At 39.6% G+C, this 124,298-nt stretch overlaps 2 protein-coding genes and 1 long non-coding RNA gene across 10 annotated transcripts; 2 read left to right on the forward strand and 1 right to left on the reverse strand.

Moving 5' to 3' along the window:
- Nucleotides 1-15,854: 15,854 nt before the first annotated feature.
- On the reverse strand, nucleotides 15,855-65,936 carry LOC106006699. The gene is made up of 4 exons (XR_001180969.2): nucleotides 65,813-65,936; nucleotides 49,022-49,082; nucleotides 16,756-16,923; nucleotides 15,855-15,976 (listed from the first exon to the last, which is right to left on the reverse strand). It is a non-coding gene; the product is annotated as an uncharacterized LOC106006699 (long non-coding RNA).
- A 271-nt stretch (nucleotides 65,937-66,207) lies between these two features.
- Nucleotides 66,208-87,458, forward strand: TEX55 (testis expressed 55). Of its 8 annotated transcripts, none has more exons than XM_004761386.3 (4): nucleotides 66,208-67,458; nucleotides 68,077-68,223; nucleotides 70,465-70,527; nucleotides 86,366-87,457. In XM_004761386.3, exons 1-4 carry the CDS (start codon nucleotides 66,208-66,210, stop codon nucleotides 86,372-86,374), a joined length of 1,470 nt encoding a protein of 489 aa, XP_004761443.1. In that variant the 3' UTR covers nucleotides 86,375-87,457. The 8 variants fall into 8 exon arrangements, with proteins under 8 accessions (XP_004761443.1, XP_004761444.1, XP_004761442.1 ...); XM_004761387.3 differs by having other exon boundaries at nucleotides 70,468-70,527; XM_004761385.3 differs by lacking the exon at nucleotides 86,366-87,457 and adding an exon at nucleotides 80,284-81,187.
- A 3,379-nt stretch (nucleotides 87,459-90,837) lies between these two features.
- UPK1B (uroplakin 1B) lies at nucleotides 90,838-118,965 on the forward strand. Its single transcript, XM_004761383.3, has 8 exons — nucleotides 90,838-91,004; nucleotides 101,858-101,945; nucleotides 102,963-103,163; nucleotides 105,609-105,683; nucleotides 106,391-106,513; nucleotides 109,004-109,183; nucleotides 114,102-114,185; nucleotides 118,169-118,965. Exons 2-8 carry the CDS (start codon nucleotides 101,877-101,879, stop codon nucleotides 118,217-118,219), a joined length of 783 nt encoding a protein of 260 aa, XP_004761440.1. The 5' UTR covers nucleotides 90,838-91,004; nucleotides 101,858-101,876; the 3' UTR covers nucleotides 118,220-118,965.
- The last annotated feature ends 5,333 nt before the right edge of the window (nucleotides 118,966-124,298 follow it).

Raw genomic sequence — 124,298 nt, forward strand, 5'->3', positions numbered from 1 at the left:
TTCAAGGAAAACAAAAACACTAAACTGAACAGATATTTTCATAACAGCATTATTTACAATAGCAAAGATCTGGAAACAACCTCAGTATTCATCAATGGATGAATGGTTAAAGATGTGGTGTGTGTGTGTATTTAATACACGATTGTATATACACATATTGGATATTTATTTTATATACATATATATTTATACATATATAAATATATTTCTTTTACAGAACATATATTTATAGATACTATTATTTTATATATAAATATATTCTCTCTATATAATGGAATACTACCCAGCCATAAGAAAGAATGAAATCTTACCTTTTTTTTTTTTAAGATTTTTATTTATTTATTTGACAGACAGAGATCACAAGTAGGCAGAGAGGCAGGCAGAGAGAGAGAGGAGGAAGCAGGCTCCCCGCTTGAGCAGAGAGCCTGATGTGGGGCTCAATCCCAGGACCCTGCGATAATGACCTGAGCTGAAGGCAGAGGCTTTAACCCACTGAGCCACCCAGGTGCCCCTAGATCTTACCATTTTTAACAACATAGATAAACCTTTAGGGTATCATGCAAAGTGAAATAAATAAGACAATGACAAATACTGTATAATTTCACTTATAAAATAACAAAACAAGCAAAACAAAAACAAATAAACAAAAAAACCCAGACTCTTATACAGAGAGTAGATTAGTGGTTACCAGAGAGTCAGAGGGCTTGGGGATGGGGAGACAAAATGGATGAAGAGAATCAAATGTCCAGTTATAAAAATAAATAAGTCATGGGAATATAATGTACAGCATGGAGAATATAGTCAATAATGTGTTACCGTTATATGGTGACAGATGATAACTAGCCTTGGGGTAATCATTTTGCAATGTATACAAATGTTAAGTTCCTATGTTATACACGTGAAACTAATATATTATATGTCAATTATAACTCAATAAAAAACATTTTTCATTTAATAACTTCCTTACTGATCTCTGAAGCCTGACCTTTGTTACAGATCTCTGCCAAACTGCAATTAAGGAATCAGGCATTCAAAAAAAGCTTTTAAAAATATGTTTTAGTGCACCTGGGTGGCTCAGTAGGTCGAGCAACTGACTTGATTTGGCTCAGGCCATGATCTCAGAGTTGTGGGATCGAGCTGCCCACCATAGGCTCTTGTACTGGCCATGGAGCCTGCTTAGGATTCTCTGTCTCCATCTGTCCCTCCACCCCAGCTCATGCTCTCTCTCTCTCTCAACTTTCTCTCTAAATGTGTTTTAATGTGTTTTAATAAAACGGTGTTTTAATGTCATACTTTTTTTCATTTATTTTTATTTTTTAGGGTCTCCATATGCATTTTTTAAATTTCTTTTCAGCATAACAGAATTCACTGTTTTTGCACCACACCCAGTGCTCCATGCAATCCGTGCCCTCCTTAATACCCACCACCTGGCTCCCCCAACCTCCTACTCCCCGCCCCTTCAAAACCCTCAGAGTCCATAGTCTCTCATGGTTCACCTCCCCCTCCAATTTCCCTCAACTCCCATCTCCTCTCCATCTCCCCATGTCCTCCATGTTATTTGTTATGCTCCACAAATAAGTGAAACCATATGATACTTGACTCTCTCTGCTTGACTGATTTCACTCAGCATAATCTCTTCCAGTCCGGTCCATCTTGCTACAAAAGTTGGGTATTCATCCTTTCTGATGGAGGCATAATACTCCATAGTGTATATGCAACACATCTTCCTTATCTATTCGTCCGTTGAAGGGCATCTTGGTTCTTTCCACAGTTTGGCGACCATGGCCATTGCTGCTATAAACATTGGGGTACAGATGGCCCTTCTTTTCACTACATCTGTATCTTTGGGGTAAATACCCAGGAGTGCAATTGCAGGGTCATAGGGAAGCTCTATTTTTAATTTCTTGAGGAATCTCCACACTGTTCTCCAAAGAGGCTGCACCAACTTGCATTCCCACCAACAGTGGAAGAGGGTTCCCCTTTCTCCACATCTTCTCCAACACACGTTGTTTCCTATCTTGCTAATTTTGGCCATTCTAACTGGTGTAAGGTGATATCTCAATGTGGTTTTAATTTGAATCTCCCTGATGGCTAGTGATGATGAACATTTTTTCATGTGTCTGATAGCCATTTGGGCATACATTGTTTTTTTAGAGTATTTTTTTTAAGATTTTATTTATTTATTTGACAGAGAGAGATCACAAGTAGGCAGAGAGGCAGGCAGAGAGAGAGGAGGAGGCACGCTCCCCGCTGAGCAGAGAGCCCGATGTGGGACTCGATCCCAGGACCCTGAGATCATGACCTGAGCCGAAGGCAGCGGCTTAACCCACTGAGCCACCCAGGCGCCCCCATACATTGTTTTAAAATAGCTTTGTACTGGGGTGTCTGGGTGGCACAGTTGGTTAAGGCATCTGACTCTTTGCTTCAGCTCTGGTTGTGATCTCAGGGTCCTGGGATCAACCCCCCCATACCAGGCTCTATGCCCTGTATCAGGCTCTGCACTGAGATCAGAAGCTGCTTAAGACTGTCTCTACTCTCTCTCTGCCCCTTGCCCCTGCTCCTCCTCTCTCTCTCCCTCTCTCTAAAAATAAATAAATAAATCTTTAGAAAATAAATAAGTAAATAAATATATAATAAAATAGCTTTGTACTCTTGCATGACAAAAAGTTAACTATCATAAAGAAGAGATTGTAACTTGGGATCTTAATTAGAGCAAATAAAAATATATCTATTTTCTATATCTTTGGTAAAAGAGAGAAGAGGCTTAAGTCTTAGTAGGTTGAGTTGGTTATTAACACCACAAAAACTATGAAGGAGTGAAATATATTACCATGGAAATTAATTGAGTCAGCTTCAGGCATGTCAAAACAAAGAATAGAAAAATTCTTTTTGGATATGATTCTATTTAGAGGATGAAAAAAAGACTAAATGACTATTGTAACTCTTTGAAATTTTATGAATAATATGTAAATATAGCTTAAAGACATCTGTTAAATATAGACATTAATGACGGAAAGATCTAATTTTAGATTATAATAAAATCCCAGGTACTTTCCATGATATTCTGCAGGCAGCAGTTAGAAGGCAAGTGATATAAAAGTACTAGATCATTGCTAGTATTTTCATGGTTGGTAGAAAATCAATCACTAACTTCTTTTGGTCGGTTCAGGGTAGATACGTAGGATTAGGGGAACTAGTTGGAGGAAAGGGGCAAAAAGAAGGAAAGAAATCACATATTTGCAACCAATTAAAAAGGTGCTACTTTGTTAACAGTTGCTCCTGTTGGGGAAGGAAATTTTTCACTGCTCTGATTCTGTCGTCATGGCAATGAAAATTGAGGTCTCTTTCTTCCCAGCTCTGAAATCCCATACAGCAATGGTTCTGTGAAGTACAAGACAACTCTGGAAGAACAGGCACTGCGTAGGAGGAAGTAACAAGTAACCCAGTTGAGCCCCTGGGTACCAGGCACTTGGCATCATTTTATTTAATTCTGACATGAATAGTGGGACATATCTTCAATTTTCAAAGGGGTAAAGCAAAGTCCATAGACCACCATGACCAAGAATATGTAAGTAAATGAAGTTGGAATTCAGGTGTTTCTGGCTTTAGAGCTCATGCTCTCTCACAGTTCTTCCAGACCAAAAAAAAAAAAAAAAAAAAGGCAGAGACTATAGTTTTTAACCCTCGGCTCTCAGCATGAATTTCAAATGTATTTTTCTTAGTTTTTTGAAAACTGAAAGCAAAAATAAATTGATCTCTAATAGAAGGAGCTAACCTCTTTTCCTGGGATCTAGCCTGTAGAATTACTGTATTTATATCCATGCCTGAAATAACATGCTGCAGTATTGTTCTAGATATAAGACTGGTACATATTTGGAATACTTAAGGGAAAAAATATAAAATGATGGGAGATGTGCTGTTAAAGCAAGCATACCCAAATAACAACTGACTTTTTAGTTGTCCCAGAGTACCTTCCTGGACAGCTAAGAATCATATGGTCTGAAGTATCAGTAGCATCCAAGTATCTATCTTTAGACTATAGGAGTCTTTTGAGGTGCAGGGCTTGGCTCTTTTCTGCCTTTGTTTCTTTTTGGTTTGGAGGTTTGATTTTTTAATTTTTGCTAAGAGGAGACAGAAAGGTATAGATGCAGCAGCAGAATAAAGACAGGAGGAAACTGGGGACAGTGATGGGAACGCTATGCCCATTTTTCTCCTTTCTCATTTCTCGTCAGGACGTGGCTGTACTGATGGATGAGTTCAAGTTCCTCTGAGACCAGTAGTAGGGCAAAAGGCCAAGGAAGTATATTTATGAAAGACTGCAGGAGGCTCTGAACACAACAGGGCCACCTTCTGTCTAGGTGACCAAATGCATACAGAATCAGAGAGACTCCTCTCCCTTTCCCCCAACCCCACCAGGAAACACAGGCTTGGAAGAGAGCAGGTCGAAGGCAGCAGTGCCCTGTGGAGAACATCTTGAAACAAAAGCTCTTTGTCAGGGGAAGGTACTTCTTTTGTGGTTTGCAGTCACGGGGTTACACCAGAGGGGAAGAGCATAGACATAATTATTTATGAGCATATGTGAAACATCAGAATTGTGGAGGCTGCTTGAAACAGCTGGGGGAAACCTTTGAGAAGGAGATGAGGTCCCATATGAACAAGGAGACTAAGGAACAGGCTGGGCATAAATGCCCTATGGTCACAGCCATACCCACAGCTGGGTCAAGCCTTGGATGTCTGGGTTACATGTTTTCCTGACAGAAAAAAATTACACTAAGGAGGGTTGCCGGGCTGGCTCAGTCAGGAGAGAGTGTGATCTTGATCCCAGGGTTGTGAGTTTGAGCCCCACTTTGGGTGTAGAGATTGCTTAAAAATAAAATCTTAAAAAAATTTTTTTTACACTAAGTAAAGAAGTCCCTGAAGGAGAGAGTGATATATCATGTATCACAGCAGTTGCAATCTTCACATTATTTGTGGTCACTGCTTTTGACAAAAGGTGATCCTGCCATGGCTAAAAGACAAAGAGACTCAGGAGGAGGGCTCATAGGTGAGGATATTCATTTGACTTAGGGAGTATGGTACTTTCACCATGTATCTTACCTGTGGGATATTGTAGGTCCTGGAAATTTAAACTCAATTACTTGACACAGATATCAACATACAGGTAGTGATGTTGATTTATTTCATTTACTGTTGAAGTTGAGGAATTTGAGTTCTATTTCTAAGGAATGTTATATCTGATGCCCCTGTTAAGCTCCAAAAATCTCAAACATGTAAGATTGGTCATATAAGTCATCATGGCCTGTGCAGCAACCCCCTTCTTTGTCTGTTGTTTCTGAGGCAGGAGGAGCCCAAAGTTGATAGGCGGCCATGTCAATTTCAAGTTCAGTGAAATAATTGTGTACACTTGGTGGAACCTAAAGATATGCAGACCAGGGAGCAAAAATTTTGTGTGTCACTAAGGGAAATAGTGAGAGGAGGCAGTGGCATTTTCACAGCTTGATTCTTGGACCCATGAATCCTGGCTGTGTAAGGAACAGTAACAAATATTATACACTAAATTTAAAATACATACTGCATCCTGGAAGATACTGTCTCAGTTCTGCAAAGTAATTCTATGTACCTGCACCACAGCTGGTTATTCAGAGAAGTGTTCACCTATTATCTTAAACCAGCTTCTTGGAATGATGGAGAACATGAAAAGACCAGGCAATTCCATGGCCATGGGTCCACTGGTATGGGTTCATTGCTGCACTTCATTTGCCATGTAATTACTTTCTTGGTTGGAAGTGATGCTATGTGGAATACCATAACAGTGAAAAAAGCATTCTATAAATCTAAGTATGGATGTTCTCATGGAAGCATTTGTGCATGGAGAAGGAAAATCCATGTTAAGAATAAGTTTATATTTTAGTAAAGACAAAGTGATGCACTCTCCATGATGAAAGCTGTCCAAGGTAATCAACCTGCCAGTGGGGAATCAGTTGATCACCCCAGGAAATGATGCCATAAGGGAGGCCCAATATTGGCTCTGCTTCTGGTAGTTTGGTCACCGAGCAGTGCCTATCGCTAGCCTGGCCTTGATGAGTGCTCTTCCATCTTGCCAAGCCCATGCATAACCTTGATCCCTGCCACCACGGTCACTGGTTCATGAGTCCACTGGGCAATGTCAGGAGTGGCTGGGGAAAGAGGCTGACTGGTATCCACAGAACATGTCACTCTATCCCCTGGATTATTAAAATCCTCCTCTGCTGAGATTACCCTCTGGTGAGGATTCACATGGTACACAAACATCTTCACACTTTTTCCCATTCTCATCCCTCTTCCCCAGACTTCCTTGTTACCACTTTTCTAACCACGTTCCTCCTAAGTCCCTGACCATCCAGCCACACTGTTGGCCACAGCCCATCAATCAGTATGCAGTCACACACCTGGCCATTTCTCCCTCCAAGCAAAATAAACAACCAGGTGCACTGCTCAGAGTTTAACCCACTTGCTTACAGGGATGTCCCAGAGAGGGGCCGTATATAGTATGGCAGTTGTCCACTTTGGGTTGGTGCCTGTATATCACACAGAAACAGCTGTAAAACCAGGCTTGAGTTTTCTCTTGCTCAGTCAACTAGTCATAGAGAACTCCTCACGAGGCTGTAAGAACAGGCTGGGAAAGAGAAGGGAATAAAGCAGGAGAAGAGATCATCGGCATTTGGACCACTTCCTCATACAATGTGCTTCTGCCTTCAGGGTCTATTTCATACCTACAGGGCTCAAGCCCAGTCTCACATATACCACTAACCTTTGCAGGCAGGACAGCAAAGGCTGCTTTTACTAATCACCACCACCACCAACAAAAAAGCCTCTTAAATTTAGGGGTCCAAGTTCCCTCATCTTCAGCGGAATCTAGCATATGTTCTTGATCCCATTCCAACCCAGCAATGATCTATTTTTAACCGAATAGACACCGTAGGATTGGAAATTCATTCTGTGTCATAATTTAGCCACTTGCAAAAGGAAGCTCGACGTTTGGTTTTAGAAAGTCCTGGCCTTGCAGCTAAAGGAAGTAAGGACTTCTTTCAGGAAATTTATAGAAGCTTTCAGGTCATTATGTGTAACTTGAACTGGGAATTTGAAGCCCTGAGCTCATAATTTTTGTCCCCTACTTTTTCCAGTGCAGTAGAAAACAACCAACCAATCCCATTTAATTTCTTACTTTGACTAAAATGTACTAAGGTTGCTAATACTTGGTGACCCAGAGTCTTGCCCTCTGTAGTTGATTACAGATATCTCAATATGGTAATTTTATTAACATTATTGCCACTTCATGCCACTGGAAATAGAGTCAGTCATTAGTGCTTTTAAATCTAATCAGAGAACCAATTCCATAAAATGCAAAAATCAATTCAGAGAACTCATCCTTAAGATTCTTTTCCTCTGAAGGAACCTGGGTGGCTCAGTAGGTTAAGCATCTTACTCTTAATTTGGGCTTGGGTCATGATCTTGGGCTCCTGGGATGGACCCCCATGTCAGACTCTGCTCTCAGCAGGGCAGGAAGTCTGTTTAAGATTCTCTCTTTCCCTCTATCCCTCTCTCTGCTTGACTCTCTCTCTCTAAAATAAATAATCTTAAAAAAAAAAAAAGATTCTGTTCCTCTGGAGCCACAGCTTCTGATACCAGCTTCTATATTGGTCACCACTCAACTGGAGAACCAGTAGGCTACACACACACACACACACACAGAGAAAGAGAGAGATTGAGAGAGAGAGAGATCTAGATACAGATCTAGATATAGATACAGATATAGACATAGACACAGAAGGTTTTATTGCATGGCACTGGCTTGCCCCAGAGTTGGGGCTGGCTCGGCAATTCTGACGTCTACATCATGAGCGTGCTGCAGCTCCATGGGCACAAGATAAAGCTCATTATTCACAGTTAGGCCTCTCTGCACTCAGAGAAGGCCCACCCCTCTTTTAAAAACCTTCCAATGATTAAGTCAGGCCCACGCAGCATAATCTCTCTGATTAAAATTTAAAGTCAACTAATTAGAGGACTTTTATGATATCTGACAAATCTCTTTTTCAGCGGCACCTAAATTAGTGTCTGCTTAAATAACTTGGAAGAGGTGTATGTTGCTACCACCCTCCAACTCTTACATACTAGAAATGGAATTACAGGGACTTTCGTTCAGTTTTGCCAAGTTGAGATGTCAAAAGCTCCCGCAGAGCTACCAAATGAATGTAAGCAGGAAAGTAACACCTTTGGTTATATTTTTGAAAGAATACTACAGCAGCAGCATAGAAAATTGATTGGTAATTGGGCAGGAAAGCAGGAATTTCAGCTTGATACCATTATAATTCAGGCTAGATTTGATCAAGCCTGAACCAAGGCAGTGACAATAAAAAGGAGAGGTGGGGACGGGTCAGCAGAGAGACTTAGTAGAAATTAATGATTCAATGTGAGAAGTGATAGAGGATTTCCGGGCAACCGAATCAATGTTGGTACCAACCACAGAGATAAGCAGCATAGGAAAAAAAAAATCAGATTTGGGGAAAAGATCGATAAATTTGCCTTTACACCTATTTAATGTGCCTATGAGATACCCAGGTGAAGTAAAGATTTCTGTTACAAATCTGTAGTTCAGACAAGTGACAGCTGCAGAGTGGGAGGCAGGAGTATATGCTTGGACAGAAGCCACGGTGAGAATAAGATTGTCCAGAGCAAGTAGAGAGAATGAGAAGCTGAGGAGAGTGCTTGGCTCACAACCCTCTTGCGGCTAAGGTCACAACCTAGTTTTCTATTGATGCTGCACCAAATTACCACACTTTTGGTGGCTTAACCAATACCAACCTATTACCCTGCAGTTCTAAAGGTCAGAGGTCCACAATGGGTCTAGAATCCAGGTGTGGTTAGGGAGGCTTTTCCAGCTTCTAGAGGCTGTCTGTACTCCTTGCCTTGTGGCCTTCCGCCTCCTTCTTCCACTTTTGTGAGGATTCCTGTGACTCTACTGGGACCACCCACATAATCCAGGATGATCTTCCTATTTTAAGGTCAGCTGATTAGCAACTTTAATTCCATGGGCAATCTTAATTCCCTTTTGCCATGTGACCCAACATATTACAAGGTTCTGAAGATCAGGACTTAGATGTTTTGGGGACCATTAGTCTGCCTACCACATCTTCCCAGCTCACTCATCACATATGCCTCCAACTATCTTGGCCATTTCTATTTTCTCTGCTGACTCCTCCTCTGCTCAACTTTTAATGTTAAACATTCTCTTTTTCATCTTCAAGTGATTTCATCCATTCCCATGGCTCTGTATGTCATTTAAATGCATTTCTTCTGCTAGAATGTTGTTCTGCTCTTTACTCTATTTTTGGTTTCTCCTTCAAGAGGTCTTCCCTACTCGCTATATCTATAGTGAGTCTCCCATCATTCACTCTATCTCTTTATGGCACTAATCATAATTTGTAACTGTTTGCTTATTTGTTTACCGAAGATTTCCCCAATTATAACTAAGCTCCAAGAAGACAGGCCTTATCAATATTCTCTTCCATTATACTTATCCCAGTACCTAGTACAAAGCCTAGTGCATAGGAGGCACTCAAAAAACTGTGTAGAATTAAATCAATCAATAAATGAAAGAATAAGCAGATGAGAGAAAGAAGAGCCTTTTAAGGAGGCTATGATACAAAGATCAGGGAAGTAGAAAGAAAACCAGGAGAGAAAAATGTCTCAGAAGCCACAGCTAAAGGAGTGCATTGTCAAAAGATCAAATAACATAAAAAGGTTAAGATGGATCAGGAGAAGAAAATCCCATTGAATCCTGGTCACTTGAGAAATTCCAATATTAAAGACAAGTCAGATTGGAATAGGCTAAGGAGTATATAGGAAATGAGATAGTAAAGAAACATAAGCTCTTCTGGGGTGACTGGGTGGCTCAGTGGGTTGGGTGTCTGACTCTTGGTTTCAGCTCAGGTCATGATCTCAGGGGCATGACATCGAGCCCTATATCAGGTTCCACACTTGGCACAGAGTCTGCTTGAGAGACTCTGCCTCTCCCTCTGCGCACTCTCTTTGTCTCTAGAACAAATAAGTAAAAATCTTTAAACAAACAAACAGACAGACAAACATAAGAAAGAAGGGTATAATTTGCAGGTGTTAGAGGAGAAAACTTAAGATGAACCTGATGTTGATTTTCTCCACTGGAAAAAAAGGACAAGGTCAAAATGTCAAAATCTTGGGAGTAGGAGATGAGATGCTAGGTATGGTTTGAGAAGAGAAGTAAAAATGTATAAAAGTTATTGAAGGTATAATAGAAGTGGAAGAAACCAACAGTTTGAAGATTCAACTCAGGATAAAAGTGTTTCACTTTCCTTCAGCGCTTTAATCATAGTAAAGTTCAGCCGGTGCATACAGGAAATGAAACAATTTCCAAACCCCCATGGGAGAAAATGATACAAGGTTTAACGTCTGATCTCTTCAAATCACAGCACTGTAGGAAGGTCACAAGGCAAATGGCCAATACTTGTAGTCTTCCAGTAATGCCTTTAAACCATGAGGGTATTGCCACCACAGAGCCCTAAGAGACTGAGGAAGTACAAAGGACAAATTACAATTACACTGTCAAGAACATGGTTAGAGTCTGAGAGGGTCCAGAGAGGAGATAACAAAGTGAGCTGGGCCTTGAGGAATCCATTCCCCAGTCAGGTGAATTTAGATTCAAGTTACAACTCAGCGAGAATCTTCCTTCTTTGTGCCAGGCACAATCTACTCCCACCACACCTTAGTAAGAAGAATTACGTTCATTGCACAAAGGTTAAGTGACATACACAAGGGATACAATTCATCATCCTAGAAATAGTGAGGAATTGATACAATGTTCTTTCCACTCTCCCATTCTGCCAGTTATAACATAAATGGTTATAACATGCAGTCTGAAAGCAGCCTATCAGAAATAAACTATGAATAAAACAGATGCAGAAACACTGATACTGCCTATATTTTTCTACTGCATGCTACTCAGCAACTTTATATATTCTGAGAAATTATGTAGGATTCAGAGATAATTCTGTTTCTGGCCCTGTCAAAGCAGCTGGCGCCCATGTGTCCTGTTCCCTAACACCAATGGAGCCAAGCCACTTCTGAGAAATACTAAGGAATATTTGAGATGACCATGTGGGAGCTGCTACCTACTGATGGCTACCCTCTCAAAGGTAACACACAAGAAAACATGAAGACTGACTGGTATTTATGGTAAACACAACACCACAGTCTGAGAAATCTATTAAGACTGGGGCCACAGATCAACCCTTATCTGAAAAATAAGGCTCACACAGCAAAAGTTCTATGAGAAACCCAGAGTATCAAATTCAACTACATAAACTGAATAGCTCACCCCCTATCAAAAATTCAAAACTAAGAATACAGAATTTATAAACAAGTTGCCATAGGCTAACATGTCACTTGCCATAGATTCAACTTACCTGTGTCAAAGAGTGAAGACAGCTGTAGACTGTCCCTTTTTAGGGAGGCACGTGATGTCCCCCAAGAAAGCCTTCTGGTATGAATTTGAACTGGGGTGGGTTGGTGAGACTTGCTCTGGTTCACAGGAAAATTCACAGTACAAATTCTCAGGGTTTTGGGGACACTTGCGGGACTCATAGCCCCTGAGTTTGAATTCATCATCATGTCCTTTCGGAGTCCTCTGGAGACACCACTGCTCCAGGCACATTAGATGTGGGAAAGGATGATCCTAATACCTTGCCAAGCCTGAAGATTCTGGAGGATTTTTAAGAGCTCAGAACGCAGGCTTACCAGGATTATCCAAGACCTTAGTAACAGACTACTGTCAGGATATACAAAGTACCCTACTTCCCTGGCCTCTATGGGCAACCAACCATGCCACAAAAGATTGCAATGGGTGATATACCTAATAATGGTCATTTCAATATGACAAAAAGTAAAAACTAAAACAAAATGGTAAAGGGGAAACTAGTTAGATAGTATCCTTGATGTTTTACATGTTATCTCATTGAATCCTCCCAATTTTGAGGTATATATATAGTATTTTTATATTAGCAATAACCATCAGTTCCTCTCACAGCCCATTTTTGAGAAGCTATGCCCTAGTTTGGAGATTTAGGGGTTATAATCAATCCCCTCCCTTCACCCTTCCCCAGTAAGCAAACCAGAGTCTCCACAAATCAGAAAATGTAAATCTTTCTAAAAAACAGCCTTATTGAGATATAATTCATCAGTCATACAATTTGCCCATTTAAAGTATACAATTAAAAAATACATAAATAAAATGTACAATTCAATGGTTTTTGAAAGTCACAGAGGTGTACAACCACCACCACAATAAATTTTAGAATATTTTCCTCCCTCCAAAAGAAACCCCATACTCATTAACAGTTACTCCCATTTCCTGCCCCCAACCCCTACCCATCTCTAAGCAACCACTAATCTACTTTCTCCCTCTATGTGTATTTTCCTATTCTGGACATTTCATATAAATAGAATCACACCATCTTTTGTGACTGTTTTCTTTCACTTAGTATAATTTCTTCAAGGTTCATCCATACTGTAATGTGTGTCAGAACTTTATTCCTTTTATGGTTAATAGTATTCCATTATATGGCTGAACCATATCTTGTTTATCCATTCATCAGTTGATGGACATGTGGCTTGTTTCCACCTTGGGCTATTATGAATAATGCTGCTATGAACATTCGACATAAGTGTTTGTGTGAACACGTATCTTCATTTCTTTTTGATATACAGCTGGTAGTAGAATTGCTGGGTCATATAGTAACTTTATATTGAAACTTTAGAGGAAGTGCCAGGCTATTTCTAAAGTGACTGCGCCATTTTACACTCTCCCCAGCAGGATCTGAAGGTTTCAGTTGTTCCACGTATTAACCAGTGTTTACTACATCTCTTTGATTCTAGCTATTCTAGTATGTATGAAGTGGTATTTCATTGTGGTTTTAACTTTCATTTCCCTGATTCCTAATAATTTGGAGCATCTTTTCATGTGCTTATTAGCTATGTGTATATCTTCTTTGAAGAAATGTCTATTTTAATCCTTGGGCCATTTTTTTTTAAGATTTATTTATTTACTTATTTGAAAGAGAGAGACAGTGAAAGAGAGCATGAGAGAGGAGAAGCAGACTCCCCATAGAGCGGGAGCCTGATGTGGGACTTGATCCCAGTACACTGGGATCATGACCTGAGCCGAAGGCAGTTGCTCAACCAACTGAGCCACCCAGGTGCCCCTCCTTGGGCCATTTTTATTAGCACCACACTCTAACCAACTGAGCTAACTGGCCAGCTCTTGGGCCATTTTTAAATTGTATTGTTTATTTGAGACTTCTTGAGACTTCCTGTCTTGAGTTATAGGAATCCTTATATTCTGGATACTAGACCCTTATCAGATAAATTATTTGCAAATATTTTCTCCCATTCTGTGGGTTGTCTTTTCACTCTTTTGATAGTGTCCTTTCATGTCCAAACATTTTTAGTTTTGATATAATCCAATTTATGTGCTTTTTCTTTACTTTCCTGTGCTTTTGGTATATTTATGAAAGCATTTCTTAATTTGAAGCCATAAAGATTTAGACCTATTTTTCTTTCTGAGAGTTTTATAGTTCTAGTTCTTATGTTTATGTCTTTCAACCATTTTGAATTAATTTTTGTATATAGTGTGAAGTGAAGCTGAAACTCCATTCCTTTACATATGGATATCCATTTGTCCCGGCACCATTGTTGAAAAGACTATTCTTTTCACACTGAATGTTCTCACATCTTTATAAAAAATAAGTTGACCATAGATGTATGGATTATTTCTGGACTCACAATTGTATTCCATTGAATATACAGGTATGATCTCATGCCAGAACCACACTGTCTTGATTTCTGTATCTTTGTAGTAAATTTTGAAATCAGGAAGTATGAGCTCTTCAGTGTTGTTTTTCATGATTGCTTTAGCTATCCTGTGTCTCTGGGATTTCTACATATGAATTTTAGGATCAACTTGTCAATTTCTGAGGAAAAAAAAAAAAACTCCACATATAGCTGGAGTGATGATAGGGACTGTGTTGAATCTCTAGACCAATTTGGGGAGTACTGCCATCTTAACTATATTAAGTTTTTTTGATCTGCAAAAAATAGATGTCCAACTATTTATTTAGGTCCTCTTTAATTTCTTCAGGAAATACAAATCTTGCACAGAAATCATAAATGAGAGACTCTAGGAAAACACTTAGAGAAAAGAAAAAGCTGCCTAAAAACTTTTCAAATTCCTTAAGTCTGAACTACAGATAGTGCATATATATTCCATGAGATTCCTTTGTTCCCTTGTAGTAAATCTGTTATGCCTAATCTGGATTGAATGGGTTTGTACTCTGAGTAATCAAATGACCCTGTGCTAAGATATTACCTATCAAGATATGGAAGACTTTGGAAAGTTCAGAAAGGGTCTAGAAATCAGAGCACTGGTAAATGGCAGGGTTGAAGCTGATACCAAAATCCATGTTTTTCCCTTCACCATCCTTTAAATTTTTGGATTTAATTGTTTCCCAATGTACCTTTAAGAGTTAGGCCAAACTGCAGACCTACTAAGCAACTATATATTGAATTTCACATCTGCCTTCTTGAGTAATTTTCCTTAAGTGGCACTTCTAATTTTACATTTCACTCTCCAACTATGCTAATGCTTATCTTTCGGCTCTAACCCCTAGAGGTTTCCCTTTTTATGATTTTTCTAAGCTAGTCATTGAAGCCTTGATTCCTCACACTCCAAGGATTATGGGAGAAATTGCTTTATTCTTGAATATTATGCTTCTATTAATATATCCCAACATCATGTTGGCTTTTAATAATAGCACAATTCTATGCTACCTCTCAACTTGCTCCAAAAAATTATGGACATTTGCAAACCCAGCTTTATACCAATCAATATGACAGTGTGGAAAAAAGGAAACACTATTTACACAGTTTCAGCAGACAGATTTTCTTCTCTTCTTTCTTAATAACAGTGGGAAGTCTTCTCTAGTAACAAATAGCATGGAAGAGACAAAGCCCAGGGAGGAGGGGCAGAAGCTGGAGATGGTATATTTTTAGTCATTTGATTAAATTATGGAGATGTGAAGTTGATAATTTATTGAAGGGGTACAGGGAAGTCTATGTAAATGTTTGCAGATGAATAATTAATGTGACTTTCCGACATCACTAGGCCTTTAATTAAAGCCACTGTGAAACAAAGGAATAACCAAAGAGCATATTATTATAGCAGCTAATTGTAACTTTCCTATCCTAAGTAACATTTGGGAGTCCATGCTTAATTTGCATCTTTAAAGGAAGATAGACCATACCTAGGGTGACAGTTGTTGTTTTTTTTTTTTTTAATTTCAGTTTAACTACTTCCCTGCAGATCAAAAATCTATTCATATATTTATGAACTCCCTCCTACTAAAATTTTACTCAGGAAGTTTTCTGTTTTACTTGTTGGTTTTGCTTTCTTTAGATGTTCCATTAATTTTCATTTTAAGGCCATATATTGATATCTCTCAACAATCTAAAAAGTAAAATGAATACTCACTTATTTGTGGAGCATAACAAATATCATGGAGGACAAGGGGTGTTAGAGAGGAGAAGGGAGTTGGGGTAAATCGGAAGGGGAGGTGAACCATGAGAGACTATGGACTCTGAAAAACAATCTGAGGGGATTGAAGTGGCGGGGGTGTGGGAGGTTGGAGTACCAGGTGGTGGGTATTATAGAGGGCACGGATTGCATGGAGCACTGGGTGTGGTGAAAAAATAATGAATACTGTTTTTCTGAAAATAAATAAATTGGAAAAAAAATGAATACTCAATTTTTTTATTGTTAATCACTTACTGTGTTATGTCACCAGCTATTGACAATATTTGATGGAGCATCTGCTTGCCTATGGGGTTCTCCTTGTCCCTTTCATGTCTTATTCTTTAAAAAAAAAAAAAAAAGATTTATTTATTTATTTGAGAGAGAGAGAGAGAAAGAGAGAGAGAACATGAGTGGTACAGGCAGTGGAGAGGGACAGAATCTCAAGCAGACTCCACACTGAGCCAGATTTGGGGCTTGATCTGTCTACCCTGAGATCACGACTTCAGCCAAAACCAAGAGTCAGAGGCTTAACTGACTGCACCTCCCAAGAGTCCCACATGTCTTACTCTTCACTGTAGAGAGCACAAGTAGGCAGAGGGGCAGGGAGAGGGAGAAGCAGGGACCCCACTGACCTGAGCTGGAGGCAGACACAACCAACCGAGCCACCCAGGTGCCCCAGCCCCTCTCCTCTCTATTGCCATTTGTTTTCATGTATTCCTTTTCCCAGGCTATCTCTTTGTACCTTACTTGACCTCTATTCTCATTATCATGACAGTAATACTTGGAGGAACACTGAATCCCTAAGAGCGAGGGGGCTCTGTGCCAACCCCAAAAGGATACTTCTTTGGTAGAGCATTTTATAAATATTAGGTATAAACTAAATATATACAAAGAACTGTTTGATGCCTTACAGTCCTTTTAAAAATCTATTTTCTATCGTACACTGTGTTGGAAGTCAGGAGTTCTAGTCCTGGTTTTTAAGTTTTACAAACTGTATGCCCCTGGGCAAAGTACTTTAACCTTGGGGAGTTTCTATGTCCCCTTTTACAAAGTGAGAGTTCCTTAAACTCTCTAAAGTCCCTCTCAGATTTATAATGCTGTTGCTTATCCATACATACTTGTGGAAGGAAGTGGGAAGATCCAATTCTTAGGCCTTCCATAGGCATTTGCTTGGTGGTTCAAATAAATCTGTGTCTGGTGGCATTTCAGGCAGCAAGGAAAGATGTTTGAGGGTAAGAGGTCTCCCCTTATAAGGACACTCTTGGTCTGTGCTGCTGAGGCAAGCTCTGTAAATGGAAGACAGGGAAGAAAAAGGAGAAAGTTTGAGGTCACGATCCCAATTAAGAGTGAGAGGCTCCAACAAGAGAAATTGTAAAACATGACCTCTTGCTTCCTCCTATGTTATGGGTCATGGAATTATCATCTAGAATTGAGAACAACTTCCTGCTTTGTCCAGTCTCCCCATATTTAGCACCAATGCTGGAGCAGCCAAGCCGACCTTTCATAGGCATTTTCATAATGCCTGCCACTTGTAATTATGTATATAAGCTACTTGCTTTATTTATTCAACCCTCAATTAAGTGCTGTCACTTATAAAAAAAAAATAAATAGTATTATAAAGTATAAATAAAAATTAGTAAGTAAGAAATAGTGGTAGAGTAAAAGTTAGATAAAGTGTGAGGTTAAGGCAGATAATATATGCCATAATATCCTCCAAATTTACTATGGGTCAGCAATGTAAAGAGGAACATAATCAGTTATAAAATACAGAGTCCTTAAAAGGTAAACAAAACAATAGTTTAGGAGCAGCCTAACTATTCCAGGTACCAAGAACAGAGAGAAATTTCTTCCTTGAGTCTCATACATAACGTAATATATAATGTATTAAATCATATCTTCAAAAGCATTTTTACAGTTAATACAATAATACATTTTATGGGAATATGCCTCATCTACCCTTCAACAGTTGTATACTTTAATGCCAAAGTTCAAAGCTTACCACTTATTTTTAAATTTTATGAAGTATAATAGTAATCATGTTCATCATTAAATATTTCAGATTAGTTGATGTCACTATAGGTTTCACTGATTAAAATATGAAGTTCTGTTCATCTACATTTAGTTTTCTGAGTTTGTTTAAATATTTATGTCAATAAAGAACTAAATTTTACTGAAATCCTAAAAGAAGGTTCTGGGAGGCATAAGTAACTTTCTCTGAAAATATCAACTTAGCATGCTTCTGTGACTGGAACTACACAGAAAAGCAGGGTTTTCAGAAATAAATAACCAACCAACCCTGTCTCAAAAGGGGTATAAAGAGAGAGAGAAAGAGAGAAGGAGAGAAGGAAGTAAACCATAAGATACTCTTAACTGTAGAGGGGTGCCTGGGTGGCTCAGTTAAGTGTCTGCCTTTGGCCTAGGTCATGATCCCAGCGTCCTAGGACTGAGCCCCACATTAGGCTTCTTGCTAAGCAGGGAGTCTGCTTCTCCCTCTCTCTCTGCTGCTCCCCTGTTCCTGCACTCTAGTGCGTGTGCACGCACACTCTTTCTCTCTCTCTCTCAAATAAATAACTAAAATCTTTAAAAAAAAAAAAAGAGAGAGAGAGAGAGACTCTTAACTATAGAGAACGAACTGAGGGTTGCTGGAGGGGAGGCAGGTGGGGGATGGGCTGCTTGGGAGACGGGGATTAAGGAAGGTACTTGCGATGAGCGCTGGATGTTGTATACAAGTGGACGAATCACTAAATTCTACACCTGACACCAATTTACCATATATGTTAACTAACTAAAGCTTAAATAAAAACTTGAAATTTAAGAAGAAAGAAATTAGGAAAGAATAGTACCAGGTAAGGGTTACACAGCTTCAAAATCAACCATTAGGGTTATGTTTTTAAGACAAAGTTTTAACCAAGCACCCTAAATTGACAACTTAAATACAATGTGGCACTATATGCTATGTATTCTTTCATGGATCGCCCCCAGTTAGCCTCATGGACTATTTCTATTTAGTTTATTCCCAATTCCTTGGTCTGTTCAGGCTACTAAAACAAAATGCCAGAGACCAGGTGGCTTATAAAGAACAGGATTTTATTTCTCACAGTTCTGGGGGCTGGGAAGACCAAGATCAAAGTGCCGGCAGATGAAGTGTCTGGTGAGAGCTCACTTCCTCCTAGAATACTATCTTCTCATTATGACCTTGCATGGTAGATGGGGCAAGGGATCTCTCTGGGGCCTCTCTTTTATGGCCTTCATGACCTTATCACCTCCTGAAAGGCTCCACCTCCTAACATCATCACCTTGGGGGTCAGGATTTTAACAAATGAATTTGGGGGGGCGACAAAAACATTCAAACCATTGCATATACATATACACATTGTATACAGATACACATATACACACAAACATAATACATAATATCACAAAGATAATATTAAAAATGGAAATAACAAAGAATGGTCTATCACACAATTCACAACTAAATGTCTTAACGTTACACAAGAAATGGAGGATTGCTAAGCTTCCCTATTGCAAAGCTCAGTTATGTCACCTTGAATCACTAGCACTGGACTTTTTTTGTATACGCTTCCCAGGGATTACACTTCATCAGTTCCGTGTCAATGGAGTAACTCAAACAGACCAAACACAGTATTGTGAAGTGCCTCCTGCAGAAGCTGTTGTCTTCATATATTCAGATTTCTGAAGGCTTCTGTCACCTGACTATTATTTATTTATTTTATTCAATTCTATCCTATTTTTGTTGTTATTTATTTTTTTCATCTATTTATTTATATTAGCCCCCATACAGTACATTATTAGTTTTTGATGTAGTGTTCCATGATTCATTGTTTGCATGTAACCCAGCGTTCCATGCAATACACACCCTCCTTAATACCTATCACTGGGCTATCCCAACCCACCACCCCCCTCCCCTCTGAAACCCTCAGCTTGTTTCCTGTAGTCCATAGTGTCTCATGATTTGTCTCCCCCTCTGATTTCCTCCCATTTATTTTTCCCTTCCTTCTCCTAATGTCCTCCATGCTATTCCTTACGTTCCACATATAAGTGAAACCATATGATAATTGTCTTTCTCTGCTTGACTTATTTCACTCAGCATAATCTCCTCCAGTTCCACCCATTTGATGTAAATGGTGGGTATTCATCCTTTCTGATGGCTGAATAATATTCCATTATATTTATGGGCCACATCTTTATTCATTCATCTGTTGAAGGGCATCTCGACTCCTTCCACAGTTTGGCTATTGGGAACGCTGCTGCTATGAACATGGGGGCGTATATGGCCCTTCTTTTCATTACATCTGTATCTTTGGGGTAAATACCCAGTAGTGCAATTGCTGGGCCATAGGATACCTCTATTTTGAACTTTTTGAGGAGCCTCCACAGTGTTTTCCAAAGTGGCTTCACCAACTTACATTCCCACCACCAGGGCAGAAGGGCTCCCCTTTTCCACATCCTCTCCAACGTTCGTTGTTTCTTGTCTTGTCAATTTTTGCCATTCTAACTGGTATCAGGTGGTATCTCAATGTGGATTTGATTTGAATTTCTCTGATGGCTAGTGATGTCACCAAACTCTTAAACTTACCCTGGTTGACCCTACTGGTCAGGAAAAACTTCAGTTATTAAATGACTCTACCTGTCTACATTTTTCTAAATATGTCTCCTCAAGTGAAGAAATCAAAAGCAAACATAAAATATTGGGAATACACCAAAATAAAAAGCTTTTGCACAGTGAAGAAAACTAATTACAAATTGAAAAGGCAGGGACACCCAGATGGCTCAGTTGGTTCAAGCAGCCCACTCTTGATTTTGGCTCAGGTCATGATCGCAGGGGTGCAGGATCAGCTTGGGATTCTCTCTGTCCTTCTGCTCCTCCTCTACCCACCCATGCCCATGTACACACACTTCCTCTCTCTCTCTCCCTCTCTCAAAAAGAAAAGAAAATATAAGGCAACCTGTTGAATGAGAACAGATGTTTGCAAATTATTTATTTGATAAGGGGCTAATAATACCCAAAATATATAAAGAACTTATATAACGCAACATCAAAAAAGCAAATAATCCAATTAAAAATGGACAAAGAACCTAAAAAGACATTTTTTCAAAGAAGACATACAGATGGCCAACAGACACATGAAAAGGTACTCAACATCACTCATCATCAGGGGTATGCAAATAAAACACACAACAAGATATCACCTTAAATCTGTCAAAATGGCTAGAGTCAAAAACATAAGAAATAAAAAGCATTGGCAAAGATATGGAGAGAAGCGAGTCCTTGTGCACGGTTGGTGGGAATATAAATTGGTGCAGCCACTATGGAAAACAGTATGGAGGTTCCTCAAAAAAATTAAAAATAGAAATATTATATGATCCAGGAACTCCACTAATAGGTTTACCCAAAGAAAATGAAAACACCGTTTGAAAAGATACATACACCCTCATGTTTATTGCAGCATTATTTACAATAGCCAAGATATGGAAGAAAACCAAGTGTCTATCAATAAGTGAATGGATGAAGAAGATGTTTATCAATGGAATGTATATGTGTGTGTGTGTATACATGTATACATGTATACACACATACATATACAGAGTGAAGTATTACTCAGCCATAAAAATGGGTAAGATCTTATCATTTTTTACAGCATGGGTGGACCGAGATGGTATTACGCTAAGAAGTAAAACAAGTCAGACAGAGAGAGACAAATACCATATGACTTCACTTTTATTTGGAATCGAAAACAAACAAATGAATAATAAGCAAAAAACAGAAACAGACCCATAAATACAGAGAACAAACTGATGGTTGCCAGAAGGGTGAGGGATAGGAGGATGGGCAAAATGGGTAAAAAGGATTGGGAGGTACAGGGTTCCAGTTATGGAATGAATAAGTCATGGGATGAAAGGTACAGTAGAGGGAATATAGTTAATGGTATTGTACTTAGTGTTATATGGTGACAGAGGGTAGCTACACTTGTGGTGAGCATAGTACAACGTATACACTTATAAATCACTGTTGTACACCTGAAACTAATGCAACATTTTATATCAACTACACTTCAATTTAAATAAAGCTAACTAAAAAAAGTTTAGCTTCTGAATTGATATGTGCCATAAGTGTAAAATATACACGGGACTTCAAAGACTTAGTATGAAAAAAGGTAAAATATTTCATTGCTAATTTTTAAATATTGATTATATGCTACAGTTAAAATATTTTGGATAGACTGGGTTAAATAAGATATGTTATTAAAATTTTTTAAAAATAAGGAGATTTGTGAAATTAAAGCAAACAAACTTCTGAAACCTCCTTAACTAAAAGTTTAGGAAATTAGCACTTCATGTAAAAATGAGCTAAGAAAAAGTATCAAAGTAAACCCCCCCAAAATTAATTAAAAATGACAGAAGTTGAATCAATCTCTCTCTCTCTCTCTCTCTCTCTCTCTCTCTCTCACACACACACACACACACACACACACACTGCACATTATGGTTTCTCAGGTCTGAGAATAAGAAGTCTTTCTTTTAGCTGCTACCTCTCCTTCACACTAAGAACCATGAACTCATAAAGATCTACTGCAAAGAGGGTGCACAAACTCACTTTTTCCAAGAATTGAACTCATGAACCAAGTAGAGCTATAAAGGTCAGAAAATGCAAGATTGGTAAAGCCTTCACAGGATAAACTTGCGTATGCGATCTTCTCGTCAGCCTAGAAAATCCATGTTCATTCCTCAAGTCTCAGTTTACTTCCCCAATAGACAATATAATCAGAAATTTTGAAAGGTCTGGGATTTTACCTTACTTACAAGCTAAGAAGTTAGCTTCCTACATTTCATGGATGCTGGCAAAAGACATGATATTGTTGGATCAGAGACAAAGGACTTTGTTACTTATAGCAAAGTAGAGCCAAAACTTCCCATCTGTGCCAGTTCCTTGGGTCCTCCAAGTCTCGCAGGGGTGACACAGATGGGGCTAGAAAGTTGTCTATGTATGCAGTGGGTTGTATTAAGGAGAGAAACACTTAACTTGGAGATGCACCACTTTTATAGCAAGAAGTAAGCTATTCTTTGGAGAAAACATTACCTTATGCTTGGGGTTGCTCACTGCAAATCCAACTCTGAGCAGTCAACCAAGTAAAGAAAACTTGGGCCTATATTCTTGGCATAGCCAGCAGAAATATGCAGGAGCTCATGGGAACAGCCTCTGATAACCATCTTTATTTTTCATTTATATCATATTGTGCTTTAACTATTAATTTATATTTCCTTCTTTTTAAGCATATTTGAGCTCCTTGAGGACAGGGGCAGTTTGGTTTATACATTTTTCATCTCTACCTAGTTCATGTTTAGTACTTAATAGGGGCTCACCAAATAAACAATGGGTGTACTGACTAAAATCTACCCTGGTTAGTGACTTTTCTTTCAAGTATTCTTCTTGGTGGGAGAGTGCCTTTTTTTTTTTTTAAGATTTTATTTATTTATTTGACAGAGAGAACTCACAAGTAGACAGAGAGACAGGCAGAGGCGGGGGTGGGGGGAAGTAGGCTCCCTGCTGAGCAGAGAGCCCAATGTGGGGCTCAATCCCAGGACCCTGGGATCATGACCCGAGCTGAAAGCAGAGGCTTTAACCCACTGCCAACCAGGCACCCCTCCTCAAGACTTTCTTGACTGGCCTACTCTCGTGGTTCAGGCTCTGTATCATATGTGTGGATACAGGCTAAACAGTTGTGACTCAAATGGAACATATATGTAACTTTAACTTCTTAAAAGGAAATGCAATCTTTATTATGACAATAAAGTCCAAAAATTCTAAAGATTCTTTAAATGGAAGAGACAACTAGACTATACTCCCCGCCCCTGAATGAGATTCTTCCTCCCCCTTTGGTTCTTCCTGCTGATTACTAATGCCATCATTGTATTTGGGAACAAACTGATGGTTGCCAGTTGCAACTGTGAAGCTGCACTACTTTGCATTTAACTATCTACCGCATACTGTGCAAATGTGTCTTTATGTCCAGCAGCTCAGGAAGACTGGACATTCATGCTGTTACTAGATGCCAAGGCATATCAAAAGGGAAAAGAAACAGAGAGAGGAACACAGACCTTGATTGGCTTTCATCAGTTGTAACTTACTGTCTGTCTTGCAAGCCCCATTTTATCGCAATAGGGCCTTAAGCAGGGAGCCTGGCCATGGAGTTTCTCTTTTTTTTTTAAGATTGTATGTATGTATATATGTATGTATGTATTTATGAGAGAGAGAGCACACAAGTGAGGGTAGGGGCAGAGGGAGAGAGAGAGTCTTAAGTGGATTCCATACTGAGCATAGAGCCTGACAGGGGGCTCCATCTCACGACCCTGAGATCATGACCCAGGCTGAAATCAAGAGTCAGACATTAACGACCGAGCTACCCAGGCGCCCCATGGATTTCCTCTTTTTAATCCACTGAGCTTTACTCCTTCTAATCCATACCATACGGTCTTCTACACCAGGAGTCTCAGATATGTTAGACAAGCATTTTGTCACAAGGTCTGCATTCTCACACTTTTTGAGCCACGTCTTTGTCATGCAGCAATCTCTCTGACGCTTCCACATCCCTACTCCACTTTTAAGGGTGATTACATTGTACCTAATTTGTCTCAGCCATTTCCCACTGCTATAACAAGACACCACAGACTAGAGTTGCTTAAAGAACATTTATTTTCTCACAGTTCTGGAGCCTGGAAGCCCACCATTAAGGTGCCAGCACGGTCGAGTTCTCATGAGAGCTCTCTTCCTCGCTTGCAGACAGTGGTCTTCTCACTCTATGGTCACATGGCCTTCCTCCTATGTGTTATGTGCTTGCAGAGAAAGAGAAAATTCTCTCCCTCTTGCTCTTGTTATACTAGCACTAATCCTATTATGAGGGCCTTGTTCCCACAGCCTAATCCAAACCCACATGTCACCTAAAGACTCCACCCCCAAATACCATCACATTAGGGGGTAAGGCTTCAACGTATGACTTTGGAAGGACACAAGTATTCCAGTAACACTACTGGATAATTCAGGATAATCTCCCATTTTAAAGTCAGCTGATTAACAAACTTAATTCCATCTGCAAACTTAATATCATCTGCAAGCTTAATTCCCCTTTGACATATAACCTAACATTCACAGGTTCCAGGGATTGGAATGTAGGCATCTTTGGGGGAACATTATTCTGTCTATCACAATGACTTTCTCAAAAGAAATCAACTAGTAAATAGCAGGCAAGAGCTAGAAAGTATTAGAGGGGTATGAATCACTACTTCTGATGTTTCCTTTCCAGAAGGATCTTACTGATTTTAATTACTGGTTTCTCCCTGCTCAGAAGATGTAAGGTGATTTATCTGAGTGGTGAATTTGGGAAGAATAAACTTGTCAGTCTTGGCTCAGAGGCTTCCTCCTTCTTTTTGGGAGTGAGGTGCTTATGGGAAGCACTCACTTCACTGCTCATCTGGGGACTGTGTCCCTGCTGGGGGCAGGTGCTGAGTAGAAGGTTGGGGTGAGATATACCCTAAGCCTGGGCTCATGAACTGGGGAGGGGTGAGTGGGGAAGACTGCTAATTCTGTGGCTCAATATCAGTAAGCCCATTTGGCTAAACAAACCTAAAACAAAATCCTCCAATTTGGCTTATATCAGTAATACAGGTAATATTTTGCCCCCATCTCCCAAGTCTTCAATTTATTCTTAAACTGATCAGAATCTAGTTGAGAAAGAAGAATCCTTTTATTGACACTTTGTCATAGACCCCAAGAAGAAGCACTTAAGTCATGATACTGTTTATTTCCCCAGGATATCTCATTTCTCCATAAGTAACTGTTTTTTTGAGAACAGAGCTTACATGGGAAAGAGTGGACTATAGGTGTTGTATTAAGACTGCCTCCATTCAAGAAAGGGGAACCCTCCCACACTGTTGGTAGAAAGGCAAGCTGGTGCAGCCACTCTGGAAAACAGTATGAAGGTTCCTCAAAAAGTTGAAAATAGAGCTACCCTGCGACCCAGCAATTGCACTACTGGGTATTTACTCCAAAGATACAAATGTAGTGATCTGAAGGGGCACATGCACCCCAATGTTTATGGCAGGAATATCCACAATAGCCAAAATGGAAAAGAGCCTATGGAAAAATGGAAAAGGCTCTATGGAAAGAGCCCAGATGTCCACCTACAGATGAATAGATAAAGAAGATGTGGTATATATATACAATGGAATATTAAGCAGCCATCAAAAAAATGAAATCTTGCCATTTGCAACAATGTGGATAGAACTAGAGGGTATTATGCTGAATGAAATAAGGCAGAGAAAGACAATTATCATATGATCTCACTGATATTAGGAAATTGAGAAATAAAATACAGGATCATAGTTGGGAAGGGAAGGAAAGTGAAACGGGACAAAACCAGAGAAAGAGACAAACCATAAGAGACTCTTAATCTCAGGAAACAAACCAAGGGTTGCTGGAATGGAGGAGGGACTTAAAAAATATATGATGCTTGCAAGGTACTTAACCTCTTATACCTCTACCTCCCACCTATAAAACAATACTGGTTATTACTTCTTAGAGGTTTGTGTAGTAAGTGAGATGAAAGAAATAAAGCAACTTATAACAGTGCCCAGTGCATTGTATGCATTCGATGCATGCTATTTATTATTATGTCTTATACATATCTGGATCCCCTATTTTATTTAGCATAGGAATACTCAAAAAAAGTTTTTAAACAAAATAGGGTTCTTTGCAGCAAGGACTATATGTTATTTAGCTTTGTATTCGCAGGAAAAGCACAGGGCCTAGCACAGAATAGAGCTTAATTCACGTTTGCTACATGAACAAATAAAATGTGAAAAGAAGTTGAAAACTGATGTAAGAGAATTGTTCTGCTATGTAACCCATTTTGCTTTATTAAACTTAATGGCTAAAACTAGGGCTTAATTTCTACTTGGTCAGAAAGTCAACAAAATATATGCTTTTTAAATTAGTGACAAATTTGCATTTTGTCCAATTTTACTTTGAAAACTGTACTCCAAAGCATTTTTAATGATCGCCTGATGAAATAATGAGTCATTGCTGCTCTCTAGTGGAAGAAGACAAGTTGTGCAATATAGGTATTACCCTTAGCTAAGTGACTTCTTTAAAAATCACTTTTCTACTCAAATATTTCTTTCAAATACTTTTACACATTTTCAAAAACTGTCCCAAAACCTGCATGAATATTTCTGGTAACAAATTTGTTTGCATTCATCATCTAGTCTCTTTGGGAAATCAGTCATATCGAATACAATGTCTCACTTTTTAAAAATCTACACCAATTGTAATAAATTGCGACATAAATAGACATGTGGAAATTGCAACCAAAAAAGATCACAGTGGAGAATGCCATTTAGAAGTACAGCAAGTCTCCAGGGTACTTCTGTTGTGCTATTACTTAATTATTTGTGGTTAATCCCTCTGGTTTCTAACCAGTTTTCAAGCCACTTTCAGACCACTAAAGTTCTGCAGAGGGGTCACAAATTTCTGATGCACCTGGGGTATCATCTCTGAGCCTATAGAATGTGCAGAAGTTGGGGAAGAGAAGGTTGGAGGAATATACCAAAATGAAAAAGACACAATCTCTCTATATAAAGAAGAAGGTACATGCCACAAACACCACTAACTAAAAAGGAAAGCAAACTACTGTCAGAACACTATTCTATTGATGGCCCAAACTCAAAGACATGGGGGAAAGGGGAAGATTTGCTTTAGAAAGCCAGATGGTAAATGAATGGGCTCTTAAAGATGGATAAATCTTTAATAAAAATAAACAAAGGAAAAGTTATTTCAGAGTGAAAAAGTACAGATGAATTTTGGAAACAATGATTAGTCAAGTATGGTGGCAGTGGCAGGTGTATTCAGAAATAAAATCAGAAACAAAGACTAGTTACAAATCATGGAGGTCTTGAATGCCACACAGGAATTCTGAACTTTGACCTACCTGCTTTGAACAGTTATTGAAAATTTTGTGAGAGGTCACAGTAAGATCCACATTTTTAGAAAGTAACATTTACTATAACTCAGAAGATAAACTGAACAGAGAAAGGCTAACATCGTGATCAGTTTGAAGGCCACTGCTAGCGCCCAGGCGAGAGAATCTGAACTCCAGCTATAACAGTGGCAATAGAGGAAAAACACCAATGTGTTTCAAAGAAAAACCAGTCATTCAACAGTGGCCTGATGCAGGGTATGAGGTAGGAGAGTATAATTAAAAATAAGAGAGAATAAAGAAATCTTTGCCTCTTGAGTCTAGGCAGCTAAAGAGATATTAAAGCCAATGAGACAGAGACAGTCTGACATTCTCATTCGTTGTCTATTTGCTACATGTGGTTAAAAGAGTGGTGTTGGGACGCCTGGGTGGCTCAGTGGGTTAAAGCCTCTGCCTTTGGCTCAGGTCATGATCCCAGGGTCCTGGGATGGAGCCCTGCATCGGGCTCTCTGCTCAGTGGGGAGCCTGCTTCCTCCTCTCTCTCTCTCTGCCTGCCTCTCAGCCTACTTGTGGTCTCTACCAAATAAAAAAATAAAATCTTAAAAAAAAAAAAGACAGTGGTGTCCTAGTATCCACCACTTAGGTGTGTTATAATTTATTATCTTTTAAATAAGGAAGAAAGGGGAGATCAAAAATATGTAAGTTCATAATCCAACTTTTAAAAATTTTTAATAAGAATCTAAATCACATAATGCCTCTAGCATTAGGATTTTCATTGGTAAAATAAAATGATGAAACCATGCTTCATCATTTCTAAGGTCCATTTTAAGATTTAAATTTTATTATTCTTTTCTCCTAACTGCTTTAATTAGTTAATCGTGAATATGTGTTTGAGTTGACAGCCAGTGTACACATGATATTCTAGACAATCCTGAGTTTATAAAAAACAGGGAAACTGTCCACAAAGAAGTGAAAACATGTCATAGGAAGGTGGAAAGGCATAAGGTAACAGAATCCTACAGAGGAAGAGGAAGGCTAAAGCCCAAGTGTCCCACCTTGAGAAACGGGACAAGCACCCATCCAGTGCCCCAAGCCAGAAGAAACCTACATGTTAGCTTTGACACCTTCTCCTCAATACCCATCATTCCAACTGACAACACTTCCAACCCATTTGCTTCTCTCCATCCCCACCGCCATCTCTGTAACTCAGGTCACCATCCTCTCTTACACAAATAACATAAATAGCCTCTTTAAAAAAAAAAAGTTACTTTTTAAAAGTAACAGTACCAAATGCATGATTCAAAAAAATGTATGATACAAAAATCTTAAGATTACCATGAGGTGTATTATAAACATTCTCTTTCACCCCGACCCTCAGGGTCACAGTTCCCTTAATAAAAGGAAACCAAGCTAACCAAAGTTTTGTGTGTCCTCCAAGATACATTTTAAATATATACAAGCAGCACATATATATTGGTTTTCCTTCCCCATTCTATTCACTCGGTACCTTGTTTTGCCACTTCAGAATACATTTTGGAGATGATCTCATATAAATACATAGAAAGCTCACTCTTTATAACACTGCAACGTATGGACATACCGTATGTTAAATACATGTGTATGCTATTGAGATACTCTATAAGTATGTTACCCCCAACTTTCTGTTTACACAAAGCAACAATGTTGCAATGAATATCTTTTCACTCACTTTCTCACAGTTGCAATTATACCTGTGGGCTTACTATGTTTATAATATATTTAATCTTCTGTTTCTATGAATTAAATGATTCAATGTTTACATTACTTTATTTCTACTTCCTTTCTACTCCTCTCCGCACTCCAACACCTAATTTTCATGGATTATAAGATTTCTTTTAGTACTTATCTTTCAAGTTTTAAATATATATTTCTATTTCATTCATTAGCTTTAACTTCTGGCTTCCGAATATAAAAAAGTGCTTAAGTTACTTTCCATTTTTCCTCCTGCTTCTCATCTTTTATCTGTTCTATCATTTCCACCTGTCCAAGTTTATAAAATAGATTCCATTCTAACCATAACTCCCACTTTTACTTCCATCTCGAGCCTACATTTACTCATACTGCTACCTCGCTCCACTCCTTCTGTCACAGTTTTTCCGTTCATCCAAGTTGTTCAAGTTTTGCTGTTAGAATCTTGAGGAAATATCTGGGTGACTGGGGGGTTCAGTTGGTTAAGTGTCTACCTTTGGCTCAGGTCATGATCTCAGCGTCCCGGGGTCAAGCCCCCTTGAGTCTGCTTCCCCCTTCTCCCTTTGCACCTCCCCCTGCTCATGCCGTCGCCCTCTCTCTCTCAAATAAATAACATTTTTAAAAAAGATAATCTCGAAGAAATCCATCTGCTGTAGATATTCATAGAAATTATGTTTTCTAGGGGTTTTAATGTTCAAAGATATTTATTGTCTTTATAACTGGAATGATGATTTCACTGTGAATACACTCCTTGAGTCCACATTTTCTTTCCTTGAGGAATTTAAAGCATTGTTCCACTGTTTTCTAATATTGATTGTTACTGTGCAGAAGTCTGAAGCATACTTTGTCCCAGGAAAGCTTGATACATAAAAGTCAGCACTGAAAGCATAGTTTTTAAAAAAATAAATGGTCCTTAAAGATTAAGACTCCTGTACAATGAGGCAAAAAGATCAAATTTCATACATGGAAAGAATGTTTTCCTAGGATGAAGTATGCCTTTTCCATATATAGATCCAAGGCTTTGTTTCTAGGAAGAAAAATCTTAAATTATACATTTAAAAATTGATCTATTCCATTTAATCTGTACCCTCTGATGTGTTGGATCTTCTTTACCTTTCCTATCAATTATTTTTGTTTCTAATTCTTTTACTTTTTTCATATATTCTGTTTCATTTTTCATGCTTTTCTTAATTCTACCTACCCTCCTTGTCTTCAAAATGTTTTCAGTTATGTCAAGTCTTCTTTTGGGCTAGTTTCAATGAGACTTTCATTTCTATAATACTTTCCTATTTCTTCCCTGGGTTCATTATTCAATTCCTTCTGTGGCCTCAGTATATCTTCCCTGAGTCTTTGGAGTTCTCTGGTTTGAGTTTTAATTTAGAGAGAGAATTCATGATTGAAAATTGTTATTATTTTGTTTTATCCTTTAATTCATGACAACATGCCCAGTCAAAGTTTTTATCTAATCCACTGTGACCCTTTTCCTAACAATAATTTTCTTTCTCCACTTATCTTTCTTGTTTATTATTTCTTTCCTCTTTTGGGGGGAGGTGAGGGGTATACATATATATATGATCCCTGCTGATTCCTTTTTAAATTACTGCTCACGTTTTAATGTGTTGAGTTCTTCCACTGGTCACTACTGGTAAGAGGTTTATAAGAGAAAGGAGCCAAGACCATGCTCTAGATTAGCAGAAATTCTTCCTGGATCATAATGGTGTTTCTTATGGTACAGGGTTATGTGTTAACTTCTCTTTGCTTTCAGTTCTCTTTAGTCACCAAAGATCAGTAGCTCTAGGGTTCCCCCAGATGCAGCATCTTTCTCAACAAAATCTCTCTTAATACAATCTCTCTCCTCTACTCTATCTCACTTATAAATAAAATTATGGCTTATCAGTGCGATTCTCCATTCACTCTTATTGGCCTGCTTCTCATTTTTCTGAACTAGGTCTAGGGATGCTCCCACTGGCACACTGCCACTGTTCCAAATAAGTAAGTGTTAGGGGATTTCTTTTCCCCCTAAAAGTATAGCATCTCCTCAGGAGAACTTCTCCTTGCCAGTTTGGGCTGAAATAGGATATATAAGAGCATCTTTCTGTATCTTCCCATACTCCTTTTGACCATAACTATTGTCAGGAGTCCTTTCTCATATATGGTGGTTCAGGGATATAGATCTCACCTAGAGTTTTTCAAAGACTGAATTTGCAGTTCTATTTCCTGCTCTTCTTATCTTGCATCGATTTCTGAAAGAAGAGCGTAGTGCCATCTTTCCCTGGCCATTTTATAAATGGAAGTCTCTAGAACAGGATTTTTGGTTGTGGTTTTTTTGTTTGTTTGTTTTAGATTTTTTACTTTTATTTAAACTTTTTTTTTTCAGTGTTCCAAGATTCATTGTTTAGGCATTTTATTACTCTCCCCAACGCTGATCTACTCCTTAGACTCATTTTTTCCTTACAACAAAAATTATCTAAAATGCAAGTATGATGTCAGTACCTTGCAAGAAACCCTTTCATGACTCTGCATACTCTTTTATCATTTAAATTTCAGTGTATTTAGCTTATGTTATATTTGTTTCAGGTGTACAATATAGTGATTCAACTGTTCTGTATATTACTCCATGCTCATGAAGATGATGTACTCTTAATCCCCTTCACCTATTTCATGCATTTCCCCCCCTTCTACCTCCTCTGCTATCTTTTTGTTTTTTGGTTTGTCTATTTTTTCCCCTTTGTTAATTTTGTTTCTTAAATTCCATATATGAGTGAAATCATATGGTATTTGTCTTTCTCTGACTGCCTTTTTTGCATAGCATTATACTCTCTAGATCCACCAACATTGCTGCAAATGGCAAGATTTCATTCTTTTTGATGGCTGAATAAAAGCCTATTTTGTGTGTGTGTGCATGAGCATGTGCACACATGTGTGTTAGATCTTCTTTATCCATTCATCTGTTGATGGACATGGGCTCCTTCCATAATTTAGCAGTTGTAAATAATGCTGCAATAAATATAGGGGAACACATATCTTTTCAAGGAAGGATTTTCTTATTCTCTGGGCAAATACCTAGTAGTGTGATTCCAGGATCATAGGGTCTTTCTAATTTTTTTTTAAGATTTTATTTATTTATTTGAAAGACAGATCACAAGTAGGCAGAAAGGCAGGCAGAGAGAGAGAGGAGGAAGCAGGCTCCCTGCTGAGCAGAGAGCCCGATGTGGGGTTCGATCCCAGGACCCTGGGATTATGACCTGAGCCAAAGACAGAGGCTTTAATCCACTGAGCCACCCAGGTGCCCCGGGTCTTTCTATTTTTAATTTTTTGAGAAACCTCCATACTGTCTTCCACAGTGGCTGTACCAGTTTGCATTACCACCAACAGTGCATGAGGGTTCCTTTTTCTCCACATGCTTGCCAGGATTTGTTGTTTCTTGTGTTGTTCATTTTAGCCATTCTGACAGGTGTGAGGTGATATTTCATTGTGTCTTTGATTTGTATTTTCCTGATGATTAATGATGTTGAGCATTTTCTCATGCATCTGTTGGTCGTCCATATACCTTTAGAGAAACGTTTGTTCATGTCTTCTGCCCAATTAAAATTGGATTATTTGTAGGTTTTCTGGTATTGAGTTGTATAAATTCTTTATATATTTTGGATACCTTTATTGGATATGCCATTTACAAATATCTTCTCCCATTCCATTGCTTGTCTTTTAGTTTTGTGGTTGTTCCCTTCTGTTCAGACACTTTTTATCTTGATGAAGTCCCAGCAGTTTATCTTCGCTTTTGTTCCCCTTGCCTTAGCAACATACCTAGAAAGATGGTGCTATGACCAATGTCAGAGAAATCACTGCCTATCTTCTCTTCTAGGTTTTTTATGGTTTCGTGTCTCCATTTAGGCCTTTAATCCACTTCGAGTTTATTTTTGTGTATGGTATAAGAAAGTGGTCTAGTTTCATTCTTTTGCATGTAGCTGTGCAGTTTTCCCAATGCCATTTGCAGAAGAGACTATCTTTCTCCTATTGCATATTCTTGCCTCCTTTATTGAAGAGTAATTGTGGGCATATTTCTGGGCTTTCAATTCTGTTCCATTGATCTATGTGTCTATTTTTGTGCCAGTACCATACTGTTTTGATTACTACAGCTCTGTAATAACTTGAAATCTGGAATTGCAATACCTCCAGTTTTGCTTTTCTTTTTCAAGGTTGCATTTGCTATTCAGGGATTGTTTATTCTAGTTCTGTGAAAAATGTTCTTCGTATTTTGATGTGATAGCATTAAGTATGTAAGTTATTTGGGGTAGTATAGGCATTTTAACAATATTTGTTCTTTCAATCCATGAGCATGGAATGTCTTTCCATTTCTTTGTGTCTTCTTCAATTTCTTTCATCAAAGTTTTATAGTTTTCAGGTACAGGTCTTTCACCTCTTTCATTAAGTTTATTTCTAGGGATTTTATTTTTGGTGCAGTTGTAAATGGGATTGTTTTCTTAATTTTTCTTTCTTCTGCTTCATTATTAGTGTATAGAAATGCAATGGATTTCTGCACATTGATTTTGTATCCTGTGACTTTAACTGAATTCATTTAACAGTTCTACTAGCTATTTGGTGGAGTCTTTAGGGTTTTCTGTATATAGTATCATTTCATCTGCAAATAGTGAGTTTTGACTTCTTCCTTGCCAGTTTGGATTTCTTTTATTTCTTTTTGTCATCTGACTGCTGTAGCTAGGACTTCCAGTACTATGTTAGATAAAAGTGGTGATAGTGGACATATTTATATTGTTCCTAAGGAAAAGCTCTCAGTTTTTCTTCATTGAGTATGATATTAGCTGTGGGTTTTTCATATTATGATCTCTATCATAGTGAGGTATGTTCCCTCTAAGCCTACTTTGTTGAGGGTTTTTATCAGGAATGAATATTGTGCATTGTCAAATGTTTTTTCTGCATGTATTGAAACAACCATATGGCTTTTATCTTTGCTCTTGTTGATGTGATATATCATGTTGGTTGATTTGCAAATATTGAACTACCCTTGCATCCTAGGAATAAATCCCACTTGATCACAGTGAATGGTTTTTTTAATATATTGTTGGATTCTGTTTGCCAATGCATATATATTTTAGAGAGGAAGAGAGCTGGCAGCAGAGAAAGAGGGAAAGAATCTTAAGCAGGCTCCACACCAAGGGTGGACCATGATGCGGAGCTCAACCTCAGAACCTTGAGATCATGAGGTGAGCCAAAATCAAGAGTCAGACACTTAGCCAACTGAGCTACTTGGGCAACCCCAAAATATTTGCCAATATTTTTTCGAGGATTTTTGCATCCATGTTCATCAGAGATACTGGCTCTTTTTCTTTTTCTTTTTTTTTTTTTTTTTTTTTTTTTTTTTTTGGTGGTGTCTTTATCTGGTTTGATATCAGTGTAATGCTGGCCTCATAGAATGACTTTGGAAGTTTTCTTTCCTCTTCTATTTTTGGAAATGTTTGAGAAGAATGAGTGTTAACTTTTCTTCAAATGTTTAGTACTGTTGTTCAACATAGTATTGGAAGTCCTAGTCTCAGCAGTCAAATAAAAAGAAAAGAAAGGCATCCAAATTGGCAAGGAAGAAATCGAATTTTCACCCTTCACAGATAACATGATACTCTATGTAGAAAACTTGAAAGACTCCACAAAAAATGGCTAGAATAATACAGGAATTCAGCAAAATCACAGGATATAAAATCAACCTACAGAAATCTGTTGCCATCTCTTCTCGGCCTTTTGGCTAAGATCAAGTGCAGAAATCTGTTGCCATTTCTACACACCAATAATGAAGCGGCAGAAATAGAAATCAAGGAATCAATCCCATTTGCAATGGCACCAAAACCTATAAGATACCTAGGGAAAAAACTTAACCAAACAGGTAAATGATCTGTACTCTGAAAATTGTAGAACACTTACGAAAGAAATTGAAGAAGACACAAAGAAACGGAAAAACATTCCATGCCCATGCACTGGAAGAGCAAATATTGTTAAAATGTCTATACTCCCCAAAGCAATCTACACATTTAATGCAATCCTATCAAAATAACACCAACATTTTTCATAGAGCTAGAACAAAACTTCTAAAATTTGTATGGAAAAAGAAAAGATCCTGAATAGACAAAGTAATGTTGAAAAAGAAAACCAGAGCACCTGGGTGGCTCAGTCAGGTGAGCCACCAACTTTTGGTTTCAGCTCAGGTCGTGATCTAAAGATTGTGAGACTGAGCTCCACATCAGTCTCCCCTCTAAGCAGGAAGTCTGCTTGAAATTCTTTCCCTCTGCCCTCTCTCCCCACTTTCTCTCTCTCTCTCTCAAATAAATAAATCTTCCAAAAAGAGAGAAAGAAAGAAAAAAGAAAGAATAGAGAAAGAAAAGAAAAGTAAGAGACATCACAATTCTGTACTTCAAGCTGTATCAAAGCTATAATCATCAAGACAATATGATACTGGACAAAAACAGACACATAGATCAATGAAACAGAATAGAGAACCCAGAAATAGACCCACAACTCCATGATCAACTAATATTCATCGAAGCAGGAAAGAATAACCAATGGAAAAAAGATAGCCTCTTCAACAAATGGTGCTGGTAAAACTGGACAGCAACATGCAGAAGAATGAAACTGGACCACTGTCTTACCCCATACATAAAAATATATTCAAAATGGATGAAAGATCTAAATATCAGACAGGAAACTATGAAAATCATAGAAGAGAATACAGGCAGTAACCTCTTCGACCTCAGCCATAGCAACTTCTTACTAGACATGTTGCCAGGGGTAAGGGAAACAAAAGCAAAAATGAATTATTGGGACTTCATCAAGATAAAAAGCTTTTGCACAGTAATGGAAACAACCAGCAAAATTAAAAGGGAGCCTATTGAATGGGAGAAAATATCTGCAAATGACATATCTGATAAAGGATTAGTGTCCAAAATCTATAAAGAACTTACCAAACCCGGGGCATGTGGATGGCTCAGTGGGTTAAGCCTCTGCCTTCGGCTCAGGTCATGATCTCAGGGTCCTGGGATCAAGCCCTGCATCAGGCTCTCTGCTTAGCAGGGAGCCTGCTTCCTCCTCTCTCTCTGTCTGCCTCTCTGCCTACTTGGGATCTTTGTCTGTCAAATAAATAAATAAAATCTTTAAAAAAAAAAAAAAGAACTTACCAAACTCAACACCCAAAAAACAAATAATCCAGTTAGGAAATGGGCAGATGACATGGATAGACATTTTTCCAAAGAAGACATCCAGATGGCTAACAGACATGAAAAGATGTTTGACATCACTCATCATCAAGAAAATATAAATCAAAACCATGATGAGATACCACCTCACACATTTCATAATGGCTAAAATTAAGCACACAGGAAACAGCAGATGTTGGTGAGGCTGTGGAGAAAGGGGAACCCTCATGCACTTTTGGTGGGAATGCAAACTGGTGTAGCCACTCTGGAAAACAAAATGGAGTTTCCTCAAGAAGTTAAAAATAGAACTACCCTACAACCAAGCAATTGCACTACTAGATAAATAGGTAAATAGGTAAATACCTATTTACTGTACAACCAAGCAATTGCACTACTAGGTAAATACCTATTTATCCAAATGATATAAAACTACAGATTCAAAAGGACATATGCACCCCAATGTTTATAGCAGCATTATCAACTATAATTAAACTATGGGAAAAGCCTAGGTGTCCATCAACAGATGAATAGATAAAGAAGATGTGGTATATATTTACAATGAAATGTTACTCAGCCATCAAAAAGAAAGAAACCTTGCCATTTGCAATGACCTGGATGGAACTAATTAGATTATATCATGCTAAGCAAAATAAGTCAGTTAGAGAAAGACAAATACCATATGATTTCATTCATATACGAAATGTAAAAAACAAAATAGAAGAACACAGAAGGGAGGGTAAAACAAAATAAGATAAAAACACAGAGGGATGCAAACCATTACAAGACTCTTAACTATAGAGAACAAACTGAGGGTTGGTTACTGGAGGGGAGGTAAGTACAGAGATGGACTAAATGGTGATGGGAATTAAGGGGAGCACACACTGTGATGAGCACTGGGTGTTACGTGTAAATGATGAATCACTAAATTCTGTTCCTGAAACCAATAATAAATAAATAAATGAACAAACAAACAAACAAATGTTTGTAAAATTCACCTGTGGAGCCACTTTTGTTTGTTGGAAGTTTTTTTATTATTGATTCTATTTTATAGCTGGTAATTAGTCTGTTCAAGTTTTCTATTATTTCCTGCTTCAGTTCTGGTAGGTTATATGTTTCTAGGAATTCATCCATTTCTTCTAGGTTGTCCAACTTGTTGGCATATAATTTTTCAAAATATTATAATCTTTTTGTATTTCTGTGGTATCAGTTGTTATTTCTTCTTTTTCATTTGTGATTTTGTTTATTTGAGGCCTTTTTCTCTCTCTATTATGAGTCTAGTTAGAGGTTTGTCAATTTTGTTGATATTTTCAAAGAACCAACTCCTGGTTTCATTGATCTGTTCTATTGGGGTTTTTTTAGTTCCCATATCATTTACTTTTGCTCTAATCTTTATTATTTCCTTCCTTCTGCTAATTGTAGGTTTTGTTTGTTCTTTTTCTAGCTCCTTTAGGTGTTAACATTAGATTATTTGAAATTTTTCTTACTCCTTGAGGCAGGCCCGTTTTGCTATAAACTCCCCTCTTAGAACCACCAGATTATGCTAAGTGGAATAAGTCAAACAGAGAAAATAAATTATCCTATGGTTTCACTCATTTATGGAACATAAGAAATAGCATGGAGGACATTAGGAGAAGGAAGGGAAAAACGAAGGGGGAGAAATCGGAGTGGGACATGAACCATGAGAAACTATGGACTCCAGGAAACAAACTGAGGGTTTTAGAAGAGAGGTGAGTGGGAGTCTGGGTGAGCCTTGTGATGAGTATCAAGGAGGACACAGATTGCATGGAGCACTGGGTGTTTAATGCAAACAGTGAATCATGGAACACTACCTCAAAAACTAATGATGTACTGTATGGTGACTAACATAACATAATTAAAAAAAAAAAAAAGAACCACTTTATCTGCAGCCTAAAGATTTTGGTCCATTGCATTTTCATTTTCATTCTTCTCCATGTAATTTTTCATTTCTTCTTTGATTTCCTGGATGACCCATTCATTGTTTCATAGAATGTTATTTAAACTCCACATATTTGTGCTCTTTCCAGACTTTTTTCTTATGGTTGATTTCTAGTTTCAGAGCATTGTGGTCAGAAAACATGGATGGTGTGATTTCGATTTTCAATTTGTTGAGATTTGCTTTGTGGCCTAATATGTGATCTATTCTGGAGAATGTTCTGTGTACATTTGAAAAAAATGTATGTTCTGCTGCTTTAGGATGGAAAGCTATGAATACATGTGTTAAAATCATCTGATCCAGTATGTCATTCAAAGTTGTTGTTTCCTCATATGTTTTCTGTTTGGAGCATCATCTGTCCATTGACACAGTGGAATGTTAAAGTCCCCTACTATTATTATATTACTATTTATTAGTTCCTTTATGTTTTTTATTGCCTGTTTTATGTATTTGGGTGCAACCATGTTGGGTGTGTAAGGATTTATAACTGTTATATTTTCTTATTGGATTGTCTTCTTTACTATTATATAGTATCCTTCTTTGTCTTAGTCTTCTTTGCTACAGTCTATTTTAAAGTTTGCTTTGTCTGCTCTAAGTATTGCTACCCCAGGTTTTGTTTTGTTTTTTTTTTATATCCATTTGCATGATAAATGTTTCTCCATCCCCTCATTTTCAATCTGCAGGTATCTTTAGATCTGAAATGAGTTTCTTGTAAGCAGCACATAAATGGACTTGCTTTTTTTTTTTTTTTATCCATTCCATCACCCTATGTCTTTGATTGGAGCACTTAGTCTATTTACATTAAAAGTAACTATGGTTAAGTATTTTTTATTGTCATTTTATTACTTGTTTTGTAGTTGTATTTGTAGTTCTTCTTTGTTTCTTCTCTTGCTCTTCTCTCTCACAGTCTGCTAGCTTTCTTTAGTGATATACTTGTGATATACTTGATTCCTTTCTTTTTTTCATATCTATTACTAATTTTTGATTTGTGGTTACCATTAGGTTTATATATGACATCTTCTACATAAAGCGATCTATAATAACTTGATGGTCACTTAAGTTTGAGCACATTCTTTACTCTTCACCCCCCTACATTTTTTGATATGCAATATCATATCATACTTTACTTCTTTTTATTTTGTGAGTCCTTTGATTTTTACAGATATACTTATTTTTACTGCTTTTGTGCATCCTACTTTTCTTTTTTTTTTTTTAAGATTTTATTTATTTATTTGACAGAGAGAAATTACAAGTACACTGAGAGGCAGGCAGAGAGAGAGAAGGAAGCAGGCTCCCTGCTGAGCAGAGAGCCCAATGCAGGACTCGATCCCAGGACCCTGAGATCATGACCTGAGCCAAAGGCAGCAGCCTAACCCACTGAGCCACCCAGGCGCCCCGCATCCTACTTTTCTTACTTTTTGTCTTTGTTTATGGTCTTTCCTTTCCACTCAAAGAGTCCTCTTTAACATTTCTTACAGGGTTGGTTTAGTAGTCATGAACTCTTTCAGCTTTTGTTTGTCTGGGAAACAATCTCTCCTTTTATTCTGAATGATAGCCTTGCTGGGCAGAGTATTCTTGGTGGCAGACCTTTTCCTTTCAGCACTTTGAATCCCACTCCCTTCTAGCTTGTAAAGTTTCTGCTAAGCAATCTGCTGACAGCCTTATGGGTTTTCCCTTCTATGTAATTGTCTTCTTTTCTCTTGTTGCTTTTAAAATTCTCTTTATCACTACTTTTTGCCATTTTAATTACTATGTGTCTTGGTATGGACCTCTTTGGGTTGACTTTGTTGGTGGTCTACTGTAACTGGATATCTTTTTCCCTCCCCAGATTAGGAAGTTTTCAGTTATTATTTCTTCAAATAAATTTTCTGCCACCTTTTCTGTCTCTCCTTCTGGGATCCCTGTAATGAAAATGTTATTATGTTTGATAGAGTCACTGAGTTTCCTAACTATATTCTCGTTTTGTGTAATTTTTTCTCTAATCTGCTAAGCTTGATTACTTTCCATTATTCTGTACTCCAGGTTTCTTTTTTTTTTTTAATATTTAATTTATTTATTTGACAGAGAGAGAGAGAGAGAGATCACAAGTAGGCAGAGAGGCAGGCAGAGAGAGAGGGGGGAAGCAGGCTCCCTGCTGAGCAGAGAGCCCCATGCGGGGCTCGATCCCAGGACCCTGAGATCATGACCCGAGCCAAAGGCAGAGGCTTAACACACTGAGCCACCCAGGTGCCCCTGTACTCCAGGTTTCTAAGTAATTCTTCTGCTTCTTCTAGCTTGCTGTTTATGCCATCTAGTGTATTTTTAATTTCATTTATTGTGTTCTTCATCTCTGATTGCTTCTTTTTTATGTTTTATGTGTCTTTGTTAAGGGTCTCACTGAGGTTCTCCAGTTTTTTCTCAAATCCAGTGAGTTTTTTTATGAACATTACTTTAAATTCTTGATCAGATATCTTACTTACATTCATTCTACTTGGTCTCCTGCTGTGGTTTTATCCTGTGCTTTCATTTAGAACATATTTCTCTGTCTCTTCATTTTGTCTAATTCTCTGTGTCTGTTACTGTGTGTGTTAGGGCTGTCATCTCTATCTCTTGCTCTTGAAAGTAATGGCCTTATGAAGAAGATGTCCTGTAATGTCCTGCAATAAAGTGTTCCCTGTTCACCAGGACCTGATGCTTCAGGGGTATCTCCTATGTGTGTGGTGTGTGCCCAGCTATTGTTTCTTGGCCACTTTTTCCTTCAGACCAGTCATTTGCAGAGGTTCTCTTTGCCTTTTATGGACAGCATTTCTTCCCTTACCAGTGTGGGGCAAGAAGTTTTAACAAGGAGAGCTCTGGTATGCTTGCAAAATGAGACCCTCCTCTGCTACCACCACTACCACCATTGGGACCAAGGTTGCATAAAATGCACGTATCAGGAGATGCAAGGTTTGCACTGATCTTCTGGGGGAAGGGACCTGCAGTGCCCAGACTGAGACAAACATGACCAGAAAGGGTGGATTCTGCAGAAGTATATGCGTTGGGGGTGGTATAAGCAAGTTAGGTAGTAGAATGTCAGTGCCCCACTGATTACACTGTGGAGCAGGGGAGGATAAGGCACTTGCCAGTTTCTTTGTTCCTAGAGAATTACCTTCAGACTTTCTCTGAAATGGGTAAATAATTCTCCTTCACATATGCCCCAGGTGTTTCCACACTGCTGCTTCTACACTGTATCTCCATGAGCTATTTGTTGTCCTGTTTCTTTAAGGCCAAGGACTCAACTTCTTGTTACCTTCAGGGTTCTCCCAGAACTGAGCACACTGATTTTTAAGATTCCAGGCTTTTTTTTTTCTTTCACATTTTGGGGGTTATTTATTGATTGCGAGTCACATAGCAAGAGCTGTAGCAGGCACTATGGTCACTAAAGCACTGAGACAGAGCCCTACCCACAAGGAGATCACCGTGCCATAGGCGAGAAACACACGTTTTTAAAAAATCAAATACTCGGCATATAGTGTGGATAGTCTGTTGCATGAAGCTGTTGGGAGAGGTACTGGGTCAGTGTCCAGGCTAAGGGACTCCCCATCGTGATGCTCACATGGTGTGTCCTGCTTCAACCATGAGGCCACACTGGTCCTCCCCAGTCTGTGCCTTGTGAAATTCTTGGAGCATCCTTCTGCCTCTAGATCTTCAGTCCAAAGTGAAGACACTGACACTTTGCCTTTGGGTTTCTCAAGGCTCAGTCATGATAAGGCCTCCACTCACAGAGACTGCAAAGTCAGGCCAGGAGTTGATAGGAAGCTAGTTGTTCTAGACATGGCCTAGCACATTCTTTATCCTGAGGGGCTCAGCATGCCAAGGCTTCCCAGCAGAAACCATGCATCTGAAGAAGTGTCAAGTCGAGTGCTGGTGGACGTGTTGTGAGCAGAAGATTCCAGGTTGTAAGTGCGACTGGTTGTAAGAACTCATGAAATTAAGCACCTCCAGTTTTCAAGCCAAATGTTATAGGGATTCATCTTCTCAGTACAGGATCCTCTGTGATAGTATGTTTCTCACGCTTTCCAATGCCCAGGCGACCCTCTCTGCAGCAGAGGCCCACATCTCCACCCTTCCTACCTTTGTCAATATGTTGTCGCCTCTAATTTAGTTGTGGAGTTTATGCTACCAGTCTTTAGGTCATTATTTACACTAATTTGAGTGTTATCTAGGTATTTACACTAATGTAATTATTATTTAGCTGCATCCATGGGAACAGGTGAGCTTAGGGACCTCTTACTCCATTATCTGGGCCCCCCTCTCAACTCTCTGATCTGGCTCCCCGTCTATCTCTCCTCTCTCATCTATTTTTCTCCAGCTCCCTCCTACTCAGTATTACAGCATAATGAATTTCATTTAATTATTCAAACTCTCCATGATCTGTTCTGCCTCCAGGCAAGCAACATGCTCTTCTCTCTGCCTGAAATATTCTTCTGACATTGACCATTCCATTTACTTCTTCACTCTTTATAACCCTTCAGAATCATAACCCTTTTAGAGTCATAATCACGAGTTACTTCTTTATTGTTTACTAAGCCCTATGCTAAGCACTTTATATTAACTCATTTATTTTCACAGAAAACCAATGAGATCAGTAATATTATTCTCCCTATTTTAAATATGAGAAAACTGAAGGTAGTAAAGATTAAGAAATTTGTCGAAGGTAACAGAGCTAGTAGATGTTGCACCTGCAGCTAGACTCTAGCACTCCAAAGGTCCTACAGCAAACTGACTATACACCACACTACTTTTACGTCACTGCTCCTCTCCCCTCAACTTTAATTCAAGTGTCCCACTTACATAAACGAATACCTGTTTGTACATCTCCTGCCATAGCTCTTAACACATTTTTATAGTTACTTGTTTTATCATAAATCCTTTCTAGAACATGAATTTCTTCAGGTTAAGAACTGTATCTATCTTGTTTCCTTTTGTATCTCCCTTGCTCAATAAATATAAACATATATATATATTACCAGTGAAATTTTTAAAATATATTTTCCAGGATCAAGAAATGGGAGAGAGTTTCTTCAGCCTCGGCTCCTCATCCTCTCTCCCCACGCGTCGGGCCGCCGTGTGCATCTGCGGGCAGCGCCATTCCCGCTGCTGTGAGCGGTTTTATGATGGACGACAGCCTGTGTTGGCTATCACAGATCTGGACATGATCAAAACGATACTAGTGAAAGAATGTTATTCTGTCTTCACAAACCGGCGGCATATTTTCCTGGGGTTGTTGCCACCCTTTTAGTATTTTACTTGCCCCTTCATTTAGTCTTATCTGGACAAAATGACAAGACGTAAAAATTCAACACAAAAAAAAGAACAAGAGGCAGTACCGAAGGCTAGGGACCTAATCAATACAGACATCGGTAATATGTCAGATCTAGAGTTCAGAATGACAATTCTCAAGGTTCTAGCCAGGCTCGAAAAAGGCATGGAAGATATTAGAGAAACCCTCTCGAGAGATATAAAAGCCCTTTCTGGAGAAATAAAAGAACTAAAATCTAACCAAGGTGAAATCAAAAAAGCTATTAATGAGGTGCAATCAAAAATGGAGGCTCTAACTGCTAGGATAAATGAGGCAGAAGAAAGAATTAGTGATATAGAAGACCAAATGACAGAGAATAAAGAAGCTGAGCAAAAGAGGGACAAACAGCTACTGGACCACGAGGGGAGAATTCGAGAGATAAGTGACACCATAAGACGAAACAACAAACATTAGAATAATTGGGATTCCAGAAGAAGAAGAAAGTGAGAGGGGAGCAGAAGGTATACTGGAGAGAATTATTGGGGAGAATTTCCCCAATATGGCAAAGGGAACGAGCATCAAAATTCAGGAGGTTCAGAGAACGCCCCTCAAAACCAATAAGAATAGGCCCACACCCCGTCACCTAATAGTAAAATTTACAAGTCTCAATGACAAAGAGAAAATCCTGAAAGCAGCCCGGGAAAAGAAGTCTGTAACATACAATGGTAAAAATATTAGATTGGCAGCTGACTTATCCACAGAGACCTGGCAGGCCAGAAAGAGCTGGCATGATATTTTCAGAGCACTAAACGAGAAAAACATGCAGCCAAGAATACTATATCCAGCTAGGCTATCATTGAAAATAGAAGGAGAGATTAAAAGCTTCCAGGACAAACAACTGAAAGAATTTGCAAATACCAAACCAGCTCTACAGGAAATATTGAAAGGGGTCCTCTAAGCAAAGAGAGAGCCTACAAGTGGTAGATCAGAAAGGAACAGAGACCATATACAGTAACAGTCACCTTACAGGCAATACAATGGCACTAAATTCATATCTCTCAATAGTTACCCTGAATGTGAATGGGCTAAATGCCCCTGTCAAAAGACACAGGGTATCAGAATGGATAAAAAAACAAAACCCATCTATATGTTGCCTCCGAGAAACACATTTTAAGCCCGAAGACACCTCCAGATTTAAAGTGAGGGGGTGGAAAAGAATTTACCATGCTAATGGACATCAGAAGAAAGCAGGAGTGGCAATCCTTATATCAGATCAATTAGATTTTAAGCCAAAGACTATAATAAGAGATGAGGAAGGACACTATATCATACTCAAAGGGTCTGTCCAACAAGAAGATTTAACAATTTTAAATATCTATGCCCCCAATGTGGGAGCAGCCAACTATATAAACCAATTAATAACAAAATCAAAGAAACACATCAACAATAATAAAATAATAGTAGGGGACTTTAACACTCCCCTCACTGAAATGGACAGGTCATCCAAGCAAAAGATCAGCAAGGAAATAATGGCCTTAAACGACACACTGGACCAGATGGACATCACAGATATATTCAGAATATTTCATCCCAAAGCAACAGAATACACATTCTTCTCTAGTGCACATGGAACATTCTCCAGAATAGATCACATCCTCGGTCCTAAATCAGGACTCAACCGGTATCAAAAGATTGGGATCATTCCCTGCATATTTTCAGACCACAATGCTCTAAAGCTAGAACTCAACCACAAAAGGAAGTTTGGAAAGAACCCAAATACATGGAGACTAAACAGTATCCTTCTAAAGAATGAATGGGTCAACCGGGAAATTAAAGAAGAATTGAAAAAAATCATGGAAACAAATGATAATGAAAATACAACGGTTCAAAATCTGTGGGACACAACAAAGGCAGTCCTGAGAAGAAAATATATAGCGGTACAAGCCTTTCTCAAGAAACAAGAAAGGTCTCAGGTACACAACCTAACCCTACACCTAAAGGAGCTGGAGAAAGAACAAGAAAGAAACCCTAAGCCCAGCAGGAGAAGAGAAATCATAAAGATCAGAGCAGAAATCAATGAAATAGAAACCAAAAAAACAATAGAACAAATCAACGAAACTAGGAGCTGGTTCTTTGAAAGAATTAATAAAATTGATAAACCCCTGGCCCGACTTATCAAAAAGAAAAGAGAAAGGACCCAAATAAATAAAATCATGAATGAAAGAGGAGAGATCACAACTAACACCAAAGAAATACAAACTATTATAAGAACATACTATGAGCAACTCTACGGCAATAAATTTGACAATCTGGAAGAAATGGATGCATTCCTAGAAACATATAAACTACCACAACTGAACCAGGAAGAAATAGAAAGCCTGAACAGACCCATAACCAGTAAGGAGATTGAAACAGTCATTAAAAATCTCCAAACAAACAAAAGCCCAGGGCCAGACGGCTTCCCGGGGGAATTCTACCAAACATTTAAAGAAGAACTAATTCCTATTCTCCTAAAACTGTTCCAAAAAATAGAAATGGAAGGAAAACTTCCAAACTCATTTTATGAGGCCAGCATCACCTTGATCCCAAAACCAGACAAGGATCCCACCAAAAAAGAGAGCTATAGACCGATATCCTTGATGAACACAGATGCGAAAATACTCAACAAAATACTAGCCAATAGGATTCAACAGTACATTGAAAGGATTATTCACCACGACCAAGTGGGATTTATTCCAGGGCTGCAAGGTTGGTTCAACATCCGCAAATCAGTCAATGTGATACAACACATCAATAAAAGAAAGAACAAGAACCATATGATACTCTCAATAGATGCTGAAAAAGCATTTGACAAAGTACAACATCCCTTCCTGATCAAAAACTCTTCAAAGTGTAGGGATAGAGGGCACATACCTCAATATCATCAAAGCCATCTATGAAAAACCCACCGCAAATATCATTCTCAATGGAGAAAAACTGAAAGCTTTTCCGCTAAGGTCAGGAACACGGCAGGGATGTCCATTATCACCACTGCTATTCAACATCGTACTAGAGGTCCTAGCCTCAGCAATCAGACAACAAAAGGAAATTAAAGGCATCCAAATCGGCAAAGAAGAAGTCAAATTATCACTCTTCGCAGATGATATGATACTCTATGTGGAAAACCCAAAAGACTCCACTCCAAAACTGCTAGAACTTATACAGGAATTCAGTAAAGTGTCAGGATATAAAATCAATGCACAGAAATCAGTTGCATTTCTCTACACCAACAGCAAGACAGAAGAAAGAGATATTAAGGAGTCAATCCCATTTACAATTGCATCCCAAAACCATAAGATACCTAGGAATAAACCTAACCAAAGAGACACAGAATCTATACTCAGAAAACTATAAAGTACTCATGAAAGAAATTGAGGAAGACACAAAGAAATGGAAAAATGTTCCATGCTCCTGGATTGGAAGAATAAATATTGTGAAAATGTCTATGCTACCTAAAGCAATCTACACATTTAATGCAATTCCTATCAAAGTACCATCCATCTTTTTCAAAGAAATGGAACAAATAATGCTAAAATTTATATGGAACCAGAAAAGACCTCGAATAGCCAAAGGGATATTGAAAAAGAAAGCCAACGTTGGTGGCATCACAATTCCGGACTTCAGGCTCTATTACAAAGCTGTCATCATCAAGACAGCATGGTACTGGCACAAAAACAGACACATAGATCAATGGAACAGAATAGAGAGCCCAGAAATAGACCCTCAAATCTATGGTCAACTAATCTTCGACAAAGCAGGAAAGAATGTCCAATGGAAAAAAGACAGCCTTTTCAATAAATGGTGCTGGGAAAATTGGACAGCCACATGCAGAAAAATGAAATTGGACCATTCCCTTACACCACACACAAAAATAGACTCAAAATGGATGAAGGACCTCAATGTACGAAAGGAATCCATCAAAATCCTTGAGGAGAACACGGGCAGCAACCTCTTCGACCTCTGCCGCAGCAACATCTTCCTAGGAACAACGCAAAAGGCAAGGGAAGCAAGGGAAAAAATGAACTACTGGGATTTCATCAAGATCAAAAGCTTTTGCACAGCAAAGGAAACAATTAACAAAATCAAAAGACAACTGACAGAATGGGAGAAGATATTTGCAAATGACATATCAGATAAAGGACTAGTGTCCAGAATCTATAAAGAACTTAGCAAACTCAACACCCAAAGAACAAATAATCCAATCAAGAAATGGGCAGAGGACATGAACAGACATTTCTGCAAAGAAGACATCCAGATGGCGAACAGACACATGAAAAAGTGCCCCATATCACTCGGCATCAGGGAAATACAAATCAAAACCACAATGAGATATCACCTCACACCAGTCAGAATGGCTAAAATCAACAAGTCAGGAAATGACAGATGCTGGCGAGGATGCGGAGAAAGGGGAACCCTCCTACACTGTTGGTGGGAATGCAAGCTGGTGCAGCCACTCTGGAAAACAGCATGGAGGTTCCTCAAAATGTTGAAAATAGAACTGCCCTATGACCCAGCAATTGCACTATTGGGTATTTACCCTAAAGATACAAATGTAGTGATCCAAAGGGGCACATGCACCCGAATGTTTATAGCAGCAATGTCCACAATAGCCAAACTATGGAAAGAACCTAGATGTCCATCAACAGATGAATGGATCAAGAAGATGTGGTATATATACACAATGGAATACTATGCAGCCATCAAAAGAAATGAAATCTTGCCATTTGCAACAACGTGGATGGAACTAGAGCATATCATGCTTAGCGAAATAAGTCAAGCAGAGAAAGACAACTATCATATGATCTCCCTGATATGAGGAAGTGGTGATACAACATGGAGGCTTAAGTGGGTAGAAGAAGAATAAATGAAACAAGATGGGATTAGGAGGGAGACAAACCATAAGTGACTCTTAATCTCACAAAACAAACTGAGGGTTGCCGGGGGGAGGGGGTTTGGGAGAAGGGGGTGGGATTATGGACATTGGGGAGGGTATGTGATTTGGTGAGTGCTGTGAAGTGTGTAAACCTGGTGATTCACAGACCTGTACCCCTGGGGATAAAAATATATGTTTATCAAAAATTAAAAATTAAAAAAAAAAAGAAAGAAATGGGAGAGTATAAAAAGAAGTCAGTATCATAAAAAGCCCTTCTTTCAGCTAAGTCATCAGAGATAATAACTACAATTAGTTTTAAAGTCTAATAATAAGTAACTCACCACTATTAGAAAAGTAGTCCCACCAGAACAAAAGTCCCACCAGAGACATCCCTCTTTGTACCTGAGAGAGGTGAAGAAAAAAAGATTCTATGTTGTGATAACATTATAATAATAGACAAATCCCATATTTTATAATTAAAAAATAGCTGCTTTTAATAAGACATATTTGAATACATGATTTGAGTACAAAATATTAGGTGGGAGCCATTTCATTAGACTACTTAGTCACACAGGAAAAATTTTTTAAAAGTGGTTTATCTGAAGCTAACACAGTTTAGATTTACAGGAGACCACCTAATGGGATGGGAGCACCATACAGGACTTCTGACCTTGTTTGTCTTCTGTTTTACTCCTTGTAGAAAGTCATCTGCATCAATTTCAACAAGTTATCAGAAAAGTAGCACACTCATCCAATCTTTCTTAGTAAACTATAGTTTCTCTGCCATAATCAGTAATGAGTTAAAGGTTACAAGCTCTTTGAAGATTAGGAAATCACAGATACATTGAGTCTCTTCACTAAGAAGATGGCATTTACTGGTTTTCATCAATAGATCTAAATCTCTAAGATCTAAGATTAGACAATGTTTTCTTAAACATAACAAAAAAAACAGGTCATAGAAAATCATTAAAATTTAATACCTATGTATGTCAAAGGATACCATTGAGGAAGTAAAAAGACAACACACAGCATGGGAGAATATATTTGTAAATAATATATTTCATATGGGATTTATATCTAGAATACATGAAGAATTCTTACAACTCAAAATAAATAGACAAGTAACCAATTTAAAATGGGCAAGGATTCTGAATAGACATTTCTCCAAAGCAAATATACAAATGACCACTAAAAACATAAAAAAATGTTCAACATCAGTAGCCATCAGGGAAATGAAAGTAAAATCCACAAAGATATACCACTTCATGCCCACTAATAAGGCTGAAATAATAAACACATAATAATAAGTGTTGATGAGGATGTAGAGAAATTGGAACACTCATATATTGCTGATGGGAATGTAAAATTGTGCAGCAATTTTGGAAAAGAATTTTTGTGCTCCTCAAAAGATTACACAGAGAGTTATCATATGACCCAGTGATTCCACACCAGGTATCTAGCAAATAGAAATTAAAATATATGTACACATAAAACCTTGTACATGAATGTTTACAGCTGCATTATTCATAATAGCCAAAAAGTAGAAACAATGTGAATGCCCATCAACTGAAGAATGGATAAACAACATGTGGTATATCCAAATAATAAAAATCATTGGACACTAAAAAGAAAATGAAATACTGATACCTGCCAAATTGTTGTAGTTTGGAAACATTATGCTAAATGAAAGACATGGGTTTTATTGTATCATTCCATCTTTGTGAAATGTCCCAAATAAGCAAATCCACAGATACCAAAGATAGAATGGTAATTACCCAGGTTTGGGGTGACATGGGGGAGGAATGAGGAATGATTACTAATGTGTATAGGATTTCTTTTTAGAGTGTTAAAAATACTCCAAAATTAGATTGTGGTGTGGTTGCAAAACACTTAATATGCTCTGAGTTAATCTTATAGTATATGAAATACATGCTAACAAAACTATTTTTAAAAAAATACATAATTAACAGGGCTCCTGGGTGGCTCAGTCGTTGAGTGTCTGCCTTCCCCCTCAGATCATGATCCCAGTGTCCTGGGCTCAAACCTGGCATCACACTCTCTGCTCCATGGGAGACCTGCTTCTCCCTCTTGTGCTCCCTCTGCTTGTGTTCCTTCTCTCACTGAGTCTCTCTCTGTCAAATAAATAAATAAAATCTTTTTAAAAAATGCATATTTAAGGGGCGCCTGGGTGGCTCAGTGGTTTGGGCTGCTGCCTTCGGCTCGGGTCATGATCTCAGGGTCCTGGGATCGAGCCCCGCATCGGGCTCCCTGCTCCGCAGGAAGCCTGCTTCTCTCTCTCTCTCTCTCTCTCTCTCTCTGCCTGCCTCTCTGCCTACTTGTAATCTCTGTCTGTCAAATAAATAAATAAAATCTTTAAAAAAAATGCATATTTAAGTATGTTTAAAACTTAGCCTTGGGGCACTGGATGGCCCAGTCAGTTAAGTGTTCAACTCTTAGTTTTGGCTCAGGCTGTGGTGATCTCAGGGCTGTGGGATCAAGCCCCACATCAGGTTCTATACTCAGCACAGAGTCTGCCTCAGTTTCTCTCTCCCTATCTGCCTCTGCCCTCCCCCCCCACACTTACTCTCTTTATCTCCCTCTCACAAATAAATAAATAAATCTTTAAAAACACTTAGCCTCATGCTTAAAGAATAAGACACCAAGCAAAAGGAACAAAACAAAACAAAAACAAGAAAAAAATTATCTTCCCAGTCCAAACCACAGATTCTTTTTTTTTTTTTAAAGATTTTATTTATTTATGAGAAAAAGAGAGAGAAAAGCAGGCTCCCCAGTGAGCAGGGAGCCTGATGCAGGACTTGATCCCACGACCTGGGATCATGACCTCAGTCAAAGGCAGGCCCTTAACCATCTAAGCCACCCAGGTGCCCCAAACCACAGATTCTTTTTTTTTTTTTAAATCACATAATGTATTATTTGCTTCAGGGGTGTGGGTCTGTGAATCATCCGTCTTTCACAATTCACAGCACTCACCATAGCACAAACCCTCTCCAATGCCCATAACCCAGCCACCCTATCTCTCCTACCCCCACCACCCAGCAACCCTCAGTTTGTTTCCTGAGATTAAGAGTCTGTTATGGTTTGTTTCCCTCCTGATCCCATCTTGTTTCATTTATTCTTTTCCTAATCCCAAACTCCCCACATTGCATCTCCCCTTCCTCATATCAGGGAGATCATATGATAGTTGTCTTTCTCTGATGGACTTATTTTGCTCAGCATAACACCCTCTAGTTCCATCCACGTCATCACAAATGGCAAGATTTCATTTCTTTTGATGGCTGCATAGTATTTCATTATATATATATACATATACATATACATATATGTATATATATATAATGAAATACTATGTGTATATGTATATATATATCACCTTCTTTATCCATTCATCTGTTGATGGACATCTAGGTTCTTCCCATAGTTTGGCTATGATGGACGCGGCTGCTATAAACATTTGGGTGCATGTGCCCCTTCGGATGACTACATTTGCACCTTTAGGGTAAATACCCAGTAGTGCAATTGCTGGGTCATCGGGTAGCTCTATTTTCAACTTTTTGAGGAAACTCCATGCTGTTTTCCAGAGTGGTGCAATGCACCCCTTTCTCTGCATTCTTGCCAACATCTGTTGTTTCCTGACTTGTTAATTTTAGCCATTCTGACTGGTGCGAGGTGGTATCTCACTGTCCAAACCACAGATTCCTAAATAGGTTTAAGGATAGGCAAAAATGATGCCTTGAACTCAGCTCAAAGTTGCTTTCACTTTGTTTTAGTCACAAAACAATAAATAAGTAGGCTACAGAATATAAAGGAGAAAAGATGCAGGAGGCTCCCCACTAATCCCGTATATCATGGATGCACACTTAAATTTATTGATCTTGGTAGTCCGTACAGAGTTAGATATTACAGGTCAGAGGATCATGAAACTATAAACTCCCTGCCTAGTATACTATAACCTCAACAGCCCCAAAACAACACACAAGAGACCTGATAAACAAAAGAGATGTTTCTTTAAAAAGGCTGTTTAACAACATTTAAAGAAACATATTAGGAAGAAAGTATAACTGAATCCAATCAAGAAAGAATGAGGACTCAATATTGGAAATTCAAAAGGAAATATAAACATATATGGGGATTGAAATAATATTCTAAGAAAATACTTATGCTCAATAAATTTTAAATTTGAAAGGAAATGCAGTATTTTTCTAAGTAAAATTGAATTTTCAAAAAATGCTTAAGTAGAAGGAGAAAATTTAAGTAGACCAATAACCATAGAATAAATTGGAAAAATCTATAAAAGATTTGTATACAATACAATCATACTCTCCACACCCCAAAAAACCAGATCATGTGATTTTATAGGTGAGTTTTAACAAATCTAGAAGAACAGATAGTTCATATACAAACACTCTCAGGGCAAAGAAGAAGATAGTAGGTTTCTTTCTTTTTTTTTGACAGACAGAGATCACAAGCAGGCAGAGATAGAGGGGGAAGCAGGCTCCCCACTGAGCAGAGGGCCCAATGTGGGGTTCGATCCCAGGACCCTGAGATCATGACCTGAGCCAAAAGCAGAGGCATAACCCACTGAGCTACCCAGGTGCCTTGGATAGTAGGTTTCTAAAGTCATTTTATAAAACTAATATAATACTGGTACCAAAAGTCAGTAAATATAAAACAAGAAAAGGTAACAACAGAGCAATCTCACTTGTTACTAGAATATAAATATCTTAAATGAAATATTAGCATACCTGGTCCCAGAATTGTATTAAAAGACAAACAGAGGATGACCAAGTAAGAACTATTCTAGGAATGAATTATTGACTTAACACTTAAAAATCTATGGATGTAATGTGAATAAATTAACAGATACAATCATATGATCATCTCAATAGATTCTATACATGATTTTATAAATTTCAAAAGCCAATTAAAATCTTTTGTAAAATGGAAATAGAAAGAAAATTCCTTATCATAGAAATTATTCTGTGATCTACTCTTATTCATATATCAGAAACCAAAATTAAGCATTGTACTTAATGCAGCATTCCCATTATATTCAGGAAAAAATGACATCTGTAATCCTCATAATTATTAAACATTGTTTGACAGTCCTATTCAATATTAGGGAAAAAAGAACTAGAGTATAAATATTATAAACATAGAGGAAAATTATCATTACAATTGTCTATCAAGAAAAATGAAACTAAAGAAAAATGAAACTATTCTGAAAATCTATTTAATCTAATAAGAAAATAAAGATGGCAGGAGAAAAGAGAAATATGATTATCTTTCCTACAAATTAGCATTAGCTATTTAGAAAATATATTGGGGAAAAAATATCCAATTTCACAACAACAATAAACATCATCAATTACATAAGAATAACATTTTAAAATAAATATACTCAACATATAAGAAAAAAATTCCAAACATTACCAAGGGACATAAAAAATGACTTTAATAAATTTATGTTAAAACTCATGGCAACTATATTTACTTGCTGAATGTTGGGCACTGGGCTGAATTCTTCATAAATAATATATCATTTACTTATCTCAATAACTCAGTTGAGTAATTATGTTTCTCTTCTCTTACAAATGAAGACACATGTGGACAGATCATTTTTCTAAGGACACACAGCCTTTAAATGGTGAGGAAAACATTCAAATCCAGTTCTGTCTGCCTCAAGACCTAGGCTCACAGTCATTATATAATACTAAAGAGATTGAAAAGTAAAAAGGGTAGAGGAACCAATCAGGTAACTTAAATGATTTGGAAAGTGCAGGGAAAATGAAGAACGTATGTTGTGCCTGAACTGGGTATGGGCTACTCACCAGGCAATTGTTGATATGTGGAACTATGGGCTCAATATTTTCTAATTCCTCAAAAGAAACTAGATGTGTGATGTGGATATACAAGTTGCGATTTTCAAAACTTTAAGGGGGAAGGTAGGAAGTGATGTCAGTAAAACTGACAGAGTAGCCAGCTCCAGGGATTCATCCTTCCATAAAAACAATGAAAAAATGAGCGGAAACTGTCAGTCAACTTCTTCAGATTCTAGAAAAGAGACAAAGGTAGTAGCAATCAAGTGAATGCTGAATCAAGGAGGCAGCTAACAAACAGTAGGAGACCAGTGCAGCATTTTTATTTGTCCTTGCTCTCTGCTTCTCAACTCAGCAGATGTCCAATGGATCAAATATCTAGACAGAGGATAAATAAGAAAATACTGGACTTGAACAACACTATAAACCAACTAGATATAAGAGACATATAAAGAATATTCCACCCAACAATAGTAGATATAATTCTTCTCATGGAACATTCTCTAACATTCTCTGTACATTAGGACCCAAATCAACTCTTAATAAATTTTAAAAGATTTAAATCACACAAATAACTTCTCTGAAAACAATGGAATGAAGCTGTAAGTCAATAACAGAAGGAAACCTGAAAATTTCACAAATATTAGAAAATTAAATAGTACACTTCTAAATAAGCAATGGGTCAAAGAACAAGTTTCAAGGGGAATGTAATGTTTTGAGATAGAAGAAAATACCTTGAGACAGATGAAATTGAAAATACAACATACAAACTTATGGGATGCAACAAACTAAATGCTCAGAAAGAAATTTACAGCTAGGGCCCTGAGATGGCTCAGTGGGTTAAAGCCTCTGCCTTTGGCTCAGGTCATGATCCCAGGGTCCTGAGATCGAGCCCCACATCAGGCTCTCTGCTCAGCAGGGAGCCTGCTTCCTCCTCTCTCTCTACCTGCCTCTCTGCCTACTTGTGATCCTATTCCGTCAACTAAATAAATAAAATCTTTTTAAAAAATTTTAAAAAAAAGAAATTTACAGCTATAAATTCCTATACTAAAAAAGAAGAAAGATCTCAAATCAATAACCTAATTTTACATCGTAAAGATCTTTAAGGAGAAGAGTAAACCAAACCCTAATTCAAAAGATGGAAGAAAATTCTATTTTCAAAAACAGATCAGATATAAACTAATCAGAATTAATTAACAAAATTAAAAGAAAAACAATAGAGATGATCTACAAAAGTTAGTCCTTTAAAAAGAACAAAATTGACAAACCTTCAGGTGGACTGAAAAAAAAAGAGAGAGAGAAAGAGAGAGTAGTAGTAAATAACTAAAGCCAAAAATGAAAGTGGGGACATTATTACCAATATTACAGAAATAAAAAGGATTATAGAGAATTTTATGAGCAACTGTACAGAAAAAGCAAACAAACAAAAAACAAACAAACAAAAAAACCCAAAGAGATAACCTAGATGAAAAGGACAAATTCCTAGAAATACACTACCAAAGCAGACTCAAGAAGAAATAGAAAAAAATCTCAACAGATCTGTAATACATAAACAGGTCCAATCAGTAACCAAAAACCCTCCAAAAATTAAAAAAAAAAAAGAGCTAGTAATATATGACCTCACTGATGAATTCTACCAACAACAATTTAAAGAAAAACTAATACCAAGCCTTCTCAAATTCTTTGAAAGAATAAAAGAGGAGGGAACACTTTTTAACTCATTCTATAAGGCAGCATTACCCTGACACCGAAACCAGACAATAACAATAAAACTACAAACTAATCTCTTATGAATATAGATATAAAAATTCTCAACAAAATACTAGCTAATTGAATCCAGAAACATACTAAAAGCATCACATCCTGTGACCAAGCAGTATTTATTCCAGGAATGTAAAGGTGGTTCACCATACAAAAACGAATCGATGTGATATCCCATATTACTAGAATGAGGGAGATTAAGGAGGGCACATGATGTAAAGGACACTGAATATAATATAAGTCTGATGAATCACTGACCTCTACCTCTGAAACCAATAACACATTATATGTTAATTAACTGAATTTAAATAAAAATTAAATAAACAATTCAAAAAAACAGAATGAGGGAAAAAACACATAATCACCTCAATTGATATATAAAAAGAATTTTAGGGGCGCCTGGGTAGCTCAGTGGGTTAAAAAGCATTTTAAAATTCCAATACCTTTTCCTGATTAAAAAAAAAAATACTCAGAACAAATCAATGGAACTAGAAACTGGTTCTTTGAAAGAATTAATAAAATTGATAAACCCCTAGTCAGACTTACCAAAAAGAAAAGAGAAAGGACCCCAATTAATTAAATCATGAATGAAAGAGGAGTGATAACAACCAACACCAAAGAAATATAAACATTTATAAGAACATATTATGAGCAACTATATGCCATCCAATTAAAAAATCTGGAAGAAATGGATGCATTCCTAGAGAAATATAAACTACCAAAACTGAAACAGGAAAAAATAGAAAACCTGAACAGACCCATAACCAGTAAGGAGATTGAAGTAGTCATCAAAAATCTCCCAACATACAAGAGCCCGGGACCAGAAGGCTTCCCAAGGTAATTCTACCAAACATTTAAAGAAGAATTAAAACCTATTCTCCTGAAACTGTTCTAAAAAATTGAAATGGAAGGAAAACTTCCAAACTCATTTTATAAGGCCAGCATTACCTTCATCCCAAAACCAGACAAAGACCCCACCAAAAAGGAGAATTACAAACAAATATCCTTGATGAGCACGGATGCAAAAATTCTCACCAAAATACTAGCCAATAGAATCCAACAGTACATTAAAAGGATTATTCACCACGACCAAGAGGGATTTACTCCTGGGCTTCGAGGTTGGTTCAACATCCACAAATCAATCAAAGTGATATAACACATTAATAAAAGAAAGAACAAGAACCATATGATACTCTCAATAGATGTTGAAAAAGCATTTGACAAAGTACAGTATCCTTTCTTGATCAAAATTCTTCAAAGTGAAGGGATTGAGGGTATATACCTCAATATCATCAAACCCATCTATGAAAAACCCACAGCAAATATCATTCTCAATGGGGAAAAACTGAGAGCTTTTTCCCTAAGGTCAGGAACATGGCAGGGAGGTCCACTATCACCACTGCTATTCAACATAGTACTAGAAGTCCTAGCCTCAGCAATCAAACAACAAAAAGAAATAAAAGCATCTGAATTGGCAAAGAAGTCAAACTCTCACTCTTTGCAGATAATAAGATACTTTATGTGGAAAATGCAAAAGACTCCACACCAAAACTGCTAGAACTCATACGGGAATTCAGTAAAGTGTCAGGATATAAAATCAATGCACAGAAATCAGTTGCTTTTCTATACATCAACAGCAAGACAGAAGAAAGAGAAATTAAGGAGTTGATCCCATTTACAATTGCACCCAAAACCATAAGATACAGGAATAAACCTAACCAAAGAGGCAAAGAATCTATACTCAGAAAACCATAAAGTACTCATGAAAGAAACTGAGGAAGATACAAAGAAATGGAAAAATGCTCCATGGTCATGGGTTGGAAGAATAAATATTGTGAAAATGTCTATGCTACCTAAAAAAATCTACAAATTTAATGCAACCTCTCTCAAAATACCATCATTTTTTTTCAAAGAAATGGAACAAATAATCCTAAAATTTATATGGAACCAAAAAAAAACCCAGAATAGCCAGAGAAATGTTGAAAAAGAAAGCCAAAGTTGGTAGCATCACAATTCCAGACTTCAAGCTCTATTACAAAGCTGTCATCATCAAGACAGTACAATACTGGCACAAAAACAGACACATAGATCAATGGAACAGAATAGAGAGCCCAGAAAGAAAGAGACCCTCAACTCTAAGGCCAACTAGTCTTTGACAAAGCAGGAAAGAATGTCCAATGGAAAAAAGACAGCCTCTTCAACAAATGGTGTTGGAAAAATTGGACAGCCACATTCAGAAGAATGAAACTGGACCATTTCCTTACATCACACACAAAAATTAAACTCAAAATGGATGAAAGACCTCAATGTGAGACAGGAATCCATCAAAATCCTTGAGGAGAACACAGGCAGCAACCTCTCCGACCTCAGCCACAGCAACTTCTTCCTAGAAACATTGCCAAAGAAAAGGGAAGCAAGGGCAAAAATGAACTACTAGGATTTCATCCAGATTAAAACTTTTGCTTTGGAGATCAGTGTGGAGATTCCTCAAGAAATTAAAAATAGAACTTCCCTATGACCCTGCAATTGCACGACTGGGTATTTACCCAAAGATACAGATGTAGTGAAAAGAAAGGCCATCTGTACCCCAATGTTTATAGCAGCAATGGCCATAGTCGCCAAACTGTGGGAAGAACCAAGATGCCCTTCAACATATGAATGGATAAGGAAAATGTGGTCCATATACACTATGGAGTATTATGCCTCCATCAGAAAGGACGAATACCCAACTTTTTTATCAACACAGATGGGACTGGAAGAGATTATGCTGAGTGAAATAAGTCAAGCAGAGAGAGTCAATTATCATATGGTTTCACTTACTTGTGGAGCATAACAAATAACATGGAGGACATGGGGAGTTAGAGAGGAGAAGGGAGTTGGGGGAAACTGGAATGGGGGGTGAACCATGAGAGACTATGGACTCTGAAAAACAATCTGAGGGGTTTGAAGTGGCGGGGGGGTGGGAGGTTGGGGTACCAGGTGGTGGGTATTATAGAGGGCACGGACTCCATGGAGCACTGGGTGTGGTGAAAAAATAATGAATACTGTTATGCTGAAAATAAATAAAAAATAAATTTAAAAAAAAAACCTAAAAAAAAACTTTTGCACAGCAAAGGAAACAGTCAACAAAACCAAAAGGCAACTGACAGAATGAGAGAAGATATTTGCAAATGACATATCAGATAAAGGGCTAGTATCTATAAAGAACTTATAAAACTCAACACCCAAAGAATAAATAATCCAATCAAGAAATGGGCAGAGGTCATGAACAGAGAATTCTGCAAAGAAGACATCTGATGGCCAACAGACACATGAAAAAGTGCTCAACATCACTCAGCATCAGGGAAATACAAATCAAAACCACAATGAAATATCACCTCACACCAATCAGAATAGTTAAAATTAACAAGTCAGGAAACGACAGATGTTGGCAAGAACGCGGAGGAAGGGTAATCCTCCTACACTGTTGGTGGGAATGCAAGCTGGTGCAGTCACTCTGGAAAGCAGCATGGAGGTTCCTCAAAAAGTTGAAAATAGAGCTATCTTATGACCCAGCAATCACACTACTGGTATTTACCCTAAAGATACAAATGCAGTGATCCAAAGGGGCACATGCACTCAAATGTTTATACCAAAAATGTCCACAATAACCAAACTATGGAAAGAACCTAGATGTCCATCAACATCTTATTTATTTGATAGACAGAGATCACAAGTTGGCAGAGAAGCAGGCAGAGAGAGAGGGGGAAGCAGGCTCCCTGCTGAGCAGAGAGCCTGATGCTGGGCTCGATCCCAGAACCCTGAGATCATGACCTGAGCCAAAGGCAGAGGCTTTAACCCACTGAGCCACCCAGGCGCCCCTGGAATGAATTCTTTTATCCATGGAATGAATAAAGAAGGTGTGGTATATATATATATATAATGGAATACTATGCAGCCATCAAAAGAAAGGAAATCTTGCCATTTGCGATGACACAGATAGAACTAGAGGGTATTATGCTGAGTGAAATAAGTCAATCAGAGAAACATAATTATCATATGATCTTCCTGATGTGAGGAATCTGAGAGGCAGGGTAGGAGGTTTGGGGATAGGGAAGAAAAAAAATGGAACAAGATGGGATCAGGAGAGACAAACCATAAGAGACTCCAATCTCACAAAACAACCTGAGGGTTGCTGGGGAAAGGAGGGGTATGAAGAGGGTGGCTGGGTTATGGACATTGGGGAGGGTATGTGATAAGGTGAATGCGATGATATGTGTAAGCCTGACAAATCACAGAGCTGTACCCCTGGGGCAAATAATACATTATATGTTAATAAAAATAATAAAAAAAAGAAATGCCATGATTCAGCAATTCACTTCTATGTATATCCCCCCACAAAGAATTTGAAAACAAGTACTCACGTACGTGCACGCTAATGTTTATAGATGTAGTATTCACAATAGCTAAAAGTTGAAAAGAACACAAACGTCCATCAACAGAAGAATGGATAAAGAACATGTGTTATATGCATTATAGTGGAATATTATTCAACCATAAAAAGGAATAAATTATTAAAACATGCTATAATATAGATGAACCTCAAAAAACATGTGCTAAATAATTCAAAATCCAATCACCAAATACCATATATTGTATGCTTCCATTTATTTTAAATATCTAGAAGAGGCAACTCTATAAAACAGAAAGCAGATTTATGGTTTCAAAGGACTGTGGGGAGGGGATAATGGGGAAGGACTCTTTAATGGGTATGAGGTTTTCTTTGGGAGTGATGAAATGTCTGACTTGACAGAAGTAGTTGCACAACATTGTGAATGTACTAGATGCTACTGAATTGCATACTTTGAAATAATTAATTTTATTTTACGTGAATTTCACCTAAAAAAAAAAACAAACCAACATGATTTCATTTGGAAATATATTCAACTATTAGATCCCTCTCTCTTCTCTAATAATGTTAAAATAGCAACTAAGCGTCAAATGTTTTAAAATATATATAAAAACTTAATGGAAGGGGCGCCTGGGTGGCTCAGTGGGTTAAAGCCTCTGCCTTCTGCTCGGGTCATGATCCCAGGGTCCTGGGATCGAGCCCAGCATTGGGCTCTCTGCTCAGCGGGGAGCCTGCTTCCTCCTCTCTCTCTCTCTGCCTGCCTCTCTGCCTACTTGAGATCTCTGTCTGTCAAATAAATAAATAAAATCTTAAAAAAAAAAAAAGGGAACTGTATTAGTCTGCTAGGACTTCCATAAGAAAATACCCCCCAGACTGGATAATTTAGAACAATAAAAATTTATCTTCTCTCAGATTATCTCTCACAAACTAGAAGTTCAAGGTCAAGATGTGAGCATATTTGATTTCTCCTAAAACCTTTCTCTTTGGCTTATAGATAGCAGCCTTCTACCTGTGTCCTCACATGGCCTTTTCTCTGTGTGAGCACCTCTTCTTTCCTTTCTTCTTCTTATAAGGTCAACAGTCAGATTAAATTAGGGCCCCACCTCTATGTCTACCCCTAGGCATACCGTTAATCACCTCTTTAAAGGCCCTACCCCCTCCCCAGATGCCTTTGCAGGGGTTAGGGCTTCAACATATGAGTTTGGGTGGAACACAATTCAGTCCACAACAGAGATCAATGAAACAACATCAGCTAATCAGACTCGCACACATCCTCAGCCTAGAAGGTTTTCCTTAAATTAATATTTAAATTTAAACAGTTCCAAAAAGTTTTTTGTTGATGTCATCGTTGGAACTGAACAAAACTATACCAAAGTTACTTGGAAGAGCAAATATATGAAGTAGACACATTTACAGAAAACAAATGAATTTGCTCTATGAAATATAAATGTATAATACAGTAATGTATACTACAACAATAAAAACAGTCTGAGATAAACACCAGAACAGGTCATATCTTTCTTGATAAAACAGGAGTGAAATTCCCAGAAATAGACTCAAGTATGTACCAGAGGGTGTTATATGGAAAAGCTAGTATTTAAAATCAATGGAGAAATAATTTGTTTAAAAAAAAAGGCACTGAAATATCTAGATAACATTTTGCAAATAATATTAGGTTAGATTTCTATCACAAAGCATCTACCAAAATAAAATAGGGAAAGCTTTAAGTGTTTAAAAAACACACACATACCTACAAATACATATATATGAACATGCCAAATAAAGAAGTCCTACAAATCAGTAAGGCAAACAATCCAACATAAAAATGGGCAAAAGATGTAAACAGGCACTTATCAAAAAAAGAGACCCAAATGGCCAACAAGCATCTCTAAAAGGACTCAACATCATTAGTCATAAGAGAAATACAAATGAAAACTCCAATGAGAACCAACAAACCCGGAACACCCAACAATAAAAGGCAAACATGCAAAGTAACTTGAACTCCTTTATGTATTGCTAGTGAAAGTATAAGTTGCTTCTACCATTTTGGGAAACTCTCTGGCAGTATTTACTAAAGCCAAATAGAGTCTATCCTATGACCCAGGAACCCTATACTCTGGTATATTACAGAGAGAGAAGCGCTCATGTCCACCAAAAGACATATACAAAAAAATACTTCATAGTTCCAAGCTGTAAACAATCTAAAGTCAATCAACATCAGAATTGATCAATAGTTTGTGGTATAATCATACAATGGAATACTGCTCAGCAATCATAAATAATATTTACTACTACATGGTGAGTGTCCAGACATAATGATGAATAAGAGGCCAGAACAAGAGTCATATTGTCAGATGTTCAAAAGCCAGAAAAACTAAGCAATGGAAGCAAAGATCAGAACAGTACAGTACTTAACTTTGAGAAGGGTATTCACTGGGTGGGGACACGAGAAACTTGCTAGAGTACTGGAAACGGTCTATCTCTTGATCTGGGTGCTGTATGTGTAGATGGATACATAAAAATTCATCAACCTTCACATTTTAGTGTTGAGTACTTAACTCTATGTAAGGAAAAAGGAAGTACACACATACTGAAGAGTACTAAAGGAAAACATAGATGGGGAACATTTATGTAATCTTAAGAGAAGGTGAAGGTCTTTGTAAACATGACCTCAAGATAAAAACTAGAAAGAGAAAAATGAATTTAACTTCATAAAAATTTTAAAAATGAAACTTCTACATGGCAAATAAACTAGGAAACGTTTTTGCAATTATATAACAAAGAATTAAAATTTTAATATGTAGGAAGAATTAAAAATTTTTAATATATAGGAAACTCTCACAAATCAATAAGGAAAGACAAGGGTATGGGAAGGACATTTACCAAATACAAAAATAAATAGACGTTAAACACATAAAAAGAATACAAATTAAAACAAGATACTATCCTTCACTTATCAGACAGGCAAAAATAAAAATATATTCAGAATAGTGTTGGTATAGGGAAATAGCTCTCTCAAATATTACTTGTGTAGCCACAGAATGGCAAACTTTCTGAAGGGCATTTTAAAATATAGTATTTTCCAAAGACCAGAATGAGCACATTTCCTTAGCCAAACAATTCCACAAGTAAAAATTCATCTTAAGGGGAAAAAACCAACATGACAAGCTTGTAAAATTTCTGTACAACGATGGTCAGTGCAGCACTGCTAAAAGCAACAAAATAAATTCATATAATAGATCACGTATCAATTCTAAAATAGCCACTCTTTATGAAGCACATATGAACTAATTACATGTATTATCTCATTTGGTTGTCACAAGAACTCTGAGAGCTATTATACTATTCCCATTTTCATCTGAAGATGAGAAAATTGAGGTTCAGAGAAATGAGATTTGCCCAAGCTCAACAATCTAGTGAGTGACAGATACAGAATTAGAATAAACTTGGTCTGACTCCAAAAGCCAGTGTTCTTTAATTTAGATTACATCTATTGACAAGGAAGAACATTTATACCACAGTGTTAAATGAAAATGCAGTTTATAGAACAATTGCACAGTTTGATTCTATTTTGTAAAATATACGCATAACTATAGCTATTAGACGTACAGACGTGAGTGGGGAAATTCTGGAAGGATATATGTTAAAATGTTAATAAATGTTCTTCTTTGGGTGTTTGGGGAATTTTTTTCTTTGTGTTTGTTTTTCTTTTCTACAGTGATTAAATTCAACTTATAAATAGAAAAACAAGTCTATAAAATCAATGCCTCTTTGAAATTGTAAATCATAGCCTATTGCCTATTTTCCCAGAAATGTGGTCAATTTCCTCCAGACATTTTTAAATAAATAAGGATCCTTCATACACTTAAACTCAACAAACACATCTTGAGCACCTACTACGTTCTGGGAACTATTACATAAATGATTTTACTTCAGTGTACCTAGATTCTCCTATTTGCTTCTAAGTATGGCTTCAAGGGTACCCACCCTTCCTCTCATATCTTGATCACAACTATCTGCATTTGAATTTTAAGTGTTATCTCTTATTACTGAATGGAATTAAACCCATACTAAAGGCATATCTGGTATGATACGACCAGTGGTTGGCCTGCCTTAGTGATTTCAGGCTTTGCAGAATCAGATAAATAAATGTCTCATCAGACACCACCTCTGTACTGCCCCCACTCCCGAAAGTAGGGGGCATGCTGGCCTGAAGTGGATTCTTAAAGTTTATTTCAAAACTTTACGTGGAGGGCCACATCTCACAATCCAGAGCACAGTGGCCAACACCATCAGGTGCAAATTCCCCCACTTGTTATACGGTCCTTTACCTATCTCCCTCCCCCCACCTTTCTTACTCCCTTTCTTTCCGGAACCCTGGTCCTAACCCTAACTCTCCCTTCTGCTATAAGCCCATCAAATGGGGGTGATTTTAGAGCCCATTCTCACTGGATCTCCTCTCTTCCCTTTAGACCTCCACGTATGTCTGATTCAGAAAACCAACAAGCAAACAATACAAAACGACTTCCCCCACCCCGCCCAACACACCCTCCTTGGGACTTGCACAGCCCCAAGTTTCCGCAGCCAAGACAGCTCTTCCAAAGGGGAGGGAAACAGCTGCCCACTGGTCCCTAGAGACAGAGAAGGAGGTGATCCCGCAGCAGTGATCGCCCAGGGGTCCGCGGTGGTGACGGAGGGGAAGAGAGCAAATCTCTCGTCTCTACACTCTGACTGCGAGGAAGGATCCATCGGGCTTTGCTAAGGGGAGTGTTAGGGGACTAAACTCGGCCCGCCACCACTGAAAACAGCACGGGCACTGTTTGTACACGCAGGATTTTTCAAATGGTTTCTTAAAAATTTTAAAAAAAAATTTAAAAAAAAAACAAAAACACAAGGATTTGGCCACATCACTACAATACCGGTTCGAGTCTAAAGCAGACGGCGCAGCTCGCAGGGGCATTCCCTGGCGCCGCGGGGGGCACGAACCCCGCAGTGCCGCACCACCGCGAGGTGGCGGGAGCCGGCGGCTCGGAGCGCGGATCTGATTGGATGGCGGCCAAGAGCGCCGAGCGCGTGTGCTGCCCCCCGGTGGTCGGCCGCAGCCTCCTTGGCTAACCCTGCGGTGGGGATTCGAGGCGAGGTACCTGAACGTTTTTTCCGGTTCGCACGCCCGCTGGGAGCTTCCACAAGAACAGGCGGTGGGTACAGTTCTGGGGCGTCGATTCACAGAGGCCGGAGCCTAGTGGCTGGGCGGCGGCGACCGTCGCGTGAGGTCATCACCTCTTGTCACGACCAGAGCACCCGCCCTGCTCTCGCGTCCACACTGAGCGTCGGCGGACGGGGCACTCCTGGCGGCACACAGAGCCCGAGGCAGTTCTAACTCGGGCCAGGTGGCGCCCGAGCACCCAGAAGAGCTGGCGCCCAGAGGCCCGAACAAAGCTGTGGGCGGCAACGTCGCCCACCCTGTGAAGGTCACCTAGGAGACCAGGTCGGGGCCCCACCCACCGCGTCTGGCAACCTAGACCAGCCAGGGCAGAAAATGGAAGAGCCTCCCGAAGAGGCTCCCGCAGAATCCTTGGCACCTGAAAGCACAGCCAAGTCCCCAGATGACAGCCACACAGATGGCCAGGAAGACAACTGGCAGAACCAGGATGAAGAAAATGTAGAGGACCAGACTGATCCCAGAACAGTTGAGCAGGCTGCCCAAAGAATGTCCGGACAGACTGACCGCAAAGGATCTGAACCCACCGGGCTCCAAGCTTCTGATCAAATGGATCTCAGGGGATCCGACCACGCTAATGTTGCTCAGCGTAGTGCATCTGATCAGGACGACCCAAGAATGTATGCACAGACAGACAGGAGGACATCTAGACAATCCAATCGTGTACAGGTGGAAGAAACTGACAGCCAGATGTTTCTACCACCTGAACAAAGAACTTCTGAGCAGTCTGAACGCAGGAAGTCCCCCCACCAGGCTAAAAGCAGAGATTACGGGCAGATTGACCGCAGAATCTCCAGCCAGACTGAGCCAAGAGCTTATGAGCAGAGTCACCATAGATCGTCTGTCTCATCAGAACAACGAGCCTCTGAACAGATTGGCCACAGAATGCCCAGCCAGTCTGACAACAGAACTTTAGAACAGATCGACAGCAGGTTGTCTGGCCTGGTCAAACGAAGAACTTCTGAAAAGATGGACAGCAGGTTGTCTGGCCTGGCTGAACGAAGAACTTCGGAAAAGATCGACAGCAGGTTGTCTGGCCTGGCTGAACGAAGAACTTCGGAAAAGATTGGTCATAGACCATCTAACCAAGCTGACCTCGTACCATCTCTAAAGACTCACCAAGATGTGTATGAGGAAGCTGCTGACCAAGCTGACCGCAGTGCCGATCACCTTTTCGTTGACAATGCTGACTACAGCGAGGAGATAGAACACTTAATGGCTGAAGAGAATTACTACAAGGACTACCTAGCTAACTATGGAGCACCTGGCCAGTATGACGACAGAATATTTGCCCAGTTTGGTGACATTAAGGCGTACAAAGAAGCTGAGCCCAGAATAGAACCCTGTGAATTTGAGACCAAAGAAACCACCGGTGACAATTCTCCAGTTTCAGTTGAGACTGACAATGAAAGTGAGACCTATCTGCCAACCTTTGGCTCGTTTAGTGCCAGATTCACCAGTGATTTGCAAGCAAAAGACCAAGTATATTCCCAGAGATTCCCCTATATCTCACCCAAGTTGGACTATATCATCAGTCAAGAAAAAACTGAAGCTGTAGAAACCAAGCCTGTAGGTTAAAGGGGCATTTGATAACCACCTGGGGGATTGGAGGCCAAGGCAAGGGCCTGTTGTGTTGGTATGGGGGCAGGGAGAGGGTACATGTTGAATCAAAGATGAGGAATAAACCTGCCTATTCAATCTTTGAGGAATAAACCTGCAGTTGATTCAGGAAGGGCAGGAGATCCCAGAAAGGCAGGAAATAGGGTGGGAAGTAGATTTGTTGTTCTGCTGCTACAGGAAGGGCATTCAGGAAGGATCATGAGCCAGGATTCAGGAGACCTGGGTTTCAAGACCTAGTTCTGCTTCCTGCTGTGGGGCACTAAGTCATTTCCCCTCTATGGGATTCCTCCAAAGGAAAGGCTTTCGGAATCAGTTGGAGATCCCTATGAAGGGAAAAGTATTTGAAGTAGATTGGAGATGTGTAAGGTACGTCCCGGGACTTGAGGTGCATTATGTTGCCAGGGGGACCAGTCAGGTTTGTCATCAGAGTGTGTCTTTTCTCCAGTTCCCGGTGTTCAGGTCCCTCCAACACCAGATTCCACCGATAATAACAACAATAACAACAGAACTTCCTGGGTCTTTTCAGTTTATTAAAGACTCTCTGGTGGGGGGATATTTCTATTTCAGGATGATGTTCCAGAACACCAAGAAGGAAGGAAATCTTTTGGATACAATCAAACTTATAGGAGGCAGTTCCCTCCTATTGTATATGAAGATCCTTATCAAGTTTCACTACGATACATGGAGAAGCACCACATTCTGCAAATATTCCAGGTAAACCTCTCAACCCTGTTCTTTAAGAGTGAGCTTTACAGGGATTACAATGTAAAAGACAAACTTGGACCTGGCTCGTAGAGGTACAAGAATGGGTCTTTGTTATAAAAAGGATATAAACTCATTGAGAAGTCAGTAAGTGCACTGAAATGTGTTAACCAAAAGTGGTAAATGAGAAATATCAAAGAATGAAAGTACCTGGGGGGCTCAGTCAGTGGAGGTAGTGTACCTTAGACTCAAGTCAGGATCTTGGGGTCCTGGGATCAAACCCCACATCAGGCTCCTTGCTCAGCGAGGAGTCTGCTTCTCCCTCTCCCTCTGCTTCTCCCCCACCTCATGCTCTCTCTCTCTTTCAGATAAATAAATAAGTAAATAAATTGGGGGGGGGGAGACAAAAAACAAAGAATGCTACTTACTGTAGTATGAAGCCCTTCAGGGGATTAGAGGTAAGGCAGGTTAGTTGATAGGGAAAAAGTTGGCCAAGGCTTAAAGCTTGAGTCAGACTGGGAAGGAAATATTGGCAATTGAAAATATTGACAATTGACAAAATATTGGCAATTGAAAAGGCAAGAAAAAAGCTTTTTCAGGCACAAATATAATACTTTCACAAGATGACCAATCTGGGACCATCTAAAAACTGCATTTCTTAGGGAGAAAAAGAAGTAGTTGAAAGTTGCTTTTAATTCTTAAAGTTACAGGGATGCCTGGGTGGCTCAGTTGGTTAAGTGGCTGCCTTCGGCTCAGGTCACGATCCCACCGTCCTGAGATCGAGTCCCACGTCAGGCTTCTTGCTTGGCAGGGAGCCTGCTTCTCCCTCTGCCTCTGTCTGCCACTCTTGTCTGCCTGTGCTCACTCTCGCTTCTCTCTCTATGACAAATAAATAAATAAAATCTTTAAAAAAATAAAAATAATTCTTGAAGTTACAAATTTCATTGACCTCAGGATATGGGGCTGGAGCCTCCTTGAAAGTGTGACGTTTTCTTGGTCAGTAGAGAATTAGAAGAGATTATCACATTTATATAATTTTTTGTTATTTGGTGGGTTGTTTTTGTTTTTCCAAATATTTATTTTTATGTTAATATTATTACCCACCAAGGCACAAGTATCTATATCATAATGTGTACATGTAGTAACGTTGTGGTTAGAAAGGTGTAAAATAAAAATGGTCTACCTCAAATGAAAATGTGCAAACTGGGAGACAAAAAAAATTTAAACTGGGAAAGTTTAAGTTTCAGGAAGTAGGGTATAGAGGCAAGAACACAAATTATGCAATCTGTTAGCCAAAGCCCCAACCTAACCTTGCCAATTCTCATCTTTGTGATTTGGGGAAAATTAATTAACTTCAGTGAATCTTAGTTTCCTCATATAACACAGAGTGATTTTACTCCACCCTGCTCTATGCCTTTTCTTTCTTAAAATATCCTTTTGTGGGAGAGTGCTAATGGCTGGGTTTTCTGGCTTTAATGAGAGAACTACAAATTATTAATGAATTGAAGAAAGTAGAAATCAAATCATTTTATAAATAATTTCCTTCATCTGTCAAGGAAAAACAATACTTGAAAATACAACATTATTATAAGAAAAATTAGTTATCAAGTATGTGCTCAATAGAAACATATGAAATATGTAATTGGCATGGGTGCATTAAACGGATATTAAATATTTTATACCAGAAACTTGCCCCACGGTTATTCCCTGCAAATGAGACTTCTGCTTACTTTATTATAATTTTTTGAGTTATTAAATAACAACAAATTATGGAAGTGAATTTTGAAGTTTTGTATATGCTTTCTCATTTATTATTATAAACATTAAACATCTTTTTCACCTTTTAAAATCAAATACCTCACAAGGAAGTTTCTATGTAAAGACATATCGTGTTTTTAATTTACTCAAAAGATTTTTCTTTTGAATAAAGATAAAGCGATTAATTCAGTTATTTCTCAGGCTAGCAAATCACAATTCTCAAAACAAAAACTTTGTCTAAAACTTTCTCACTACTTGTTTGATCTTGAAAGCTAGAAAAATGTCCATTGCTATTTATTATGAAATTTTTATTCTTCTATATTTTACTTTAATTTGTCTTGTTTTATCAGTAGTTAGAAAGTAATTTGTCACTTTGTAGAAATACATACATCTCTTTAAAAGATTACGGTGTTGGGTTAGTGCAAAACGCAGCTTCAGCTAGAACCTCACCACTTCAGCTCAAACCATAATGTGATGCCTCATGCTCTCTCTCAGCAGATCACTGAGAACTTAGTCTATGAAAAGCCAGAGGACCCCCTCAGTTTTATGCTGTGCCAGGTATGGAATAGGAGAAAGAGAACAAGCTTTTAATTTTATTTATTGTAAAATGCAGCACACATACATGCACCCAAAACAAAACATGTCCAACTCCATGGGTTATCATGAAGTGAGCACTTATAAAATGTTGAACGCTAATGTCTTTTTAGCATTAGCCATATTCATGGGTAAGTAGTAACATCTGCAGCGTCCATCTGCTTTTTCCTGATGACTAAGGCAGCTGCATACCTTTTAACTTGTTTATTGGCCATTTGGAAGTACTTCTTTTTCTATTGTTTGTCTTTTTCTTACTCACTTGTCACAGTTTTATATGATTTCTAGAAGGGTATGAGCCCTTTGTTGAGTTTCTTGCAGGTTTCTTTTCCTGCTCTCTGCCTTCCCTTTTAATCTCTTGAAGGTATCTTTTGATGAACAGAAATTCTTAATTTTTTTATTAATTTTTTAATTTTTTTATAAACATATAATGTATTTTTATCCCCAGGGGTACAGGTCTGTGAAGAAATTCTTAATTTTGATACAGTTACATTTACAACCTTTTTAATTCATGGTTAGTGCCTCTGGTGTCCTCTTTTGGAAGTCTTCTTAGTCCAAACTCCTGACATAGCCCCCTTATATTATCTCATAGAGAGCTATAGATTTTGGGGGAGGTGGCAGGGGGTTAAACTTACTTTATTTTGCCTTTGACATTGATATCCAGTCACTTCAGAATTGACTTTATGTGGGGTGTAAGGTGGGATCAAGTTACATTTTCTTTTCTAAGCAGACATCCAATTAACCAAGCACCTTTAGTAAAAGGACCGTACCTCCCATACTGCTTTTTAGTTAAGTTTGATGGTATATTTGTTTATCCTTGCTCCATACAAGACTGTCTTAATTTCGTATACCTTAAAATAAGTCTTTAAGTCAATCAGAAGAAGTCATCATATCTTACTTCTCTTTAAAAATACCTTGTTATTCTTAGGCCTGTGCATTCCCATATCAATATTTATCAAATCACAAACACATACACAATTAGAAACACACACTGATGAGATTTTTACTAGGACTGTGCTGAATCTGTAGATCAATTTGGGAAGAAGGGATGGCTTGAAACAGTATTTCTAATCCTTTATCCTCTGCATTTACTTAGGTCTTTAATTTCTCTCAGTACAGTTATTATTTGCACGAAGATTTTACATATTTTTGATAGACTTATTCATAGGCATTTTATCATTTTGATGCCTTTGTAAATAGAAGTTTTTGAAATTTCAGGTTCTATATGCTGGCATATAGAAATACAGCAATTTTTTGCTGATATTATATCCAGCAACCTTACTGAATTCAACTTATTAATTCTAAACATGTATTTGTAGATAGTGTGGGTATTTCTACATATATAATCATATCATTTGCAAATAGTGAGTTTTATTTGATTTTTCTGATCCTTATCCTTTTTTTCCCACTTGTCTTATTGCATTTATTATGTATCTTCTCTTTGCCTCTTCAGATCCACCTTTTTTCCTTTTCTACCCTATAAAGTAGCTAATCCATACAGACTAGATCAACAGGCTTTCATTCCTTCTGACTTCCGGATGGGTTAAACCAATGGGAAACTCTGGAGGATGATTGGGCGGAGGAAAGAGAGTGAGATCAGGTTTATTTCCCTGGTCTTTTCCCTTATGACCTATCTTGAGTTGTCTGGAGGTCACTGCTCCTCTCAAGGCAACTTTTTACATGACTTTTGCTTCTGAATTCCAATAATGTCCTCTCCTCTTGACCTTCAAGGTTAAGAGGTTATCTCCACTTTTACTGGCTTTGGATTATTGTGTTATCTTCTGTGACTCCCCTATGCCTAATTCTTTTGAATGAACCCTTTCTGAATGAACCTTTATTGAATTCTATTTTGAATGTGCCGTCTATTTTCTGTTGGGACACTGACTGATCAACTACACTAGTTAGGGATCTCCAGTAGAATTAATATTGGATAGAAGTAGCTACAGTAGTTCACTTTGCTTGCTCTTGATCTTTAAAAAAAAAAAAAAAGTTTTCCCTATTTAACCATTAAGTATGATGTTTGGCGTGTTCTATAGATACTATTAACCATATTAAGGAAGTTGTTGTCTTATTCTGTTTTCTGAGAGTTGTTCATCATGAATCATTATCTTTATCAGATTATTTTTCTATATCTATTGAGATGATTGCATGATCTTTTCTCCCTTATTCTGGTAATGTAATAAAATATGTCTATTTTCATTTTCAAAACTTTTCAAGCATACATACAGGAAATTACACAAGTCAAAACTGTACAACTTGACAAATTACCACTAATTTAATAGACCCATGAAACTACTGACTACGTCAAGAGATAGAATGTTACCAGCTCATCAAATCCCATATGGTGCCTGTTTCCAATCACTACCATTTCTTTTCCACAAAATAACCACTATTCTGACTTCTAGATTAGTTTGGTTTTTTTTTTTTAGATTTTTATATAAATGAAATCAAATATTATGTACTATTTGAGGGCTGGCTTCTTTTGAGCAACTGTATGTTTATGAGATTCATTCATCTTATGCATACTCATTCCTTTTTATTTCTGTACCCTCTATTCTGAGTTAGACTTTGGGTTGTTCTGAATAATGCAGCAGTGAACATTTGTACTTACTTCTTGGTGCATATGTACATGCATTTCTATTGGTTTCATACCTAGAAAGAGAATTGCTAAGTTGTAGGGTATTGACCTAAGTTCAGCTTTAAAAGATGGCTGCCCAAAAGTTTTCCAAAATACTTTGATCAGTTTATACTCTCACTTAAAGTGGCATTGCTCTGCTTTTCTTCATGTTTCTTATGTGGTGCTTTGAACTTCTAGGAACTGTGGGCTCATGGTCTTCATCATATTTGGAAAGTTGTCAGCCAAATGTTTCTTCAGACATTTTTCTGTCTCAGCTTCCTCCTCTTGGAACTCAGTTACACATATAATGGGCCCTTTGAAGTTGTCTCACAGCTCACTTGATTCTCTATTAAATTTCTTCCCTCTATATCATTTTGGATACTTTCTATCACTATGTCTTCAAGTTTACTAATCTTGTTTTCTGCAGTGTCTAAATTCCCATTAATAATAAAGTATGTTTCTCACTGCATACATTATAATTCTGTAGTTTCATCCCTAGGAGTTTAGTTTGTGTCTTTTATAGAGTGATGATATCTCTACTTCACTTTTTGCACATAGAGAATACAGTTATAATAATGGTTTTAATTTTCCTGGTCTTTATATGCTTGGTAGTTTTTTTTATTGAGCTGTAATTGACACATAACATTGTATTCATTGTAAGTATATACCTGGAAATTTTTGATTTGTATAAGATATTATGAATTTTGCCTTGGATGGGTGGTAGAATTTTTTGTATTCTTGTAAATATTCTTGGACTTTATTTTGGGGCCCTGCTAATTTACTTGGAAACAGCTTGATATTTTCAGATTTTGCTTTTAAGATTTTTTAGAGGAGCAGAAGAGTTTTCAGTCTAGGGCTAATTATTTCCCACTTCTGAGGTAAGACCCTTTTGAGTATTCTACCCAATGCTCCATGAATCATGAAGTTTTCCAGTTTGACTGGTGGTAATAGGCACTGTTCCTGTAGATCAATTTGCCGAGGCCTCTCCTAGTTTTCTCACACACATACACTGATTGATATTCAGAGGATAACTTGAAGGGGACTTTCTGCAACTTTCCAGAGTGCTTTCTGTACCATTCTCTCATCTCTGGCACTCTGTCCTATGTACTATAACTGTCTTGGTTTCCCCAGGATCTCAGCTTTGTCTTCTCAACTCAGGGATTTACTGAGTTTCTCTTGGGTTCTTTTTCCCTACACTAACACCAGGACATCTGAAAACAGCAAGGTACATGCACATTTGTGATTATTATGTCTTTCTGATTAATTGACTCTTTTATCATTATGAAATGTCTAGCTTTCTCCTTGGTAATATTCTTTGCCTTGAAGTCTATTTTCTCTGATATTAATACAGCCAGTCCAGCCTTCATATCTTATAGTTCACTTGGTATATATTTTTTTCATCCATTTATTTTCAACCTATCTATGCTTTATATTTGAATTGTGTCCCTTGTAGGTACTACATAGTTGGGTCTTTATTATCTTTTCTGATATTCTCTGCTTTTTAATTGAGCCATTTAGAACAAGGGTAGGCAAACTATGGACCACCTAGTTTTAAATGGCCCATAAGGTTAGAAAGAATTTGCCATTTTAAAGTGGTTGAAGAGGAAGGAGGAGGAGGAGGAGAAGGAAGAGACGAGAAAGGAAGAAGGAGAAGAAGGAAGGACAAAGGAAGAAGAAGAGAAATAACTTCAAGAAAAGAAAGGGAGAGGGAGATTCCATAGCATCAACAAATAGTATGTGTTCTGCAATGCCTAAAATATGTAGTATCCAGCTCTTTTCAGAAGAAGTTTGCTAATCCCTGGCTTAAGCCATTAGCATTTAACCTAATTATCAGTATGGTTGAATCTAGAGCTGTCATTTTTTTGTCTTTTTCATTCTTTTCTTCCTTTGTCATCACTTTCTCTTAGATTATTTGAATAACTTCAGTATTCTACTTTAATTTGTATATTGGTTTTTAGCTATACCTCTTATTATTTTTTAGTAATTGCTCTAGGGATTGCAATATGTATTGCTAACCTTCCACAGTATACAATTAATACTTGTATTGCTGCACATGAAAAGGAAACTTTATTATCATACAGAGTCCTTTAGTCCCATCTATTCTTTTATGTTAAAGTTGTCATATCCATCACTTTCTACATAAGTGAAAACTCCCACAAGTCAATTATTTTGGCTTTAAATAATCATATGTATTTTAAGGAACTTAAGAGAAAACAAAAGTCATATTTTACATTTATCTACATAGTTTCTGTTTCTAATGTTCTTACTTCCTTTGTGAATTTTTGTATTTCTCTCTGAAGTTATTTCCTTTCAACATGAAAAACTTCTTCCAGCATTTTTAAAAAAGATTTTATTTATTTATTTGCAGACAGAGATCACAAGTTGTCAGAGAGGCAGGCGGAGAGAGAGGGGGAAGCAGGCTCCCTGCTGAGCAGAGAGCTCTGGATGCAGGTCTCCCATCCTAGGACCTCGATCCCAGGACTCTGGGATCATGACCTGAGCTGAAGGCAGAGGCTTTAATCCACTGAGCCACCCAGGCGCCCCCTTCCAGCACTTTTTGTACTGCAGCACTGATGGCAAAGAAGACTCTTGGTTTTCTTTCACCTGATAATCTCTGACACATTCCTTCTTGTAAAACATTTTTGCTGGCTATAGAATTCTGAATTGACTTGTCCAGCTCTTAAAAAAGTGATTTTACTCATTCCTGGCCTTCATGGTTTTGGATGAGAAATCCACAGTCATCCAAATTGTTGTTCCCTTCTACATAATGGGCCATTTTTTCCTGACTGCCTTCATAATATTCTCATTTTCTTTAGTTTCCAGAGGCTTTACCATGGTGTTCATTGGAATTTATGATTTGGGGAGTTAGCCGAGCCACTTAAATCTTATAAATTTATGTCTTTCATCAAATTTTGGAAGTTGTCTGCCAGTTTCTTCAGATATTTTTCTGCCCCATTCTTTCTCTCTCCCTCTTTTCCTTTTAATACTCAAACTAACTTTATATTAGACCTTGATATTGATATTATCCCACAGATGCCATAAAGTTCTCTTCATTTCTTTCAAATTTTCTTGCTCTCCAGGTCAAATAACTCCTTGGCTCTATTTTCAAGCTCACTGACTCTTTCTTCTGTCATCTTTATTCTCTATTAAGCCCATCCAGTGAATTTTTTTTTTAATTTTCAGTTCTAAAATTTCTGTTTGGTCCTTTTCTTTATTTTCTACTTATCTTCTGGGATAGTTTATATTTTCTTTGATTTCCAGTATATTTTCCTTGACTTCATTAAATATAGTTATAATAACTGCTTTAAATGCCTATCTGATAATCTCAAATTGGATCATCTTGCAGTTGGCATCTGTTGATTGTCTTTTCCATTTGTTTTTAACATTTTATTGTGATAAGAACATTTAACATGAGATCTACCATTTTAACAAATTATTAAGTGTACCTCACATTATTATTGACTATAGGTACAATATTATATAGTAGATCTCTATAGCTTATTCATCTTACTTAACTGAGACTTTCTGCCCATGAATTAGTATCTCCCCACTTCCCCTTCTCCCTAACCATTGGCAACCATCATTCTATTCCTTGATTCTATGAATTTGCACTTTATACCTCATGTAAGGTATACATGTATACCGTATTTGTCTTTTTGTGACTGGTTTATTTTACTTCACATAATGTCTTTATTCATCCATATTGTCACATATCGCAAAACTGTGTTCTTTTTGAGACTGACTAGTATTTCATTATGTGTATATACCACATGATCTTTATCCATTTATCTGTTGATTGACATTTAGATTGTTTCCACATCATAGCTGCTATGAATAGTGCTACAATGAACATATCTCTTCAAGATCCTGATTTCAACTCTTTTGGATAAATAGAGCAATCCCAGAAGTTGAATTGCTGGATCATATGAAGTTCTATTTTTTTTTTATTTTTTTGAAGATTCTCCATACTGTTTTCCATAGTGGATACACTATGTTTGCATTCCCACCAATAGTGGGCAAAGGTTCCAATTTCTCCACATCCTTGCCTACAAATTAATATCTTTTTGTTTTGGTAATAGTTACCCTAACTGGTGTGAGATGATGTCTTTTGGTGGTTTTGATTTGCATTTCCCTCATGATTAGTGACACTGAACATTCTTTCATATACCTGTTGGTCACTTGTATGTCTTCTTTGAAGAAATGTCATTTTCAAATTAGGTTATTAGTTTGTTTATTTGTTTACTATTGAGTTTTATGTGTTACAATATGTATTTTGGAGATTAACCCCTTATCAAATAATGATTTGCAAATATTTTCTCCCATTCTGTAGGTGGCCTGTTGACTCTCTTGATTGTTTAGGTTGCTATATGGAAGATATTTAGTTTGGTGGAGTCCCACTTATTTAGTTTCGTTGCATGTATTTTGGGTGTCGTAAGCATGAAATAATTGACAAGACCAATGCTATGAAGCTTTCCCTCTACATTATTTTCTAGGAATTTTACAGTTTCAGGTCTTATATTTAAGTATTTAATCCATTACTAATTATGATTATTATTTTTCTGATTATTTTTTAAGGGTCCAATTTCATTCCTTTGTGTGTAAACAGTTTTCCCAGTACCACTTGTTGAAAAGAGTTTCCTTTTCCTCTGTTTATCTTTGGCACTCTATTGAAGATCAGTTGACTGTTATTGTATAGATTTATTTCTGGGATCTCTATTCTGTTCTATTGTTCTGTATATCTGTCTTTATACTGGTACCATATTGTTGTTTTTATTACTTGTTTTTATTACTATAGCCTTGTTATATATGGAATAAAGAAGTGTGATGCCTCTATCTTTGTTTGGCTTTCTCCAGCTTTATTTGGTTATTCAAGGTCTTTTGTGGTTCTATAAGAATTTTAGAGTTCTTTTTTTTTCTACTTCAACATTCACCAGAGGAATATGACTGAATTCAGTCTACATCACATACTATTCACAATATTCAGACTATGATCTAAAATTATGCTACTTATAAAAATACCTGAAAATACAATCCATTTTTAAGTGCAAAAGATTATTTTTCTTCTTCCTTCTTGGTTTTGATATCTTTTATTTCTTTTCCTTGCCTAATTGCTCTGGCTAGAACTTCTAGTACTATGTTCAAGTGGCAAGAGTGGGTATTTTTGTCTTGTTCCTGAACTTAGAGGAAGAGCTTTCAGGTTTTCACCACTGAGTATGATGTTAGCTGCAGGCTTTTCATAAATGGCCTTTCTTATGTTGAGGTAACTTCCTTCTATTCTTTCTTTTGAGAGTTTTTATCATGAGAAGGTGCTAAATTTCATCAATTTTTTTTTGATCTTTTAAGACAATCATGTGATTTTTATTCTTCATTTTATGAATGTGGTATATCACAACAGTTGATTCTTGTTCATAGTATACAGGTGTTATTTGCAGTATTCGTTTTGTAAGTGCTTATTCTTGCATATAGAAAGCAGTTCTTACTTTTTTGTATAAAACACACACATTTAAGGTTTTATCACATAAGTCTAACTATGTGGTATTTTCACTTATTTAGTTCAAAATAATTTCTAATTTTCATTATGTTTCTTCTTCAACTCATGGGTTTGAGGACATTATTTATATAAACTACCAAATACTGGATTTTATAATTGCCCTTTGGTTAATGATTTCTGAGTCAATTGCACTTTACTCATAAAACAAGATTTCAAATATTTGAAATGTGTTGACTTGCTTTATGATGCAACATATGATTAACTGTGAGTGAATTAATTGGTGTTGAAAAAATTTATTCTGCAATTATTAGAATATACCCATTAGATCAAGTGTTCTAAATACATTCATTAGATCAAGTTTGCAAAATATGTTGTTCAAGTCTTATAATATGATGGTGAATTTGCTTGTCTGCTTTAGTTCTGTTAATTTATGCTGTGTGTATGTAGTTACAGTTATGTTATTAGGCATGTATGAATTAGGATTCTTATATTTTTCTGGTAACTTGAACTTTTTATCATTAAGAGGCATATCATGAACTCTAATGACTATTTAGTATTATAATATCTATATCAGATTTATTTTAGTCAATTTTAAATGATATAATATGCTTATTGCTTTTAACTTTACTCTGTCATTAAGTTTTAGATGGCTTTCTTATAAATAGCATGGAATTTTTTATGTTATTCAAATCTGACATGCTTTTAATTTTAACCCATTTATACTTGACGTTATTAAGGATATACTTGGGTTTACATTTATTGTCCAACTATATGCTATTTGTTCTACCTGTTCTGTTTATTTTCCTCTACTTTTTTTTTCTTTTTTCACTCTGTTTTCTATTAGTTCAGAAGTTATATGCCCTGAATTTTTTTTGTTGGTTTCTCATTAGGGTGATTTCAAAAAATTGATAGACCTTATATTTTTAGAGTAGTTTTTAGGTTTACAAAACAACTAAGCAGAAAGTACAGTGAGTTATCAGTTACTTCCTTCTCCTTTCCCCATTTCCCACCCCTAGTTTCCCCTGTTATTGACACCTTGAATTGGTGTGGTACATATTTTAACAGTGATGAGCCAATATTGATATATTATCATTAACTAAAGTCCATGGTTTACGTTAGAATTCTGTGTTGTGAATTCTATAGGTTTTGAAAAATGTATATGATATGTATGTGTAATTATAGTATCACACATAATAGAGTCACTGCTCTAATAATTACTTTTAGTATTTTTTAATGGGGGCACCTGGGTGGCATAGTCAGTTAAACATCTGACTCTTGGTTTTGGCTCAGGTCGTGACCTCAGGGTTGCAAGGTGGAGCCCTATGTGGGACTCTGCACTCAGTGCAGAGTCTGCTTGACACTCTCTCTCCTTTACTTCTCTCCAACTCTGCTCTCTCTCTCAAATAAATAAACAAATCTTTAAAAATATATATATTTTAATGGTTCCCCTGAAAATACAACAGGTACACTGGACTTACCAGTCTGAATTATTTGTAGTAGGTCACTACAAGGACTTTTGTATTTTAAATGTCTATATATTTTAACCCCACAAGATATGGTAATTCCAAGTTGACCAAAATTGCAAGTGGAAAAAATTCTTTTTCATTCTCTTCAGGTACAGGAAATGATAGAAAACAGAGACAAAAGTGAAACCTACAAAGAATGAATTTCTCCCCAGCATTGTTGACAACCCTCAGTATCAACACTATGTTCTGTCTCTCACTCTGAAAAATGATTTTTGAATGGTCATTGGTAGTGACTCTGCCTAGATATGTTCTTAATTTTTAAGTAAAGATCTATAGAGTATCTACTTCAGAAATTCACATGATAGTTACAGATACCTCTGGCTAATCATACAAAATATATGCATGTTAATTTTATCAATGCATTGGTATTTCAGACTCATTCCTCCAAAGCACTGCACAATAGTCAGTTTACAAATCTCAAGGAGGATCAAGAAAATAATATGACCAATTTATATACATAGTTCTCATAAAGCATACAAATCTATCATATCTCCAAGCTGTTTATAAAATTTTCCATCAGAAAATATGTGGAAAATAATTTTTATAGCCCTTTTTCCCCCCTCTCTTAATGGAAAGTGATTGTTGTAATACCTCCAACATATTTTTACTGTTTTCCTCTTTAACCCTGCCTGTTATATTCTGTCATTAGTAGATGGAATTTAATCTAATCCTAGGGATAGCTTGCCTCTGGTTTTTAACCTAGAGCAAAATTCAAACATATTATGCTACTATGTACACACCTGTGTGCATAGTACCTGTGGGAAAGGCAGAATCACACTTCCTCATTACCTTTATCCCCTGAAGAGTATCGACATTATATAGACTGTGTAACCAGTGGAACTGGTATTTAAAATCAAAAGCCTTAACATGGTCTGTCTGGTATGAGAGTATCTGCCCAGCAATCATAACTGACATGATCAGCTAATACTATTTTTGTAAGCTGAACCTTTTGTTTAATTTCAATTGGAATATTAAACCAGATTTGATTCTTTACACTGGTGACTTGGTGTGATTATGTGGTTGCATCACAATGAATTAAGTTTCGTTTAAATGGTCAAGCACAATCCTACTTCTTTTATGCCTAAATTCATTTCTAATAATTATACAATTATTAGATAACTTCTGGCTGATAACTTCAGAGTTTAATTAGTTCCTTCAATTGCCCACAAATTGTGCATGTGCTCAGTCTCAATAAATGTTCTCCACTCAAGAGAGGCAGCTTGTCTGTTGATTGTGGGCCAGCAAAACCAAATGAAAGCTGGATAACTTAAGGGAAAAATTTGAGTGACATGACTGAGGTTATAGTCAGTTGGGTGAACAAAATAACCCAAAGATTATTAGTGTTTGAAAACTTGGATGTTATCAGTAACATCTGAAACTAAGTATTAAATTTAGTTCACTGGTTTTCAGTCCTACCACCAGACAGATTGACTATACTTTTCAAAGCAGAACACTTCAGACCAGACCACCCCAGTCATTTCAGCCCTTCTCATTGGCTTCATTGCACAACTGTCATTTTGACCTTTTGCCAACAAGGCATTGAACCAGAGGGGATGAGATTGGTATGGCCCCATAATCCTATGTGGGCACATATAACTGAAAGGAGAAGGAAGATGGGAGATCAGGTTCACTTTCAGTGACTCGGGCTCTCTACTAAAAGAACTGTGTAGTGTAGATCAGTCAGCCAAAAGTATATTCTGTTCTTAGTCCCTAAGTGGTAAGAAGTAATCTCAGGCCCCGGGATAAATACTAAAGGTGAGAATCTAGGTGAAACAAGCAGTCGGCTAAGAGGGAAGTGGAGTCTCAGAGAAGGCCTTTTCTGAGTAGCTAACAGAGGACATGGATGGCCACGTGGAAGAAAAATGTCATGGGAAGTAAGTTTCAATGTCAGAACAACCAGAGATCAAAAGATATGATCTCCCTTGAAGGAGTCCTCCCAGGATTCTTCTGAAGAAGTTGTTCCAATAGCTATGAGGTGTGAGCGTTCCAAGTGTTAAATGAGATAACATGTAAAAGCACTTAGAACAGTGCCTGGCACTGTTAGCTGTTATTATTTTAATGCTATTATCCACAATATTAATATTCCATTTTATCTGAGGAATCCTAATGACCCTCCCTCACTGCATTCCCTGCCTGCCTGATCTCACTGTAACAGAAAGCAAAGCTACTAGACCAGTTTTCTTGGGCCTGTTTCCTCCCCTCTTCCATTTAAGGAATAAATGTGAGACATCATTTATCATTAGGGAAATGGAAATCAAAACCAAGATGAGATACCACTTCACACCCAGTAGGATGGCTATAATCAAAAAGACTAATCAAAACAAGTGTTGACAGGGATGTGGAAAAATTAGAACACTATACACTGTTGGTGGGAATGTAAAATGAGACAACCACTTTGGGAAACAGTCTGGCAATTCTTCAAAAAGTTCAATGTCTTATTATCATATGACTTAGCAATTTCTCACCTGGTATATACCCAAGGCAACTGAAAATCTATGGCCCTACAAACCCTTGTACACGCTTGTTCCCAACAGCATGCAAAAGAACCATAAAGTGGAAACAATACAAATACCAGCAATTGATGAATGGATTTTAAAAATGTGATAATTGACAGATAAATGGAGAAACAAAATATCATAAATACATACGAAGGAATAGTATTCAGCCTTATAAAGGAAAGAAATTCTGTCACAAGTTACAGTCTGGGTGAACCTTGAGGGCATTATGCTAAATGAAATAAACCAGCCACAAAATGACAAGTAGTGTATAATTCCACATAATGTATCTAAAGTAGGCCAGAGTCATAGAAACAAAGTAAAATGATGGCTACCAGGGACTGGGGGGAGGGAAAATAGGGAGTTGTCTAGCAAGCATAGAGTTTCAATTTTGCAAGATGGAAAGTTCTGTACATCTGGTGCGCAACAGTGTGTATGTACTTAATATCACTGATCTGTAAATTTAAAAATGGTTATGATAGTCAATATCATGTGTGTTCTTTGTCGCAATTTTTAAAAATGAAAAATGGAAAAAATGTGATATATATACAGATATATATACAGTGGAATATTTGTTATAAAAAGGAATGAAGTCCTGATACACATCTATGACTTGGATGAACCTTGAAAACATTCTGCTAAGTGAAAGAAATCAGACACAAAGGCCACATGTTATATGATCCCATGTATGTGAAATGTCAAGCATAGACGAATCTATAGATATAGAAAATAGACTCGTGGATGTCAGAGGCAAAGGAGGAAGGGTAATGGGGAGTGAATGCAACGAGGATGAGGTTTCTTATGGCGGTGATGATGACGTGCTAGAATTAGATAGTGGTGATGGTGCACAACTCTGGTCTCAAACCCGCTGCATTCTACATGTCAAAAGGGTGGGTTTTATGGTATATGAATTACATATCAACAAACCTGTTATTTAAAAAAGAATAAATGTGGACGTTAATATTTTTAAGTCTAGTTTATGACAGAGGAGGGTAAAGGAGAAACTCAGAATCATTAGGAACAGGAATATCTGAGCCCTCCAGGAGAATTACCTATCTCCTCCACTCTTTACAAATTCCCTTGTTTTACTCTTCAGTCTCTTCCATACGCTTTATTTTTTTTTAATTAGCCTCCTCTTATTTATATGTACGTGTACATGTGTGTGTCTCGCTTTATTGAGCTATAATTAACATACAACATTGTGTAAGGTGCACAATGTAATTATTACAGATATATGTGTATACTATGAAATGATTTCCAAAATAAATCCTATTATTTCTTGACTTACTGTTTTACTTACCCAATCTCCTCCACTTGCCTTCTTCTTTTTCTTATGTAATCAGTGTGAAATATATATAAGTAAGTATGTAAGTGCAATTATGTCTGTTATGTTTTTGTGCTCATGTATCTGGATATATTTTTGTTGACAGAGATGTGGCCAAGTGTGGTTCCAGGGATCTGTGTATCTATGCTTGAATCTTCATGTCAGTTGTTTGGGAATAATGGAAGGCTAAAACTCAGAATTGTGGGGTTGTTGTTTTTTTTTCATGTGTGGCAAACAATACTAGTGTTCCAGTGCCTTATTAGGCTCTCCAAGGGCCATTTTTTTCTTGCAGCATTGGCAGAATTTGCAATACCCTAACATCAGAGAGAGTGGTAGGGTGGCCTGTTGTTATCAACAGAGAGGAGTCTGTAGGCAGAATTAAGTTGTCTAATTCTGTGTTGTAGTTTTGCTTAAAAAAGAAGGAGCAGTTATTTTCAAAATCCATTAAAATTACAGTAAAGATTTACGAAAAGAAGTAAATCCATCTTGATACTCAAAGCAGAAGAGACAGAAACCAGAGATTTTTGTGATTTCTGAAAACAGAAAGCAGATGGGACAGAGCAGGGCCGAAGTTCCACCTCAAAGCCCGCAGAGGAGAGAAACGTTTTTCCAGGCAGAGCCTCAGAGCCAAACGCAGTGTGGGCAGACATGGGAGAAAGGAGTGAGCTATGAGTAACAAAGGACTCCTCCTTTCTCGTGACCTTTACACTCCGTTTTAGTCACCTACCCCCACAGCCACATCATGTCATCACCAAAACTGCTCCAAAATGAAATCACTCATAGAGTCAAATGACACATCCAGATAAGATACTGAACCTGGAGAATTTATAAGGAAGATCTGTGCCTAATTTTTATATTGAGAAAAAAAGTGGGCATAATTTTCCAACTTCAAAAATGTCCAACCCCAGATGGATCAAATAAATTATGACACATCTATGCAATAAGATTCTATGCACCTGATTAATGTTGCTGGACTTACTGTTTAATTATTTGGATGGTATAGTTGGATCTACTCCATACCACATAGCATCCATACATGTACACAACTGTACATATATTCTAAAGAGATAAGTAGGAAAAGACAGACTGAAAGAAATAAAAGAATCGGGAAATACAAAATCTTGAGTTGGAAAGCCCTTTTTAAGCAAAATGCCAAAGGTGAAAATCATTAAGGAAAATATTTATGTAAGTGACATGAAATATTCTAAAAGTATGAAAGAAAGTTACCAAAAATGTAAATGACTAATCAAGAATAATAATTGTGGTAAACATGGCAGGTCAATATCCTAACTATATGACAAGTTCCCACAAATCAATTTTTAAAACCATAAATACTCCCAATCAAAAAAGAAGGCCAAGAATGAAGGGACAGTTATGGATGAAAACATGTAAATAGCCAAAGAAATATAAATTTAAAAAAATTAGATACCAATTAAATATTATTTTAGACAAAAAACTTTTTAAAGATGGTGACTAACCTGGCTTAAAGTGGAGGTAAATGGGCCCTTTATCATACTGTTGTGGAATGTTTGTATATTTTACAAACTTTCTGGAAATCAGTTGGATCACATGATTCTAAACACTTTAAAACAAACATGCTTTTTAGTCAGAAGCTCTAATTCTAGGAATTTACACCAAGGAAAATAATGAAATGTGTTTAAAAATGTATGTATAAGAAAATTTACAACATTATTTTATAATAATGAAAAATTATAAATCTGAATTTTCAACCTTTGGGATTCAGTTAAATACATAATAACATATTCATATGGCAGGATATAATATATCCATTAAGATTATATTGTAGAATAATCCCATAGGGAAATGTCTGTATCATATTATAAGTGAAAATAACTGGTTTAGATGACTTTAAATAAGTTATGATCCCAATTATGTGGGGGGAATTCAAATAAGAAAGATCAAAAGTGCCATAAGAGCAGGGATTCCTTCTGTTTAATGCCTGCTGGAACTGTACCTGATACATAATAGTACCTCAAATAGTTCCTGAATGAATGATGCTACACCAAAATCTATATTGTGTTTATCGCTAGATAAGGGAGTAAAGTGATTTTTATTTTCTGCAATGCACATACATTCATTTTTTTATCAGAGTAGAATAATGAATATTTTAAAGGTTGAGAATAATTTAGAGCAATACATAAAGAAATATAGATTCCTTCATAAAACTGGCCCTTTGGCCCTCAAGCATTATTTAATGCAATGGTTGTGAGGGTTTTTTGATTTGGGTTTTTTTTGTTGTTTTGGGGAGGTTTTTCCACCAGGACAAATAAATCTAATTCACCCTAAACCTTCCAAATCAGAAACTCATTCATTCATTTTAAACTCTTCTAGTTTCAGTGAGGCAGCGAAGGCAGAGGAAGAAAAGCAACAAGTAAATAAACAAGGTAATACCAGCCTGATTATTTTTATGAAGGAAATAAACCATGTTTACATGAGCAAGAATAACTGGAGTGGAGAGGGCAGGCCACTCTCAGAAAGGCCTTTTAGGAAGGACAAGGAGGCAGCCCAGCACCACCGTGGGAAACGGATTTCCACTCACCGGAATGGCAAGTGTGCAAGCCATGTGTTTGGAGCACACACAGGATGAGAGTTGTGCTCAGTGAAGTGGGTGAATACATGAGCAACTAATAAGCCACGGCGAGGGGCTTGGATCCTACTCTTGAGCACAAAAGGAAGCCACTGAATGTTTTTCAGGAAGGGAATCACAAAGGCTGATTTATGTTCTTAAACGTCCTCAGGACACTTCTGATTAAAAGTATAGCTTTACACTGCATCACAGAATTTTCTGCCCCCGATATCTAATAAAATAAAAACTTTCAAAATCAGAAGTATATATACTTACTTAATCAAATTAAGAGAGGCCACAACCTAATTCACTGCTCTTCAAGAGCTGGGGGCTAAGGAAAGAAAAAGAAATTTCAGGAGAAACTTCTTCAGGAGAAAAGCAGAGAAACACACTTATACTTGTAAGAAGACAAAGACCTGGAGTTCTTACTATTTTCCTTGAATCTAAACAATGTGGCTCTTTTTCACTGTTGAACTTTCTAACCATGAAGGAGTGGGAATGTGTGAAAGGCAAGGAGGAAGGGGCTGAGCCCTGATGGTGGTTTCAGAGCCAGATTCAGAATCCAGAGCTGGATCCAGCTCTTGAGTTTTCTAATGCAACTGGTCAGACCCAAGAGGAGACAACAGTGGGGACGGGGAAGGAGCAAGCAGAGAACTATGGGAAGCCTGGAAAAATGCGGTATCATGGAAGCCAGAAGAGGAGAGTAGTATGAGAAGAATGGAGTCATCAGCTATTCTAGTTGTAGCTAAGTGACCAGATCAAACGAAGACAAAGAAGTGTGTACTGGAATGAGCCAAACAGAGGTTGTTTGTAACTTGACAAGCAGCTTCAATTGAAAAATGGTAAGAGTGGGGGTGAGATTGAATTTGATTGAAGATTTACAGTGTTCAGTAGCTTAAAATGTTTTAAAAATAGTTATAAAACAAACTAGTTGATTAGGAAAAATGCAATCATCCCAGATGCTGAGACCAAAGGGAATATTTAGACCTCTTACACCCAACATGGGTAATTGGGTACAACATCCTGAACAAAATTTCTGCAGTAAACACAACAGGCTTCATAGACTTGCCCCTTAATACTGGCTATCAGAGATGTTACAGAGGCATTTCTTCATTGGGTAAAAAATTGGGCTAACTGGTTATTTTATTGGAATATAGTTATTCCGTGTCATCATTCCATATAATAACCATAACTGGTTATTGAAATGAGCTAATGTCCTGTCCAATTATAAGAGTCTATTAATAATAGGATGTCCCTTTCCTGGGAGAGGGCTAGGTTTGCTTTAAGAAGTTGTCTTGTGAGGGCGCCTGAGTGGCTCAGTGGGTTAAAAAGTTGTCTTGTGGTGGCCATAGTCTAAAATATGAACTGAGTTAAGCATTTATCATCTACAGGAGTTGACGAGAATATGGGAATGCCAGTGTTGAGCAAGAGGAGGGCTGAGAGAGGACCCATTAAAGGCCAAAGAGCCTGAATTCATATATTTCAGTAAAATTCGCAGAGAGAGTCAAGACCTGGTAGAGAAAAAGCAGTGTTCAGAGGCACTAGAGAATTGGCGGATCTAGGCACTTTGCGCACATAGTCTGCAGGTTTGGCTCAGTTATTTCCAATGCAGAAGCTGAGCTCTGATTCGTGACCTCCACTCCCCAAGGAGCTGGTGTGCTCTGGCAGACTTACTTGTGAGCCAGTTTTATAGGCAATATCTTCTCACATATCCCACGAACAATATTCTACTCTCTATTCACCTCATTAACTAGTTAATAGGGAAAAGATCACATTAATAACTTAAGATTTTTAATGTCCTTTTCAAAGTTACACCACTTGTCTAACTACACTCAAACAGTATAGCCTAGTCTTTAAGAGTGCAGACTAAGAAGACAGACCAAGAGGAGTCTTCACCCCTCCATAGCTCTGGAATCCTGGGCAAGTTAGCCACCTCAAACCCCCCTGCCCTCATCTATAAAATGGGGGGTCATAATAGTATACATTTCACAGGGCCACTGTGAAGGGTAAGTCTTATAGTGCCTGGGACTTTTAGAAGAACTGAAAATATGGCAGACAAAATCATGTTTGAGAAAACTTTTCCCATGAAACTGACGAGTGGAGCAGAAGTCTTTAAGTAACTCGCATTCCTAACGCAGAACTTCCTGAGGGGCCACTGCTCTCCCACCCAGCTGACACCGCAACTTCCTCCTTCCCCCCAAACAAAGTGAGCGGTCTGTTTAGGGAGAGGAGTGAGTCTGAAGTTTACTAGTCCAGTGGTCCCCTGTCCCAGCGAAGAAAGAGAGAAGCCCCATGGTGGTTGGAAAGCTTGAGCGAGCGTAGAGGACCAACATTGTGTAGCTCAGGAGACATCCAGCCACCAAGTTTGTTAACTTGCCTTGGAATGACCACAGAAAAGGAAAAAGCACTGGAGGGTGATGGCACCACGGGACAGCAGGTGGACAGGACAGACATACTCTTCTTTACCTCCAGACGCCTGAGAGGCACTGATGGTGGATGAGTGGCAATTACTGTCTGAAAAGTAATCTTCCTTTTCCTAGCTAGTCTTTTGTTTTTTTGTTACGGGCTTTTATGTACACATTATCTATTTTGAGAAGATTCATGTTTATTCTCTCCCCACATAATCCTAGTAATAGAACATAAAATGCCTAGGATATGAATGGAAACATATCCTCTTGTTTGCTTCCTTGCTTCTTTATCACAAAGACTTCTAAAAGAGCACACTTTTAATAATTTACATGTTTCTCTCTCTGTAATGGTAATAGAGATCCTTTGTAGGCATAGAAACTATGAAAAAAAAAGAAAAGAAAAGCCATGCAGATCACATCACCCAGATATAATCCTGTTGATATTTACTTTACATTCTTTCTAATTTTTAAATTCATATATATATATATGATTGTGTGTATATTACATACACACACATATGCATACATCAAATTGTACAAACTATTTACAACCTATTCTTTTTATTGTTAGCCCTTAGAAGAGGGCTTGGCACATCATGAGTTCTCAATATATATTTGTTGAATAAATGAGCAAACATTATTTCCACATCATTAAATTTTTTCTATGGCATCATTTTTCACAGTTGCATAGAATTGCACTGTGTGAATGATTGTGCCCTATCTAACCAGGCCCTAGAGAGCTGAGGAGGAATAAGGCCGTGAGGGGACACACAGATGCCCCGTGCAGGGCCCCCTCAGCAACGGGGAGTGTGCTGCCCAGCTGCTGGGAGTACTGGCAAGCCCAGCCTCCACTGTCAGCTCCCTTCAGGGATAGTCTCAGCTACTGAAAGCCACCTTCCCAGGGCACCTATACCTAAGACTGGTCACAGAGAGGCCCAATGCAGAACAACTTGGGCAGGCCATCTTCTTCTGGAGCTTTCTGGATGGAGGGAGGGGGGTGCCTGAGACTTCCCACCTGCGTGGCAGTTTGTCTTCTCTGTCTGCTCAATCCTATTTCTTCCCTCTCCTTCCAAAGGCGTTAATCGCAAGGGCATTCCCTAATAAATATATTGCACACAAACTTGGTCTCAAAGTCTGCTTCCTGAAGAACCTAACTTATAGAGATGACCCAGACCCAGGAGAACAACGGAGTCTACTGATGAAAGCACTCAACGAATTCTAACATTACTGCCATCACGCATCCTTAACTGCAGGCTAAATAACTACTGTATGCCCGAATCATGATATGTTATGCAGATGTCAACAGAAATGTTCTTGGTGCTGGGTATGACACTCAGTGGCTCCAGGGGAAGGGAAGAGGAGGGGAGGGGAGGGAGAGGAGGGAGGAGGGAGGGGAGGGAAGAGGAAGGGAGGGAGAAGTGGGAGGGGAGGAAAGGGGCAACATTAGTCTTATTAGTCTTTAGACTAATCGGGCAATCACTCTCCCCCTAAAGGTAAAAAATGCAGGTTATAAAAACTGAAACCAGACATGGCCTTGGACAGATCATGGACATGCACCAGCATGACTATGAGTGGTCAGGTTTTGTGCCTTTGAAGGCACAAAAACAGAAATAAGAATCAAATATTTTAAAAAAAATTAAATCAAAACAAAAACAAAAGCCCTGAGTAGTATGTGTTCCAGAAAAGCCCAGAACTAGGAGAAATCCAGAGGAGTGATGAGCTAAGCCCTGTCAAGGGTTTCCATCTGTCAGAATCATACATTCCAAAGCAGCAGAAATCTACGGTCCAAAAACTTCCTGTTACTTCCGGCCTCCGGGAGGCAAGCTCAGACAGCATCAGGCTCAGCCCATGGGAGATGCCTCCTCCCAATCACAGACCACTGCTCCTGGTCCAGGAGGCTCAAAGAATTGGTGCTGGGTAGAAAAGCACGTCAGGCCAGAACAGCTTGCAGAGGAGGGCCGGCACAGCACAAGAAGGAGAAGGAAGAGAGGGCAAGGTGAGTAGACTGATCTCACTCTGCCGGGAAGCCAACTGCACTCTCAGTGGGTGGGTTGCCTTCCTGGGAGGCGAGCTGGGGTCTGAAAGGGCAAGGGGAAGACGATAATTTCCTCATGAATAGATCTGTCCTTTTTTATAATAAGACTACTGTAACACCTTTGTTCCCTTTTACTTTAAATGGTACAAATTGCTTTCTTAAATCATTTGATATTGTCCTGTTCTCAGAACTGAGGTTAAAATTCTGGGAGTATTATTCACCTACCCTGATTTCAACCTCCAATTTCCTGACAGAAAGACCAAGACAAATCCAAGCATCCTGGGAAAATTTTTATCTCCTGATTAAAATTTCAGACAGACCCCTGTGGACCCCAATTTCCTGGTAAAATCAGAGAACCAAAAAGAAAATTTAAGGAGGAGCATCTGAGGGGCTCAGTGGGTTAAAGCCTCTGCTTTCGGCTCAGGTCATGATCTCAGGGCCCTGAGATCGAGCCCCGCATTGGGCTCTCTGCTGGGCAGGGAGTCTGCTTCTCCATCTCTCTCTGCCTGCCTCTCTGCCTACTTGTGATCTCTCTCTCTCTCTTTCTGTCAAATAAATAAATAAATCTTAAAAAAAGAAAGAAAGAAAGAAAGAAAATCTAAGGAAATGGGCAATGTTCTTTCTTAATAATGTATTAGGGAGAAACCTCCTGGTAGTCTTGTCAGAAATCATTTGATCCTGTCTACTCATAATGAGATTTGTAAGGCAATTTAGTCATGTTTCTTCTCTGCAAACAGTTCTGTTTAGCAAATGTGTCAGTTGAAATAAGTCAACAAATTAGCTTTATCTATGCAATGTTATTTTTACACAATTTATTTTTACTCTTCACCAATTAGTTGATCTACAGGATCCACAGGTCCTAAATATATTTTTTGTTCTAACAACATTTCTACATGTAATATGAATTAAATTTCAAATAATGCTAGTATTATTTTATGTAAGTTTAAAACCCCACTTGTAATTAGCTTCAAAGATTTTGAACACATTTTGAATTTCATTAATTTCAATGTCTTTTTAAATTAAAGACAAAATTGACTTTTAAGATTTTATTTATTTATTTGACAGACAGATCACAAGCAGGCAGAGAAGCAGGCAGAGAGAGAGGAAGAAGCAGGCTCCCCGCTGAGCAGCGAGCCCGATGCGGGGCTTGATCCCAGGACCCTGGGATCATGACCTGAGCCGAAGGCAGAGGCTCTAACCCACTGAGCCACCCAGGTGCCCCAGTTGACTGTTTCTTGATATATACATATATATATATATGTATTTTTATATATTTAAATAGTTTTCAAATCTTGTAAAGAAATGGTTTTCCTTTTGATTAGTCTTCTCAACAAGGAGAAACTTCTCATTTTGCTTTCTGCTGCAACAGACTTTTTTCCTTTCAGTTACAATAGACTTAAAAAATCAACTCACTTACTTTTTTTTTTTTAATTACCTGGGAAGAATAAAGACTTGTAAATCCAAAGGGGCATTTATACACCATTTAGTTAAGAAAAACAAATGAAATCTCAGAATTTCTTTTTGACCTCTCCTGCTTTACATTCTTGCTAAGAGCAAACACTGATAAGCTCATGCAGGCTGCCCACACCCCTGATATTCCCTAACTGGGGCAAAGGCCAAATTCATGAAGAGGTGCTCTAATCTTACCTCCCAGGAGTCTCCATAGCATTCTTGCCCTGGGGTTTGGCTCCTGCTGGCATGGCCCATACTTAGGGTCCTCACTTGGCTGAGAATGCCTGAGCCATTGCTTCCATCTTAGTCCGGACTTCAGGTGACTGAATAACTCTAAGGTGAACGTGACAAGCATCAGGAGTCTAGAGGAGTGCTCTCCAATAGAACTCTGTGATGATGGAAATTCTATAAGACAGTCAGTAACTACATGTGGCTGTTGAGCACTTAAAATGGGGCTAGTGCAACTAAAGAATTGAATTTCAATTTTATTTAATTGAGCTAGTTTGAATGAAAATAGCGACATGGGGCTTCCAGTTACCATATTAGTGAGAACAGGTTTAAAGCTTTAATGGAAGAAAAACCAATGGATGTTGTGAGCCCTAGGTGTCATGGCCATGGAAATGAGCACCTTTTTTCATCATTCCCAGGGACTCATCCTACCCTAAACTTAAGCAGACCAGCAATTGTTCTGATCTAAAATCCCCACACCCATCTTTCTTCTCCCCTCTAAGTCATACAACTGTCGACTCTTGTCCTGGGTTTCAAGATCGGGGGTGAGGCAACAGCACAGCCTGTTTCTTATTTCTTCCTCTCCTATTTCTCTATTTTTTTTTTCTTTTGTTAATCCAAATTTCTCTAGAGTGAGCTAGAGGTTAAGGTGTGGTTTGCGTGTTCTCTGGTCCAACAAACTTGAGTGAGGAAAAGAGGTAATGAACTTGAAAAAATGATCTCATGCTTGGTGGGAGAGTCTCACTTCTTTTTCTTCTGCTTTGAAAGTAGTTTGTTTAGTGAGCAATGGTTTTTAGACTTATTCAATGTGTCTGGAAACATCAACATTATGGATATGAGTAATTTTTATAAGAAAACAAACTGAAAGAGGGCACAAGAAAAAAAAAGGAAATAAAACTCTAGCCTTTTCAAACATTTGCATTCCTTAGAGCAAAGGCGCTTCTGGGATGTTGAGCAATTTAATATATCATCATGGTGCCAGGCCATTGGGCAGTTTTCCACAGGGTGGGGCTCACAGAGGCTATTCTTGAATGTGGAAAACATTTTGAGGCAAGCCGCATACTTTCAGTCAGGGGTGATAACATTCTTGAAGTGGACAGCCGCTACTTGGCTCTCTGTCCTCTACCAATCCCACCTTTTAAAATTCTCTTCATCCCATTTGCTTTTTTGCTATCCCTGCCAAGTTAAAAAAAAAGAAACCTAATACCTCTGTGGGAAGTGCTACTTTGGAATAACATGGGAAAGTTTCCATAGACTCCATATTTGAGAGAGACGATACATTCTGGAGGCTACAAGGGAAGGTAGGAGGGAAAGCACATCATATTGTCAGGACTCAGTCTCTACCCACAAAAAACAGACCCAACACCCCAGATCATGAGTTAGGTTAGTCCACTGAGACTCTACACTCCTGGAGTCTCTTTCTCCCTCACGTGTCTTTCCTCTCCCTTTGGAAGTGTAAGGAAGGGTTTTGATAAAATCATCCACAATGAGGCATTGACATTGAGGACTCGTAAGACTCACCGTGCCTCTTTTATGTGGATGTACATTCCAATCAGGAGCAAAGGAATGATTCTCTTGTGGATTTCAGAAAATAGGGAACAGAGGGAGGAAGACTGAATGGAGGGCAAAGACAGGAGGCTCTCTCCTTGCCAGCTTTGTTTATATGGCTCCCTTCATGGCTTAATCTGTAAGAGAAAAGAGCAGGGTAGGGCATGGGACTGTCTCTCAACTTTAAAGAAACATAAAGGGAGGTGGTGTCTACCTAAAAAAGGAAGAATGATTAGTGACAAACTCAATAAAAGTCTTTTAAGAGTCAGGAGATCAGGACTTGATCTGAAAATAGATCTGCAAACAACACATCCGTGATCTTGAACAAGCCACTTCCCCTCCAGGAGCCTCAGTTTCCTCATTTGCACAATGAGAGGACTGACTACAAAGCCTCTACATCTTCAGCCAAACGAAGACACAATTGTTTTAAGGAAATGGCTCACGTGGTTGCCGGGGCTCACAAGCCCGAAATCTGTAGGGCTGCTGCAAATTCAGGAAAGTAGTTGATGCCACAATCTTGAGTCTGAAATCTGCAGACGAGCTTTCTGTTTTGCAGTTTGGGAGCAGAACTCCTTCTTCCTCCAGAAATCAGTCTTTGCTCTTAAAGCCCTCAACTCACTGGAAGAGGCCCATCCATGTTGTGGGAGTAATCGGTTTTCCTCAAAGCCTATCGATTTAGATGTCAATCACATCTGTTAAAATATATTCACAGCTGTGTCTAGACTGGTATTTTACCAAACAGCTGGGCACTGTATCCCAGTCAAGGCCTTAGAGAACACCCTGGTTTATATTCTGTAGGTAGACTGGTATCATCTGTTTCTCTTTTTGTTCGCTCTCTGGGCCTGTCCTCTCTGGTAAGGGCAATATATTTGTAATCTCTCTCTCTCTCTCTCTCTCTCTACAGCCATTGGTGTGAAAATTTGTCAAAACTTTTCTTTTAGGGCACCTGGGTGGCTCAGTGGGTTAAGCCGCTGCCTTCAGCTCAGGTCATGATCCCAGGGTCATGGGATCGAGTCCCGTGTGGCATGGGGCCCCTTGCTTGGCAGGGAGCCTCCTTCTCTCACTGCCTCTGCCTGCCTCTCTGCCTGCTTGTGTACACTCACTTGCTCTCTCTCTCTCTCTCTCTCTGGAAAATAAATAAAACCTTTTAAAAAAGAAACAAAAAAACACCAAAAACTTTTCTTTTAACTTAAATAAATTCATTAGTCTGCCCTGGTGCACAGGCATCCAGAACCTTCAAAGAACTCGGAAGGATGAGCCAGGCCTGATAGCTTTCTTTCCTAGAAGTCACGTTGCTTCTGCTCCAAGTATGCCAAGAACCCCTTCCCAGATGCTCCTCCAGCTTTCTATTAAGGAAGTCGCCTGTTTTCCAGGAAACTTTCCTAGAAGTGTTCCACACAGGTCATTTGGACACAGAAACGATGTAATATCATTGTTCACATTTTGAGCACAGTTTTCCAACTTCACTCTTGAGTATCTCCTAACTCCCTGGAAACTACCTTATAGCTCAGTACCTTTCCCACATCTTTCGTTTCTGTTAGTTCTAGAAGTTTGGTTGGTAGCCACTCTATGGCTTACCATGAGGCTCAGGAATTCAGAGTTGATGAGGGAAAGCTCTCCACTCTTGCTTCAGCCAAATTTTGATCTGCTTTTATATATTAGCATCTCATATTAAAATCACATGTATTTTGAAATGTGGCTCTGTGTTTTAAAACAAAATTGAATCACCAGTTTTAGGTGTTTTCCCCATTCAAGTCTGTTGGCTTAGTCTATCTACTTCAAGAAATTGAGGCAAAGGTAAGGAAAATGAATATTGGTTGGGTAACTAATACTGTGCAGTGTTCACCTATATTCTCACTGAATTTTCACAATAAACTTTTGAGTTAGTTATTGGGATACCCATTTAGAGTTGAAGCTCAACAAGATTAAGAAACTACCTGAGCTCACAAAACTGCTAAGCAGCAGGAATGCTTGGGTGGCTCAGTGGGTTCAATATCTGCCTTCAGCTCAGGTCATGATCCCAGCATCCAGGGATCAAGTCTCACATTGGGCTCCTTGCTCAGTAGGGAGTCTTCTCTTCCCTGCTTGTGTGCTTGCGCTCTCGCTCTCTCTCTCTCTGACAGACAAATAAAATCTTTAAGAAACAAAAACTGCCTAGTAGCAGAGCAGAGATTCAAACCCAGGTCTGTCCAAAGCCCCTGCTCTTCCCACTTCACTGTACTTTCTAACCTGTTCTGCAATAGAGATCTCGGCAAACAAGTCACTCATATATTCATTCATTCATTCATTCTAATACACATTCTAAAATCTACTTCGTTGGCCTTTGGTTTAGCAAAATTATTTACTGAGTGCCTACTATGTGTCAAGCACTGTGCCACCTTGGACCTAGAAAAATGAATGAAACAGGGTCCCAGCATCTCCTCCTGCTTCGAGACTCTTGCACTAAGGTGCAGGGAACCCTTTGTACATTGATACCAGGAGCATGTGCCCATGCACCGCAGAGAATCTTGGGTGTCAGGTGGACATCACCTCACAGCCCGGAGCAGAGGCACTAGAGCTAGTCAAAGGCCCAGGGATGGAGCCCAGGGTCTGGGTGTTAACTGTTCAAGAATGTGGATGGAATGCGGAGAGGTTCCCTCCCATACAGACATGCTGCTTGGTACCTGACTCCGGCCACACCCCAAGCACAACTGGGGAGCTTTTTTCTTGTCCCCAAGAGATGATTCCCCACCCCACCCCATTAATCCTTCCATGGAAAATAAGAAGAAACACACATGGGTAAAGCCTGTAGATCCCTACAGCAGAGCACACCCTACGCAGAGGACAGAGGGAAGGTAGAGGGGCTGCTTCCCCTCTACCTGGAAGATGTTACCTCCTGGCTAGGTCCTTGTGTCACTGGTACATAAAGCAAAGCCATAGCCCAATTTCCTGCCCTACCTAAATATGCCCCTGGTTATTAACCATAATTTCTTGGGTTTATAAACAAAGAGTGTTTGCCAACCCTTCCCCCCATCTTTTATCTCAGTGATCACAAAGACCCTGTCAAACACATTGTGTTTTACCCATTTTATAAATGAGGAAGTAGACAGTGAGTGGCACTGCCCAGGGGTATACAGAAAGGCTGCGCAAGAGTGGGGTTGGAAGCGTGGCATTCTGATCCCAAGTCCAGGGCCCTCACAGACCACAGCCACCAGGCCACAGCATGAGCCACGAGAAGCCTACACTCAGTTTCCTAACCACCATCTCTCCTGACATTTGTGACTATTTGGCAGATGCAAGACATATTTTAGGTCCCCCAGACACTGACCTAGAATAAAATACAGGTGACCAAGGAGAGGCTAAGAAATGTCTACTCCCACATTAACCTGCACATGTGCACCTTTTCCTTCCAAGAATTTCAGACCCTAGGAGTGGGTGAGAGAAATGCAGGTTTGGGGTACATCTAAACAAATTTTCTGGGAAAACATGAGAGTGCAGAATTGGATTTGGGGAAAATGGAGACATACAAATGCAGTGCCAAGGACCCTAGGAGACAAGAACCTGGAGAAGTGAGTGAAGAGAGGCCCAGTGATTCTGACCTTGGCAAAGGCAGATCATCCAAGCAGCAAAACGGACCTCTCTGCTTGAGTGTTGGTAAGGAAATGAGTCAGGTGTTGCTTTTTAGATTAGCTCTATGACAGGTCTTTACACACTGTGCAGTGTGTAAGGAAATGATCCGAAGCCGGGCAGACCTGGGTTTGAATCTCAGCTAAGATTGATTATCTATTTATTTATTTATTTATTTATTTGAGAGAGATATAGAGAGGGATAGCTAGAGAGAGGGTGGGTGCACGTGAGTGGGGAGAGGCAGCAAAGGGAGAGGGAGATGCACAACTCCCCACTGAGCAGGGAGCCCAACATGGGGCTCCATCCTGGGACCCTGGGATCATGACCTGAGCCAGACACAGAGGCTTAACTGACTGAGCCACCCAGGTGCCCCTTAATCTGAGCTTTTGCATTATCTGGCAATGTGCCCTTAGGCAAAGTAAGCATTCTCTCAAGCCTCCCTTTCTTCATCTGCGAAATGGCAAGAAAACGGATTCTCCCCTAGATGTTCCAGGAGGATGGCTCTGCTGACAGCTTGATTTTAACCCAGTGAGACTCCCTCACACTCTGACCTCCACTTCAGATGTTACATTTGTGTTGTTTTAAGCCACTACGTTTGTGGTAACTTGTTACAACAGCTGTAGGAAACCAGTACAGATTTCGGCAAAACAACAACAACAAAAACAATCTCTTGGATCTGTTGAGAGATGAACAGAAACGCCTAACACGAGCTGAAGGGGTCATAAGCGCTCATCAAATGACAGCTTTCAACATCATTTTGTTATTTGGGAAGACGGGAGTGAATTCCTAAGTTATCATGTGCCACTGATCCTCTGAAGACTGAAGGAGAGGAGAATGCACGGGGCAAAAGGAGAAAATTCTAGCTGTCAGTGACTAGAGCAGGTCAAGCCCATCACGGTATCCCTGCCCTTCCTTCAGTCAGCCCGCCGTCAGGCGGCCACCCCAGCACTTCGTACCGCACGCCCGGCTAGATTTCCTCCCTTCATTCTTCCTTTTGCTCAAAGCAACCCCTCATCTACTCCTCCTTTCCTCCCACACTTGACTGCACGGTCCCGGTCCTGACCGACAGCCCTCCCACAGGGTACTCCTTTGTCTCCTTCCCCTTTATAAAGCTCAGTGAGGTTGGTCGTCTTTGGAGAAGTGTGTTAGGAGGCTCAATGAAACACCAGGACCACATTCCATGTTCAGAACCCCTTCAGCTCCTTTCTGGACCAATAACGCCCCTCTTGGGTGGCCTGCCTCCCCTTTTCCTTAAACCCCTCGTCCTGTCTCCCCTCTTTTTCGACCGCATACAGCCATTTTTGCTTGAATCCGCGTTGCTGCACTCTCACTTTAAATTCCTTAAAGAACAGATTGCTTTCTTTCTTTTAAACCCAACGAATCAACGCAAACAAGCTGTTACCCAGCAAATGGGTGCCTAATCCGTACTGGCCAAAATGGTGCTGCTCTTGGCTTCTCCGGGGGTTTTTCCCTTTACTCTCTATACTTGTGTTGTCTGAACTTTCGCCTTTCGCCGTCTATTTATTTTTGTCTCTAGATGGTAACTCAGCTGGTCAGGAGAAAGTCTGTACATACCAGTCAGGAACTTGACAGTGTGACCGGTCTGGTCACAGGAGAAAAGATCTCCCTTGGTGGAGTTTGTGCATTAACCCCTTCAGGGCGCGGAGGCTCGGCTCAGTCTGGCCTGTGACAGTTACTGCCAACATTGCAGGAAAGAACAAATGCCATTTCTAAGCGGAAACTACACAGGAAGATCTTGTAACAATGGCGTGATTTCTTCTAGTCGCTCAGCAAACATTGATGGAGGACCTACAATGCTCCTAATTCTGGGCGCAAAACACTCATGGATTTTAATTCTTTCATTTCCCACAGCGGCCCAGGCAAACGGGTAAGGGAAAACAGAGAAGTGGAGATGATGTAGAAGGCTGATAATGCTTAGAATGTAGCAATGAAGTTAAAACTTTAGCAAGGGCTAAGTCAAGCAGAAGACTTGCCTTCCATTGATTCCCGATACAAACTGGGATGTTAGCCAAACTGCCTCGGGTATTACCTCATGGTCACCTTGCTCTTCTGGGTGTCTGCTCCCTGACTTTTCCTTTCCCTGGAATGTCGGTGAGCCCCACCTTCCTCCCACACTGCCCTACATCTCTAGTTTACTTATCAAAACCATACACATTCTACAAGGCTTACATCTTCCCTATTCAGAACTGCCGCAGCACTTAGGGTCTCAATAGATGGTAGTAAAGTTATTTAGGAAATATCTTAGCTTCCCTACCAGAGCACAACATCCCAGACTTAGCGACCTTAGATTTAGTATATGAATGCAGGAAGTAATTAGTTACTTAGATCAATACCACAGTAAGAAATCAGGATGGCTTTTCTGAAGGTATTTTAAGTACGAAAGCTAAAGTAATTGACCCAAACACTTACCCTCAAGTTCCTTCCAAGACTCCTCAAGGAGAGAGAGGCCCACTTACTTTTAGTACCACACCAAGCACTACACCTCGTAAATAATTTCTGGGAGCCAGTGTGGGCTGGTGGATGAGCTTGGGCTCCAGAGTCCCTCAGACCAAGGTCTCCAGCCTAGTTCTTCCACGTACTGAATGCATGACCCCACGGATCTTAAGTACCTAAACTAAAGCTTCAGTGTCCTCACCTGCAGAATGAGGCTCCTCACCTTTTTTTTCTTTTTCTCCCTAATTGGGCTGTGAGTGTGTGGGGGAGAAGCACTGAGGAGAGCAGCACATGGAAGGAGCTATACGCCAGCCCCTCTTCTCCCACTCCCTGCCTGGTGCAACAGGGTACTTTTTATTTTTACTTACTTATTTTTTTTCCAAGTTTTAATTTAAATTCAAGTTAGTTAACGTATAGTGTAGTATTGGTTTCAGGAGCAGAATTTAGTGAATCCTCACTTACATATCACACCCAGTGCTCATCTCAGCAAGTGCCCCCCCTTAATGCCCATCACCCATTTAGCCCATCCCTCACCCTCACCAACAACCCTCACTTTGTTGTCTATAGTTAAGAGTCTCTTGCGGTTTGCCTCCCTATCTGTTTTTGTCTTGTTTTATTTCCCCTTTCCTTCTTCTATGCTCCTCTGTTTTGTTTCTTAAATTCCACGAATCAGTGAGACCATATAATTGTCTTTCTCTGATTGACTTATTTCACTTAGCATAATACCCTCTAGGTCCCTCCACATCAGTGCAAATGGCAAGATTTCTTTTATCTTTGATGGGTGAGTAATGTTCTGGTGTGTGTGTGTGTGTGTGTGTGTGTGTATAAATAAATATGTATTTAGATACCACATACCACATCTTCCTTATCCATTCATCAGTCAATGGACATCTGGGCTCTTTCCATAGTTTGGTTCTTGTTGACATGCTGCTGTAAGTATCAGCGTGCAGGTGCCCCTTCAAATCTGTATTTTTTTATCTTTTGGGCAAATAAGCAGGGTACTTTTTAAATTGCCAACTATTTTTGAAGGTGAAAAATATTCTGATAATAATGGTTTTTAACAGATGCCTGTAGTCCATATGGGCCCCATCTGCCTACTCTGCCCATGGGTTTGCCTTTTGGGTTTCGGTTCATTGTGACCAAGGGCAGGAAGAGCCATGCCAGGACCACTGCCCAGTCTTCCCACGTCTGCCCTTGCCGATGCCCAGGACCTCGGTTCATCACACAGATGTGTGCAATCTGTGTATTCCACATCTTAAAGGACAACTGAAAGTCATCAATCAAACTCCAGCAAGCTTTCCTTTTTTTTTACTTCTCAGTAAAATTACGGTTAAAAAAAAAAATTGCAACAATTCCTGAACTTAGTAACCAAATTTCCGCCCCTGCTAAATGATTGCCTGACTTTGGTTTGAACGCTTCAAATGCGAGAAGCTGATCTGCAATGGTGTGAGGTAGGCATGTCGTGGAACCAGCGTCACTTGTCACCTGGTCCCACTCAGTTGTATTCTTCTCCACTGTGTCTCCAGCTTGTGCCAAATCCTGACAATGGCGAAAGATGACTCCACTGTTCGTTGCTTCCAGGGCCTGCTGATTTTTGGAAATGTGATTGTTGGTGTAAGTATTTTTCAGGAAACTGTTCCTTCTGTAATCACAGTTTTGGGATTAATCAAAAGTGAGAGTTTAAAAGAAAATAATGATCTAATTACTGGCTTCCTCTCTCTTTTCTTGATTCCAGGAAATGTGTTAGTAAAATATGTTAGCTAAACTTACAGAAATAATCATATGTAACTATGTAATATGTTGAAAGATCATGGTTTTAAAAAAAATAAAAGGTTATTTCCCTCCCAACTTTCAAATACAGAAATCTGAAAGAAGCCACATTCACCACAGTCAGTGTCCAAACATTCCCACCACATGCACATTTTGGTGTTCCTTTCCTACTTCACCTTGGTTTGATTTCCACAGAACTGTTCTGTTAAGGCTGTTGGGGACAGATGTTTGCATTCCTTATCATGTCCTTATCATGCAGAGGTCAGTACCAGAATGCGACAGTGGCTCAGAGTCCTGACCGTGTGGGCTCGGTGTACTGACAGAGCACTCGAGAGTCAGGATCACTGGCTCTAAGCCAATCCTGCCTCCATCTCCACAGGACTTTGGACAAGTCACCGACTTTCAAGGCCAAGAGCCCTCATCCATAAAAGCCAGGGTGTGGGAAAGATAACCACCAAGGTTCCTTGGATCTCTGGCACTGATGAGTAAGACCAGGACTAGTTTCAATATTACAATTCAGGAATTTGAGGGAAGGGCAGTGGAAGAGGGGCTGTGAAGTTATCTTCATACAAGAAGATATTGTTGAGTGGTTCATGCCCCAAGAACTCTAGATGGTCTAAAATTGCCTGGGTCTTTTCCCAAATAGCAATTAGACAGAGGGACATGTGGGAGGGAGCATGCAAGTTATTAATAGGATGGAAGGAACTGTTTGATTTCCTCGTAATGCATTTAAGTCCATGGCTTTGCGCCTACGCAGGGACAGAGTGAGTCTCTCTCATAACCCTCTCCCCACACTTCTGCACCCCTTTCCCAATGCTGCTCTCCTGACCACCAGCCTGATAGAACACCCTTTGCCCCCAGATGTGCGGCATCGCCCTGACCGCAGAGTGCATCTTCTTCGTATCTGACCAGCACAGCCTCTACCCACTGCTTGAAGCCACCGACAACGATGACATCTACGGGGCAGCCTGGATTGGCATGTTTGTTGGCATCTGCCTTTTCTGTCTGTCCGTTCTAGGCATTGTAGGCATCATGAAGTCCAACAGGAAAATTCTTCTGGCGGTGAGGCCTTAAAACTCTCTACAGTTGCCTCCTGGATTGATTTTGATGGACTGTTTTTTCTTCCCTGAGACAGTGACTTGGCTTGTGGGGGAGGTAGGAGCAGAGAGAGCCAGGTGAGAGGTGAAAAGGAGGTCAAGATTCGCCCTGCAGTGAAGCTTACCCATGAGGCGGGCAAGGATGTCCTCCACTCTTGCAAGTCCAGAAGATTCCAGTACAGAGAACCCACAGGGGAAAAACCTGGAGGTGACCCTGTTGAGTATTTTCCAAATCCGTGCTTCTCTACCTGGTGTTGGCATGCCTCTAGCAGGTATGGCCAGGATCTACCTAGGCCAAGGGAGAGACAGACTGAGAACATGATCATTAGATTGTTTTTCTCTTGACAATAAGTAGTCTCAAGTATGATTTTAATATTAATCAGTCATTGACATTTTAGGATATAAACTACAAAATATGCATGAATTTTTAAGAGAAAGCGTGTGCTTTTTCAGACCTTTTTGAGCTCAAGGATGATGATTTTGTATAATGACCTGCACTGCCCATATTTTGCATTCACTCTACTTTTCAGGGACTCTAGAAAACCTTGGTGCACAGCACTATAGAGTACAACTTCAGCTCCTAACCCTGTGCCCCACAGGCAGGCTTCTGCCCTGAGCCACAGACAGCCAGGTCATGCCTTGCTTTGTAGATGGAAGCAAATGTGCAACCAACAGAGCTAAGAAACCTTGGTATTGGTATTGGGTCTAGACCTCTGTTCTCTGCCCCCATGCTCAGAACAATGGTTTCTCACACTGTGATGGGGTCCCACACCCACTCCCCACCCTGAAATAACTCTCCTATCCAAATGTCGCAGGACCTGAGTTACATCTTTACGAAACAAGCCCAGCAACCTAAGATGCTTGTTGGTTTACTTTTCCTGCGATCTAAATATTGTCCTGGCACCCAGGGAATGCAGAACATTTACATTCTCTGATTCCTTCAGCATGAGTTATTTCCAGGGCAAAAGCACCCACTTTTTTCAGGCATTGGAAAGAATGCAGGGAAATGGAGAGGAGGGGCAGGTGTCTCCAGAGACAAGTTTCACCTGCATCCCGGTCTCACTTTGGGCCAGCCTTGTATACCTAACACAGCTGAGAGAGAACATTCTTCACTGTGCTCTGCAAAGAGAAGGAGCAAGGCACCTTCCCAGGAGCTGATGGAGAAAACTCCTGCACCCGGAGACTCCTTTCTGAAGTGTCTCTGAGGGGTTTCCGAGCCTCTTTAAGGAGAACCATCAAAGCGCTCTCTCTCTCTCTCTCTCTCTCCTTTCCTCTTTAAAGGATTATATTTTTAAGTAATTTCTACACCCAATGTGGGTCTCAAACTCATAACCCCGAGATCAAAAGTCACATGCTCTAGGGACTGAGCCAGCCAGGTGCCCCCCATCATGAAAGCTCCTGACAAAAAACAAGTAGCAAATGTTATGAGGCCTCTGGCTAATCAAAGGCCATAATCTTTCTGTGACTAGTAGCTGAGTCATTTGGGCAGCCCAGGGTCCTGCTCAGCGAGCCGTCCCTGCCCAGGGAGAGAGCACAGTTTTCCTTGCCCTCCCCCACGTACACCGACAGCAGCGCCCCTTCCCTGGGAGAACCCAGGGACCCGATGCGAACACACAAGGCTGAGGAAAGCAAAGACAGACCCCTGTAAAGAGTTCCCATCCCAGAATCAGAGGCAACTTGCTGTTGAGATATTTTCCAGTCATAAATAGAGGCAAAGTGGTGGGGAGGCATCGTGTGAAAGTGTGGGTGCACCTGTGCGAGTGTGGACACACAGACACATGACGGCAACACACTGTGGGGTGTGCTCTCCTCGCCTGCCCCATACCTGGGAACCCGGGGGCTGAGGGACGAGAGCCAGCGCAGGCCTGCGTGCTGGGAGCCTCCCGCTCCTTTCCTGGGAGACTGGACGCTTGGCAGGAGGGGCGATGGGTGGTAAACACAATCCAGTTCATCTTGTCTGACCTCTGTACTTCTACAGTTTCAGTAAACCATAAAGAAAATCTCTCTCACTGAGAGGGAATTTATGAAGCTCTATAGAGCGTCTGATCCACCAAGACGGTCTTGCCGGCCAGTGAACGATCACGTGCAGGCGCGCATCAGTGCCTTCGCTTGCGTGTTTTTCTCAGTTAAAATAGCAATGTAGACAAGACATTTCTCACTGGGCTGAGAAAGCTCTGTATTCAATAGTCATTTGTTCTCTGGGCATAAGGAGGGAATTGAGCAGATTAGCACCTGGTACCAAGTCTTGCTCCAAACAGCTGATCCACGAGGGTTTGCTGAATAATTTCATTAATGATTGAATGCTTTGACTTAGATGAATATGCTGAAAGATATAACAATTATTTTTTTAAATTCTCTCTTTGGAAATAAATGTAATTCTTTTTTTTTCCCCCACTTGTTTCCCTTCCAGTATTTCATTCTGATGTTTATAGTATATGGCTTTGAAGTGGCGTCTTGTATCACAGCAGCAACACAACGAGACTTTGTGAGTACAGTCATAAAGAGCACAGAGTGGAAATGATCATAGGAGTCGTCATTGTCATAACAATATAATAGCTGACATGTATTAAGCCCTTACTCTGTACCAGGCATGCTAATATGTCCATTAATATTAAGTATACAAGTTTCCTTAATCCTCATAATAACTGCATGAAATAGGTATTATCACATTGGTCACTTTATAGATAAAGGAATGAGACTTGAAAAGGTGAGGTAACTTGTCCAAGATTACACGGCTGGGAAGTGAAAGAGGAGAATCCTGAGTCCCGGCAGAGCAACTCCCGGGGCGCAAGCTTGTACTGCTCTGCTCTTCCCACTCGGCGGTGGCCATCAGCTCTTCCATAGGATAATCAACAGTCCACCACATCTAAGACTTCCTCTCAACTCAGCATCTTGTTTTCTCTCCTTTTCTCCACTGCCAAGCCTAGGCCACCGTAAAATGCCTGCCCACCCTGGTCTCACTGATTTGTCTGAACATGGGAAGAAGGGAGAAGGAAAACATCTCCCTTCATGGGGACTTCAGCCATCCAGAGCCTCACACCCATCCCACCCTTTCTTGGGGCCTCCACAGACAGTTTTAGGCCGGGAGATAATGATCAGTGCCCCTAGCGACAGGCAAGGCCCATCACATCATGCTGCTTCCTTGTTGGGTGGGCGGGCTAACTCGCCTTTTGTTGTCTCCTCCCACCATAGTTCACGCCCAACCTCTTCCTGAAGCAGATGCTGGAGAGGTACCAAAACAATAGCCCTCCAAACAATGATGACCGATGGAAAAATAATGGAGTCACCAAGACTTGGGACAGACTCATGCTCCAGGTAAATGCCTGCTGCCTTGGGGAGATAGCGTTCTGTACCTCAGCCAGTATCCAGGAGTGAAGGTATGGATGGCAGTGAAGTTAAAGAATGGGGAACACAGCCTCTAGGGTGGTTTCATTCGAAAAGAGATTGGACTGGGGCCCCTGCATGGCTCAGTGGGTTAAGCATCTGACTCTTGATTTCAGCTCGGGTCATGATCTCAGGGTTGTGAGATAGAGTCCTGTGTTGGGCTGGGCATGGAGCCTGCTTCAGATTCTCTCTCTCCCTCTCCCTATGCCTCTCCCTTGCTGCTCACATGGAGTCTCTCTTCTCTCAAAAAGAAGGAAAGAAAGAAAGAAAGAAAGAAAGAAAGAAAGAAAAAGAAAGGAAGGAAGGAAGGGAGGAAGGGGAAGGAAGGAAGGGAGGAAGGGGAAGGAAGGAAGGAAGGAAGGAAGGAAGGAAAAGAAAAAGAGACTGGACATGGGCGAGTTTCATTCATTCTCATTCATTCTTCTTATCTATTCCTCTTGTGTGCACATCACTCAGTGGGACCCCTAGACCCTAGATCTATATTTTATTTTCGAGCTATGAAGTTGATTAACTTCCATTTAGGGATAATGACACTGCTAAGAAATTTAGATAAATCACATGCACTATCTCTTAGAACTCAAGCATCATTTACACTGGAAGAACAAGTTTGCTTCCTCCACATCACAGTGAACTCAAGGGGCAATTATTGCCTATTTTTCTTATTTAGTACCAATGGGCTAGTCCTGCCAAGGACCATGGGCTATGACCTGACTTGATTGTCCACTTTTCTGTCACTGGCCATCATACCTTATATACAAGTTTACCTTAAATATCATCAAAAATCCAAGTCTTTCAGAATATCCATTGTTACCCCTGAATTGCCTTATGTATATGAATCTATCCCTAACTAAACCCTAATCTGACCCAACTCTCACACTGTCCCTGCCTCCCCTTCCCCTCTACTGGCTCACAGTGCACCATCAGCAAACTCCCTTGTAGTCTCTGCTCCCTCTTTGATGTCTCTTTACCCCCTATTCTCTATCACTTCCTTCATTTATCTGAATATGCTCATTCCAATAATTCTTTTTAGCCCATTAGGACCTCCAATTCATGGCCACGTTTTTATTTTCTACCTACTCGTCTGATTATAGGTCATGTACTTTTTCCACTCCGTTAGCAAGAGCTAAGCTCTTCAAGTAAAAATGCAAACACCCACACATCCGAAAAATCTTCTTACCAACTTCTAAAACCCAGTCTGAACTTAACCATTTTCCCTCCAAAAGGCTCAGATCAAAATACAAGAAAAGTATTTCCCTAGCCAAGGAATTTTCAGTGGCAAAATAGAATCTTCTTTAAAGACAGCTAATTTGGAGCACCTGGGTGGCTCAGTGACTTAAACATCTGTCTTTGGCTTAGGTCAAGATCCCAAGGTCCCAGGATTGAGCCCCGTGTTGGGCTCCCTCCTTGGCAGGGAGTCTGCTTCTCCCTCGGCCCCTCACTCTGCTTGCGCTCGCTCTCTCTCTCTCAAATAAGTAAATAAAATTTAAAAAGAAGTAAAGACAGCTAATTTACCATCAGATTTGTCTGAAAGTAATTCATTCTGAAAGTTGAGAGGGGCCTGTAATTTTAATTTCTTCCCTTGAAACATTTTAGCAGAATTTCTACTAAGGAAGGAAAGGGATACGAAGAATGTTTTATCTTCTGTCCTCAACTCTATCCAGAGTGTAAGGATGTTAGCTATGTGTTCTGTTCCTTGATCTTCCTCTCCTACGTAGAGGCAGAGCTATATGTCACCAGGTTTGGATTATTTTTTTCCAGTTTATTTTGTCCCATTATAAATGTAATACACAATTACTCTAGAATATGTTAAAAGTACAGAAATGTAAAACAACAGGAATTACTCATTACTTCTTTACCACTAAAGATTTTAATTTTCTGACTCTCAGTTTGCTCATGTGTCATATGAGAATAATCATACCTCCCTCACATTGCTGTATCAAAATATTAGTATTAATAATTAATTAATTAGTATTGATTATTAACATTAATTAACATTGATTAAGTAATTAATTAGTATTAATGATTGACCCTTAATAAGTAAGGGCTTACTATGGGACAGGCACTGTACTAGACAGGTTGGGCACATTAGCTAATTTCATCCTCACAGGAACTCTGAGGACCGTGGACTGTGAAGGAAACAAAGTCATATTTTACAGTGAAGGAAAGTGAGGCGTAGGAGGGAGCTGAACTTATCAGAGGCTTCAGAGTTCATTAGTGGCTAGTGGAGTAACAAATGGTGAAGTATTTTGTAAGTTTTAAAATGTAGGTTATCAATACCCTCCGCTCTCATTTGGGGAATTCTAGGAAACGTAAAATATGGTACATTTTCCATATCTTCTTTCTCCGTAAAATCTCAGTTGCTACACTGATGGCTGTAGCAAGCAGCATGAAGAGAATTTTGCATCTCTGCTCTGCTGACAGGACCACTGCTGTGGTGTCAATGGCCCGTCAGACTGGCAGAGATACACATCTGCCTTCCGGACTGCGAATAATGATGCCGACTATCCCTGGCCTCGTCAGTGCTGTGTGATGAACAGTCTGAAAGAACCTCTCAATGTGGAGGCCTGCAAGCTAGGAGTGCCCGGGTACTATCACAAAGAGGTGAGTCCCCTCTGCCCAACACCTGCCAGGTTTTCTGCTCTTTATGAGGGAAAGACTGGTGAACTATAGTCGTAATGTCTCATGAAGGATTCTGCATCATTTTGCCCTAAACCTGACATCAACTATTTCCTTCTCTGTCAGTAAAATGCAGGTGCTAATCTAGGGCTGTTCTGGGAAAATCAACATTTCTTTTTTTTATTTTTAATATTTTTTAAGATTTTATTTATTTGACAGAGATCACAAGTAGGCAGAGAGACAGAGGGGGAAGCAGGCTCCCCGACGAGCAGAGAGCCCGATGCTAGGCTCGATCCCAGGACCTCGGGATCATGACCTGAGCCGAAAGCAGAGGCTTAATCCACTGAGCCACCCAGGAGCCCCGAAAATCTACATTTTAATAACAGAACAGGAGAATGGTGATAGCAAAGCCCAACTTTGTTTAAATGCAAACTGTTTGTACAATAGAATATAGACTTGGTACTTGAAAAACTATTTTCGCTACCCAAAGATTGGTTCTCTTTTTGCAAAAATGTAAATGGGGGGGGAGCTGGGTGGCTCAGTGGGTTAAAGCCTCTACCTTCAGCTCAGGTCATAATCCCAGGGTCCTGGGATCAAGCCCCACATCAGGCTCTCTGTTCGGCGGGAAGCCTGCTTCCTCCTCTGTCTCTGCCTGCTTCTCTGCCTACTTGTGATCTCTGTCTGCAAATAAATAAATAAAATCTTAAAAAAAAAAAAAAAGTAAATTGGAGGGGGTGTATACAAAAAGAATGTTTTGTTAGTGCCAGAGCTGTGGCAATTGGTGATGGTAAATGCAGTAATGATATAACCACCCTCATTATTCCATGGTGATATAGGATGGTCTTAATAGAATATTAAGTTAATGATTTGGGTAGAAGGCAGTTTACATACAGATGGTTTTTGAGAAGGTATTTCCAGCCTGATGGAAATGATAAAACGAACCTGAAAACTAACATTTGTTGTGTACTTACTAAAACCAGGTATCGTTCCAAGTGCTATATGTGTATTAACTCATTTAAGGCTCAAAGGTAGGGTTCAGTATGATTCTTATTTTACAGATGAGGAACTGAGACACAGAGGTTTAAGAAGCACCTTGCCCAAGGTCACTCAGCTAGTAAATAGTTGAGTCAGGATTCAAACCCAACCAGTCTGGCTCAGGAGCCCAGACTGTAAGCCAAGAAAAAACTTGGAAATATTCCCAAAAAGCCTGAGGAGAATTCTCCTATACTTGGAATCAGCCTCCGAAATGCCTCTACTGTTTTGCGAGTTACCACTTTGAGGGAATCTGGCTGTGTGCCAGTTCATCAAATATTGAGAAATGTCAGACTCCTTAGTCTGTGAGTAAATACTCCAAAGGGCACGTTCAGAATGAAGGACACTGAACAGCTGATCGTCATGCCGTACCTCGGAGGGTTCCTGGACTAGGACTGGTTGCGTTCATCCAGAAAAAGACATGGGTATGATGCAGATTATTTTGCAGAGTCCCTCAAAGCTACCCTTTTTAGCTTTTCAGCAACTGTTGCTGCATCAGTTACATTCAGACTGCTGTAACAATTAACTGTGCTTCTCATTATCACAATATGCAGTATAATGATCACTCTCAGGAGAAATAAATACTTTCGGTATTTCAACCTTGGCACAGGCCCACACAAACGTATCTCGATTGGATTGGATTGTGTATAGAGTGTATCATCTCTGTGAAAGGGCAGGAAAGGGTATTTGTCGTGAAATAATCAGCTGATCTCCCTTGGACATGTAATGTTCTGGTAGGGAGGAAAGTCCCCATGCGTTTTGACAATGCTTCCCACCTCCTCCCCTAGGATTCCTTGGTCTCACCTGTGCTTAACATTTCTACTTCCTCTCCCCACTAGCTGCACAACTACAAACTTACCATCTCACAGCCCTACTCCCCTGCCAAAGTCCTGCACCTGGAATTCTCTCTGTCCCTGGCTCCCTGTGCTCCTACTCCCTCAATCTCACTCATTCTTCACCCTCGACACCTTTCTGCCTCTCCCTCTCTCAGTCCCCCAGATTTCCACACACCACCGTTCTTTCTGAGTCATAGGTCCTGCTACTTCTCCTATAGCAATCCCTTTCCACCAAGTAAAATATGGCCCAGTTCTTCCTATATTTGACTGCTGTTATTGCAGCCCTGAGCCATATTGTAAGTATTTGCTCACAGATCTTTTCTGCTCACTATCTTTTCTGAGTCTCCCTGAGGACCGTGCATTACTTAATTCTACATCTTCAGTACATCTCATACTGCCTGGCCCAGAGCAAGCACTGAGAACTGTTTGGCAGGTGGGTGGTGGAAGAGGGGAATGACGCTCTTTTTCACATCCATATTGTAGTTTTCGAAATCTACATTGCATAAATGAAGGCTAACAAGATTAGGGATGTCCTCATAGGTGTGGGGGAAAATAGAAACTAACCAGGAATTCACACAGCATGTCAGTCGCAGATACATATGTTCTTACTCATGGTCCACCTGGCCCAGAAATACTGTGTGCAAAATCTGATCATTGTACCTCAGGAACATTATCACAGAACTGAGGAAGATCAAGGAAACTAGCACAATCATAAAAGAAAAAACAAAAAACACACCCTCTGAGCAGGAACTAAATTAGAAGAGGTGAAAAAACTGGGGCTTTTGTCTGTGAGTTCTAAGAACAATGCCCATGTCTGTCTTGTCACTGCTGAATGCCCAGCCCAGTGCCTGGCACCCAACGTAAGTGGTTTCTATGGGTACCTTTTAGGACAAACGACCCCGTCCAAGGATTGTTAGGAGGATCCGTGAGTAATGGATATAGGAGTGTTCATGAACTATTGTGTCACAAATGATACTGTTGTAATCATTACTTCATGTCAGGCTCCATTCATTCTATCAAAATTTATTAGGTGCCTACTTTGTGCCAGGAACTTGTGCTAAAGATTCAGCCACGAGCACAAAAAAAAAATCCCTGCCTCGTACTTGCACTGTAGCATGGGAGAGAGACACCAAACAAGTTACCAAACTAATACATGATAAATTCCTGGTAGTGATAAATGCCACGAGCAGAAGTAAAGCAGGGTGAGTGTCTATGGAATGACGGGAGAAAGAGTGTTTTTCCCTATGGTGGTCAAGAAAGGCTTCGTTGGGGGATACTTGCACAGAGTTCTGAATTAAATGGGGAAATGAGACACTTAAAGAAGACTGAGGAAGAGAGTTCTAAGCAAAGGAGGCAGCAGGTGCAAAGGCTCCAAAGTGGGAGCATTCTTAGCTTTTTTCAAGGACATCAGTGTGGCAAGGTCAGAATGAGTGAAGGAAGAGTTGAAGACTGGGATGCTTTAGATTTTGTAGGGCTGGAATCTGTATGAAAGGATACCCTCCTTAGGAAAAACAATTTAAAATATGTATACAAAATTAGGTAGAGGGGCTTGGAATGGTCTTGTAAGTAAGCAGCCCTGAAGCTTAAGCTCATTAGTTTTACAGGGAAGCAGCCTCTGGAAGAGGACACTGGGCTCATAGAGAGTGGCAGAGCCACGTCAGACAAGTCTGGTGGCAATTGTGAGGACTCAGAATTTCATTTTAAGGGTGGTAGAGAGCCATTTCTTTTGAGCAGGGATTTGAAGTGATCTGATTTATGTTTTACAAGCATCCCTCTGGCACTGTATAAAGATAAGTAGGGTGCCAACCGTGGACTCAAGCCCCAGAGAGACCAGTGAAGAGGCTGTTGTAGTAATTCTGAAGAGAGACCATAGTGGACCAAGGCGGGGGCCAGAAGTAATGAGTGTTTGGATTTGAGATGTATTTTTAAAGTAGACCCAAAAGGGTTTGCTTAAGTATTTGATGTTGGATAAGAGAAGAACAGTTAAAGATAATTTCAGATTTTTTTACTTGAGTGAGTAGGTGAATGGAGATGCCTGTAACGTAGATAGAGAAGAGTAAATAGGAGAGAAATAAAGGCTTAGCAAAGTCAGGGGGCATAAGTGGGTTAACAAGGGCCTGGAACAGGGTCCGAAAGATGGAACCTCACGTGGTCACCTATAGCCTCGGGGTAGGGGCTAAATTTCTAGGTCAGCCTTTTGAGGACATTTCCCTCTGGGACTCAGTGGCCCATGGAACCCCCTGGCTGCTGCATTCACTAGACTTCTCCCAGAGCTTTAGCACAGGTCACTCAGAGGGCAGCTCTAACCTCATGCGTGTGTTTTACTCCAACACTTTGCATGGTGACTGGAACAGAGCCTGCCATGTATAAAAACTCACTGGATTATGGCATGCATCAATGAATGATTTGATTAATCCAAAATGAATCGTTGGCACACACACCTTGGCTTCTCAAAGTCTCACTGGAATCCAATAAAGATATGCTGAAATTTGATAGCAAATGAGAATTTAGACAGCATCAAACAGGGGTTCCTTTAATGGTTAAAAAAAAACAACAACAACTTTGATATTTATAGATCAGAAGCACTTTCATTTAAGAACAAACAAACCAAAGGTACCTCTGCCCTCAAAAAAATAAAAATCACCGAAAAATTCTGTAGGGAGAGAATATGTACTCAAATTTTATTACGAATACTTTATATTGTACTTTATGCTACAATTTTTTAAAAAAGAGAACACATTGCCCACGTATTCAATATGAAAAAACATTAGCCTAAAATAGCAGCACCTATGTTAGACTGAGTGATAAAGACACAAAATAATGTGATCTAGAGTGGTTGTTGAACGGACTATTTCTGTTCCCTCAGCAAAGCCCTGATGATACCCGCTGTCCATGGGGACGTGGAAATAGCCTGGGTATGTTAAACTAGACTTTGGGATAGTCTTGATCCACGTAGAAATCTTCCTTCCCACCCATCCCTTACATCTTCTTCTCTGATTCTTCTCTCACCCACGTGGAACCACGTGCTCCTCCAGGGGTGCTATGAACTCATCTCTGGACCCATGAACCGACACGCCTGGGGGGTTGCCTGGTTTGGATTTGCCATTCTCTGCTGGACAGTGAGTATTTCCCTGCACTTGATAAGGAGAGAACTTGAGAAGGCCCTGGTTAACCCAACCATGCTAGACAGTCTGGGAACAAAACCTCAGACCTGAGGGCGAGGCAGGAAGCTGCAGTCACCAGGCCAAGGACTGTGGACTCCGTGGGCAGGTGGGGCGTTTATATCGCCTCCAGGGGAAGGGATATGCCCTACCTGCCAGATCTACTAGCTAATGGGGGAGCACTTGATTGCCTCCAGCTCTCTGGATCTCATTAATTCATTAATTTATTATACCGAAATACCACTTCCTGGGGAAGCTTCTAGAAAAGAATATACCTGGGCCCCAATCTCTGAGATTCTGATTCATTGGATCCAGGGGCAGGACCCAAGCATTTAAAAAATCTTTTCTTTCCATATAAGTCTACTTTGCTGTCAGGATTAAGAACTGTTACATTTGGGAAGCAGGTCTAAACTTTTGATTTCAGAACCCCTTTACACTCTCAAAAATTACTGAGGACTCTAATAAGCTTTTATTTATGGGGGCTATATCTATTTATATTTATCCTAATGGAAATTAACCCAGAATTTTTTTTAAAAACTTATTAATTCATTTAAAATAATAATAATAAAATAATTACATGTTAACATTAACAATGTATTTTTATGGGAAAAGTGACTATTTTCCAAAACAAAAAACAGAAAAGTAGCACTGTTTTACATTTCTAAAAAGTACCTTCAGTGTCTGGTTTTAACAGAAGACAGCTGGGTCCTTTTATTTGCTTCTTCACTTAATCTGTTATAGTGAGTTGCTTAGGCTGAAGGATTTGAAGAAAATCCACCCTCACGCTGATAGGTAGCTGAAAAAAAAAAAAAGGAATGCTTTGATAACCTTATCTAAAAGTAATTGTGAATAATCCTCTTTTGTACTACACAAAACTTGACAACTAGCAGGTTCTTTTTTTTTTTTTTTAAGATTTTATTTATTTATTTGTCAGAGAGGGAGGAGGGAGAGTGAGCACAGACAGACAGAGTGGCAGGTAGAGGCAGAGGGAGAAGCAGTCTCCCTGCCAAGCAAGGAGCCCGATGTGGGACTCAATCCCAGGACGCTGGGATCATGACCTGAGCTGAAGGCAGCTGCTTTAACCCACTGAGCCACCCAGGCATCCCAACAAACAGCAGGTTCTTAAGTGTTAGTTGTGATGTGGAATCTAAAACTATGTCAACAAACTTTTCAGAGTCTATTTTATTAAAATACATTTACATCAGTTTGTCTTACAATTTACATAAATCATTCACCCATTCATGATTCCATAACATCATGCATTGGTCATTTGGGAAAATACTGGTTCACTGCGTTATGCTGATCTTCCAAATATTGGCTGAATTCTTTATGAGATACCAGGAAATCTGTTGCCACATTGGAAAGGACCTTTATCACGAGAATGCTATCAACCCATCATGACAGAAACAAGTTGCCTAATTTTTGCTTGAGCACCCAAATTTATCACTGGCAAGAAATACTGTCAGTTGTTTTCCTCAAAGAGACAGACTCACTGCGTAAATTTTTGAGAAAATGTCTGTCAAACATTCAATCTGAATAACTGTAGCTTGTCTATTAGTCATTTTTTCAAGTAAAAATCACATTTCATGAAAAAATGGCTAGTTCAGGGGCCTCTGGGTGGCTCACTCATTAAGCGTCTGCCTTCAGCCCAGGTCATGATCCCAAGATCCTGGTATGGAGCCCCATGTCAATGGACTCCCTACTCAGCAGGGTGTCTGCTTCTCCCTCTCCCTCTGCCCCTCCTCTCCCCCCACTTCCCAGCTTGGTGCTCTCTCTCTAATAAATAAATAAATAAAAATTTTTTTTTTAAAAGGCTATCTCAGTATACAGTCAAGCAATCACACAAGTGCTTTTCCTTAAGACAACCATTAGATTTCAGTATGCAACAAAACTGCTTTATGCATACTTTCCATTGCAAGAATATTAAAAAGATATATATTCAGGGGCGCCTGGGTGGCTTAGTTCATTAAGTGCCCAACTCTTAATTTCCACTCTGGTCATGTGATCTCAGAGTCTTGAGATCGAGCCCCCCATGGTGGGCTCCCCCTGTCTTTTTCCACTCTCCTCTCTCTACTGCAGTGCAGGAGCACACATGCACTATCTCTCAAATAAATTAGAAGAAGATTTTATTTATTTATTTGAGAGAAGAACAAAAGAGAACAAGGTGGGAGAGGTGCAGAGGGAGAAGCGGGCTCCCTTCTGAACAGGGAGCCTGACATGGGGCTTGATCTCAGGACTCCAGGATCATGACCTGAGCCAAAGGTAGACGCTTTACTGACTGAGCCACCCAGGCACCCCAATAAATAAATCTTTCAAAAAAAAAAAGAGAGATGAATATTCAAAGGTAAACATTTAATAAAATTAGTATTTCTTACTGCTTCATCAAAAACAATCTCAAAATTCTAAACTTCTAAATCACTTAAACTCCCCCTTTTTTTTTAACTGCAAGTACACAGCTGTGAAGAATACACTGACCACTGACACAGTTTAGTGCCTCTACTTCGAATCCTAAGACGCCAGCAGTTTTACCTGCCCCTACTTTTGCACCGTCAGTGCAAATGTGGAAAACAGTGAAAAGGACAAATAAATCTTAACATTATTATGCAAATGGCCTTGACATCAGGAGCACCCATGAGGGTCCCTTGGGTGTGTTTGTGCACCACGGTTTAGGAAATGCTGGGTTTGGTGTGAAAAGCTGAGCGAGGCAGGAAGGAAAAGTGAGCTCCTTTGAGAGGTCTTCTGTGGTCCCTCACCCACCCTCAGGAAGTTCCACGGCGCCCCACCCTGCACACATGCGGCCATGTCTCCATCACTCCGATTATACGACGTATTTGTCTGCTAAAAACCGGGGATCCAGCTGCCCTCTGTATCCCGAGGGCCTAGCTGAACACGAGCAGGTGCTTGATAGTTTGTTGAGTGAATGGAAAATGGTAACATGTTTCTATGACTTGAATGGTAACAACTTCTATGAAGTTTCTCTTCCTGCCATGCTAGCAGGAACTGTGGGATACTACTTAAAGGTTCTAAAGGATCTTAGCACTCCACACCAGCTGAAACTCTTGACATTTCCACAAGCATCAAGTGCACTCTGAATCTAGTAAGCCCCCCTGAAATTCAAAAGAGGGAAGCAAAAGGAACTAAATGTATTGAAGACCTCTGTGGACAAGGCATCATGTCCAATACTTTCAGCACTAAATCCCCCCAACAGTAGCTAGGTAGAGAGCCAGTCTCCTTACCCTCTCTGTGCCTTGGTCTCTTTGTAGGATTCTGAAAGCATTCAGGGGAGTTGTATGTATAGCCTTCAGAACAATGCCTGATGTACAATAAGTTGTCAATAAACATCAAGCATTCGTGGTAATAGTATTTCTTCCTCATTCCATCATCTAACTCTGGGGCAGGTGAAGAATATTATCATTACTTTTCAGAGGCAGGGAGGGAGTGTCAGAGCTGCAACAGAATCCAGATATTCTAACCTTCCTCACCTGAGGCAGAAACCTTCAGTTCTGTGGCATTCTTCAGGGACAGCCATTCCAGGTCACAAGCATTTTGGGGAAAATAGGGGGTTCTTGGGAGAAGAGGTTCAGTACTAGAAAGCAAGCAAATTGTACCTTCAAATAGTACATACAAGAAATAGGAATCCACCGGAAGTTCATTGGCCCTGATGGGAAGAAGAAAGAATTTGCCCCAGGGGCTAGTTCAGCACAGACATGAGGGGAGCAGCCCCAGCAGACAGGAAGTCTAGGGTGCCTTGGTGCAGGGAAGTGGGGAAGCTATCTCCGAGCAGCAGGATAGTAATCTCTGCCCCTTGAGGTTTCTTAAAGCAAGATTACTCTTAAAAATTCAGGATCATCTAGGCCTGAGTGAACCTAACATCCTTCCCCACCCCCCCAAGTATGAGTCATTTCTAAAACAATTCCTTTTTTTTTTCCTTTGTATTCTAGTTTTGGGTTCTCCTGGGTACCATGTTCTACTGGAGCAGAATTGAATATTAAGAACAAAGTGTCACCACCACACTACCTTCCTCCAGTGACTCTGGGCCCAGTGCTGCAAGCGAGCTCTCCTGGTAGAATTGACGTCTGCGCTCTGCGGGGGCCCTGTGCCTCTTACTCGAACTGGCGAGGTAGAGTTGTACCCCTGGGCTTGCAGCATCTCAAAATTCTCACTAGGGTTTTCAGTCTGGTCTAGGGTACTGCAACATTTTTATAACCAGTAGGAAAGGGAGACTTTGGAAAGTCAATAACTACTTCTTCTATCCCTGCCTATTTTTAATTTGAGGGCAAAAAGACTTCCACAAGAACCTGTGTTATCTCAGCAAGCCAAGTCTGTATTTGCACAGCAAGGTTGCGTGCATTTCTCCCTGCTTTCTGAAAGAGACTTGCAAAGGCTTTCATTCGTCTCAGTCTTGCCCACGTGAGAGAATTAAGGAAAAAATTGCTGAGAGAGATCTTTGGCCTTTGTTCTATGGTGGCTTCCATCTACACAGATTCAAGTGATTCCCTTACTGCCATCTTAGAACCATTTTGTTCTTCAGAACAACACCCAACCTTGAGTTAATAGTGGTTGAAACTTCCTCTCAGACATGGCAGGGTGACCCGTGTGTTTTAAGCTCCCTTCTCCCATTAATTCCTTTTACTGTCAAAATATTTCTCTCTGAATTATGTTTCTGTTTGTGGTCCTGAAAGAAATTCTTACAATTCAATATTTGTCTAGTCTTATAAATAAAGATGGCTTTTAAATATGTTCATTTTCTTTTGTTTTCACCAGTTGGCATAATTGGTCACATAGCAAAACGAGTGTTTCAATGGAAGAGTCTTTTAGGTTCATGGGAATTAATGTTTAGGCGATAGAAAATGCGATTGGGTGAGGTTTCCTGCTGGATGCCCTGTAACTTTGCTGTATGGTTTTGATGGTTGGAAATTCTAAATTGACTTTGACTTTTCACTCCTGCTTCACTTAGCCCAGTAGTGGTAATGGAGCTCCAGCTCCTCAATCCTTTTCCTCCTGCAAGGGAAGCAACTCGAACTTACAGCTGTGAATGATGTATCCTATGAAGGAAGTATAGGTTTTCTTCAGGGTCCTACTCACAGCAACTCTGTCACAAGGAGTGCCCCTATCCCACATCCTGGTGAGTGAGGCTGAGCCCCCGGGCTAGGAAGGGACAGGGGAGGAGTGGGGTGCGGACACACCTCTGCCATGCACCTGAGGAAATGCTGGGACAGCGTCTGATCTTAATTCCCAGGACATCGGGCCAAAGGTTCCTGTCCTGACACTCATCCAACCTTGCCCCTCACCGTGTCTCTCCAGGGGAGTGCTTCTGCTGTCAGGGTAAATAAATGACATCTGCACTTAGCTGAGAAAGTTTTCTCCATGGTCTTTTAGGAGAGAAGGAGAGGGAGAGCGCTTACACTGGGCCAGGCTTTTAAATGCCTCCCATGCATTCTGATGTCTTTTTCTTTCGCTGATAACCAGATTTTCCAGTGCCTCCTGCTGTCTGCTGCCTGAGCAAAGTCTGCCCCAAACCCACTTCTGACTTCCCCTCTAGGGCTTCGTGCATGCTCCCCAAACTCTATCTACCCACAAAATTCCATTCTCCTGTTGATTTGATCTCGGCTGAGTTAAGGGAAAGGCTTTGTACAACTAGTGAGTGACAACTAGTTCCCATCTCTCTTCATCTTCTCTGTGGATTTTTCATTGATAACTGAAAATTGATCTCTGGTTGCTGGAATCCAAGGCAGCTGTAGGAGCAGGAAGAGCTCTCATGGGCAAGATGGCCCTCCTGCTGCTCTCTAAATCTTACCTCCTGCCTTCTCTACCAAGAAGTACCTAGAAAGAACACAGGCCTTTAATCAGTGCCCTTTGTCCCCTCTCTAGCTAGATTCCTAGTGGAGCCTCAGCCTTATCTTCAGAGAAGGTGCAAATTCCAGTGTAAATGTGGACAGGTTTTTGATCCACCCCAAAAATCAAGTAAGTCTCTGCATGCAGGTACCCACTATGTGCAGGCCCCCAACACGTGGGAGGATGTATCTTCCAGCTGAGACAAACCCAGGCCCGAGGACCCCTCTGCAGAGAATCGGCCATTCAGGCCCCTGCGCTTTCTGCTCCAGGGTCTCCAGTTTAACTACAGAGCAATTTCCGCTCTGCCTAGTTTCTGCTTCCACCCCTTTCCACCTGCCATGGCAGCCCAGCTCTCCCCTTCTGGAAGTGGGACTCACAGTGAGACTCGAACCACCATTCAGGGCGAGGCCCAGGTCCAGCCTCAACAATGCCACCTCCAGCCCCGCTAGACCAAGCAGTGGAAGGCGAGCAGGGAGCCGGCAGGTTGTTGGGTTCAAGACCCACGAAGACAAAGCCATCTTGAGAAAATGCCACTTCTCCAACAGACCATGGGCCTGCTTATCAGGTGCACAAAGAACGATTACTGCCTAACACCCAAAATGAGTCAGGCTAACTCTGGGGTAGGTGTTACTGGGTTGCACTGCCAGAGGGTCATCATGGTCTCTTGGTTGGCTCATTCCTTCCAGGTTGCCACTCAGGCTCCTGGCGGGCTGTGTCAGAAAGCCTACTGCTCAGGGGCACCTGGGTGGCTCAGTTAGGTGGCTGGCTCTTGGTTTTGCTCCACGGTGATCTCAGGGTTTTGGGATTGAGCCCCCTCTGGGCTTAGTGGGGGAGGGGGGTCTGTTCAGGATTCTCTCTCTTTCTCTCCCTCCCACCCTTAAAAATAAATACATAAACCAAGAATGAAAGAAAAGGAAGAAGTAAGAAAGGGAACGAGGGGGAGGGAAGGAAGGAAGGAGGGAAAGAGAGAGAGAAAGAAAGAGTGAGCCTACTGTTCAGGTTTGTAAGCCCTACATCTTACTTTGTACCTGAGCAGGATACAAAGAGAGGCTCGGATTCTGAAGGGTAGACGGGTACTTCCTGGCTACTGATGAAGAAGAACTAGAACAGATAATGGTCATGTGAGTTTGAAAATCCAATCCCCTCTCAAACCTCCACCCCGCCCCACCCCCACCCATCCCTGACAAGCCCAGTAGGGCCGAGAAACTGGAAACTCAGCTGCTTTCTTATCTCTATTGATTGAACAAGTGTTTCTCCTTTGGTATCTAATATTTCCTTTCCTTTGTCTTTTCTGCTTTACCACACCCAGATCCTTATCACCTCCTACGGGTGAGGCTGAAAAAAAAAAGAAACCCCCGCCGAAGGCTAGTTGCAAGCTGTAAGACTAGTTGCAAGATAGGGAGTTTGCTTTCATGTGTGACATTTTTAGAAGGCTTGAGTGGCCCCATCTCATGAGATGTACAAACATCTTGGGAACAGGCAGCATTGCTGAGAAATGCAGAGTTCCCAGACCCTCCTCCAAGCAACCCTTCCCACAGTGCCCAGCCAACTCCCAACACACAACACACAATACAGAGACTTAACTTCAGAGACAAACAGCCAAACCCTAGGGTTAAAGAGAAAGGGTGCCATCATACCTTTTCTTTTTCTTGTGGCCTGTACCTGGAGTTCCTGCTAAAAAAGAAAATGAGAGCAGCTCCTGACATTCAGAAATGAGGCTGCCCTCACACCTAGGCCATTAGATGTAAACAATCCTACGGGATGCAAACAATCTCACAGAATACCGACCTCAGATAAGGTCCCACAAAATGAGGGAAAATGAGCCCACCTTTTAATTCTGTCCAAGCACAAGTACAAGGTCACCGTGCCACCTGCAAAATGCCAAACCTACCCTCCTTTGGCTAAAATAAGTGACTGCTACGAGTTTACCAATTACAGTTCTATTTTCCTGCTAGTCCCAATGAATAAAATTTATTCACACTCAGAATTGTCCCTGCTTTCTGACAATGTCCAATGTAGAGAACATCCTATTGCGTAGGCCCTCCCCAAATGAACCAACTGAAACCCAAATGCTAGAATAGGTTCTAACTCCCTTTTCCTAAGATAGCTTATGGTTCCCCATGGTGTGTTCTCCCTCACTGGGAGTCATAATCCCAATTTATTTAACTGCAGATGTGTTTCGTGTTTCGGGGTGGTCTTTGAAGGGCACAGCCCCTCTCTAGGTAACTGCCCATCCTTATTTCCTCTCTCAGTGTATTGGTTGGTTGGTTAAGAAAATAAGCTCTGGAGTCCGTTGTCTGCCTCCAAATCCCAGCTCGGCAGGACTTGGGCAATTTGCTTAGCCTCTTGGAACCTGCTTCAGGAAAACAGGTCTAACCTCAGAGGCGACTGGAAGGGTTCTGTAAGTTATGTCAAGTGCATCAGAATGGCAACAGGCTATGAGACCCCAATAAGAAGTTATAATGTAAGTCTGGACTGAAGGCCTGTGCATGGCCCATAATCTTTGGAAACATGCCAACTAATGTCACATTACTTCGATTTATTACAGTAGGCTTGATGACCAGATCCACTGGTCTAGATGGACTGACCCTCCAACAATAGTGGAGTAAGAGCTTTTCAGCACAACTCCTACTCCACAGAAGAATGTACTAGGGTTGTCAAGATAAGACATTTTAACAGATGCATCTCATGTTCTGTGTATTATTTCTACAGTCCTTACTACAAATGAGATCTCTGCCTTGCTGGCCTCACAGAGAAATCTCATCATCTCCTGACAATGTGGTGGTATTCAAGGTGGGAGGGCACGAGGTAGTGGAGAGAGACTTGAGTTTAAGACTTCGCTCTTCCTCTTACCAAGTTCAGAAGTTACTTAACTTCAATCTGGTTTTGTCTTGGGAGTACATACGTGCCTACAGGGCTACTGGAAAGTTAAAAGACACACACACACACACATAGGTAACTTGGCTAATGCAGAGCAAGCACTCAGTTATTGTTATGACACACCCTTCACCAACCTCTCTTCCAAGGCCCGAAATTACACACACATACACACACATGCACAGGAACATACTCAAGGCACTGGGTGTAGTACATAAACAATGAATCTTGGGACACTGAAAAAATAAAATTTAAAAAAAAAAAAAACTGAGGGGCACCTAGGTGGCTCAGTGGGTTAAGCCTCTGCCTTGGGCTCAGGTCATAATCTCAGGGTGCTGGGATTGAGCCCTGCATTGGGTTCTCTGCTGAGCAGAGAACCTGCTTCCCCTCTCTCTGCCTGCCTCTCTGCCTACTTGTGATCTCTGTCAAATAAATAAAATTAAAAAAAAAAAAAAAACAACTAAGTGGCAGGGTGAGAAAAAATGAAAACATGTAAAGTAGCATGCTGTTCATGTATTTGTGATGGCCAAATAGACCAGGCTGAGACAATCATTAGCAATTACTAGAGGCCTGTCTACAAAGTTCAAAAAGTCTGGCCTCTTTATAGCAGTTGACAGTGAAAACAGAGCAGGAACTGGGGAAACTTCCTTCCTTTGAGGCCAAACTCCTCCCTGGCTGTGAAGGGAAGCAGGAGGATGACAGCAATAAGCAAAGATCTTAAAAAATTCTCTTCCACCCTGGAAAGTTGCATGATGAGGAATATTTTTTTTTTAATATTTTATTTATTTGACGGAAAGAAACTCAGTGAGAGAGGGAACACAAGCAGGGGGAGTGGGAGAGGGAGAAGCAGGCTTCCCACCAAGCAGGGAGCCCAATGCGGGGCTTGATCCCAGGACCCTGGGATCATGACCTGAGTGGAAGGCAGACGCTTAACCACTGAGCCACCCAGGTGTCCCCATGATGAGGCATCTTGATTGAAAGAATAACTTGGGGGCGCCTGGGTGGCTCAGTCAGTTAAACATCTGCCTTCAGCTCAGGTCATGGTCTCAGGGTCCTGGGATTAAGTCCTGCATCAGGCTCCCTACTCAACGTGGAGTCTGCTTCTCCCTCTCCCTCTGTCCCTCCTCCCACTAATGCACTCTCTCTCGCTCTCCCTCATGTTCTCTAATAAAAAAAATGAACTCTTTAAAAAAGAATAACCTGAAAAACAGTAATTGGCATAGAGCAGAGGTTTCTAAAACATTGCCCAAAATACACAGATGCCTGTTAGTAGCTGAAAATACGCAGAGAATTTCCACATGATAGGAGCTGTATTTTGTTTCCATTTACTAAGAAACTGAATTCTCAAATATGGATCCT

This window comes from Mustela putorius, unplaced genomic scaffold (assembly GCF_011764305.1).
Source record: "Mustela putorius furo isolate JIRA1106 unplaced genomic scaffold, ASM1176430v1.1 tig00003834_pilon_pilon_pilon, whole genome shotgun sequence".
Taxonomy (NCBI): Eukaryota; Metazoa; Chordata; class Mammalia; order Carnivora; family Mustelidae; genus Mustela; species Mustela putorius.

Coding starts and splice junctions, on each gene's coding strand:
- TEX55 (XM_004761385.3), top strand. CDS start 66,208: ATGGAAGAGCCTCCCGAAGAGGCTCCCGCAGAATCCTTGGCACCTGAA. Junction 67,459..68,076: donor AAGCTGTAGAAACCAAGCCT/GTAGGTTAAAGG, acceptor TTTCTATTTCAG/GATGATGTTCCAGAACACCA. Junction 70,528..80,283: donor TCAGTTTTATGCTGTGCCAG/GTATGGAATAGG, acceptor CATTCTCTTCAG/GTACAGGAAATGATAGAAAA.
- UPK1B (XM_004761383.3), top strand. CDS start 101,877: ATGGCGAAAGATGACTCCACTGTTCGTTGCTTCCAGGGCCTGCTGATT. Junction 106,514..109,003: donor GGGACAGACTCATGCTCCAG/GTAAATGCCTGC, acceptor CTCTGCTGACAG/GACCACTGCTGTGGTGTCAA. Junction 109,184..114,101: donor CCGGGTACTATCACAAAGAG/GTGAGTCCCCTC, acceptor GTGCTCCTCCAG/GGGTGCTATGAACTCATCTC.